Source organism: Hordeum vulgare, chromosome 2H, assembly GCF_904849725.1.
Source record: "Hordeum vulgare subsp. vulgare chromosome 2H, MorexV3_pseudomolecules_assembly, whole genome shotgun sequence".
NCBI classification, from domain to species: Eukaryota; Viridiplantae; Streptophyta; class Magnoliopsida; order Poales; family Poaceae; genus Hordeum; species Hordeum vulgare.
In genome coordinates, this window is record NC_058519.1 from 582,790,891 (window position 1) to 582,935,069 (window position 144,179).

The window sequence follows — 144,179 nt, forward strand, 5'->3', positions numbered from 1 at the left end:
AAGTCAAGAGACTCTAATAGTCCATCAGTATGGAGCTTCTTCATGCGCTTAACGCCGATATGACCAAGGCGGTAGTGCCACAAGTATGTGGGACTATCATTATCAACTTTACATCTTTTGGTACTCACACTATGAATATGCGTAACATCACGATCGAGATTCATCAAGAATAAACCATTCACCAGCGGAGCATGACCATAAAACATATCACTCATATAAATAGAACAACCATTATTCTCTGACTTAAATGAGTAGCCGTCTCGCATTAAGCAAGATCCTGATACAATGTTCATGCTTAAAGCTGGTACTAAATAACAATTATTAAGGTTTAAAACTAATCCCGATGGTAGATGTAGAGGTAGCGTGCCGACGACGATGACATCGACCTTGGAACCATTCCCGACGCGCATCGTCACCTCGTCCTTGGCCAGTCTCCGCTTATTCCGTAGTTCCTGCTTTGAGTTGCAAATGTGAGCAACATCACCGGTATCAAATACCCAGGAGCTACTACGAGCGCTGGTAAGGTACACATCAATAACATGTATATCACATATACCTTTAACGTTGCCGGCCTTTTTGTCCGCTAAGTATTTGGGGCAGTTCCGCTTCCAGTGACCCTTTCCCTTGCAATAGAAGCACTCAGTCTCAGGCTTGGGTCCATTCTTTTTCTTCTTCCCGGCATCTGGCTTACCGGGCGCGGCAACGGCTTTGCCGTCTTTCTTGAAGTTCTTCTTACCCTTGCCCTTCTTGAAACTAGTGGTCTTGTTCACCATCAACACTTGATGCTCTTTCTTGATTTCTACTTCTGCAGACTTGAGCATCGAGTACAACTCGGGAATGGTCTTCTCCATCCCTTGCATGTTGTAGTTCAGCACAAATCCTTTGTAGCTTGGTGGGAGAGACTGGAGGATTCTGTCAATTATAGCATCATCCGGAAGTTCGACTCCAAGTGAAGTCAGACTAGGCCTGGGCATTCGGTTACCCGGAAGAGTTCGGTTCGGTACTTCGGGTTATTTTTAATTTCGGTTTTGAGAATATGCTACCCGATCGGTTAACTAAAAAAGAGATAACCAAGGATTCGGTGCACCAGATATTCGGTTCGGTGCTCGGGTTGACCGAGTAGGACCGATACACTTCAGTGTAGAATCACCGCCGCTCGCCAAACTTTTTTTTGAAGGGTCCGCCGCTTGCCACACTTGATGGCAGAGAAATGCAATTGTGCAAGATAGGTTTAGATAGCAGCAGGCAGCGAGCGCATTCTTTCATGGGGCAGTGTGCAACTAAAAAAGCTGATGGGTGTGTGCGCAAAAAAAACTGATGGGTGACAACGTGTCACGGGAAAGAACAAGGAGACGTCGCTATCCAAGTATCCATGATGCCTCGAGTATATCCAGGAGAAGGTGTAAGGCATGTTTCTTTTTTATTTTAACAAAGCCTACGTATGTTTTACAGTCGTTTAGGAAAAGAAAAATTGACGTGCACTACTGTTGGGGAACGTCGCATGGGAAACAAAAAATTTCCTACGCGCACGAAGACCTATCATGGTGATGTCCATCTACGAGAGGGGATGTGTGATCTACGTACCCTTGTAGACCGTACAGCAGAAGCGTTAGTGAACGCGGTTGATGTAGTGGAACGTCCTCACGTCCCTCGATCCGCCCCGCGAACTATCCCGCAATCAGTCCCACGATCTAGTGCCGAACGGACGACACCTCCGCGTTCAGCACACGTACAGGTCGACGATGATCTTGGCCTTCTTGATCCAGCAAGAGAGACGGAGAGGTAGAAGAGTTCTCCGGCAGCGTGACGGCGCTCCAGAGGTTGGTGATGATCTCGTCTCAGCAGGGCTCCGCTCGAGCTCCGCAAAAACGCGATCTAGAGGTAAAACCGTGGAGATATGTGGTCGGGCTGCCGTGGCAAAGTTGTCTCAAATCAGCCCTAAAACCCCACTATATATAGGAGGAGGAGGGGGGAGCCTTGCCTTGGGGTCCAAGGACTCCCAAGGGGGTTGGCCGAGCCAAGGGGGAAGGTCTCCCCCCCCAAAACCGAGTCCTACTTGGTTTGGAAGGTGGAGTCCTTCTTCCCTTTCCCACCTCCTTTTTTTTCTTTTCTCTTTGATTTTTCTTCCAATGCGCATAGGGCTCTTTTGGGCTGTCCCACCAGCCCACTAAGGGCTGGTGCGGCACCCCCAATGCCTATGGGCTTCCCCAGGGTGGGTTGCCCCCGCCCCCCCCCCCCCCCCCCCGTGAACTCCCGGAACCCATTCGTCATTCCCGGTAACTCCGAAAACCTTCCACTAATCAAATGAGGTCATCCTATGTATCAATCTTCGTTTCCGGACCATTCGGGAAACCCTCGTGACGTCCGTGATCTCATCCGGGACTCCGAACAACATTCGGTAACCAACCATATAACTCAAATACGCATAAAACAACGTCGAACCTTAAGTGTGCAGACCCTGCGGGTTCGAAAACTATGTAGACATGACCCGAGTGACTCCTCGGTCAATATCCAATAGCGGGACCTGGATGCCCATATTGGATCCCACATATTCTACGAAGATCTTATCGTTTGAACCTCAGTGCCAAGGATTCATATAATCCCATATGTCATTCCCTTTGTCCTTCGGTATGTTACTTGCCCGAGATTCGATCGTCAGTATCCGCATACCTATTTCAATCTCGTTTATCGGCAAGTCTCTTTACTCGTTCCGTAATACAAGGTCCCGCAACTTACACTAAGTCACATTGCTTGCAAGGCTTGTGTGTGATGTTGTATTACCGAGTGGGCCCCGAGATACCTCTCCGTCATACGGAGTGACACATCCCAGTATTGATCCATACTAACTCAACGAACACCTTCGGAGATACCTGTAGAGCATCTTTATAGTCACCCAGTTACGTTGCGACGTTTGATACACACAAAGCATTCCTCCGGTGTTAGTGAGTTATATGATCTCATGGTCATAGGAACAAATACTTGACACGCAGAAAATAGTAGCAACAAAATGACACGATCAACATGCTACGTCTATTAGTTTGGGTCTAGTCCATCACATGATTCTCCTAATGATGTGATCCCGTTATCAAGTGACAACACTTGCCTATGGTCAGGAAACCTTGACCATCTTTGATCAACTAGCTAGTCAACTAGAGGCTTACTAGGGACAATGTTTTGTCTATGTATCCACACATGCATTGCGTTTCCAATCAATACAATTATAGCATGGATAATAAACGATTATCATGAACTAAGAAATATAATAATAACTAATTTATTATTGCCTCTAGGGCATATTTCCAACAGTCTCCCACTTTCACTAGAGTCAATAATCTAGTTCACATCACCATGTGATTTCAACGAATCCAACACCCATATAGTTCTGGAGTCTGATTACATCTTGCTCGTGAGAGAGGTTTTAGTCAACGGTTCTGAAACTTTCAGATCCGTGCGTTCTTTACAAATCTTTTATGTCATCTTATATATGCTGCTACTACGTGCTATTCGGAAATGCTCCAAATATCTACTCTACTATACGAATCCGTTTCACTACTCATAGTTATTCGGATTAGTGTCAAAGCTTGCATCGACGTAACCCTTTACGAAGAACTCTTTAACCACCTCCATAATCGAGAAAAATTCCTTAGTCCATTAGTTACTAAGGATAAATTTTGACCGCTGCTAGTGATTCAATCATGGATCACTCTCTGTACCTCTCAACAGACTTTGAGTCAAGGCACACATCAGGTGCGGTACACAACATGGCATACTTTAGATTCTACGGCTAAGGCATAGAAGACGACCTTCGTCTATTCTCTTTATTCAGCCGTGGTCGGGTTTTGAGTCTTACTCAAATTTACACCTTACAACGCAACCAAGAACTCCTTCTTTGCTGATCTATTTTGAACTCCTTCAAAAACTTGTCAAGGCATGCATCTTATTGAAACTTTCATTAAGCGCTTTTGATCTATCTCCACAGATCTTTGATGCTCAACGTTCAAGTAGCACAATCCAGGCATTCCTTTGAAAACTCCTTTCAAACAACCTTATATGCTTTACATAAATTCTACATTACGTCTGATCAACAATATGTCTACCACATATACTTATCAGAAATTCTATAGTGCTCCCACTCACTTCTTTGGAAATACAAGTTTCTCATAAACCTTGTACAAACCCAAAATCTTTGATCATCTCATCAAAGTGTATATTCCAACTCCGAGATGCTTGCACCAGTCCATTGAAGGATTGCTGGAGCTTGCATACTTGTTAGTATCTTTAGGATCGACAAAACCTTCTGGTTGTATCACATGCAATGTTTGCTCAAGGAAACCGTCGAGGAAACAATGTTTTGACATCCTATGTGCAATATTTCAAAAATAATGCAACAACTACTAACATAATTCTAACAGACTTTTAGCATCGCTACGAGTGAGAAAGTCTCACCATAGTCAACTGTTTGATCATGTCGGAAACATCTTTGCGACAAGTCGAGTTTTTCTTAATAGTGACTTATCACCATCGTCGTCTGTCTTCCTTTTAAAGATCCATCTTTACTCAATAGTCCTACGACCATCAAGTAGTTCTTCCAAAGTCTACACTTTGTTTTCATACATGGATCCTCTCTCGGATTTCATGGCCTCCAGCCATTTGTCGGAATCTGGGCCCACCATCGCTTTCTCCATAACTCGTAGGTTCGCTGTTTCTCAACAACATGACCTCCAAGACAGGGTTACCGTACCACTCTGTAGTAGTACGCGACCTTGTCAACCTACGAGGCTTGTAGTAACTTGATCCGATGCTTGATGATCACCATCATCAGCTTCCACTTAAATTGGTGTAAGCGCCACAGGAACAACTTCCTGCGCCCTGCTACACACTGGTTGAAGTGATGGTTCAATAACCTCATCAAGTTCTACTACCCTCCCACTCAATTCTTTCGAGAGAAACCTTTCCTCGAGAAGGATCCGTTTCTAGAAACAAACACTTTGCTTTCGAATCTGAGATAGGAGATGTACCCAACTGTTTTGGATATCCTATGAAGATGCATTTATCCGCTTTGGGTTCGAGCTTATCAGACTGAAACTTTTTCACATAAGTGTCGAAGCCCCAAACTTTCAAGAAACGACAGTTTAGATTTCTCTAAACCTCAGTCTATACTGTGTCATCTCAACGGAAATACGTGGTGCCCTATTTAAAGTGAATGCGGTTGTCTCTAATGCTTAACCCATAAACGACAGTGGTATTTCGATAAGAGACATCATAGCATGCACCATACCAAATAGTGTGTGGCTATGATGTTCAGACACATCATCACACTGTTGGGGAACGTTGCATGGGAAACAAAAAAATTCCTACGCGCACGAAGACCTATCATGGTGATGTCCATCTACGAGAGGGGATGAGTGATCTACGTACCCTTGTAGATCGTACAGCAGAAGCGTTAGTGAACGCGGTTGATGTAGTGGAACGTCCTCACGTCCCTCGATCCGCCCCGCGAACAATCCCGCGATCAGTCCCACGATCTAGTACCGAACGGACGGCACCTCCGCGTTCAGCACACGTATAGCTCGACGATGATCTCGGCCTTCTTGATCCAGCAAGAGAGACGGAGAGGTAGAAGAGTTCTCCGGCAGCGTGACGGCGCTCCGGAGGTTGGTGATGACCTTGTCTCAGCAGGGCTCCGCCCGAGCTCCGCAGAAACGCGATCTAGAGGAAAAACCGTGGAGGTATGTGGTCGGGCTGCCGTGGAAAAGTCGTCTCAAATCAGCCCTAAAACCTTCGTATATATAGGTGGGAGGGAGGGGACCTTGCCTTGGGGCTCAAGGAGCCCCAAGGGGGTCGGCCGAGTCCAAGGGGGGAGGACTCCCCCCCCAAACCGAGTTGGACTTGGTTTGGTGGGAGGGAGTCCCCCTTCCTTCCCACCTCCTCCTTTTTTTTCTTTTCTCTTGATTTTCTCTTCTTGGCGCATAGAGCCCTTTTGGGCTGTCCCACCAGCCCACTAAGGGCTGGTGTGCCACCCTCAAGGCCTATGGGCTTCCCCGGGGTGGGTTGCCCCCCCGCTGAACTCCCGGAACCCATTCGTCATTCCCGGTACATTCCCGGTAACTCCGAAAACCTTCCGGTAATCAAATGAGGTCATCCTATATATCAATCTTCGTTTCCGGACCATTCCGGAAACCCTCGTGACGTCCGTGATCTCATCCGGGACTCCGAACAACATTCGGTAACCAACCATATAACTCAAATACGCATAAAACAATGTCGAACCTTAAGTGTGCAGACCCTGCGGGTTCGAGAACTATGTAGACATGACCCGAGAGACTCCTCGGTCAATATCCAATAGCAGGACCTTGATGCCCATATTGGATCCTACATATTCTACGAAGATCTTATCGTTTGAACCTCAGTGCCAAGGATTCATATAATCCCGTATGTCATTCCCTTTGTCCTTCGGTATGTTACTTGCCCGAGATTCGATCGTCAGTATCCGTATACCTATTTCAATCTCGTTTACCGACAAGTCTCTTTACTCGTTCCGTAATACAAGATCCCGCAACTTACACTAAGTTACATTGCTTGCAAGGCTTGTGTGTGATGTTGTATTACCGAGTGGGCCCCGAGATACCTCTCCGTTCACACGGAGTGACAAATCCCAGTCTTGATCCATACTAACTCAACTAACACCTTCGGAGATACCTGTAGAGCATCTTTATAGTCACCCAGTTACGTTGCGACGTTTGATACACACAAAGCATTCCTCCGGTGTCAGTGAGTTATATGATCTCATGGTCATAGGAATAAATACTTGACACGCAGAAAACAGTAGCAACAAAATGACACGATCAACATGCTACGTCTATTAGTTTGGGTCTAGTCCATCACGTGATTCTCCTAATGACGTGATCCAGTTATCAAGCAACAACACCTTGTTCATAATCAGAAGACACTGACTATCTTTGATCAACTGGCTAGCCAACTAGAGGCTTGCTAGGGACGGTATTTTGTCTATGTATCCACACATGTAAATGAGTCTTCATTCAATACAATTATAGCATGGATAATAAACGATTATCTTGATACAGGAATTATAATAATAATTATATTTATTATTGCCTCTAGGGCATAATTCCAACACACACTATGATGTTCCAGGTGGCATGAACTGCGAAACAATTTCCACATTGTCTTAACTCCGTACCAAAACTCGTAACTCAGATATTCATTTCTATGATCATATCATAGACAGTTTATCTTTTTGTTACGACGAACTTCACTCTGAAACGGAATTGAACTATTCAATATTTCAGACTTGTGACTCATTAAGTAAATACTCTTGTATCTACTCAAATCGTCAGTGAAGTAAGAACATAATGATATCCACTGCGTGCCTTAGCACCCATTGGACTGCATACATCAAAATGTATCACTTCCAATAAGTTACTATCTTGTTTCATCTCAATGAAAACAAGGCCTTGCTCATGTGGTATGATTTGCATGTCACTAGTGATTCAAAAACAAGTGAGTATAAAGATCCATCAGCATGGAGCCTCTTCATGCAATTTATACCAACATGACTCAAGCGGCAGTGCCACAAGTAAGTGGTACTATCATCATTACCTCGTGTCTTTTGGAACCAATATCATGAACATGTGTAACACTACGATCGAGATTCAATAAACCATTGAAGGTGATCATTCAAGAAAATAGAGTAACCATTATTCTCTTTAAATGAATAATCGTATTGCAATAAACACGATCCAATCATGTTCATGCTTAACACAAGCACCAAATAACAGTTATTCAGGTTTAACACCAATCCCGATGGTAGAGGGAGCGTGCGACGTTTGATCATATCAACCTTGGAAACACTTCCAACACGTATAGTCACCTCGCCTTTAGCTAGTCTCCGTTTATGCCGTAGCTTTCATTTCGTGTTACTAATCACTTAGCAACCGAACCGGTATCCAATACCCTCATGCTACTAGGAGTACTAGTAAAGTACACATCAACATCATGTATATCAAATATACTTCTTTCGACTTTTGTCAGCCTTCTTATCTACCAAGTATCTAGAGTTGCTCCGCCTCAGTGACTGTTCCCCTCATTACAGAAGCACTTAGTCTCGGGTTTGGGTTTAATCTTGGGTCTCTTCATTAGTGCAGCAACGGTTTTGCCGTTTCACGAAGTATCCCTTCTTGCCCTTGCCTTTCTTGAAACTTAGTGGTTTTACTAACCATCAACTATTGATGCTCCTTCTTGATTTCTACTCCCGCAGTGTCAAACATCGCAAATCACTCGAAGATCATTGTATCTATCCTTGATATGTTATAGTTCATCACGAAGCTCTCACAGCTTGGTGGCAGTGACTTTGGAGAACCATCACTATCTCATCTGGAAGATTAACTCCCACTTGATTCAAGTGATTGTCGTACTCAGACAATCTGAGCACACGCTCAACGATTGAGCTTTTCTCCTTTACTTTGTGGACAAAGAATCTTGTTGGAGGTCTCGTACCTCTTAACAAGGGCACAAGCATGAAATCACAATTTCATCTCTTTAGAACATCACTTATGTTCCGTGACGTTTTAAAACATTTTCAGCGCCTTGCTTCTAAGCCATTAAGTATTTTGCACTGAACTATCGTGTAGTCATCAGAAACGTGTATGTCGGATGTTCACAGCATCCACAGACAACGCTCGAGGTGCAGCACACCGAGTGGTGCATTAAGGACATAAGCCTTCTGCGTAGCAACGAGGACAATCCTCGGTTTTACAGACTTAGTCTGCAAAGTTTGCTACTATCAACTTTCAACTAAATTTTCTCTAGGAACATATAAAACACAGTAGAGCTATAGCGCAAGCTACATCGTAATTCGCAAAGACCATTAGACTATGTTCATGATAATTAGTTCAATTAATCATATTACTTAAGAACTCCCACTCAAAAAGTACATCTCTCTAGTCATTTGAGTGGTACATGATCCAAATCCACTATCTCAAGTCCGATCATCACGTGAGTCGAGAATAGTTTCAATGGTAAGCATCTCTATGCTAATCATATCAACTATACGATTCATGCTTGACCTTTCGGTCTCATGTGTTCCGAGGCCATGTCTGCACATGCTAGGCTCGTCAAGATTAACCCGAGTGTTCTGTGTGTGCAACTGTTTTGCACCCGTTGTATGTGAACGTTGAGTCTATCACACCCGATCATCACGTGGTGTCTCGAAACGAAGAACTGTCGCAACGGTGCACAGTCCGGGAGAACACAATTTCGTCTTGAAATTTTAGTGAGAGATCACCTCATAATGCTACCGTCGTTCTAAGCAAGATAAGGTGCAAAAAGGATTAACATCACATGCAATTCATAAGTGACATGATATGGCCATCATCATGCGCTTCTTGATCTCCATCACCAAAGCACCGGCACGATCTTCTTGCCACCGGCGTCACACCATGATCTCCATCATCATGATCTCCATCAACGTGTCGCCATCGGGGTTGTCATGCTACTCATGCTATTACTACTAAAGCTACGTCCTAGCAATATAGTAAACGCATGTGCAAGCACAAACGTTAGTTTAAAGACAACCCTATGGATCCTGCCGGTTGCCGTACCATCGACGTGCAAGTCGATATTAACTATTACAACATGATCATCTCATACATCCAATATATCACATCACATCGTTGGCCATATCACATCACAAGCACACCCTGCAAAAACAAGTTAGACATCCTCTAATTTTGTTGTTGCATGTTTTACGTGGTGACCATGGGTATCTAGTAGGATCGCATCTTACTTACGCAAACACCACAACGGAGATATATGAGTTGCTATTTAACCTCATCCAAGGACCTCCTCGGTCAAATCCGATTCAACTAAAGTTGGAGAAACTGACACCCGCCAGTCATCTTTGAGCAACGGAGTTACTCGTAGCGATGAAACCAGTCTCTCGTAAGCGTACGAGTAATGTCGGTCCGAGCCGCTTCGATCCAACAATACCGCGGAATCAAGAAAAGACTAAGGAGGGCAGCAAAACGCACATCACCGCCCACAAAAACTTTTGTGTTCTACTCGAGAAGACATCTACGCTTGAACCTAGCTCATGATGCCACTGTTGGGGAACGTCGCATGGGAAACAAAAAAATTCCTACGCGCACGAAGACCTATCATGGTGATGTCCATCTACGAGAGGGGATGTGTGATCTACGTACCCTTGTAGACCGTACAGCAGAAGCGTTAGTGAACGCGGTTGATGTAGTGGAACGTCCTCACGTCCCTCGATCCGCCCCGCGAACTATCCCGCGATCAGTCCCACGATCTAGTGCCGAACGGACGGCACCTCCGCGTTCAGCACACGTACAGCTCGACGATGATCTCGGCCTTCTTGATCCAGCAAGAGAGACGGAGAGGTAGAAGAGTTCTCCGGCAGCGTGACGGCGCTCCGGAGGTTGGTGATGATCTCGTCTCAGCAGGGCTCCGCCCGAGCTCCGCAAAAACGCGATCTAGAGGTAAAACCGTGGAGATATGTGGTCGGGCTGCCGTGGCAAAGTTGTCTCAAATCAGCCCTAAAACCCCACTATATATAGGAGGAGGAGGGGGGAGCCTTGCCTTGGGGTCCAAGGACTCCCAAGGGGGTCGGCCGAGCCAAGGGGGAAGGTCTCCCCCCCCCAAACCGAGTCCTACTTGGTTTGGAAGGTGGAGTCCTTCTTCCCTTTCCCACCTCCTTTTTTTTCTTTTCTCTTTGATTTTTCTTCCAATGCGCATAGGGCTCTTTTGGGCTGTCCCACCAGCCCACTAAGGGCTGGTGCGGCACCCCCAATTCCTATGGGCTTCCCCGGGGTGGGTTGCCCCCCCCCCCGGTGAACTCCCGGAACCCATTCGTCATTCCCGGTACATTCCCGGTAACTCCGAAAACCTTCCGGTAATCAAATGAGGTCATCCTATATATCAATCTTCGTTTCCGGACCATTCCGGAAACCCTCGTGACGTCCGTGATCTCAACCGGGACTCCGAACAACATTCGGTAACCAACCATATAACTCAAATACGCATAAAACAACGTCGAACCTTAAGTGTGCAGACCCTGCGGGTTCGAGAACTATGTAGACATGACCCGAGAGACTCCTCGGTCAATATCCAATAGCGGGACCTAGATGCCCATATTGGATCCTACATATTCTACGAAGATCTTATCGTTTGAACCTCAGTGCCAAGGATTCATATAATCCCGTATGTCATTCCCTTTGTCCTTCGGTATGTTACTTGCCTGAGATTCGATCGTCAGTATTCGCATACCTATTTCAATCTCGTTTACCGGCAAGTCTCTTTACTCGTTCCGTAATACAAGATCCCGCAACTTACACTAAGTGACATTGCTTGCAAGGCTTGTGTGTGATGTTGTATTACCGAGTGGGCCCCGAGATACCTCTCCGTCATACGGAGTGACAAATCCCAGTATTGATCCATACTAACTCAACGAACACCTTCGGAGATACCTGTAGAGCATCTTTATAGTCACCCAGTTACGTTGCGACGTTTGATACACACAAAGCATTCCTCCGGTGTTAGTGAGTTATATGATCTCATGGTCATAGGAACAAATACTTGACACGCAGAAAACAGTAGCAACAAAATGACACGATCAACATGCTACGTCTATTAGTTTGGGTCTAGTCCATCACATGATTCTCCTAATGATGTGATCCCGTTATCAAGTGACAACACTTGCCTATGGTCAGGAAACCTTGACCATCTTTGATCAACGAGCTAGTCAACTAGAGGCTTACTAGGGACAGTGTTTTGTCTATGTATCCACACATGCATTGCGTTTCCAATCAATACAATTATAGCATGGATAATAAACGATTATCATGAACTAAGAAATATAATAATAACTAATTTATTATTGCCTCTAGGGCATATTTCCAACAACTACTTGTTTGATGGGCTAATCGGCCTAGCTGGATGGGCTTTACTTAATATTATATAGAGTAGTAAAATACTTTGGTTCATTCGGGAGATTCGGGTAGCGGACTCCAGTGACCGAATTCACCGAACTAATTTCGGTTTTTTCCATTTGCTAACCGAACAAACAATTGAAGCTTCGGTTCTAGGTTATTTCAGCTTCGGTCTCGGTTTTTTCGGCTTCGGTCTTCGGTTCTCGGTTTTTATGCCCACCCCTAAGTCAGACGACCGTGTAACCCAGACATTTTGAGTATGTGCTCACTGACAGAACTGTTCTCCTCCATCTTACAGCTAAAGAACTTGTCGGAGACTTCATATCTCTCGACACGGGCATGAGCTTGAAAAACTAGCTTCAGCTCTTGGAACATCTCGTATGCACCGTGTTGCTCAAAACGCCTTTGGAGCCCCGTTTCTAAACTATATAACATGCCACACCTAACCAGAGAGTAGTCTTCACTCCGCGTTTGCCAGACGTTCAGAATGTCCTGGGCTGCTGTAGGAGCGGGAGGGTCACCTAGCGGCGCATCAAGGGCATAAGCCTTTTTAGCTGCTTCAAGGATGAGCTTCAAGTTGTGAACCCAGTCCGCATAGTTGCTACCATCATCTTTCAGCTTGTTTTTCTCTAGGAATGCGTTGAAATTGAGGTTGACGTTGGCCATCTACAATATTTATAAAGACAACTTTTAGACTAAGTTCATGACAATTAAGTTCATTTAATCAAATTAAGTATGAACTCCCACTTAAATCGACATCCCTCTAGTCATCTAAGTGATACATGATCCATGTTGACTAACCCGTGTCCGATCATCACGTGAGACGGACTAGTCACCATGGTGAGCAACTTCATGTTGATCGTATTCAACCATACGACTCATGTTCGACCTTTCGGTCTCTTGTATTCAAGGTCATGTCTGTACATGCTAAGCTCGTCGAGTCAACCTAGGTGTTTCGTGTGTGTAAATCTGGCTTACACCCGTTGTATGCGAACGTTAGAATCTATCACACCCGATCATCACGTGGTGCTTCGAGACAACGATCCTTCGCAACGGTGCACACTTAGGGGAATACGTTCTCGAAATTTTAAGAGGGATCATCTTATTATGCTACCGTCGTTCTAAGAAATAAGATGAAAAACATGATAAACATCACAATGCAATCATATAGTGACATGATATGGCCATTATCATCTTTGCTCTTTCGATCTCCATCTTCAGGCATCGCATGATCATCATCGTCACCGGCATGACACCATGATCTCCATCATCGTGTCTCCGTGAAGTCGTCCCGCCAACTACTACTATCACTACTACTATAGCTAACCGTTAGCAATGAAGTAAAAGTAGTAAGCACATGGTGTTGCATCTCATACAATAAATTAAGACAACTCCTATGGCTCCTGCCGGTTGTCATACTCATCGACATGCAAGTAAATGTGAGAATGGTTATTACAAAAACGGGTGTAACGGTTCGGTTCTTACTTTGGGTTTGATTGGTTTAGGTTTTATTGGGCTGAGATTTTTTTAGTTTGGTTTTGGTTTGGGTATGTGGAGAAACTAGTTTGGGTATAGTTGGTTATGGGTTTAAACGGTTTGGTTATTAGCGGTTATAAACTATGGGTCCAAACCGGTTTCTAGGCATTGGTTATATGCAATAATCAACTACGACCGAGAACGAGTATCTTTGATCCGCGTGCATGCTGTAATGCACTATGTAATTATGTATTATGGGGAAACAGCTGATGAAAATCAGAAGTGTTTTCTTGTGCTTTCGCTAAGCAATTTGGTTTTAATAAACTTGTTAGTGAGCTTATCAGCCATGGGCATGCTCTTTTTGCCTCTTACTGTGTGTTGACTGTATCTCAAGGATTACTTTGTTTCTAAACTGTTGTAGATGCACTTATGCCTTTTCTATCTTATTTGTTTCTTAACATGTCAATTTATGCAATCATATGTACATTAAAGCAAACCCATGGTTATGTACTGGGTTTAAACCCATGGTTATATTTTGGGTTTAAATTGGTTTGGGTGGAAAAAATAGTGGGTTTAGTTTTGGTTGGGCTAAAAACGACACTAAATGGGTATGGTTCAAGTATGGTTTTGAGAGATGAATGAATGGGTATGGTTCAAGTATGAAACTATTCTCAGGTTTACATGCAAGTCGTGAAGCCTATTACAATAACATGATCATCTCATACATCATACATGCAACATCACAACTTTGGCCATATCACATCACATGTCAAACCCTGCAAAAACAAGTTAGACGTCCTCTAATTGTTGTTGCAAGTTTTACGTGGCTGATTTGGGTTTCTAGCAAGAACGCTTTCTTACCTACGTGACAGCCACAACGATGATATGACGAAGCTATTTACCCTTCATAAGGACCCTTTTCATCAAATCCAATCCGACTAGAGTAGGAGAGACAGACACCAGCTAGCCACCTTTATGCACGGTGTGCATGTCTGTCGGTGGAACCAGTCTCACGTAAGCGTACGTGTAAAGTCGGTCCGGGCCGCTTCATCCCACAATACCGCCGGAAAAGAATAAGACTAGTAGCTGCAAGCAATTGACAAATCATCGCCCACAACCTTTTGTGTTCTACTCGTGCATAGAATCTACGCATAGAAAACCTGGCTCGGATGCCACTGTTGGGTAACGTAGCATAAATTCAAAAAATTTCCTACGCATATTCAAATCTTCCTATGGAGAGACCAGCAACGAGAGAGGGGTGAGTGCATCTTCATACCTTTGAAGATCGCTAAGCGGAAGCGTTACTAGAACGCGGTTGATGGAGTTGTACTCGCGGTGTGATTCCGATCTAGTGCCGAACTACGGCACCTCCGCGTTCAACACACGTGCAACCCGGTGACGTCTCCCGCACCTTGATCCAACAAGGAGGAGGGAGAGGTTGGGGCAGAACTCCAGCAGCACGACGGTGTGGTGTCGATGGAGAGATGAGGTCTCCCGGCAGGGCTTCGCCAAGCACCGGCACAGAGGAGGGGGAAGAAGGGCAGGGCTGCATCGAGGGAGAGGGAAAAGTCTATCTCAAAACAGCCCCAAACCTAAACTATATATAGGGGGAGAGGGAGGGGGCGCAGCCCTTAGGTTCCCACCTCCAAGGGGTGCGGCAGCCCCCATCTGCGCCACGAGGTGGCGGCCAGGAGGGGAGGAGGGGTGTGGCGCACCCCTGGTGGGCCTTAGGCCCACCTGGCTTAGGGTTTGCCCCCCCCCTTCCCTCTCCCTTGCGCCTTGGGCTGAGTGGGGGGGCGCACCAGCCCACCTAGGGGCTGGTTCCCTCCCCCACTTGGCCCATCTAGCCTCCCGGGGTCGTTTCCCCCCTTCAGTGGACCCCCGGGGCCACCTCCGGTGGTCCAGGTACGTTACCGGTGACGCCCGAAACACTTCCGGTGTCCGAAACCATCCGTCCTATATATCAATCTTTACCTCCGGACCATTCCGGAGCTCCTCATGACATCCGGGATCTCATCCGGGACTCTGAACAACTTTCGATAACCTCGTATAACAATTCCCTATAACCCTAGCGTCATCGAACCTTAAGTGTGTAGACCATACGGGTTCGGGAGACAGGCAGACATGACCGGGACACCTCTCCGGCCAATAACCATCAGCGGGGTCTGGATACCCATGGTGGCTCCCACTTGCTCCACGATGATCTCATCGGATGAACCACGATGTCAAGGATTCAATCAATCCCGTATACAATTCCCTTTGTCTGTCGGTAGAGAACTTGCCCGAGATTCGATCGTCGGTATACCTATACCTTGTTCAATCTCGTTACCGTAAGTCTCTTTACTCGTTCCGTAGTACGTCATCGTGTGACTAACTCATTAGTCACATTGAGCTCATGATGATGCTCTACCGAGTGGGCCCAGAGATACCTCTCCGTCACATGGAGTGACAAATCCCGATCTCGATTCGTACCAACCCAACATACACTTTCAGAGATACTCGTAGTGCACCTTTATAGTCACCCAGTTACATTGTGACGTTTGATACACCCAAAGCACTCCTACGGTATCCGGGAGTTGCACAATCTCACGGTCGAAGGAAAAGACACTTGACATTAGAAAAGCTTTAGCATACGAACAATACGATCTAGTGCTATGCTTAGGATTGGGTCTTGTCCATTACATCATTCTCCCAATGATGTGATCCCGTTATCAATGACATCTAATGCCCATGACCAGGAAACCATGATCATCTATTGACTAACGAGCTAGCCAACTAGAGGGTTGCTAGGGACACATTGTGATCTATTTATTCACACATGTATTACGGTTTCCTATTAATACAATTATAGCATGAACAATAGACGATTATCATGAACAAGGAAATATGATAATAACCATTTTATTATTGCCTCTAGGGCATATTTCCAACAATCCACACATGCCCAAGTATTAATCCGACAAATCTTTGGCGTCTTGCAAGAAGAACTCGAGAAAAATAGAGTGGGAAAAATCCTAGCGGCGCTTCGCGTCTAATTAGGAGTTTAATTCTATTAGACCAATTAGACTGAGATTTGATCCCATCTAATTAGGATTATAAATCTTTAGGCCAATTAGACGAGAAGAGCAGGGAGCTATGTAGGAGAGTACCTCCAAGATTTGATGTGCATTGGTGGAGAGGGGTGGCCACATATATATAGATGAAATAGGGAAGAAAGGGGCAAGGGGGAAGACCGAATTAGGCAGGAACCCTCCCCCAATTCGGTCACCAAAAGGAGGTCAAGGAGGACTCCTCCTCCCCACCAATTCAGCCTACTCCTACCATCTAAAGGTGGTGCCCCATGTGGGCCCACTGGGAGTTGCCATCTAATGGCAAACATTTATAACTTTTTCACCTAACAAAATCTATATTTTTTGGATGTCTTCATAACCGAGACCACTGAATTTTTTTTCCATATATAGATTGAGACATTTTGAAATTAGGTTATGCCTTTCTAGAATTCCCCGACCCCTTCCGAAATCACCCAAAACATTTTGAAATCCCTACAAAACATTTTCGGTGCTCATTCTCTCATTTCTCATTTATCCAATTATCATGATGACAAGTCGTCAAGCATGTGACCATAAATGTTCGAAAATAAGCGCACAAGACCCTTAATCTTTTTTGGTCAATAGTTGACAGCGGAATCTGGACACCCTTGTTAACTCCCGCATATTCACGAAGTTCTCGGGCGAACCATTATTCCTGAATATCATTCCTCTTTCTTCTTGATACATCACAAAAGTTGAGGTGAGATAATATTGATATCCCCGTGATCAACTCCTTGATCCCTATACTGGTTATCCTTGTTATCGGTTTTGCTCTCTTTACATGTGTATGTATTCCGATATCCTTGTAATCTTCATCACATGTGTTTGACCAGAAGATAATGATACAGTAACATCGACGAGGCCTAGAGAGTACCTCTCCATCGGCGGAAAAGCAAATCCCAATCTTGAACTACAGTCACGAGGACATACACTTTTAGTATACATGTAAGTTACCTTTATCCACATCCAGTTACATAGTGACATTCTGTAACCCCAGAGTAACCATATGGTGTGTTGATATACTATATTCTCATGGTCTAAGGAACTTAGTAAATGTTAACATATTATATGAAAATACCTACAACATAATAACGATACTATCTCTCGGTAATTCATTAGTTGGGCCTTTCCAACATCATTGTTCCAGTAATAATGTGTTATCATTACAATAGGTGGGCCCTATGGTAAGGAGATAATGTACGTTGATGATGGAACACTAGTTGTGCCATGTGGACTGTATGAGTGGTCAATTGATCGTGTCATCAACAAAATACATAGCTCTATTGTGGGCCACTGACTGTATAATCACCACAAAACATATATGGTGACCGTAATGAGCGTATTCTGAAGTCTAGTGATTGTATCGTGTTTTTGCTTCGAATACAGTGATCGTGTATTTTTCTCTATAACCAACTATCTTATTACAGTGGTTCATGCACTTAATTGAGACCACATTGTACATTTCAATTGTTCACACTCTAGTCCGGCATTCAAGTTCAACATTCACATTAAGCCGGACTTCGTAATAAAATACGTTCATATTCTAGCCGCAGCATGTTTATGCATCTCAATGGTTCAAATTTAGAGTAGTTGTGTGTTGCATGTAATCATATGGATTTGAAGATTTGCAAATAGGGTGTCCGGTTGTGAAAACAATTTTTTGTGTCCTCGTCAGATTTTGCAAATTTGTGGTTATAGATGCTCTTATGCTACTAACAATATCCCCTAGTGACCTTTTGTTTCACGACTAGAACAAGTAGCATTCTCATTTTGACCCATATCACAAATGGTCATTATTATAAACTTCAATATCCTCATTGTTTCTCCACCTAATTCATAAATGCAATATAGTTTTACCAAAATTTGCATGTGAAGTTTCTAACCAACACATATGTACGTGACTTTTGCAAATTTCAAAACTTACGGATAAGTCTTTCACTACACCATAACCATGGATCCATGGATCATTCCAGTATTTTGCGGGATTATGCAAAACTTCGTATCAAATTAAGTATGTATCTAGCTGCTTAGTGAGTTAGTCATGTCTCCTCTCACGTTAAGTAGCTAAGAGCATGCATCCACCCATGCTCCTGTTATTTTATCATGGGGTGCATGCATTATTAACTTTTTCATGGGGAGACAAGAACTACCAGCATATACTACTCCCTTCGTAAACTAATATAACAACGTTTAGATCATTAAAATAGTAATCTAAACACTTTTATATTAATTTACAGAGGGGGTAGGTACCTTTCCGTTCTGAAATTAGGTGAGTAAACACGACAGGTAGATGGGATCGAGAACGTTGCATGAATTTTCCAATTGTACCCCAAAAATCGACCGGCCAGCTTATATTACCGCCGTCACGGGGTCACATGCATGCATGCATGCTTATTGGCAGCTTTGTTGGTGCATGCATGCCGTCGTATGTGGAGGTGGCCTGTCGTGTCGTGTCTCGTGTGACTTGTTTTCCGTTATGCCGAGCCACCCCCCGTCGACAAGACAAAGTCTATATATGCAGATAACTCAGCCAAATTACCTTTTCTTGGTTAAGGAACAGCTATAGCTAGCTAGTAATTTTACGTGGGTTCTAAGCATCGCATGGACGCCGGTCACCGGCCGGTCGCTCGATCGCGCTCTCGGATTCCATGCTATGCTACAGCTTTTCTGCAAAACCTCGCCTGCACGTCGTCCGTTAGGGCATCGCTTTTGGACGAGAAAGGGTCGAGGTGACTCGATCGAGCCGCTGTGCGCTTGCTTGCTAGCTGCTTTTGCACTTGCCTGATTTGTCTGCTCGATCGTTACGTTTTGCTGCATCCGTCGACAGATTATTACACAAGAGTCTTTCAATTACAGTACAAACGATTGCATTTTATGATGCATCGCGTTTGGCCTGACTATAGGAGCCAAACGCGAGAGAGTCACGATGGTGGTTGACAGTTAGTTCTATATCTGCACTGTTAAAACTTCTTCGAAAAACCTAGCTCCCATGTCCCATTTCATCAGTCAGCCGTGTATAGACTCTCTCTCTAAGGATAGAAATGGCGCCGGCCGACACTGAACTAATCAACCCCTTAGCTCCAAAACCTTATTAAACCTCGTGGATCAACAGAAATCATCCAAAAGCTTAGCACGACGGGGACTGGGGGACACATGAGCAATTAATATACTCGTACCCCAACCGCAATGTCCCAATAAAAATGATGATCGTGCTGCATCCTAATCATCCATCAGAGGTGACAATTATTCAGTGCTCCTTCGACCAGGACACGCGAGGCAAACAAATCCCGCTTTAGGCGACGCACCCACGCTTTTAGGGCCTCGGCCTAACCACCATTATTTCGAAAACCAAGTGCACACACGAGCTCTCTCGAGAGAAAAGGGAGAGAAGCAACCACCGCCCCGCCCCGCCGGCTACTTGGGTGCCACCTGAAGACGACGCGCACCCACGAAAAGACGACGCAAAAACAAAAGCTACTTGTACTGCCAATGTGTAGTAGCTAGTAGCAGCGGCGGCAGCATATAGCGCTTGTTGCTTGGCCTCCAAACATGTCGACGTCCGTGGCGCTTTCGGAGTCGACAGGCTAATGGCCGCGAGCTAGCCTCGGTCCTGTCGATTCCGTATCCATCGGTGGTGGACTGGCCACTCCCAACAACGGCAGCGCAACAAGAAGAGCATGCGGCAGCTCCGTCGACGGTGCAAACGATGGAACGACGACGTCACGGCCATTTCGCTTGCCATTAGATTAGACTGCTGCGATTAGGATTTGTCATCTTTGGATTGCTGATGGTGCGCATGCATGCAATATGCATGCATTTCCATGGGGATAGATATATCCTACTGACAAGTGACAAGCATGCAACTATGTATGGACTCATGATAAGTTTTCTGGACCTTTTCCTGCCTGGTGGAGTAGGATATTGTCGTGGTTGATGCATGGTTAGGTCAGGGCCGGTAACTTGGCAAGCAAAACAAGGCCGTGGTGGCCCCAGCCTTTTGCCTGTTACTCAAATCGGTTAAGTTCCCTCTACCCAGTGCCACCGAACTGTCAGTGCTTCCCACGGTCATGTTCAGAGAGCCGGTTTTGGCACATGGCGCTATCGCAGAGCACCCACGCGTGTAGGTTTGGCGATTTGCCACAAGTCTACTAGACTACTAGTGCACAACCAAAAAATTGTCTGGAGGGTCAGAGTCAGTCAGACCAGCTCGTTTCCGATGCGTGTAGACGAAGAGTGCTCCGGAGTCAGGGCTCGACCTGCATGCACCGCTGCACCGCTGCAGGCAAAGATAAATAAACACGACGTGGGTAACATTTGGGGGCGTTGAGACTTTCGGGGCGAGAGAGGGAGTGAGGGGAGGAAGAAGGGTAGGTCGGGGATTGATGAGGAGACGCAACAAATGCTCATCGGTTGTTGCATACAGAGCCTCGTGGACTTGGCAACTGTTGCACAATGAACCCTATTACTGCTACTCCTTCTTTCACAAGCAGGGAGTACTACTAAAGTCGACATTATGGCTAAGTACTCGTGTAGTCGTGTAATTAAGCATTTTTTTTGTATGTAAAGCATTCGGAGTTCCTTCTTTCACAAGCAGGGTATTTTTTCGCCCCCGATGGATGATGCATGGACCATGCATGCATCGGCCTAGTGCACAGATTTGCGCCGGAGTACCGGGTCTAGGAGGAGCAAGTGAGTAGTTGTAGCCCTAGTGCAAAATGGCAGGACCAAGGCAGCGTGATGATGGATGGGTGCTGGGCAGAGACCCTGGATCTCGGCGGAGTATCATTTGCCTGCCCGGCCGAAGCTTTCAATACCAAGGCCAAGTTGTTGGATATACGGGAGCTGTCGTTTTCTTTCAGTAAAAGACTCTGGGAAGTTCAGTGACGGACAAGAAGAAAAACTTGTCCGTGTCGCGATGCCATGGTCTTCGTATCATCGCAGGTCAAAAGATTGCATAGTTTTCTTCAGTGGATCAATCACTCTGCATCGACGTTGTTTAATTGCTACTCGTATATGGATACAGTTGCGCAGCTGCACTCCGTTGAGTAATCGGCACGCCGCCACGGCTTTTATTTATGATAACCAGACTATCGGTGGCTTAATAGGACCCAACATTGATTGCTCAAGCTCATCTACAGAATCTTGTCTGCCTGCCACTGAGGTCCATACATACTCCATGTCATATCATCAGCCGCTCTGATTTCCTACTATAGTCACGGTACTGAATCATGAGTCTGAAAGCAACTGATAAGACTAGACGGCAACAGAATACCAAAGACTGCATACTGGCAGCAAACTGTTGAGAAATGATCGTACTGCTTGATAAATAGACTTTCATCGAGCTAAACTGTTTATAAACAATTTCCTTCAGATGAATGCGAAGTGGAGATACAAAGTTCACTACAGCTACCACAGTAACCAGACAACCTCCAAGCAAGATGGCGTGTTTGATTGCGAAAGTTGTCGCTGGCAATAAATACTAGCAGCTAACGCTTCAAGGAGTAGCTCTTCCCAGTGAACGCGTTGAACTTCGGTTCTTCCTTCTTCGGAGGTTCGCTCCCTTTGGCAGGCTCCTGTTGGCAGCAATTGAATAGAAATCAGCGGCTAAGGTTGTGTTTAGATATCGTGTCTTCTTTACAGAAATGTCATCAGAACTGGAACCTTCCAATGAAATTTAGTTTTTGCACATTGATGATTCTGAAATCATTTTAGCATCTAGAATTTGTCTACGAATACACTGAACTTGAAAGGTTTAACTTGCTAAAGTAAAAATTCAGTAGAGAAAAAGGAGCATGTGAACAATTTAAAAAATAGCAGAAATACCTTTTGTGCTTCTCCCTCTTTCTTGCTGCTTGCACTTGAACCAAACACAAGCTTTCCTGTTTTCTGGCGCGTTGATGTGTTGGCTCCTGAAGGTGATGCAGTTTGCTGGTTTGCCCTTTTGTTTGTGTCTGAAGGTGCAGAGCGTGCAGCCGCAGCAGCGTAAGAAGCTCCAGGTGCTTGTTGTTTTGGGCCCTTACCATCCAACCGTTTTCCTGAACCAGTGAATGGTTTGAACTTTGGTTCATCTTCAACATTAGCCTCTTGATCTGAAGATTGCCAAAACAACAATACAGTTTCAAAAGGGGAAAAGTCACAACTATCTTAGGCAGCCTATAGAAAAGTGGCATAAGATGTCCAACAATACTTTAGAACAGACTAATAAACATAAAATACAGCGAGTTGGCATAGTGAGTGATGTCTTTATTTACGTAAACTATTATTTCCATTTCCAGGTGGCAACACCAGTAAACAGATCTGCAGCTATAAAACCTACGCCAGACTGGAACAATAAATTTGTTCAACAATAAGGTAAAACACAATCATATTCAGCAACTATGATTTTGATGATGACAAGAGTAAAACACACACCTTCAGCAGGTGCCTTGCCTGCAGGAACTATGGGACGCTGTGGTTTTTCAGGTTCTTTGTAATCAAGAGGAGGTGCAAAGTCCACTTCACAGTCTGTCTCAATAATGCTAACTGCAGAAGCAGGTTTTGCTTCAACAATATCAATATAATACTGTTTGTTGTTGTAAGCTACCATGATGCTGTCGCCCGTGGTTAAGCAAGAGAAGTTTCTTAGAGTTTTCTCCAAGCTGCAAAGTTACGCAAGCATATTAATGAAAATGGCAAAATGAATGAAGGGACTTTAATAGACAACTCTAGCACAAAGTTATCAGTTATTAACATGGTGAATGGCAAAAAGAAGGAATGGGTTTTAATGCAAACATCTAGCTACTGACATGGCTTTGGGGTTGGAGATGTCTAGGAAATCAGTCGTGTGAGGCTGCAGCTTCACATATGTACCCTTGGGAAGAGTAGCATTCTTGACACGCACAATGTCACCCTCTTGAAGAAGCATGTTTTGCATCATCTATACAAATGGAGAGAAAAAATATGTAACAACTCATTGGAATACTTTTCAACTGAAGAGAGCACTAAAGTAAGTTGGCTCATAGCACATACCCAGTAGGGCATGATGATCAACCCTTCTTCTGCTACAAACTCCAATACACCACAGTGTGAAATCCTGTCGGTGACACCATTGTGCAGTTCAAATAGCATAGGATACTCAATGTGCAGGGAAGCTGTTACATAAAAACCAAACGGTTAGAAATGCACATAAAAATATTCTCTCATAGTGATTAAAGTCAACAATATGAAGCTACGACATTCAGACTAAGGTCGAATGCAGGAGGATTTGAGCTTTACCCAGACGATCCAGGGCAGATGGCGGCATTATTACTGCATTGGAAAAAATAGAATTATATCAGAGTTAAGCCGTAATGAAACTGCAGAATAAGAGGAGAGAAGAGGCTCCAAGACTTACCTTTGTCACCACTTTCCAGGTGTGGCTGGAAAATATAAAAATTCAGAAAGATGGTTAAATACAATTCAGATTCTAGCACTGTTAGGTACTAGCAGATAAAATTGATACCGCAAGTAGAATACCTTGTCAAAAAAGGATGCTGGATAGCAGCGGTACGTTTGCTCAAAATTATTAGCATGGTAACCATATCCTGCATAAAACTGCATAAGAAAATATTTGGGTTAGCTAAGCATATGCGAACTACACCAAATATGAGAGAAACTAACTACTGGCATCTGTTCAAAAAAGCTGTTTGAAGCTAAGAATGAAAAAGGACCACATTACAATAATTACGAACGACATGACTATCACAGGAACAGAGTTAAACAAGATCAACCTGCAGATATGGGCATTTGCGTTAAGGTGTGAAGTATTTTGCAAACTATTCAATAAGAAAGACCAATCGTATATACACGCTTGATCCAATGATTAACAAGTGTAGAGGGGGCAGCCTGGTGCACATAGCTCCCGCTTGCGCAGGGTCCGGAAAGGGTCTTTTGTACGCAACAGCTTTACCACTGTGCCAAGGCTCCCCTTCACAGTTCACGTAAGTGTATCATTATTAATTCACTCCCAGTGTAAACAAGGAACCACAAGAAAGTGCTGTGTACTAAAACTAATTCAATGTGAAATTTATCTTTTCAGTATGACCAATTTTAGTTGAGCCCGAAGTTATCTCCAGATCAGTTATTATTAGTATGGCCAGACTAGCAATGACTTAAATCAACTGATATTCAAAAGAATCCTTTAAAGAGTAGCAGTAACCAGATTCATCTATCAAATGCCACACCTGAACCCTAACTTAGTATCTGTATGCAGAAATAGAAACTTGGCACCAAGCATAGGAGATTTCAAGGGCAGTTGAAGTAATGCATACCATCTTGAGTAGACCTTTGCTTCTACTTCTCTTGGACCTGTTATTATCTGTAAATAGCATAGGCGAGTATGAAGGGAAACTATATGAGCCGCAGAAGCAAATGTACAAGATCGTAATTCTCTCCCCAAGGGAGAACTAAGATGACAAGGAAAGCACAAAGCAGCACTAGTATTTGGCTCCTTATTGTTACTATCCAAATTCCAAAGGAACCCAACCAAAAATTGCAGGATCGTCAACAAGCTCGAAACTTTACAGCGAAACACCGCCCTAGCTGCATCACCGGTACAGTTATTTATTTATTCATTATAAGTAGCGCCAGTTTTTCTTTCCAGCAAGCCCTGGTTCCAAGCTAGTAGTAACAGAAACGCCAGACAGCATGAACGGATTTCGGTCCCAACACTGGGCAAAAATCCACACGGTTGCGGATCTAGGTCAGAATCTCTGGAGTTGGGGATGCTCGTACCTCGGAAACCAAGCCAATGGCCGGAATCGCGGACGGTGTCGACGCAGTACGGACGCGACGCGACGGGACGAGACGAGACTGCCGGCAACCAAGAACCGAGGAGGGGGGGAGGTCGCTTATGAGGGCGTGGGGAGAGGGGATCCGAGACGGGATGGAGGAGACGCAGAAGTGGGCTCCGATCCGAACAGGTTGCCGCGGAGAGGGGGCGGGATTCGGATGGGGGATATTGGTTGGGATTGCGTGAGGTTTCCGCGGAGGAGGAATAATCCGGGCGATGCGATTGCGAGGGGGAGGGGGAGAGGAGCGAGCGCCGGTGATGCGGTGGAGCAGAGCAGAGCAGTCCGTTCGCCTTCGGGAATCGATGACGGAACGGGCTGGCAAGGGGGGCCTGGAAACTAGCCCGACGGCCCAGGCCCGCTGGGGAACCGCGCTTCCCCTTGGTCAGGGTGTTGTAAGCGGGACCTCCTATGTGGCGCTTCAGGCGCCACTAGGGGAACGGGCGCCTGCAGCGGCCCTCTTCGTGGGCCGGCCAATATTAAATTCGTTCGTTATTAAAAAATCGAAAAAAGTTCACAGAATTATTAAAATTTCAGATTTGCGAAAAAAATTCAATGATTATGAAAAACAGTTCACCGATCTTTGGAAATATGTTCATAAATTTTAAAAAAAGTTCACAGAATTCGAAAAAATATCATCAATTTTGAAAAAAAAGTTCATCAATTTTTTTAAATAGTTCACTGATTTCGAAAAAAGTTCATGAACTTTAAATTATGTTCATCAATTTCAAAAAAGAATTCAACGATTTTTTAAAAAGTTCACCGATTTTAAGAAAAGTTCACAGGCTAAAGAAGTTCATGAAGAATTTCTAGATGGCCCGGCCCATTACGGAGCGCTGCAGGCGCTGGTTAGCACATTTTTCCTTTAACCGATGCCTGTGGCGCTAAATCGGGTTTGTTGTTGTAAGCGGGGCTCTCGCTTATAGAGCGCAAGATGAGCCGACCCAGGTGTGGGGGATGCCACAGCCTCGTTTTTTGTGTTTATTTTTTTTACCTTTTTGTTTTCGTATAATTCCAAATATTATATATATATATATATATATATATATATATATATATATATATATATATATATATATATATATATTACAAAAAGACTTGGCATAAGACAGCTTCACCATTCCCTTTTGTGTCGATGGGGGGAGTTTAAAAAGACTGTGGAGGGGTGGGTTACCTCGGAGGTCCCGGATCAAATTGTTTGGACCGTGGGAAATAAGAGGGTATTCTCTACTAAATCGGTGTATGAATATCTAAAAAGAAGTATAGCTAGATGTGATTATAGATGGATCTGGAAGACTAAAATTCCTCTTAAATTTCAGATCTTCCTTTGGCAACTCTTTCAGGACGCCATTCTTACGCGCGATGTGATGAAAAGGAAAAAATGGACCAGAAACCCTAAATGCTCGTTCTGTAAAGAGCGGGAGACTTAGAAACATTCATGCTTTACTTGCCATGTTGCCATGGTGGTGTGGATAACGATCGGATGTGTTTTTGGTACTAGCCTGGGTCCAAATGATATGTGACTGTATTTTTCGGTGTTATGTGTTTCTTCCTGATGAGTTAGGTTCTACACCTTTGGACTGGTAGCAGTTTGTTGGGCGATCTGGAATTGCCATAATCGTGCTACTTTTGAGAACAAGAAGTTGAAATCCCCTTTTGATGTGGTTTACGCTACTTGTGGTTATCTTACTTATTGGGCAGGTTTGTTGAATGTATCTGATCGGGTGGCGATGCAGGTTGGAGCAAAGATGCTGAAGAGCAATGCGTCTATCATGATGCGGATCTGTGCTTCCCCCAAGAGTAACACCCAAAGATGGAAGCTGCTAGTAATGCCTTAGCTCTCTATGGGTTTAGCCCTTGCGTGGATGACTGATCGACTCGTTGGAGGGTCTGATTGTACCCTGGGATGATTTAGACTTCCCTCCTTCTTTTCCTGGTTTTGTTAGGCTAGCTGGTGTATTTTATGGTGTTCCTGGGTTTTCGCCCTGCGATAGGTTCCTCACTGACGAGTGCCTATAGTGGGTTTTCTAGTAATACTTTGAACTCACTCCCCTTTTTTGTTTTCCTTTGTTTGTTCGAACTTTGTATTTCCGCATGTTTGGTAATGGAAAGGGGCTCGCCTGGTTAAAAAAAAAAGACTTGGCATAAAACATTTCAAACTAAAATGTTAGCCGTTAGCCAAGATTTTGATAAATATTAAATGTGCATAGAGAAAATGTTTCTCGTGTCTATGAAAAATGTATACCGAAAATCTGCAATGTGTGCGAAAAGATTGATCATGTATTTAAAATAAGTTAATCCAAGCATTTCAAAAAAATGTTAAACAAGTATTTCCTCAGTTCCTTGATATAGGTCTATCTTTTTTTCATAAAAAATCACAATGTAAGGTGCATTTGTTTTAAATCCTCGTAATTCCATTCTTGGCCCTCTAAAAAAAGGAAAGTATCTCTCCCCTTATAGCATGTATATCTCTTTTAGAGAAAAAGAGTCGATTATATCTCTCTCTACCATAAATTATTTATTTGCCACTAATCATCAAATTAGACAGGGGTAGTTTTTACATAAATTCTCTATAATTATGTGCATTTTTACCATAAAGAAAATAATACACCATACATAAAGAAATGAAACGAGTATTTAAAAAATGTTAATCAAGAATTTAAAAAATGTTAAATATTTATAGAAAATAAGACACCTTACATCATGCATTTTTTCCTCACATTTCTAACATTTTTTTTCTGTAATTCGTTATAATCTAAATACATATAATGCAAATATTACTTTACAGAAAACTAAAAAGTAATGCATTGGAAAATTTATAATTTTAAATAAAAATGTTAATCATGTGTAAATAAATTTTTGTTATGTAAAAAAGTGTCGTGTGTTTAAAGAAATGTATGTGAAAAATTAGAAATCTTTACAAATTATATTAAAATGTTTATATAATAAAGAAAAAGTTTCTTAAATCCGAAAGAATGTGTGTACATTTTAAAAAATGATCCATGACTTTCCTTAATGTTGTTCAAACATTGTCAAAAAATGTATACAATGCAAAAGAAATTATACTCTACAGAAAATACTTCATAATGTTAAAAATAGGATGTCGATAACCACCACACGTATGGTGGGAGCAACTTTTGACCACACGTCTTAATACTACAGATTGGGCCATGTCACCGCATGCATGCACAAATGACGAATGTGATAATGTCAGCAAATATTATTTTTTTATTATTATTTAAGATATTTTATCTCTTAAATAAAAAATCTGATTGAAAAATAGTTTTCCCATTAAATCCGTCGCAACGAGATCTTCAAAACTAGATCTCACATCCATATGTTTCGACAGCATTTTTTAAGGTTAAAAGTTATCATGTCTATTACACATAAATTGACATCATGATTATACTGAAGTTTTATTTATATTTTAACTTCTTTTTTCTTTTATGTTAAAAATAAGTTGTAACATGTTATAAAAAAGAAATTAAGAAACTAAGCTTGCCATGATGAATTATTAAAATTGACATCATTCATGAAATAATTTTGACATGGTTCATAAATAAAAAAGAAATATGTCATTAATAATTTTAAAATGCATGTTAAATGGTAAATTAGCCATGAATCATAAATTAAAATTGTCATGGAGAATTACTTAAATTTGCCATGATACACGCACTAAAAATTTTCATGGTTCATACAAAGACATTTTCCATGTTTAAAATAGTAGAATTGCCATGATCTATAAACTCAATTTGCCATGATGAATTATTAGAAATTGCCATGACCCATCAATTAAATTTGATGTGGTTAATTATTAAAAATTTCCATGGTTAAATATTAAAAATTATGGTAAAAAGTAGTTGAAATATAATGTTAGTTGTAAATCTAGAAAAAAACTAGGTCAAACATGTCGTGGCATCTTTGTTGTAAAAACTATGACAATTTCAGTGTAAATATCATGGTAACTTTTGACCTAAAAAAGTCATCGAAATATACCAATATGTGTTTTAGTTTTGAAGATCTCACCGAGATCGATTTAATATTGAAAATGGATTTTTAATTCATTTTTTATTTAGAAGATAAAACATTTTTAAGTCTAATTGTGAGATTGATAGAAGAGGTGTCTAAAGGGGGTGAATAGACTACATGCAAAAATTAAAATCCTAGCCTTTTCCCAATTCAATGGTTGACAGATTTTAGCGATTCTAACAAGTCTAGTGCACCCTACACATGCTAGTCAATAAATATAGCAACGGAAAGTAAAGACTTTTTATATGTAGTGAGGAGTAGAGTTTAAGAAGATCAAACGCGAAGAAGTAGACACGACGATTTTTGGCATAGTTCCGATATGTGGCGCTTTCGTACGTCCATGTTAGTGGAGACTTCAACCCACGAAGGGTAATGACTACGATAGTCCACAGAGGGCTCCGTCCACAAGGGGTCTACAAAGAAGCGGCCTTGTCTATTCCACCACGACTTCCGTCCATACAAGACTAGCCTCACTCACGGTAGGTCTTCACAAAGTAGGCAATCTTCTTGCCCGTACAATTTTTTTGTTTCAACTCCACAACACGAAGTAGGAGTCTCCCAAGCGACACCTAACCAATCTAGGAGGCACCACCCTCCAAAAGGTAGTATATGTGGTAGAACGATGAACCCCTTGCTCTTGTGCTTCAAAAGATAGTGTCCTCAACACTCAATCACTCTCTCTCAGATTTGGGAGGGTAGGAGAGATTGATCTTGTGGAAAGCAACTTGGGGAGGCTAGAGATCAAGTTTCAAATGGTAGGATTGGAATCTCTTGATCTCAGCACACGAGTAGGTGGATCTCTCTTAGAAAAATGGATGTGGCAAGTGTAACTGTGTTATGAGTGCTTCCTCTACGAATGGGAGGTAGGTGGAGGGGTATATATAGGCATCCCCCGAAATCCAACTATTAGAATATTATTGCTCAACTCGGTGACACTGAAATGAATCTTGGTGGTACCGAGTTGCACTAAATGTGGCAAATTTTAAATTCTTGGTGAGATCGATATATGAATGTCGGTGGTACCGATACGATGACTGGTTTCCAAATCTCGGTGAGACCGATTTCAAACTCAGAATTTTCGAAACTTGAAATCTCCTCAAAAGAAAGTTTGCCACCCAATCTTGGTGGCACCGATAGGAATGTTGGTTATACTAATATGGTGGGTTTGGGATAGATCCGTCTAGGTGTAAAATCGGTAGGGCCAAGTGGAAATAGTTGGTGGCATCGATTTTGCTTATGTGGCTTGGGACAGATATATTTGTGAGGGAATGGCTGAGTATTTTTGGTGGCTACCTATAAGCACTTGAGCAACCAATTCATCATAATACCTCATCCCCTTTTAACAGTATTGGTTTTCCTATGGACTTAAAGTGATTTCTCACGAAGTATAAAATGTAGATTCTTCTTGGTTGAAGCTTGAGCTAATCCTATTCCCGTCCTTGCATCAAGGGGCATCTCCTCACAATCCTATAGCCAAAGCTCTATGTGGACTATACCTGAAATATACTAGGTAAAAGTGTTAGTCCAAGAGACAATGTATGTTGTCATAAATTATCAAAACCACCAAGGGAGCATATGTGCTTTTAATCTCCCCCTTTTTGATAATTTATGACAACATACAATCAAAGATTCTAATAAAGATAGGCATTAGAACATGACAACTTTGAAAGATACATGACTAGTACAAGATCCCCCTAAATGTGTGCAATCCCTTTTAAAGGATAGTTGCTTTGGACTGCATGGGCACACACTTGGTAGAAGGACAAGACAAGTCATATAAATCTTAGCTATATACATCAAACATATGTGAAGAAGAACTTCCATGTTCAAGACTCACTCTTGCAAACAATATGTGCACGAGACAAGAGATCATCATGAACAAGGATATGATGCATATACTTACCTTGAGGTTCTTGAGCATCTTAGCAGTAGGAGTACACTTGGGAAAATAAATGTTAGATGACACAAGAGTACTCTATTGTAAAAGATGCAAATATTAGCTTCAAAAGTACCAAGATATTGAAGACATATGAGAAATCTGATTTGATGATAGATATGTCTCCAAGAGAATTTAGAGCTTTCTGTTGGAAATATGCCCTAGAGGCAATGATAAAATAGTCATTATTATATTTCCTGTTTCAAGATAATCGTTTATTATCTATTCTATAATTGTATTGAATGAAAACATAGATACATGTGTGGATACATAGACAAAACAATGTCCCTAGCAAGCCTCTAGTTAGCTAGCCAGTTGATCAAGGATAGTCAAGGTTTTCTGACTATATGCAAGTGTTGTCACTTGATAACTAGATCACATCATTAAGAGAATCATGTGATGGACTAGACCCACACTATGAATGTAGCATGTGATCGTGTCATTTTGTTGCTATTGTTTTTCTGCGTGTCAAGTATTTATTCCTATGACCATGAGATCATGTAACTCACTCGCACCGGAGGAATACCTTGTGTGTATCAAACGTCACAACGTAACTAGGTGACTATAAAGGTGCTCTACAGGTATCTCCGAAGGTGTCCGTTGAGTTAGTATGGATCAAGAGTGGGATTTGTCACTCCGTGTGACGGAGAGGTATCTCGGGGCCCACTCGGTAATACAACATCACAAACAAGCCTTGCAAGCAATGTGACTAAGTGTAAGTCACGAGATCTTGTATTACAGAACGAGTAAAGAGACTTGCCGGTAACGAGATTGAAATAGGTATGCGAATACCGATGATCGAATCTCGGGCAAGTGACATACCGGAGGACAAAGGGAATAACATACGGGATTTTATGAATCCTTGACACTGAGGTTCAACCGATAAGATCTTCGGAGAATATTTAGGATCCAATATGGACATCCAGGTCCCGCTATTGGATATTGACCGAGGAGTGTCTTGGGTCATGTCTACATAGTTCTCGAACCCGCAGGGTCTGCACACTTAAGGTTCGATGATGTTTTAGTATAGTTGAGTTATATGTGTGGTTACCGAATGTTGTTCGGAGTCCCGGATGAGATCACAGACATCACGAGGGTGTCCGAAATGGTCCAGAAATGAAGATTGATATATAGGATGGTTTCATTTGGTCACCGGAAAGTTTCGGGCATTTCCGGCAGTGTACTCGGAGTGACGAATGGGTTCCGGGTGTTCATCGGGAGGGGCCCACCCACCCGAGAGTGAGCCTAGTAGCCTTAGGGTGGCGCACCAGCCCTTAGTGTGCTGGTGGAGCCAGCCCAAGAAGTCTATGGTGCCACAAGTGAAAAAACCAAAGGAAAGGAAAAAGAGAAGGAAAGAGGGAGGTGGGAAGGAAGAGGAGGACTCCTCCTTCCCAAACCGAATTGGAGGAGAAGTCCTCCTCCCCCTTCGGCCGGCGCACCCTTGGAGCCCTTGGAGCCCTGCAGGAGTAGATCATCACCACCACCGGAGTGCCGTCATGCTGCCGGAGAACTCATCTACTTCTCCGTCTCTCTTGCTGGATCAAGAAGGCCGAGATCGTCATCGAGTTGTACGTGTGCTGAACGCGGAGGTGCCGTCCGTTCGGCGCTAGATCGGAACGGATCGTGGGACGGATCATGGGACGACGGTGATTTGAATCACGAAGCTGTACCACTACATCAACCGCGTTTCTTAACACTTCCCGCTTAGCGATCTACAAGGGTACGTAGATCTAATCTCCTCTCATAGATGGACATCACCATGATAGGTCTTCGTGTGCATAGGAAATTTTTTGTTTCCCATGCAACATTCCCCAACAGTGGCATCATGAGCCAGGTTCATGCGTAGATGTTATCTCGAGTAGAACACAAAAGGTTTTGTGGACGTTGATGTTCGATTTGCTGCCTCCTTAGTCCTTTCTCGATTCGGTGGTATTGTTGGATAGAAGCGGCCCGGACCGACATTACTCGTACGCTTATGAGAGACTGGTTTCATCGACTAACATGCAACTCGTTGCATAAAGATGACTGATGGGTGCCTGTTTCTTCAACTTTAGTTGAATTGGTTTTGACTGAGGCGGTCCTTGGAGAGAGGTTAAATAGCAATTTGCACATCTCCGTTGTGGTTTTTGCGTAAGTAAGATGCGATCATACTAGATACCCATAGCAGCCACGTAAAACATGCAACAACAAATTAGAGGACGTCTAACTTGTTTTTGCAGGGTATGCTTGTGATATGATATGGCCAATGATGTGATGTGCTATATTGGATGTATGAGATTATCGTGTTGTAATAGTTAATATGGACTTGCACGTCGATGCTACGGCAACCTGCAGGAGCCATAGGGTTGTCTTTAAACTAACATTTGTGTTTGCAGATGCGTTTACTATATTGCTAGGTCGTAGCTTTAGTAGTAATAGCGTAGATAGCACGGCAACCTCGATGGCGTCACGATGATGGAGATCATGGTGTGGCGTCGGTGACAAGAAGATCATGCTGGTGCTTTGGTGATGGAGATCAAGAAGCACAAGATGATGGCCATATCATGTCACTTATGAATTGCACGTGATGTTAATCCTTTTATGCACCTTATTTTGCTTAGAACGACGGTAGCTTTGGCACCCCGATTCACAGAACCAGTTTACCAGTGTTTCCAACCCAGAGATCATGTGTTCTGGAAACACTCAACAACTTGATACAGAAACAAGCCAACTTTATTAATCACGTCACGTACAAAGCTTACAATACTGGCGAGGCCAAAGCACCCTCGGTGCTGCAACGATATCTACATTATTTATGTAACATCAACATGGGCCTCGAAACGACCAAGTACTTCTACGGCGTAGCGGAACGTAGCGGCGACTCCACACACAAGGACACTGCTGTGGACACTTCCTAGAACGAACCATCGAGACCTCCGTCCGCGGCTTCTCCTGCATCTAGCATAATACGATGAACCAAATATACTCGCAAGCTTTGAATGTACTCGCAAGCTCACAATAACCAAGTAATGCAGCAAACATAACATAACAACCATAGTCATGTATCAAATGAACCAAATATCAACTTACTGTCTTCGGGGTTGTCCCACAACCCTCGAATTACTTACGATCCCAACGGATCCCTGTCACATCACGTGGTTACCAGACCACTCATCAAATAGTATTCTCTCGGCTAGTATGATACCAACATCCTATGATGTTCTCGTGAGACGAGTTCTTCCATCATTACTATCATAGACACGGTTGATCACTTGCTGAGGTCTGTTCCGGTTGTCCATTACCGTGGACACGGCTATTCGAATAGATTTGACACTCTGCATAGGTTGCACACTTTACCCACACCCTGGAGTACTGACCTCGTGATCCCATTCGTGTGGACCAACATTACTCCACTAGACTTTCCTGAACTGTGATCCTCTCATCGTACCTCCGGCAACCACTCCCTCTGTGGAGTCCTGCCCTGGGTGGCCCTGTGTCCTCATGACACCTGCCACCATCGTGGCCAAACTAAACTTGTCCCAATCGGGGACGGGCCCTATCATCTCAACTGGGCTCACAGGGTTATCACCGCCTACCTGATCAGGGTAGCACGCGTGCATAACCCTCCCTCTTTGGAGGTACCGGTGAGAGTGATCACGCGATCAGCTCAAGTCACGGTCGTCCCATACCGGCAAAATGTGGTCGTATGATAATGCCCGGACAGGTGACTCCGATCAACCACTAGATGAGATCAACTCAAGAATCAAAGTAGTAGATATATATCACCACTAACTAAATAAGAAAACTTTAATAATTAAAAGAATAACCATCATCCTTATCATTAACATGAAGATATATGCCATGCTATGCAATGCTTGCACCATATGGAAATAATTGCTTGCCTTGGTCAGTGGGGTTGTTCAAATACTCCTGATCTCCAAAGTTTCCTTCTGAAATCATATTGAAAATGGCAAAAGGAAGGAAAAGTCATTTAATATCATTTTATTAACCAGAAATTTTATGTGTGTGGGAAAAATACCAAAATTTACCAGGTTGTAAATAATTTCAATACCAACCCAATGCAAAAAGAATCAAGTGATTTGGACTTGTGGATAAAAAGTTATAAGCATTCAAAGTTTCTATTAAAAACTGAAAATATAAAAAGAAAAAGGAAATCCTGGGGAGGGCCACGTCGAAGGCGTAAAGTGGAGGGGCGCCTCCACTTAATGCTTCGGTCGCGGGCCGCAGTCCCTGGCAGGTGAGACCTGCCTGATTTAAACACAGAGGAGGGGAGGGTGACAGAGGCGAGGCGGCCGGCCGGCGATGGTCGCCGGTGATAGAGACGACGGCGACGCTAGGGAATGGGCGGAATGGAACGGGTAGTCCACGGCGATCACGTCGTACCCGTAGCTCGGCTAGAGATGGACAAACAACGTCGTCCCCTTCTTCTCCGGCGGCGGCAGCTTCGTGTGATCGTCGGACACGGCGTTCCAGGGAGGAATGGGCTTGGGCGAGAGCTCGAGGAGCACTAGCAGGACTCACTGAACCTGTCGGAGGGATCAATTTGGATCTGGGGACAGGGGAGAAGGCTGTCGGCGGAGAGGGGGCGGCGGCAGAACTCCGTTGATGCTCCGAGGCCAGAGGGCCTCCGGGCCTTGGCTCACTCTTCGGGGGCTCGATCTAGATGAGCAGGAGGGGGATGGAGAGCTCGGAGGGGTCGGGCTCCTCCTTAAATAGGCCGACGACGAGCTCGGTCGATCTCTCCCGAAGCGGCGAAGATAAGCTCGGGCACGGTCGCCGGAGCGCTGAGCTAGTCGTCGCGGAGCGCATGAAGGTGACCAAGGAGGGCAGAGACGCGATGGGATGGGTCCTGGCCATAAATGGCTTGCGGACGGGCACAGTGGCCAGAGGCGACAATTTGGCCCTGTGCCAGAGCTTGACTGGGAGCGGTGGCGGCGCTCTCCGGCAACCCAGCACCTTCCAGGGGTACCATGCGTTTGCCAGGGGGTTCACCGACGCTCAGGACAAGGAGGGGACAGAGTGTGACCACTCGGGACGGCTCGGCTGTCACTGGGGCTGCACAGAGCGCGCTGTGTGGCATGCCAGTGCCATGGTCACCATGATTGTGTCTGTCCTGGTGCCACACCAGCCTGACCACCTTGTCCCTAGCATCGACAGACCCTCGATTAGTCACTCACCATTGCTGGCTTGATCACTCAACATCACCATCGACTTGGAACATCAAAAACAGCTTCTGACAACAAAGTTTGGGAGGTTGTGGAGCTCAATTGGATAAGGATTAGAACAAGAGGTGATGTCTGGTGGATTCAGCATAGGAAAGACTCCAAACTGGCAAAATTTGGCAAGGTTTGGAGATCAAATGGATATAGTTCCTTTGTAAATCACCTTTCTGGTCCAGAATACAAATGAGCTCATAGCACTCATTTGAAAGCTTTGCTACCAGTGAGGTTTGGTAGGAAAGTGTCATTTGGCAATGCACACATGCTCAAAAAATTTCAGCTCCATTGTGCACTCCTAGCTAGCACTTCCTTCACAAGGGTTCAGTGTTAACAGAAACTTAGCAGAGTTGTTTTGCTCACAATTTGTATTGGACCATAGGATGTTTTTACATATTGGAACTATATATGATCCCTAGTAACTACAGGAATTTATGGGGAATTTTTCAAAGCAGGAATCATAGGGTTGCTTCACAAAGGGCTAATTCTGGTCAGATAATAAATAATTATTCTGGCCATAATTATCCATTGGGCAAAGGAATATTTTTGCATATTCTGAAATCATATGGCAATGAGAAGATGCAGTAAAAATTTTGGGGCTTAAATATCATCCAGGCTATGGGTTGCTTTACAACCCATAGGGTTGCCATAACTCCCAAAAATAGGAAAATAAATTGTTTAGGCAAATAAAATATTGCAAATAAATCCCAGAAACATTTTGGCAAGATAAAAAGGTTTTGGAGTGGTTGGTGGCAAGAAATCAAGGGTTGAGGATCCCTCTTGGTTGAAGTGGTTTGAAAAACTCATCAACTTGCCCCTGGAACTCCAAAATATTTTGAAAAGAAAAAGTTTGAAAAATCAGGGTGTTACAAACCTACCCCGCTTAGAATGAATCTCGTCCTCGAGATTCAGTTGCTCAGGGAACAGATATGGGTATGCTAATCTCATGAAATCTTCCCTCTCCCAAGTAGCCTCTTCTTCGGTGTGATGTTCCCAAAGAACCTTATAAAACTTGAGCACTTTGCTCCGAGTCATCCTTTCCATCTCGTCCAAAATTCTAACTGGTTTCTCCTCATATGTCAAGTCCTTGGGTAGCTCTATCTCGCTCATGTCTGCCTGCTTTACGGGTGGTGCAATACATTTCCTCAATTGCGAGATATGGAACACGTTGTGCACATTTGATAGTTCGGGCGGTAATTCCAATTGGTAGGCAACTCTGCCTCTCTTTGCGATCACAGGAAAGGGACCGATGTATCGCGGTGCGAGCTTTCCTCGAGTGTGAAACCGTCTCACTCCCTTCATAGGAGTTACTCGCAGATAGGCATATTCTCCTGGCTCAAAGGTCACTTCTCGATGCCTTGGGTCGTAATAACTCTTTTGGCGGGATTTGGCTGCCTTAAGGCGTTCCTGAATATCTTTGACTTGCTTCTCGGCCTCTAGCATCAAATCGGTTTCGAAGATACGACTGTCTCCTGTCTGTGACCAGTTTAACGAGGTCCGACACTTTTTGCCATATAACGCCTCAAAGGGTGACATCTTCAAGCTTGTTTGATAGCTATTGTTGTAGGAAAATTCCGCATACGGTAGGCTATCTTTCCATTTGGGTCCATGGGTAAGAGCGCATGACCGAAGCATGTCTTCCAATATTTGGTTCACCCTTTCCGTCTGCCATCAGTTTGAGGATGGTATGCTGTGTTGTGCTTTAGCATGGTTCCCAAGGCCTGATGCAGTCGCAGCCAGAATGCTGAGATAAATAGAGAGCCTCTATCAGATGTGATGGACTTGGGTACCCCATGCAGACTTACTATTCGAGACATGTATAGCTGTGCCAGTTGGTTGGCATTGAGAGTGGTTTTCACTCGGATGAAGTGGGCTACCTTAGTGAGCATGTCCACGATAACCTAGATAGCATCATTGCCCCTTGTGGACTTAGGTAATCCGATGACGAAGTCCATACACATGTCATCCAATTTCCATTGGGGGTACCGGTAAAGGTTGTAGTAATCCGGCGGGCTTTTGATGCTCTGCCTTTACCTTGTTGCAAATATCACAACAGGCGACATAATATGCTATGTCCCTTCACATTCCGGACCACCAAAATGTTTTCCTCAGGTCTTGGTACATCTTTGTACCTCCCGGGTGAATGGAATATGCGGACTCATGAGCTTCCCTGAGTATCTGCTGTCTCAGGTTATCCTGGTCAGGGACGCATATCCTATTTTTGAACCACAAGATGTATTGCTCGTCCACTCGAAAGGATTTGTCCTTTAGCTGAGGAAGTGATGCTTTGATTCTTTTGATGCCCTCATCACATGCATGTGCTTCTTTGATTTCCTCAATGAGGGTGGGGGTAATATCCAAGGTCTCCGGAATTGCCGGACCGCAAAGTATCATGTTGAGACTTGCAAGCTCTTCTTGCAACCTCGGGTGTACATTCGCCATTATCGCATTCACTGTGGCTGGTTTGCTGCTTAAAGCATTTGCGACCACATTGGCTTTCCCTGGGTGGTAGTTGATTCCTAGGTCGTAATCCTTTACCAGCTCAAGCCATCGCTGTTGCCTAAGATTTAGATCTGGCTGGGTGAAGATGTACTTGAGACTTTTGTGGTCGGTGAATATCTCACACCGTTGACCAACGAGGTAATGCCTCCAAATTTTTAAGGCGTGTACAACAGCTGCTAGTTCCAAATCGTGAGTGGGATAATTTTCCTCATGCGGTCGCAGCTGTCGAGAGGCATAGGCCACAACCTTTCCTTCTTGCATCAGTACACAGCCGATTCCTCTTTGGGAAGCATCACAGTAGATGTCAAAACTCTTGTGAATGTTCGGGAGGACTAGGACAAGGGCGGTTGCAAGTCGAGTCTTCAACTCCAGAAAGCTGCTTTCGCAAGCGGTCGTCCAAACAAATCTCTGATTTTTCTTTAGAAGCTCTGTTAGTGGCTTGGCTATTTTAGAGAAGCCATCTATAAACCGCCGGTAGTATCGTGCCAATCCCAGGAAACTACGGACTTCGGTCACTGAGACTGGTGTCTTCCAATTTAATACCGCCGTGACCTTACTGGGGTCGACTGCCACACCTTGCTCTGACGGAATATGCCCCAAAAATCCAACTTCTTTCAGCCAAAACTCGCACTTGCTGAATTTGGCATATAGTTGATGGGATCTTAGTTTTTCCAACACCGCTCTGAGGTGTTGCTTGTGTTCTTCCTCATCCTTGGAATATATCAGGATGTCATCGATAAATACTACCACAGTTTTTTCTAGAAAGTCCGTGAAGACTTTGTTCATCATGCCCATAAAATAGGAGGGAGCATTTGTTAGTCCAAATGACATGACCGTGAATTCATATAGGCCATATCGGGTGGTAAACGCCGTCTTGGGTATATCTTCTTTCTTAATCTTTAACTCATGATACCCCGTTCTGAGGTCGATCTTGGAAAATACCCGTGCTCCACTCAGCCGGTCAAACAAATCGTCGATGCATGGGAGTGGGTACTTATTTTTAATCGTGACCTCATTAAGTTGGCGGTAGTCTATACACATCCGCAAGCTTCCATCCTTTTTCTTGACAAACAACACTGGTGACCCCCAGGGTGAGATACTAGGTCGAATGTATCCTTTTTATAGTAACTCATCCAACTGCTTCTTCAATTCGGTCAACTCGGGCCCTGGCATACGATAGTACTTCTTGTAGATCGGGGCCGTGCCGGGAATCAACTCAATAGCGAATTCCAATTCTCGATCGGGCGGCATGTCGGGTAATTCTTCTCGGAATACGTCCGGGAACTCACAAACTACCGGAATCAAATTCATGTCGGTGGCTTCGGCATGATATGCTATTCCCTTCATCGACCTCATATTGTTGGCCGTGAATTGAACAGTTCGTCCGGCCGGATTAGCTAGTGTGATGGTGCGGTTGGCACAGTTGATGCATACTCGATGAAGTGTCAACTAGTTCATCCCTAATATCACATTCAGTCCGGGTGACTCAATCGCAATGAGCTCAGCTGGGAATGAGGCGCCTTGAATTTGTATTTCCAGATCCTGATATACGAGATTTTTTCTGAGCCGTGAGACAGGGGATTGTATCACCATGACCTTATCTAACAGCGGAGGGGAAAATTTGTGCAAGGTGGCAAAACTCCTTGAAATAAAAGAGTGGGAAGCCCCCGAATCAAATAAGAATACTGCAGGTATGTTATTAACAGGAAACATACCGATCACCATGTTCAGGGCTTCGCACGCTTCCTCGACTGAGATGTGGAAGACACGCCCTTGAGTGTACTTGGGGTTGGGACGGCTTCCAATATTGTTGACTTGCGGTTTGACGTCCCAGGATGTCTTTCCATTGCTGGTGGGGCACTGTCTTGCATAGTGCCCGCTCTGGCAGGCCAGAAAACAGGTGTTGTTGCGGCGGCAATCCTCTAAAACGAGTTGTTTGCCGAAAGTCTTGCTCTGGCTCCTTGTCTTGGGGGTACTGTTGTTGGGATTCCATGCGGGCTTGTATGCTGTGGTGTTGGGCTGCCAGGTACGCGGCTTGTGCACAACCTGCTCCTTGTTATCCCTTTTTGGTTCGAATTTCGTCTTGCGATCCTTGTACCCGGTCTTAAGTTCTCGTTCGGCTATAAGCGCCTTGTTCACAAGTGTGTGGAAATCTGGAAAGTCCAGCATGCACAGCTGATAGCGGAGGGTATGATTGAGACCTCCTAGGAAGCGGTCAATCTTCCTCTCCTCAGTGGCCACATCATGGGTGGAGTATCGTGACAAATTGTCGAATTTGTTTAGGTACTCTTCCACAGTCAGGCCTCCTTGGGTGAGAGCCAGAAATTCTCTTTGTTTTACCTTCATTATGCCTGTAGGGATGTGGTACTTGCGAAATGCTTCCTTGAATCTATCCCAGGTGATTTCTTCTTCATGGGGCCATGCTGCCTTTGTATTGTCCCAGCAGATAGCTGTCGGCCCTTCAAGGTAGTGGGTCACAAACGGAACCTTGTCCGCCTCATCACAACGGGCTATTTCCAGTTTCTTTTCCATAGTTCTGAGCCAGTCGTCAGCCTCAATTGGATCTGCTGCTTGGTCAAAATTGGGCGGTTTGGTGCGTTGGAAGTCGGCCAATTTGGATCGTGCACCGTGGTTGTTATTCTGGCCTACCATGGCCTGCATACTTCTCAGGAATTCCATGAGGTCCTGGTTCCTCTTTTCTTCAAACATTCTCATCATCTGGTCGGGGATAGGTGCCTGAGGTGGGGGAGGTGGAAGGTCCTCGGGAGGCTGTCCTGCTTGCCTGGCGGACCGACGGAGGGGGGTTCCATCGTTGCCATGGCTGCAGTTCCCTTCATCCTAAATTATTGTTCCCATTGCAAAATACTGAATCGACGAGCAACATCCATAGGAGAAATCAGGGTTGCAAAACACCAAAGGAAATGTTTACACGATAAAGTGAACAAGAACACATAATTATACAATAAGATCCAACATTATCCACGACAAGCTAGTAGAGGTAATATCATGATTGGACTACTCATACGACAGTTGACATATGAGATGATGCATGCTCGGCAACTCTAAACTCGACTCTAGTGATGCGGATGGCACGGGCAATGGAGGATCGAAGACTCCTCGTCGTCCGATCTAGAGTCAGAGTCAGAACTGATGATGTTGACCTCATCCTGCGGACCAAAGGAAACGCGGCTACGCTGACGGGGCGGTCCTCCTTTCGAGGAAGGGGAAGCATGACGCCTCAGCATCGGAGCAGAAGGGGTGGCAAGGAGCGAGGCCCACTCAACTCGAGTCTCACGGCGGCTGCCAGACGAGGTGTCTGGCGGCACTAAGGAGCTAACTCGAATATCATGGCCAGGAGTAGGTGGAACTGGTGCTGCATATGGGGGTGGAGCAGAAGACTGGGGTGGAGGTGGCACTGGAGCAGCAAGGACTAATGCAGCCTGGAGACGGGACAACTCCTCAGCTAGGGCTACAATCATGCGATAGCTGGTGTTCACAAAGCGAGACAACACATCAGTCGCACGGTCACATGCCGGGTCTACGGAAGCAAATATGACTCGCCCCGTCGTAGGCGACAGGGTGGGGTAGTGGAAGAAACCTGGATGAGTATGCATCTCGACCTCGTGGAAGCGCAAGTCGGTGAGAGCCTGTACAACAGCAAACTCGATTTCCAGCTCTGGAGTAGAAGCCCTTCCGCCCTTGGTGGAGCGGGGGTAACTGCCAATCTCGGAGCTCGCAGTCAGGAAAGCCTCTGCGTGGTACTTGAACACGGACTCCGCTAGCTGCTCTCGGAACACCTGGTACTCTGGTTCGTCTCCATGAGGGTACAGCCGGAGCCAAACATTCCTGAGCAGTCCTGGAAAGGTATACGGTGCAGGCTCGTAGTTGAAATGGGACGGAACCGGTGCCATCTACACTCACAAAATCGGAGGTTAGCTAAACCATGAATCATGATGTATGCCATGCATCAATCAAGTGCATCAATCAATATGCAACAAGCAAATGCTTACTCAAGACTTTAAACTACTCATTGAACTAGCGCAGCTAACTAGGGTGTCCTACAGTCAGCGTGGCTCTGATACCAAGCGTTGTGGCACCCCGATTAAACAGAACCGGTTTACCAGTGTTTCCAACCCAGAGATCATGTCTTCTGGAAACAGTCAACAACTTGATATAGAAACAAGCCAACTTTATTAATAGCGTCACGTACAAAGCTTACAATACTGGCGAGGCTAAAGCACCCTCGGTGATGCAACCGTATCTACATTATTTATGTAACATCAACATGGGCCTCGAAACGACCAAGTACTTCTACGGCGTAGCGGAATGTAGCGGCGACTCCACACACAGGGATACTGCTGTGGACACTTCCTAGAACAAACCATCGGGACCTCCGTCCGCGGCTTCTCCTGCATCTGCCATGATACGCCAGGTGAGTACTTTGAATGTACTCGCAAGCTCATAATAACCAAGTAATGCAGCAAACATAACATACCAACCATCGTCATGTATCAAATGAACCAAATATCAACTTACTGTCTTCGGGGTTGTCCCACAACCCTCGAATTACTTACGATCCCAACGGATCCCTGTCACATCACATGGTTACCAGACCACTCATCAAATAGTCTTCTCTTGGCTAGTATGATACCAACATCCTCTGATGTTCTCGTGAGACGAGTTCTTCCATCATTACTATCATAGACACGGTTGATCACCTGGTGAGGTCTGTTCCAGTTGTCCATTACCGTGGACACGGCTATTCGAATAGATTTGACACTCTGCAAAGGTTGCACACTTTACCCACACCCTGGAGTATTGACCTCGTGATCCCATTCGGGTGGACCAGCATTACTCCACTAGACTTTCCTGAACTGTGATCCTCTCATCGTACCTCCGGCAACCACTCCCTCTCTGGAGTCCTGCCCTGGGTGGCCCTGTGTCCTCATGACACCTGCCACCGTCGTGGCCAAACTAAACTTGTCCCAATCTGGGACGGGCCCTATCATCTCAACTGGGCTCACAGGGTTATCACCGCCTACCTGATCAGGGTAGCACGCATGCATAACCCTCCCTCTTTGGAGGTACCGGTGAGAGCGATCACACGATCAGCTCAAGTCACGGCCGTCCCATACCGGCAAAATGTGGTCGTACGATAATGCCCGGACAGGTGACTCCGATCAACCACTAGATGAGATCAACTCAAGAATCATAGTAGTAGATATATATCACCACTAACTAAATAAGCAAACTTTAATAATTAAAAGAATAACCATCATCCTTATCATTAACATGAAGATATGTGCCATGCTATGCAATGCTTGCACCATATGGAAATAATGGCTTGCCTTGGTCAGTGGGGTTGTTCAAATACTCCCGATCTCCAAAGTTTCCTTCTGAAATCATATTGAAAATGGCAAAAGGAAGGAAAAGTCATTTAATATCCTTTTATTAACCAGATATTCTATGTGTGTGGGAAAAATACCAAAATTTACCAGCTTGGAAAGAATTTCAATACCAACCCAATGCAAAAAGAATCAAGTGATTTGGACTTGTGGATAAAAAGTTATAACCATTCAAAGTTTGTGTTAAAAACTGAAAATATAAAAAGAAAAAGGAAATCCTGGGGAGGGCCACGTCGAAGGCGTAAAGTGGAGGGGCGCCTCCACTTAACGCTTCGGCCACGGGCCGCGGTCCTTGGCTGGTGGGACCTGCCTGATTTAAACAGAGAGGAGGGGAGGGAGACAGAGGCGAGGCGGTCGGCCGGCGATGGTCGCCGGTGATAGAGACGGAGACGACGCCAGGGAATGGGCGGAATGGAACGAGTAGTCCACGGCGATCACGTACGTACCCGTAGCTCGGCTAGAGGTGGACAAACGATGTCGTCCCCTTCTTCTCCGGCGGCGGCAGCTTCTCGTGATCGTCGGAGAGAGCGTTCCAGGGAGGAATGGGCTCGAGCGAGAGGTCGAGGAGCACCAGCATGACTCATTGAACCTGTCGGAGGGATCAATTTGGCTCTCGGGACAGGGGAGAAGGTTGTCGATGGAGAGGGGGCGGCGGTAGAACTCCGGTGATGCTCCGAGGCCAGAGGGCCTCCGGGCCTTGGCTCACTCTTCGGGGGCTCGATATAGATGAGCAGGAGGGGGATGGAGAGCTCGGAGGGGTCAGGCTCCTCCTTAAATAGGCAGACGACGAACTCGGTCGATATCTCCTGAAGCGGCTAAGATAAGCTCGGGCACGGTCGCCGGAGCGCTGAGCAGGTCATCAGGGAGCGCATGGAGGTGACCAAGGAGGGCAGAGACACGATGGGATGGGTCCTGGCCATAAATGGCTTGCGGACGGGCACAGTGGCCGGAGGCAACAATTCGGCCATGTGCTGAAGCTTGGCTGGGAGCGGCGGCGGCGCTCTCCGGCGGCCCAGCACCTTCCAGGGGTACCACGCGTCTGCCAGGGGTTCACCGACGCTCAGGGCAAGGAGGGGACAGAGTGTGACCACTCGGGACGGTTCGGCTGTCACTGGGGCTGCACAGAGCGCGCTCTGTGGCATGGCAGTGCCATGGTCACCATGGTTGTGGCTGTCCTGGTGCCACACCATCCTGGCCACCTTGTCCCTAGCGTCGACAGACCCTCGATTAGTCACTCACCATTGCTGGCTTGATCACTCAACATCACCATCGACTTGGAACATCAAAAACAGCTTCTGACAGCAAAGTTTGGGAGGTTCTGGAGCTCAATTGGATAAGGATTAGATCAAGAGGTGATGTCTGGTGGATTCAGCATAGGAAAGACTCCAAACTGGCAAAATTTGGCAAGGTTTGGAGATCAAATGGATATAGTTCCTTTGTAAAGCACCTTTCTGTTCCAGAATACAAATGAGCTCATAGCACTATTGAAAGCTTTGCTATGAGTGAGGTTTGGTAGGAAAGTGTCATTTGGCAATGCACACATGTTCAAAAAATGTCAGCTCCATTGTGCACTCCTAGCTAACACTTCCTTCAAAAGGGTTCACTGTTAACAAAAACTTAGCAGAATTGTTTTGCTCACAATTTGTATTGGACCATGGGATGATTTTACATATTGGAACTACATATGATCCCTAGTAACTACAGGAATTTATTGGGAATTTTTCAAAGGAGGAATCATAGGGTTGCTTCACAAAGGGGTAATTCTGGTCAGATAATAAATAATTATTCTGGCCATAATTATCCATTGGGCAAAGGAATATTTTTGCATATTCTGAAATCATATGGCAAAGAGAAGATGCAGTAAAAATTTTGGGGCTTAAAGCTCATCCAAGCTATGGGTTGCTTTACAACCCATAGGGTTGCCATAACTCCCGAAAATAGGAAAATAAATTGTTTAGGCAAATAAAATATTGCAAATAAATCCCAGAAACATTTTGGCAAGATAAAAAGGTTTTGGAGTGGTTGGTGGCAAGAAATCAAGGGTTGAGGATCCCTCTTGGTTGAAGTGGTTTGAAAAACCCATCAACTTGCCCCTGGAACTCCAAAATATTTTGAAAAGAAAAAGTTTGAAAAATCAGGGTGTTACAGTAGCATTATAAGGTGTTCTCTCACTAAAATTTCAAGATGAAATTGTGTTCTCCCTGACTGTGCACCGTTGCGACTGTTCGTCGTTTTGAGACACCACATGATGATCGGGTGTGATAGACTCAACGTTCACATACAACGGGTGCAAAACAGTTGCACACGCGGAACACTCGGGTTAAACTTGACGAGCCTAGCATGTGCAGACATGGCCTGGGAACACATGAGACCGAAAGGTGGAGCATGAATCATATAGTTGATATGATTAGCATAGAGATGCTTAGCACTAAAACTATTCTCAACTCACGTGGTGATCGGACTTGAGTTAGTGAATTTGGATCATGTACCACTCAAATGACTAGAGAGATGTACTTTTTGAGTGGGACTTTATCAGTAATTTGATTAGTCCACTTTGCAATATTTGTGTTGTAGATCAATGGCTCACGCAGTAGTCACCCTGAATTTTAATACGTTCCTAGAGAAAGCTAAGTTGAAAGATGATGGAAGCAACTTTGTAAACTAGGCTCATAATCTAAAGTTTCTCCTGCAAGCTGGGAAGAAGGATTATGTCATTAATGTTGCGCTAGGAGATGAACCACCCGCTACGTCTAGCCAAGATTTTTTGAACGCCTGGTTAACACGTAAGGAGGACTACTCAGTAGTTCAATGTGCAGTCTTGTATGGCTTAGAGCTGGGACTTCAACGTCACTTTGAGCGTCATGGAGCATATGAGATGTTCCAGGAGTTGAAGTTTATCTTTCAAAAGAACGCCCGGTTCGAGAGGTATGAGACCTCCGATAAATTCTATGCTTGCAAGATGGAGGAGAATTCATTTGTCAGCAAACATGTGTGCTCAAAATGTCTGGGCTCAAACCGTCTAGCTGAGCTGGGGATTGAACTCCCGCAAGAGGCTATCACTGACAGAATTCTTCAACCACTGCCACCTAGCTATAAGAGCTTTGTGTTGAACTATAACATGCAAGGGATGAACAAGTCACCCGACGAGTTATTCGCGATGCTGAAAGTCGCAGAGTTAGAACTCCGGAAAGAGCATCAAGTGTTGATGGTCAATAAGACCACTAGTTTCAAGAGAAACGACAAAAGGCAAGAAGGGTAATTCCAAGAAGAGCGGCAAGCCTGTTGTTAATCCGATGAAGAAACCCAAGGCTGGACCTAAGCCTGAAATAGAGTGTTATTATTGCAAGGGACTGGGTCACTAGAAGCGCAACTGCCGCAAGTATTTGGCTGATAAGAAGGTGGCCAAGGAAAAACAGGTATATTTGATATACATGTTTTTGATGTGTACTTAACCAACTCTCGTAGTAGTGCCTGGGTATTCGATACCGGTTCTGTTGCTCATATTTGCAACTTGAAGCAGGAACTACGGCATAAACGAAGGCTGGCGAAGGATGAAGTGACGATGCACGTGGGAAATGGTTCCGAGGTTGATGCAATCACCGTCGGCACAGTCAGAGAATAATGGTTGTTCTATTTGTATGAGTAATATCTTTTATGGTCATGCACCCAATGTGAGAGGATTGTTCATATTGAATCTTGATAGCGATGATACACATATACATAACATTGAGACCAAAAGATGTAGAGTAACAATGATAGCGCCATGTTTTTGTGGCACTGTCGCTTAGTTTATATTCGTGTAAAGCGCATGAAGAAACTCCATTTAGATGGGCTTTTGGAGTCACTTGATTTTGAATCACCTGACACGTGCGAACCATGCCTCATGGCCAAGATGACTAAGACTCCGTTCTCCGGAACAATGGAGCGTGCAAGTGACTTGTTGGAAATCATACATACCGATGTATGCGGTCCGATAAGTGTGGAGGTGCACGACGAATATCGTTATTTTCTCACCTTCATTGACGATTTTAGTAGGTATGGATATATCTACTTGATGAAGCACAAGTCTGAAACGTTTGAGAAGTTCAAGCAATTTCAGAGTGAAGTTGAAAATCATCGTAACAAGAAGATCAAGTTCCTACGTTCTGATCGTGGGGGTGAGTACCTGAGTTTCGAGTTTGGTGCTCACTTAAGACAATGTGGAATTGTTTCACAGTTGATACCGCCTGGAACACCACGGCGTAATGGTGTGTTCGAACGCATAATCGTACTTTGTTACAAATGGTGCGATCTATGATGTCTCTTACCGATTTGCCGTTATCGTTTTGGGGTTATGCATTAGAGATAGTTGCATTCACTTTAAATAGGGCACCATCAAAATCTGTTGAGACGACACCATATGAGCTGTGGTATGGCAAAAGACCAAAGTTGTCATTTCTTAAAGTTTGGGGATGTGATGCTTATGTCAAAAAGCTTCAGCCTGAAAAACTGGAACCCAAAACGGAAAAGTGTGTCTTCATAGGTTCCCCAAAGGAGAGAGTTGGGTACACCTTCTATCTCAAATCCGAGGGCAAAATGTTTGTTGCTAAGAACGGAGCTTTTCTTGAGAAGGAGTTTCTCTTGAAAGAATTGAGTGGGAGTAAGATAGAACTTGATGAGGTTGTCGAACCTCTAACCCTTCTAGATGGTGGCGCAGGGCAGGGGGAAACCTCTGTCGAAGCGACACCGGTTGAGGAGGAAGTTAATGATGATGATCATAAAACTTCAGATCAAGTTCCTATCGGACCTCGCAGGTCGACAAGATCACGTACTACTCCTGAGTGGTACGGTAATCCTGTCTTATCAATCATGTTGTTAGACAACAATGAACCTGTGAATTATGAAGAAGCAATGGTGGGCCCGGATTCCAAAAAATGGCTCGAGGCCATGAAGTCCGAGATAGGATCTATGTATGAAAACAAAGTGTGGACTTTGGAAGTATTACCTGAAGGCCGAAAGGCTATTCAGAACAAATGGATCTTTAAGAAGAAGACGGACGCAGGCGGTAATGTGACCGTTTATAAAGCTTGACTTGTGGCAAAGGGTTTTTCACAAGTTCAAGGAGTTGACTAGGATGAGACGTTCTCACCGGTAGCGATGCTTAAGTCCGTCCGAATCATGTTAGCAATAGCTGCATTTTTCGATTATGAAATCTGGCAGATGGATGTCGAAACAGCGTTCCTTAACGTTTTTCTGAAGGAAGAGTTGTATATTATGCAAGCCGAAGGTTTTGTCGATCCAAAGAATGCTAACAAAGTGTGCAATCTCCAGCGATCCATTTATGGACTGGTGCAAGCATCTCGGAGTTGGAATAAGCACTTTGATGAGGTGATCATATCATTTGGGTTTATACAAGTGGTTGGAGAATCTTGTATTTACAAGAAAGTGAGTGGGAGCTCTCTGGCGTTTCTAATATTATATGTGCATGACATATTGCTGATTGGAAACATAGTGGAGTTTTTGGAGAGCGTAAAGGATTACTTGAATAAAAGTTTTTCTATGAAGGACCTAGGAGAAGCTGCTTACATTCTAGGCATTAAGATCTATAGGTATAGATCAAGACGCGTGACAGGACTTTCACAAAGCACATCCTTGATAAAGTTTTGAAGAAGTTCAAAATGGAACAGTCCAAGAAAGGGGTCTTACCACTGTTACAAAGCATAAAATTGAGCAAGACTCAGTGCCCAACAATTGCGGAAGATAGAGAACAAATGAGTTCCGTCCCCTATGCTTCAGCCATAGGTTCTATCATGTATGCAATGTTGTGCACTAGACCAGACGTCAGCTTGGCCATAAGTATGGCAGGCAGGTTTCAAAGTAATACAGGAGTGGATCACTGGACGGTGGACAAGAATATTCTGAAGTACCTGAAAAGGACTAAGGAAATGTTTCTCGTTTATGGAGGTGATGAAGAGCTCGTCGTAAAGGGTTACGTCGACGCAAGCTTTAACACTGATCTGAATGACTCTAAGTCTCAAACCGGTACGTGTTTATTCTTAATGGGGGTGCGGTAAGCTGGTGCAGTTTCAAGCAAAGCGTCGTAGCAGATTCTACATGTGAAGCGGAGTACATGGCTTCCTTGGAGGCAACTAAGGAGGGTGTTTGGATGAAGCAGTTCATGACGGATCTTGGAGTTGTGTCGAGCTCACTAAATCCAATAACTCTGTTCTGTGACAACACTGGTGCCATTGCTTTAGCAAAGGAACCAAGGTTTCACAAGAATACCACGCACATCAAACGACGCTTCAACCTCATCCGCGACTACGTCGAAGGACATGACGTAAATATTTGCAAAGTGCACACGAATCTGAATGTAGCAGATCCGCTGACTAAACCTCTTCCACGGGCAAAACATGATCAACACCAGAACTGTATGGGTGTTAGATTTATTACAATGTAAATCGCATGGCGATGTGAGGACTAGATTATTGACTCTAGTGCAAGTGGTAGACTGTTGGAAATATGCCCTAGAGGCAATGATAAAATAGTTATTATTATATTTCCTGTTTCAAGATAATCGTTTATTATCCATGCTATAATTGTATTGAATGAAAACATAGATGCATGTGTGGATACATAGACAAAATAATGTCCCTAGCAAGCCTCTAGTTGGCTAGCCAGTTGATCAAGGATAGTCAAGGTTTTCTGACTATATGCAAGTGTTGTCACTTGATAACTGGATCACATCATTAGGGGAATCATGTGATGGACTAGACCCAAACTATGAACGTAGCATGTGATCGTGTCGTTTTGTTGCTATTGTTTTTCTGCGTGTCAAGTATTTATTCCTATGACCATGAGATCATATAACTCACTGGCATCGGAGGAATACCTTGTGTGCATCAAACGTCACAACGTAACTGGGTGACTATAATGGTGCTCTACAGGTATCTCCGAAGGTGTCCGTTGAGTTAGTATGGATCAAGACTGGGATTTGTCACTCCGTGTGACGGAGAGGTATCTCGGGGCCTACTACTTCTCAAAGAACAGCGCCAGAAATTGGCAGGTTGACGGAGACTTGGCTTGCGTTGGTTTTTCCCTTGAAGAGGAAAGGGTGATGCACCACAGGAGCAGTAAGTATTTCCCTCAGTTTGAGAACCAAGGTATCAATCCAGTAGGAGAATATCGTCAAATCCAGAGTACCTGCGCAAACACAAAAGAGCTTGCACCCAACGCTATAAAGGGGTTGTCAATCCCTTCAAGATTGATTGCAAAGTGAGATATGAAGGCGGAAAGTGCAAGAAGTAAGAGAGCAAGGCTGAAAATATGGTGTGAAGTAGACCCCGGGGCCATAGTGTTCACTAGAGGCTTCTCTCAAAAGAGCAAATATTATGGTGGGTGAACAAATTACTCTCGAGCAATTGATAGAACCGCGCAAAGTCATGACGATATCTAAGGCAATGATCATACATATAGGCATCACGTCCGAGACAAGTAGACCGATACTTTTTGCATCTACTACTATTACTCCACACATCGATCGCTATCCATCATGCATCTAGTGTATTGAGTTCATGACGAACAGAGTAACGCCTTAAGCAAGATGACATGATGTAGAGGGATAAACTCAAAGCAATGATGTAAACCCCATCTTTTTACCCTTGATGGCAACAACACAATGCGTGCCTGGCTACCCCTTCTGTCACTGGGTGAGGTCACCGCACGGTATGAACCCAAAACCAAGCACTTCTCCCATTGCAAGAATCATAGATCAAGTGGGCCAAACAAAACCCACAACTCGAAGAGAATTACAAGGATATGAAATCATGCATAAGAGAGATCAGAAAAACTCAAATAAGATTCATAGATAATCTGATCATAAATCCACAATTCATTGAATCTTGACAAACACACTGCAAAAGAAGATCACATCGGATAGATCTCCATGAAGATCATGGAGAACTTTGTATTGAAGATCCAAGAGAGAGAAGAAGCCATCTAGCTACTAGCTATGGACCCGTAGGTCTATGGTGAACTACTCAAGCATCATTTGAGAGGTCATGGTGTTGATGAAGAAGCCCTCCGTATCTGAATCCCCCTCCGGCAGGGCACCAGAACGTGCCCCAGATGGGATCTCGCGGAGACAGAAGCTTGCGGCGGCGGAAAAGTATTTTCGTTGATCTCCTGATTTTTTAGGGATTTTAGGGAATATATAGACGAAGGAGCTAGGGTAGGGGAGGCCTAGGGAGCCCATAAGCCTGGGAGGCATGGGCCCCCTGGCCGCGCCATGGGGGCTTGTGGCCTCCCCCGGGACTCCCTGCCTTGGTTCCCAAGCTTTCTGCGTATCTTCTGTTCCAGAAAAAAAATCTTTTCAGAAGTTTTATTCCGTTTGGACTCCGTTCAAAATCCTCCTCTGAGAAGGGTCAAAAAACACGGAAAAAACAGGAACTAGCACTTGGCACTGAGTTAATAAGTTAGTCCCAAAAAAGATATAAAAGGCATACAAAACATCCAAAGTTTGTCAAGATAATAGCATGAAACCATAAAAAATTATAGATACGTTGGAGACGTATCAGGGCCCACTCGGTAATACAACATCACAAACAAGCCTTACAAACAATGTGACTAAGTGTAAGTCACGTAATCTTGTATTACAGAACGAGTAAAGAGACTTGCCGGTAACGAGATTGAAATAGGTATGCGGATACCGACGATCGAATCTCGGGCAAGTAACATACCGAAGGACAAAGGGAATAACATACGGGATTATATGAATCCTTGACACTGAGGTTCAACCGATAAGATCTTCGGAGAATATGTAGGATCCAATATGGGCATCCAGGTCCCGCTATTGGATATTGACCGAGGAGTGTCTCGGGTCATGTCTACATAGTTCTCGAACCCGCAGGGTCTGCACACTTAAGGTTCGATGATGTTTTAGTATAGTTGAGTTATATGTGTAGTTACCGAATGTTGTTCGAAGTCCCGGATCATATCATGGACGTCACGAGGGTTTCCGGAATGGTCCGGAAACGAAGATTGATATATAGGATGGTTTCATTTGGTCATCGGAAAGTTTTGGGCATTTCCGGCAGTGTACCGGGAGTGACGAATGGGTTCCGGGTGTTCACCGGGAGGGGCCCACCCACCCGATAGTGAGCCCAGTAGCCTTAGGGTGGCGCACCAGCCCTTGGTGGGCTGGTGGAGCCAGCCCAAGAAGGCTATGGCACCACAAGTGAAAAAACCAAAGGAAAGGAAAAAAGAGAAGGAAAGAGGGAGGTGGGAAGGAAGAGGAGGACTCCTCCTTCCCAAACCAAATTGGAGGAGGAGTCCTCCTCCCCCTTCGGCCGACACACCCTTGGGGCCCTTGTGCTCCAAGGCTAGCCCCTGCCCTCATCCTATATATACTCGTGGTTTTAGGGTTTTTGAGACAGAACTTTGCCACGTGCAACTCAAACCTATTCCACATAGTTTTGCCTCTAGATCGGATTTCTGCGGAGCTCGGGCGGAGCCCTGCAGGAGTAGATCATCACCACCACCGGAGCGCCGTCACGCTGCCAGAGAACTCATCTACTTATCTGTATCTCTTGCTGGATCAAGAAGGTCGAGATCGTCATCGAGCTGTACTTGTGCTGACCGCGGAGGTGCCGTCCGTTCGGCGCTAGATCGGAACGGATCGTGGGACGGATCATGGGACGACGGTGATTTGAATCATGAAGCTGTACCACTACATCAACCGCGTTTCTTAACGCTTCCCGCTTAGCGATCTATAAGGGTATGTAGATATAATCTCCTCTCGTAGATGGACATCACCATGATAGGTCTTCGTGTGCGTAGGATTTTTTTGTTTCCCATGCAACGTTCCCCAACACTTTCTCCCCTAAAGATTAATATGTAAGAGTTTCCTCTCCCCGTGAATCATAGCATGTAGATATTTGCAGTAGGTAGGGTGTGACCAGGTTCAATCCAAAAGTAGCAATAGAAACAATTTTATCTCTCTATCCCTTAATGGTGTTACTCCACGTGAATATGTAAGGTTTGATATAGCTCCCCTTTTCTTGTAAGATTATTGGTGATATTTCTCCCCATTTATGTATGGAAGGTTTGATATTTTTCCCCCTTTGGCATTAATCGCCAAAAAGGTCAGAGGGTAAGGGCTCATTGAGAGAAAGGGATCCTTGATATTACTCTCTTTGATAAGGGTTCCTTGAATTTGACTTTTTTTTCTCCCCCTTAAGAATTTGTTAAAAGTTCCTTGAACTATATCCCCCTATGTTAGGGATCCTCGATGATTCTCCATCTTACATTGTGGGATCATTGAGGTTGTCTCCCCCTAGAGAAGTTTTCTCCCTCGCAAAGATAACGATAAAATTAATCTTGTTTCCCAAAATGTCCAATAAGATCTTAGAAGGTAATGAAACTTGGGATCATTGAAAATCTTTCGCCCCCTAAGGTAAAAGTCCAGAAACTATCACAAAATCAAAGGCAGTGATACATTTCGAAGTCATCGAGGCAATACGGTTCGCTAGAACCGAGAATGACAGTAGGCCTCTAGGAGAAATCAGTTGGACCGAGTTCCCAGATCGGTGAAACCGAGTTGCATTGAAAATCAACTCCTTAATTGAAAATAGACACAAAATATCCACAAACTTTGAAAAAGTAACTATCCAAAGATAAAAAAGAAATAAGAGAAAACATTTTTTGTTTTTTTGTTTTTTTAATATATACATACATATAGATGAGAGTTGTATGGTTCCAAGAAAGCATGTAATGTCAAATGTGAACGATACAAGAATCTCCATCTAGATGTGGGGCGGTGACTAGGTCACCTATATTAGAGTATTTGACTTGATGAGTCAAGGAAGGATGCTTGATCATAGGTCATACTCATCATTAAGCGCAAAATGGGGTTACCATTTTTCGATTAAGCTTTTAATGTCTTCATATCACTTGAGTTGCTTTACCTCATGACTTGGTGTAAAGCTTTATCAAGGATATGAGTACATACCTTCGAATGATGTTGATGATGTGGCATGTATGTGAACTTGACGTGGATGCTCCAAGTTGATGAAGATTATCTTGAGTTGGGAGCTATCCTTGTTGTTTTGGTTCACTTTTCACCTTCAATGGTTAGTCATGCAAGGAAGAACATAATATATCAAAATGAAATGAGTGAATTTCATTATCATATAATTGTCAAGGATAGGATTTTGTTGTCCTCTTCCTCCATCTCTAAAGAAGGGGTTGTTGATACTTGGCCATGTCAAGATTGCTTCTGATGTGAGTTGATGTCAATCTTGTGAAGTTTAGTTCTTCCGACTACCAACAAAAGATTAGATGCAATACAAGGGAGCATAGTTTCCAAGATATAAGATAGTATCAAATCAATGGCATCAAGGAATAGTCAATTAAGCTCATGCCCTTGCATACATCTGAGTGAGTCTAGCTCAAGTTGAAGCATCAATGATGTTCAACCCACTCCTCAAATTACAAAATACTTTCTCATCAAGTGGTTTGGTAAAGATATGAGCTAATTGTTTGTCGGTACGAACATGCTTAAGATTTATATACCCTTTAGCAACATGATCATGAATGAAATGATGTCACACTTGAATATGTTCTGTTCGAGAATGCTGCACGAGATTATAGGAAATTTTAATAGCACTTTCATTATCACACAATAATGTTACATTTCTAACATGAATGATACAATCCTTAAGAGTTTGAGTCATCCATAGTAATTGCGCACATCATGATCCGGCGGCTATATATTCAGCTTCGGCAGTAGATATAGATAGCGAGTTTTGTTTCTTGGATGACCAAGACACAAGAGATCTCCCAAGAAATGGACATGTACCCGAGGTGGATTTCCTATCAACCTGGTCTCCGGCATAGTCCGGGTCGGAATAGCCAACAGGATTAAAAGAAGACCCCTTGGGATACCATATGCCAAAGTTTGGTGTATGTATGAGGTATCTCACGATTCTTTTTACAGCCAATAGATGACATTCTTTAGGTGCCACTTGGTATCGGACACACATGCAAACACTCAACATGATATCAGGACGGGAGGCAGATGGATATAGCAATGAACCAATCATTGATTGATAGACTCTTTGATCAACTCGTTTGTCCTCCTTAGCGAGGTCAATATGTCCACTAATAGGCATGGGGGTTCTCATACCTTTGCACTCTTGCATATTGAACTTCCTGATTAAGTCTTTGGTGTACGTGGTTTGGGAGATAAACGTACCTTCTCTCGATTGTTTGATTTGCAATCCAAGGAAGAATTTTAGCTCGCACATCATTGACATGTCATATTTCTCTCACATCAATCTTCCACATTTCTCACTAAAATGTGGGTTAGTAGAACCAAAGATAATATCATCCACATATATTTGGCACACAAATAGTTCTCCATTAACACTTTTAGTGAATAAGGTTGTATCAATTTTACCAAATTCAAAACCCTTTTCAATGAGAAACTTTGTTCGGCATTTGTACCAAACTCTAGGGGCTTGTTTAAGACCATATAAAGCTTTACAAAGTTTATAAACATGATTACGTTTCTTGGGGTTCACAAAGCCAGGAGGTTGTTTGACATAAACCTCCTCCTCAATTTCACCATTTAGAAAAGCACTTTTGATATCCATTTGGTTAAGAGTAATATCATGGTGATTGGCATAAGCGAGAAGAATGTGAATACCTTCAAGTCTAGCAACGGGGGCATAAGTCTCACCATAATCCATACCTTCGACTTGCGTGTATCCCTGGGCTGCGAGACACGCCTTGTTGTGTAAAACTTTTCCATCTTCATCTTGTTTGTTCCAAAACACCCATCTTGTACCGATGATGTTGTGCTCACCTTCAGGCTTTTCAATAAGTGTCCACACTTGATTCCTCTCAAAGTTGTGTAGCTGTTCGTGCATGGCATTCACCCAATCTAGGTCTTGAAGGGCTTCTTCTACCTTCAAAGGCTCAATGCTAGAGATGAAAGAATAATCTCACAAAAGTTAGCTAAACGAGATTTAGAGCAAGTGATTCTCCCGGTTTGTATGTCACTAAAGATTTTATTAAGTGGATGATCTTTGCCCACTCTTGCTCGAACTCGTGGCAACTTCTTCTTGTTGGATGCTAGAGCTTCTTCTTCATCATCATCTTGCACGTTGTCGTTGCCGGTGTCATCTCCTTGAAGTGGTGGTGAGGAAGGTTGAGGTGGATCATCATGATGTACTTGTTCCTCTTCTTCATCATGTTGTGTACCGCTTGTGGATGCCTCCATATTGTTTTGTGGTTTGCCTTGATGCAAAGTAGGGGCTTCCACTTGAATTGATGAAGTACTTTACTTCACCTCCATGGGACGAATCTTGCCGATAGGTAGATCTTGGATGGCTTCCGAAGGTTCCTTGCCTCCTACATCATTTGGCAATTTGTTTGACTTGCGAACCATTAGATTCATCAAACTTCAGATCTACCGTCTCTTCAACTTTTCAAGTGAAGTTGTTGTACACACGGTAAGTGTGAGAGTTTGATTCATAACCAAGTAGGAAACCTTCATGAGATTTAGGAGCAAATTTAGTGCGACGATGCTTATTAAGAATGTAGCACTTCGATCCGAATACTTGAAAGTATCCAACTTGGGGTTTGCTACCGGTGAGTAACTCGTATGCCGTTTTACCAAGAATCTTGTGTAAGTAGAGTCGGTTTATGGCGTGACAAGCTGTTTCCACGGCTTCTGCCCAAAAGTGTCCCGGCGTCTTGTATTCGTCAAGCATCATTCTATCCATCTCTATGAGAGTCCGGTTCTTCCTCTCAACAACTCCATTTTTTTGAGGTGTGTACATTGCCGAGAACTCATGTGAGATACCTTCTTCGTCCAAAAAATATCCACTTTTGTGTTCTTGAACTCCGTTCCATTGTTGCTTCGAGCTTTCTTGATCTTCACTTCAAACTGATTTTGAGCTTTCCGAGCGAAGTTCGTGAAGATCTTTTGTACCCGTGACTTATCATCAAGAAAGAATACCCATGTAAATATCGAAAAATCATCAACAATGACTAGACCATAAGAATTTACACCGAGTCTCTTGTAAGCATTGGGACCAAAAAGATCCATCTGAAGCAGCTCAAGTGGCCTTCTTGTAGTCATGATGTTCTTCACGGGATGACTTCCACCAACTTGTTTTCCTTGTTGACAAGCACTACAAAGTCTATCTTTCTCAAAGATAACATCTCTAACACCAATAATATGATCACCTTTGATAAGCTTGTCAATGTTACGCATACCTACATGTCCTAACATTCTATGCGACAACCAACCTTTAGAAAATTTTGCGATAAGGCATGTACGGGGTTTGGATTTTTTAGTGAAATCGACAATGTATAGATCACCTCTACGAAAACCAGTAAAGACCATGCTATGATTGTCACTACTAAACACTTGCGAGTCAACTTCCGTAAATAGCACAATTAAACCAAAGTCTGCTAGTCTAGATACGGAAAGAAGATTGTAGCCAATGGATTCAACAAGCATGACATTTTGAATGGAACTATCATGGGATATTACCACCTTACCAAGACCATGTACCTTACCCTTGGAGTTGTCACCAAAGGTGATATACCTTCGAGGTCCACGGTTTGGTGTGATCTCATGGAACATGCCTTTATCTCCGGTCATGTGATCGGTGCATCCATTGTCAAGAACCAACTCCTTTCCTCTGGCCATGTAGTCTCTAAGGTTCTCCATAAGACTAAGGTTCCCCATGGTCTTCTCATACTCAATGTCAAACTCTTCATCTTCATTGTAGTAGCCATGCTCCACATTGTCATCGTCGGATAAAATATCCTCGTCATAAGAAACAATAATTTCATTAGAATTTTGACTGTGGCAATGTTCATATTTATGCATGTGAATGGCTTTAACAATGACATTGTTAATGGTAATGACATCTCCTTTAGAATGCATGAGGTAATTAAGCTCAAATAGGCATTTATCAAAATTAGGATCGGCTGGCTTCATTTTTTGAAAGGCAATGCATTTATGGAAAATGATCTTAAGCTTTTTCAGCGAATAATCATGATATCTTTTCTCTAAGTTTTTCCACAAAGTGTGAGCGCACTCAAAATTATGCATTTGATTAAGCACATTTCTTGGCAGTCCTCTAATGATTAGATTTACAATTTTGAGATTACCAAGCATATCAAGTTCTTCATCATGAGAAGTATGCAAAGGATCAATGGGAGGCTCATAGGGATATTTAACATACTTGCGCAAATGGAATTTATCAAATATATCAAGCATTTCATATTTCCATTATCTAAAGTATTCCCCATCAAGAATATGCCCTCTACAACTAATATTCCCCAAACTAGGAACATCCAACTTCCTTCAATGGTGTTTAAACCAAGGTTTTGGAGACCTTGCTCTCATACCAATTGTGAGATCGATAGAAGAGGTGTCTAGAGGGGGGGGGGGTGAATAGACTACTTGTATAAATTAAAACCCTAGCCTTTTCCCAATTCAATGGTTGGTAGATTTTAGAGTTTCTAACAAGTCTAGTGCACCCTACACATGCTAGTCAACAAATATGGCAGCGAAAAGTATAGACTTTGCACATGTAGTAAGGAGTAGAGTTTAAGAAGATCAAATGCGAAGAAGTTGACACGACTATTTTTGGCATGGTTCCGATAGGTGGCGCTATCGTACGTCCATGTTAGTGGAGACTTCAACCCATGAAGGGTAACGACCACGAGAGTCCACGGAGGGCTCCACCCACAAGGGGTGTGATACATCTCCAACGTATCTACAATTTTTTATTGTTCCATGATATTATATTATTTGTTTTGGATGTTTTATATCCACTAATATGCTATTTTATATTATTTTGGGACTAATCTATTAATTTAGAGCCTAGTGTCAGCTTTTTTCCCCATGTTTTTGAGTATTGCAGATAAGGAATATTAAACGGAGTTCAAACGGAATAAAATCTCCGGAATGATTTTTTTGGACCAAAAAAAACCTGCCACACTTGGAGTAGGGGGCAAGACAGTTGTCGGGAGGCGACAAGCCTGCAGAGTGAGCCCTAGGGGGGTGCCCTAGCTTGTGGGCCATGTGCATGTCTCCTAACCCTAGTCCTTTGCCTATAAATTCCCAAATATTCCCCCATTACCGAAGAGAGCCACAAAAATACTTTTCCGCCGCTGAGAGCCTGTGTTCCCATAAGATCCAATCTGGGAGCCTTTTCCGGTAATCTGTCGGGGAGGGAATTTATCACGGAGGGCATCTACATCAACTCCATTGCCCCTCCGATGATGCATGAGTAATTCACCACAGACCTGCGGGTCCATAGATAGTAGCTAGATGGCTTCTTCTCTCTCTTTGTTCTTCAATACCATGTTCTTCATGATCTTCATGGAGATCTATCCCATGTTATACTCATTTGCGGTGTGTTTGCCGAGATTCGATGAATTGTGGGTTTATGTTCATATTATCTATGAATATTATTTGATTCTTCTATGAATTCTTATATGCATGATTTCATATCTTAGCAAGTCTCTTCGAGGTATTGGTTTTGTTTGGCCAACTAGATTGGTAATTCTTGCAATGGGAGAATTGCTTAGTTTTGGGTTCAATCTTGCGGTGTCCTCATCCAGTGACAAAGTAGGGGTAGCGAGGCACGTATTGTATTGTTGCCATCGAGGATAAAAATACGGGGATTTCATCATATTGCTTGAGTTATCCCTCTACATCATGTCATCTTACTTAATGCGTTACTCTGTTCTTCATGAACTTAATCCTCTCGATGCAGTGAGGAGTCGATTGATGTGTGGAGTAATATTAGTAGATGCATAATCATTTCGGTCTACTTGACACGGACGTGATGCCAATATGCATAATCATTGCCTTGTATATGTTCATAATTATTCGCTTTTCTATTAATTGCTCGACAGTAATTTGTTCACCAACCGTACTATTTTCCTTCATGAGAGAAGCCTCTAGTGAAACCTATGGCCCATGGGTCTATTTTCCATAATTATACTTTCAGATCTATACACCAAAAATATCTTGCTGCAATTTATTTACTTTTGTTTTACTTTCAGATCTATCAATATTTTATATCCATCTCTATCAGATCTCATCCTTGCAAATAATTTTGAAGGGATTGACAACCCCTTTTTAGCGTTGGGTGCAAGTGTTTGATTGTTTGTGTAGGTTCTATGATTGGGGCCTTGCTTGTTCCTCCTACTGGATTGATACTTTGGTTCTCAACAAACTGAGAGAAATACTTATCTACTTTGCTGCATCACCCTTTCCTCTTCAAGGGAAAACCAACGCAAGCTCAAGAGGTAGCAGGGCCCACGAAGAAGCGGCCTTGTCTATTCCACCACGACTTCCGTCCACACAGGACTAGCCTCACTCACGCTAGATATTCACGAAGTAGGCGATCTCCTTGCCCGTACAAACTTCTTGGTTCAACTCCACAGCACGAATTAGGAGGCACCACCCTCCAAAAGGTAATAGATGTGGTAGAACAATGAACCCCTTCCTTTTGTGCTTCAAAACATAATCCTCGACACTCAATCACTCCCCCTCAGATTTGGCAAGGGTAGGAGAGATTGATCTTGTGGAAAGACCCTTGGGGAGGCTAGATATCAAGTTTTAAATGGTAGGATTGGAATCTCTTGATCTGAACACATGAGTAGGTGGCTCTCTCTCAGAAAAATGGATCTCGCAAGTGTAAGTATGTTCTGAGTGCTTCCTCTATGAATAGAGGTAGGTGGAGGGGTATATATAGGCATCCCCCAAAATCCAACCATTACAACATTATTGCCCAACTCGGTGACACTGAAATGAATCTCGGTGGTACCGAGTTGCACTAAATGTGGCAACTTTTGAATTCTCAGTGACACCGATATATGAATCTCGGTGGTAGCGATACAATGACCTAGATGGTTTCCAAATCTCGGTGAAATCGATTTCAAACTCGGAATTTCTGAAACTTGAAATATCATCAACAGGAAGTTGGTCACCCAATCTTGGTGGCACGGATAGGAACGTAGGTTGTACCGAGATGGTGGGTTTGGCATATGATTTGTATAAATGTAAAATCGGTAGGGCCAAGTGGAAATAGTTGGTGGCACCGATTTTGCTAATGTGGCTTGGGACATATATATTTTATGAGAGAATGGTGAGTATTTTTGGTGGCTACCTCTAAGCACTTGAGCAACCAATTCATCATAATACCTCATGTCTACTACACAACCTTCTTCTTGTAGACTCATGTTGGGCCTCCAAGCGCAGAGTTCTGTAGGACAATAGCAAGTTTCCCTCAAGTGGATGACCTAAGGTTTATCGATCTGTGGGAGGCGTAGGATGAATATGGTCTCTCTCAAGCAACCCTGCAATCAAATAACAAAGAGTCTCTTGTGTCCCCAACACACCCAATACAATGGTAAATTGTATAGGTGCACTAGTTTGGTGAAGAGATGGTGATACAAGTGTAATATGGATGGTAGATATAGGTTTTTGTAATGTGAAAATATAAAAACAGCAAGGTAACAAATAGTAAACAACGAGCAAAACATTGTATAAATGCTTGGAAACAAGGCCTAGGGTCCATACTTTCACTAGTGCAAGCTCTCCCAACAATACTAACATAGTTGAATCATATATAAATCCATCACGTGCGACAAACAGTTCACTCCAAAGTCACAAATAGCGGAGAAAAATGAAGAAATTATTGTAGAGTATGAAACCTCCTCAAAGTTATCTTTTCCGATCAATCTTATGAGCTATCCCTATAAGTGTCACGAATAGCCCTAGAGTTCATACTAAAATAACACCTTAAGATACATATCAACCAAAACCCTAATGTCACCTAGATACTCCAGTGTCACCACAAGTACCGATGGTCTTGATTATACAATATGCATCACACAATTTTAGATTCATCATGTTCAATCCAACACAAAAAACTTCAAAGGGTGCCCCAAAGTTTCTACCGGAGAGTCAAGACGACAACATGTGCCAACCCCTATGCATAGATTCCCAAGGTCACGGAACCCGCAAATTGACCACCACAACATACATCAGGTGGATCAATAGAATGCCCCATTGTCACCATGGATATTCCATCGCAAGACATACATCAAGTGTTCTCAAATCCTTAAAGACTCAATTCGATAAGAATACTTCAAAGGGAAAACTCAACTCATCACAAGAACATAGAGAGGGGAAAACTCCATATGATTCATCTATATTAATAAAGCTCGCAATACATCAAGATTGTGCCATCTCAAGAACACGAGAGAGAGAGAGAGAGAGAGAGAGAGAGCAAACACATAGCTACTCGTACATACCCTCAGCCCCGGGGGTGAACTAAGCCATCCTCGACATGGAGACCGCCGGGCTGATGAAGACGGCCTCCGGTGATGGTTTCCCCTCCGGCGGGGTGCCAGAATGGGCTCCCTATTGGTTTTTCGTGGCTCTGGAGGCTTGCGGCGACGGAACTCCCGATCTAGGTTTCTTTGTGTAGGTTTCTTGATTTATAGGAATTTTTGGCACCGGTCTCATGTCAAGGCGCTGCCCGAGGGCCCCACAAGACAGGTGGTGGACCCCCTCTAGTTGATTCTTTCGCCAGTATTTTTATATTTTCCAAAAATATTCTCCGTAAATTTTCAGCTCATTCTGAGAACTTTTATTTCTGCACAAAAACAACACCACGGTAGTTCTGCTAAAAATAGCGTTAGTTCGGGTTAGTTCTAATCAAATCATACCAAAATCATACAAAATTATGGTAAACATGGCATGAATACTTCATAAATTATAGATACGTTGGAGACGTATCAACATCCCCAAGCTTAATTCCTGCTCGTCCTCTAGTAGGTAAATGATAAAAGAAATACTGACGTGATTCCAACGCCAAATATTCTTATAAATACAGAAACCCCCGAAAACAAACCTAGATCGGGAGTTCCGCCACCGCAAGCTTCGAGAGCCACAAAAAACCAATCTTGGCCCTCTGTGGCACCTTGCCAGAGCGGGTCACCATCACCGGAGACCATGGAGGAGGAATACACAGAGTCCATCATCACATGGAGGCCAAGGACCAGAGGGAGAACCTCTCCCCACCTTGGGGGGAGGCTATGGAGGAGGAGGCACAAGGGGGGGGGACCCTCTCCCCTTCTCTTCCGGTGGTGCCGGAGTGCCACCAGGGGAACCATCACCATGGTGATCGTCTTCATCAATATCACCTTGTTCATCACCATCCTCATCTTCTTTTCCTAGTCCACTCTCCCGCACCCCGCTGTAATCCCCTACTTGAACATGGTGATTTATGCCACATATTATGATCCAATGATATGTTGCCATCCTATGATGTATTGAGTAGATTACCTTTGTCGTATGGGTTGATTGATGATGTAGATTGGTTTGAGTTGTATGCTTTATTATTGGTACTGTCCTATGGTGCTCTCTGTATCACGCAAGCGTGAGGGATTCCATCTATAGGGTGTTGCAATATGTTCATGATTCGCTTATAGTGGGTTGCTGGAGTGACAGAAGCATAAACCCAAGTAGGTTGGTTGTTGCGTATGTGATAAAGGGGACTTGATGCTTCAATGCTATGGTTGGGTTTTACGTTAATGATATTTAGTAGTTGCGGATGCTTGCTAGAGTTCCAATCATAAGTGCATATGATCCAAGTAGAGAAAGTACGTTAGCTTATGCCACTCCCTCATATAAAATTGCAAAAATGATTACCGATCTTGTTAACAATTGCCAAGGACAATTCTGCACACCGACCCATCATTATTCTCCACTCGCTATTTGTAATATATTGTAATATATTCTTACTTTATGATAACAACACCTATTTCTATATTTTAGTTCTCCGATGTCATGCAAAGCTATTCTCTTCATATCCACAACATATTTTTATTTCTTGTTCCTAGTTGGAAGCAAATGTTCGACATACGTAGACTTGTATCAGTGGCAGATAAGAGTTGAGAGAATATTTCTCTTACATTTAGCTCCTTGTGGGTTCGACACTCCATACTTATCACTTCCACCTTTGGAAATTGCTACGATGATTCCTTGCACTTGGGGATTATCAGGGGTCCGATTCGAAAAGGTTTGGGTGGAATCAACACATACACACTTCATTTGCACCCACATTCCTTTCTCACTGCAATGGAATTGCCCCTTTGTGTCTTCTACATAGGTACTGAAGTCCCCAAGCAGTAGTACCGCTCCGGTAGTGGTAGTACCGCTTATTAGCAGCATTACCGCAGGTACTACCACTCCCTTTGGGAAGTCTCGACTTTCTGTGTCACACATCATGGTAGTGGCACAGTAGTGCAAAGCGGTAGTACCTCCTACAAGCGGTAGTACCACTCGTCACTACAGTTGGTATCAAAACCAGCGAATCTCGGGTAGGGGGTCCCGAACTGTAGATCTTGGGTCAATGGGTTACAGGGGACAAGGGAGATGATATTTACCCAGGTCCAGGCTCACTTGAAGGAGGTAAAAGCTTACTCCTACTCTTGTTTATATTGATGGTGGGGTATCAAATACAGAGTTGATCTACCTCGAGATCGTATGTTATGGTCTAGAACCCTACGAGTAATGATCTTAACCTGGCCTACGGACTAACAACCCTCTTGTTTATATAGATACTAGGGGCACTAGGGTTACACAATGTCGGTTACACCAAGGAGAAAACATGCCGACTATCATCTTAACTTGGAGCGTACACCTAGGTCTTGGAAGAATCCGCTCTGGATACATCACTGGCTAGTAATTCGGCCTTCAATGATAATCATAGGGCGACCCATGAGTCCAGACCATGAAAACAGGTAAGCGTCCCGAGGACCCCTTAGTCCCAGACTCCCCTAGTAGCCCCCGAACTGGCCTCCAACGCTGCAGTCTTGATCTAGCATCTTCACGCGTCCAAACTCTTCGGCTTGCGGGGCGAGTTCCCCTCATCCCTTATGTTCGACTGACTCCAGTTTGACTCATGGCGCATTCCCGATTGTCGAAGCATCGCATGGCCCACAAAATTGACCTTTCGGCTGCATGGTTGATGGCACCCTCGATTCTTGTGCACCAATAGGAGATAGGCGGTTCCAATAATCTTTTCAAAAGAGCCCTTCATGCTGTTGGGGAACGTCGCATGGGAGACAAAAATTTTCCTACGCGCACGAAGACCTATCATGGTGATGTCCATCTGCGAGAGGGGATTTCCGATCTACGTACCCTTGTAGATCGCACAGCAGAAGCGTTAGTGAACGCGGTTGATGTAGTGGAACGTCCTCACGTCCCTCGATCCGCCCCGCGAACTGTCCCACGAACCATCCCGCGTTTCGTCCCACGATCTGCTCCGATCTAGTGCCGAGCGGACGGCACCTCCGCGTTCAGCACACGTACAGCTCGACAATGATCTCGGCCTTCTTGATCCAGCAAGAGATACAGAGAGGTAGATGAGTTCTCCAGCAGCGTGACGGTGCTCCGGAGGTTGGTGGTGATCTAATCTCAGCAGGGCTCCGCCTGAGCTCCGCAGAAACGCGATCTAGAGGAAAAACCGTGGAGGTATGTGGTCGGGCTGCCGTGGCAAAAGTTGTCTCAAATCAGCCCTAATAGCTCAGTATATATAGGAGGGAGGGGGAGGGAAGAGGCAGCCTCAAACCCTCAAGGTTTGGCCGAAATTGGAGGTGGAGGAGTCCTACTCCAATCCTACTTGGAGTAGGATTCCACCTTCCCACTTGGAAACTCTTTCCACCTTGTGTTTTTTCCTTCTCAAACCTTATGGGACTTAGTGGGAACTTATTCCAGCCCACTAGGGGCTGGTTTTTCTCTTCCCATAGCCCATGAGACCCCTTGGGGCGTGACACCCCTCCCGACACTCCCGATACACTACCGATGAGCCCGAATCTTTTCCGGTGACCAAAACAGGACTTCCTATATATCAATCTTTACCTCCGGACCATTCCGGAGCTCCTCGTGATGTCCTGGATTTCACCCGGGACTCCGAACAACATTCGGTAACCAACCATATAACTCAAATACGCATAAAACAACGTCGAACCTTAAGTGTGCAGACCCTGCGGGTTCGAGAACTATGTAGACATGACCCGAGTGACTCCTCGGTCAATATCCAATAGCGGGACCTGGATGCCCATATTGGATCCCACATATTCTACGAAGATCTTATCGTTTGAACCTCAGTGCCATGGATTATATAATCCCGTATGTCATTCCCTTTGTCCTTCGGTATGTTACTTGCCCGAGATTCGATCGTCAGTATCCGCATACCTATTTCAATCTCGTTTACCGGCAAGTCTCTTTACTCGTTCCGTAGTACAAGATCCCGCAACTTACACTAAGTCACATTGCTTGCAAGGCTTGTGTGTGATGTTGTATTACCGAGTGGGCCCCGAGATACCTCTTTGTCACACGGAGTGACAAATCCCAGTCTCGATCCATACTAACTCAACGAACACCTTCGGAGATACCTGTAGAGCATCTTTATAGTCACCCAGTTACGTTGCGACGTTTGATACATAGAAAGCATTCCTCCGGTGTCAGTGAGTTATATGATCTCATGGTCATAGGAACAAATACTTGACATGCAGAAAACAATAGCAACAAAATGAAACGATCAACATGCTACGTCTATTAGTTTGGGTCTAGTCCATCACATGATTCTCCTAATGATGTGATCCCGTTATCAAGTGACAACACTTGCCTATGGTCAGGAAACCTTGACCATCTTTGATCAACGAGCTAGTCAACTAGAGGCTTACTAGGGACAGTGTTTTCTCTATGTATCCACACATGCACTGTGTTTCCAATCAATACAATTATAGCATGGATAATAAACATTATCATGAACAAAGAAATATAATAATAACTAATTTATTATTGCCTCTAGGGCATATTTCCAACAGTCTCCCACTTGCGCTAGAGTCAATAATCTAGTTCACATCACCATGTGATTCCAACGAATCCAACACCCATATAGTTATGGGGTTTGATCACGTCTTGCTCGTGAGAGAGGTTTTAGTCAACGGTTCTCAAACTTTCAGATCCGTGTGTTCTTTACAAATCTTTATGTCATCTTATAGATGCTGCTACTATGTGCTATTCGGAAATACTCCAAATATCTACTCTACTATACGAAACCGTTTCACTACTCATAGTTATTCGGATTAGTGTCAAAGCTTGCATCGACGTAACCCTTTACGACGAACTCTTTAACCACCTCCATAATCGAGAAAAATTCCTTAGTCCATCAGTTACTAAGGATAAATTTTGACCGCTGCTAGTGATTCAATCATGGATCACTCTCTGTACCTCTCAACAGACTTTGAGTCAAGGCACTCATCAGGTGCGGTACCCAGCATGGCATACTTCAGATTCTACGGCCAAGGCATAGAAGACGACCTTCGTCTATTCTCTTTATTCTGCCGGGGTCGGGTTTTGAGTCTTACTCAAATTCACACCTCACAACGCAACCAAGAACTCCTTCTTTGCTGATCTATTTTGAACCCCTTCAAAAACTTGTCAAGGCATGCATCTTGTTGAAACTTCTATTAAGTGCTTTCGATCTATCTTCATAGATCTTTGATGCTCAATGTTCAAGTAGCGCAATCCAGGTATTCCTTTGAAAACTCCTTTCAAACAACCTTGTATGCTTTACAGAAATTCTGCATTACTTCTGATCCACAATATGTCAACCACATATACTTATCAGAAATTCTATAGTGCTCCCACTCACTTCTTTGGAAATACAAGTTTCTCATAAACCTTGTACAAACCCAAAATCTTTGATCATCTCATCAAAGTGTATATTCCAACTCCGAGATGCTTGCACCAGTCCATTGAAGGATCGCTGGAGCTTGCATACTTGCTAGTATCTTTAGGATCAACAAAACCTCCTGGTTGTATCACATACAATGTTTGCTCAAGGAAACTGTTGAGGAAACAATGTTTTGTCATCCTATGTGCAATATTTCATAAATAATGCAGCAACTACTAACATAATTCTAACAGACTTTTAGCATCGCTACGAGTAAGAAAGTCTCATCATAGTCAACTGTTTGATCTTGTCGGAAACATCTTTGCGACAAGTCGAGCTTTTCTTAATAGTGACTTATCACCATCATCGTCTGTCTTCCTTTTAAAGATCCATCTTTACTCAATAGTCCTATGACCATCAAGTAGTTCTTCCAAAGTCTACACTTTGTTTTCATACATGGATCCTCTCTCGGATTTCATGGCCTCCAGCCATTTGTCGGAATCCGGGCCCACCATTGCTTTCTCCATAACTCGTAGGTTCACTGTTGCTCAACAACATGACCTCCAAGACAGGGTTACCGTACCACTCTGCGATAGTACGTGACCTTTTCAACCTACGAGGTTTGTAGTAACTTGATCCGATGCTCGATGATCACCATCATCAGCTTTCACTTCAATTGGTGTAGGCGCCACATGAACAACTTCCTGCGCCCTGCTACACACTGGTTGAAGTGATGGTTCAATAACCTCATCAAGTTCCACAACCCTCCCACTCAATTCTGTCGAGAGAAACCTTTCCTCGAGAAAGCATCCGTTTCTAGAAACAAACACTTTTCTTTCGGATCTGAGATAGGAGATGTACCCAACTGTTTTGGATATCCTATGAAGATGCATTTATCCGCTTTGGGTTCGAGCTTATCAGACTGAAACTTTTTCACATAAGTGTCGAAGCCCCAAACTTTCAAGAAATGACAGTTTAGATTTCTCTAAACCTCAGTCTATACTGTGTCATCTCAATGGAAATACGCGGTGCCCTATTTAAAGTGAATGCGGTTGTCTCTAATGCATAACCCATAAACGATAGTGGTAATTCGATAAGAGACATCATAGCATGCACCATACCAAATAGTGCGTGGCTATGACGTTCAGACACATCATCACACTATGATGTTCCAGGTGGCATGAACTGCGAAACAATTTCCACATTGTCTTAACTGCGTACCAAAACTCGTAACTCAGATATTCATTACTATGATCATATCGTAGACAGTTTATCCTCTTGTTACGACGAACTTCACTCCTGAAACAGAATTGAACTTTTCAATATTTCAGACTTGTGATTCATTAAGTAAATACTCTTGTATCTACTCAAATCGTCATTGAAGTAAGAACATAATGACATCCACTGCGTGCCTCAACACCCATTGGACTGCGTACATCAAAATGTATCACTTCCAACAAGTTACTATCTTATTTCATCTCAATGAAAACAAGGCCTTGCTCATGTGGTATGATTTGCATGTCACTAGTGATTCAAAATCAAGTGAGTATAAAGATCCATCAGCATGGAGCCTCTTCATGCAATTTATACCAACATGACTCAAGCGGCAGTGCCACAAGTAAGTGGTACTATCATCATTACCTCGTATCTTTTGGCACCAATATCATGAACATGTGTAACACTACAATCGAGATTCAATAAACCATTGAAGGTGATTATTCAAGCAAATAGAGTAACCATTATTCTCTTTAAATAAATAATCGTATTGCAATAAACACGATCCAATCATGTTCATGCTTAACGCAAGCACCAAATAACAATTATTTAGGTTTAACACTAATCTCGATGGTAGAGGGAGCGTGCGACGTTTGATCATATCAACCTTGGAAACACTTCCAACACGTATCGTCACCTCGCCTTTAGCTAGTCTCCGTTTATGCCGTAGCTTTCATTTCGTGTTACTAATCACTTAGCAACCGAACCGGTATCCAATACCCTCGTGCTACTAGGAGTACTAGTAAAGTACACATCAACATCATGTATATCAAATATACTTCTTTCGACTTTTGCCAGCCTTCTTGTCTACCAAGTGTCTAGAGTTGCTCCGCCTCAGTGACCGTTCCCCTCATAACAGAAGCACTTAGTTCCGGGCTTGGGTTTAATCTGGGGTCTCTTCATTAGTGCAGCAACTGCTTTGCCGTTTCACGAAGTATCCCTTCTAGCCCTTGCCTTTCTCGAAACTTAGTGGTTTTACTAACCATCAACTATTGATGCTCCTTCTTGATTTCTACTTTCGTAGTGTCAAACATCGCGAATCGCTCAAGGATCATTATTTCTATCCTTGATATGTTATAGTTCATCACGAATCTCTCACAGCTTTGTGGGAGTGATTTTGGAGAACCATCACTATCTTATCTGGAAGATCAACTCCCACTTGATTCAAGCGATTGTCGTACTCAGATAATCTGAGCACACGCTCAACGATTGAGCTTTTCTCCTTTACTTCATGGACAAAGAATCTTGTCGGAGGTCTCATACCTCTTAACAATGGCACAAGCATGAAATCACAATTTCATCTCTTTAGAACATCTCTTATGTTCCGTGACGTTTCAAAACGTCTTCGGTGCCTTGCTTCTAAGCCATTAAGTATTTTGTACTGAACTATCGTGTAGTCATCAGAGACGTGTATGTCGGATGTTCACAGCATCCACAGACGACGCTCGAGGTGCAGCACACCGAGTGGTGCATTAAGGACATAAGCCTTCTGCGCAGCAACGAGGACAATCCTGTGCAAAGTTTGCTACTATCAACTTTCAACTAAATTTTCTCTAGGAACATATAAAAATAGTAGAGCTATAGCGCAAGCTACATCATAATTCGCAAAGACCATTAGACTATGTTCATGACAATTAGTTCAATTAATCATATTACTTAAGAACTCCCACTCAAAAAGTACATCTCTCTAGTCATTTGAGTGGTACATGATCCAAATCCACTATCTCAAGTCCGATCATCACGTGAGTCGAGAATAGTTTCAGTGGTAAGCATCTCTATGCTAATCATATCAACTATACGATTCATGCTCGACCTTTCGGTCTCATGTGTTCCGAGGCCATGTCTACACATGCTAGGCTCGTCAAGCTTAACCCGAGTGTTCCGCATGTGCAACTGTTTTGCACCCGTTGTATGTGAACGTTGAGTCTATCACACCCGATCATCACGTGGTGTCTCGAAACGAAGAACTGTCGCAACGGTGCACATTCGGGGAGAACACAATTTTGTCTTGAAATTTTAGTGAGAGATCACCTCATAATGCTACCGTCGTTCTAAGCAAGATAAGGTGCATAAAGGATTAACATCACATGCAATTCATAAGTGACATGATATGGCCATCATCATGTGCTTCTTGATCTCCATCACCAAAGCACCGACACGATCTTCTTGTCACCGGTGTCACACCATGATCTCCATCAACGTGTCGCCATCGGGGTTGTCGTGCTACTCATGCTATTGCTACTAAAGCTACGTCCTAGCAATATAGTAAACGCATCTGCAAGCACAAACGTTAGTTTAAAGACAACCCTATGGCTCCTGCCGGTTGCCGTACCATCGACGTGCAAGTCGATATTAACTATTACAACATGATCATCTCATACATCCAATATATCACATCACATCGTTGGCCATATCACATCACAAGCATACCCTGCAAAAAACAAGTTAGACGTCCTCTAATTGTTGTTGCATGTTACGTGGTGACCATGGGTATCTAGTAGGATCGCATCTTACTTACGCAAACACCACAACGGAGATATATGAATTGCTATTTAACCTCATCCAAGGACCTCCTCGGTCAATTCCGATTCAACTAAAGTTGGAGAAACCGACACCCGCCAGTCATCTTTGAGCAACGGAGTTACTCGTAGCGATGAAACCAGTCTCTCGTAAGCGTACGAGTAATGTCGGTCCGAGCCGCTTCGATCCAACAATACCGCGGAATCAAGAAAAGACTAAGGAGGGCAGCAAGACGCACATCACCGCCCACAAAAACTTTTGTGTTCTACTCGAGATTACATCTACGCATGAACCTAGCTCATGATGCCACTGTTGGAGAACGTCGCATGGGAAACAAAAAATTTCCTACGCGCACGAAGACCTATCATGGTGATGTCCATCTACGAGAGGGGATTTCCGATCTACGTACCCTTGTAGATCGCACAGCAGAAGCGTTAGTGAACGCGGTTTATGTAGTGGAACGTCCTCACGTCCCTCGATCCGCCCCGCGAACTGTCCCACGAACCATCCCGCGATCCGTCCCACGATCCGCTCCGATCTAGTGCCGAGCGGACGGCACCTCCGCGTTCCGCACACGTACAGCTCGACGATGATCTCAGCCTTCTTGATCCAGCAAGAGAGACAGAGAGGTAGATGAGTTCTCCAGCAGCGTGACGGTGCTCCGGAGGTTGGTGGTGATCTAATCTCAGCAGGGCTCCGCCCGAGCTTCGCAGAAACGTGATCTAGAGGAAAAACCATGGAGGTATGTGGTCGGGCTGCCGTGGCAAAAGTTGTCTCAAATCAGCCCTAATACCTCAGTATATATAGAAGGGAGGGGGAGGGAAGAGGCAGCCTCAAACCCTCAAGGTTTGGCCGAAATTGGAGGTGGAGGAGTCCTACTCCAATCCTACTTGGAGTAGGATTCCACCTTCCCACTTGGAAACTCTTTCCACCTTGTGTTTTTTCCTTCTCAAACCTTATGGGCCTTAGTGGGAACTTATTCCAGCCCACTAGGGGCTGGTTTATCTCTTCCCATAGCCCATGAGACCCCTTGGGGCGTGACACCCCTCCCGATGGTCCCCGGCACCCCTCCCGGCACTCCCGGTACACTACCGATGAGCCCGAAACTTTTCCGGTGACCAAAACAGGACTTCCTATATATCAATCTTTACCTTCGGACCATTCCGGAGCTCCTCGTGACGTCCTGGATCTAATCCGGGACTCCGAACAACATTCGGTAACCAACCATATAACTCAAATACGCATAAAACAACGTCGAACCTTAAGTGTGCAGACCCTGCGGGTTCGAGAACTATGTAGACATGACCCGAGTGACTCCTCGGTCAATATCCAATAGCGGGACCTGGATGCCCATATTGGATCCCACATATTCTACGAAGATCTTATCGTTTGAACCTCAGTGCCAGGGATTCATATAATCCCGTATGTCATTCCCTTTATCCTTCGGTATGTTACTTGCCCGAGATTCGATCGTCAGTATCCGCATACCTATTTCAATCTCGTTTACCGGCAAGTCTCTTTACTCGTTCCGTAATACAAGATCCCGCAACTTACACTAAGTCACATTGCTTGCAAGGCTTGTGTGTGATGTTGTATTACCGAGTGGGCCCCGAGATACCTCTCCGTCACACGGAGTGAAAAATCCCAGTCTCGATCCGTACTAACTCAACGAACACCTTCGAAGATACCTGTAGAGCATCTTTATAGTCACCCAGTTACGTTGCGACATTTGATACGCACAAAGCATTCCTCCGGTGTCAGTGAGTTATATGATCTCATGGTCATAGGAACAAATACTTGACATGCAGAAAACAGTAGCAACAAAATGACACGATCAACATGCTACGTCTATTAGTTTGGGTCTAGTCCATCACATGATTCTCCTAATGATGTGATCCCATTATCAAGTGACAACACTTGCCTATGGTCACGAAACCTTGACCATCTTTGATCAACGAGCTTGTCAACTAGAGGCTTACTAGGGACAGTGTTTTGTCTATGTATCCACACATGCACTGTGTTTCCAATCAATACAATTATAACATGGATAATAAACGATTATCATGAACAAAGAAATATAATAATAACTAATTTATTTTTGCCTCTAGGGCATATTTCCAACACATGCGTGAGGGGAAAACCACTTATTAAATAAGCCAAGCATGATTAAAGCAACACACCCTATTCCCCAACCGTCGAGAGGAACATGAGAGAGCCTAGAGACATGGTGAGTGCTCCAAGCTCGTGTTCGTGCCCTCGTGTCCCTCTCCCAAGCGACTCGGCAAGCTGCTCTATTTCTCGTTTTTGTTTGCATGACCTAGAGGTGCAGGGATATCTTCCTTCCTTAGATTTGGCGCCTTCCCGTTCCGGATTAATTCCCGCAACCGGTGAAGCCTTCATGCAGAAATTCCATACTCCCCACAAGGAAGAGAGGGTATGTTTCGCTCCCTTCCTCTTACGAGGCTTGGGTTTTCCTGTTCACTCTTTTTAAGGGGCTTATTAGAATTTTACATGATTCAACTCCACCACTTTACCCCTGGATCGATACTTCATATCTCAGGCTTCGTTGCCCTTTGCGAGATGTTTCTGGGCTGTGAAGCCCATTTCGATCTATGGACGAAGTTTTTCTACCTCGTTCCCCATACTCAAGGAGGACGATTTGTGAAGTAGGCGGATCTGAAGTGTGGCGTATTGATACGTCTCCAACGTATCTCTAATTTTTTATTATTCCATGTTGTTATATTATCATCCTAGGATACTTTTTGGGTCATAAGCCACCAATTTATATTATTTTTTAGCACTAACCTATTAACCCAAGGCCCAGTGCTAGTTGCCGCTTTCTGCGTGTTTTTTGCTTTTTAGGTTTTGAGTACCAAACGAAGTCCAATTGCCATGAAACTTTTTTATGATTTTTCTGGACCAAAAGAAGACCAGGAAGATTTGGGAGGAAACCTGAAGCCACACGAGGAGTCCCCAAGGCAACACGGCGCGGCCAAGGGGGACGCGCCCTCACCTCCCTATGGCCCCACTTGACCAGTTTCTGGCATATATACTCCCAAATATTCGAGAAACCCTAAAGATGATCCGCAAACACTTTTTACGCGGCCGCAAGTCTTTGTTCCACGGCGACCCCATCTGGAGCTTCGTCCCAACACCTTCATAGAGGGGGATCGATCACGCAGGGCCTCTTCATCAACCTTGGTGCCCTCATGATGATGTGTGGGTAGTTCACCACAAACCTACGGGTCTGTAGTTAGTATCTAGATGGCCATCTCTCTCTTGATCTTCAATACGATGATCATCACATCTTCGCTTTGATCTATCTGATGTAATTCTTTTGCATGGTGTGTTTTTTGGGATCCAATGAATTGTGCATTTATGTTCAGATTATTCAAGAAACATATTTGAATCTTCTCTGAGTTTTATGGTTCTTATTTGCATGATCATCATAGCTTTGTAAATTTATCCAATGTATTGAATTTCTTTGGACAAGTAGTTTGATATTTCTTCACTAGTAGGTGTGCGTTGTAGTGGGTTCAACCTGGCGATTTTCTATATCCCACTGAAATAAAGGGGACAAGTTGCGTCTTTGTGTTGCTGCCACTAAGGTTAAAACGACGGGGTTTATTCATATTGGTTGAGTTTACTTTGTCCACATCATGTCATTGTTCTCCAAGCATTACTCTTTTTTACTTAATACTCTAGATATATGTTGGATAGCGGTCGATGAATGGAGTAATAGTAGTAGGTGCAGGTAGGAGTCATGATATTTGCTTATGGACGTGATGCCTATATACACATGATCATTGTTGTGAAAATCGCATAACTATTTGTTGTTCTATCAATTGCCCAACAGTAATTTGTTTACCCACCATATGTTGCTTTCATGAGAGATGCCGCTAGAGAACACTATGGCCCCCGGGTCTATTCATTTATATATTTCGAAAACTTATAATTTACTTGTTGTTGTTATTTGTCTTTTATTTTGTTTTGCAAGTCACAACTACCTACAATTATCTACACACCTCATTCGCTTGCAAATAGCGAGATCAAGGGGATTGACAACCCTCTTGCCCGCGTTGGGTGCAAGTTGTCTCCTCTTTTGTGTGCATCCACTGAAGATGGTTGAGGATTGATATTCCTATTGGTTCGATAAACCTTGGTTTCTTAATAGAGGGAAATACTTACCCGCACTGTATTGCGATAACCCGTTCCTCTTCAGGAAAACCCAACGCAAATCACAAGTATCACGAAGAATTTCTGAGGCCGTTGCCGAGGAATATCATCGCCAACTATCAAGTAACTTCACATAAATTATCATTCACCTGTTCTTCTTTTTATTTGCTGTTATATTTAGCCTGCTTCATAAAAATGAAAAATACAAAAAAAATTACCTTTGCTTGCTTAGCTTGTCACTAGTTTGCATCTTCGCTCTCTAGTTTACTTCTCCTCCTTGTTACTTTGCTTGCGCGGTCACCATGTCTCAACATACTACTAAGTTGTGTGACTTCTAAAATACTAATAATAATGATTTTATTAGTACTCCAATACCGCCATCCACTAGTGCGTATGCTTTTGATATTAATGCTGCTTTGTGAATCTTGTCATGAAAGAACAAATTTTGGGAAGTCCTAACGAGGACCCTGTTGCTCATCTTAATAACTTTGTTGAACTTTGTGACATGCAAAATAAAAATGACATGGATAATGATATTGTGAAATTAAAATTACTTCCTTTTTCACTAAGAGATAAAGCTAAGGCTTGGTTTTCATATTTATGACGTAATAGTATTGGAACATGGGATAAGTGAAGATGCTTTTCTTGCCAAGTACTTTCCTCCTACTAATATCATCTCCCTTACAAATCGATTAATGAATTTTAAATATCAAGATCATGAACATGTTGAACAATCTTGGGAGAGGATGAAATTAATGATTAGAAATTTCCCTATTAATGGTTTAAACTTGTGGATGATAATCCAAAATTTCTATGCGGTACTAAACTTTGTATCCACAAATCTTCTAGATTCTCCCGCAGGTCGTACCATCATGGAGGTGACCAGATGAGAGGTCACCAAACTTCTGGACAAAGTGATGTCAAACTATTCTCAATGGCATATTGAAAGAGCCCCAACTGGTAAGAAGGTAAATTCTGTTGAGGAAATCGTTACTTTGAGTGAAAAGGTGGATGCTCTTATGAATTTAGTTGCTAATAAAAATTCTCATGTTGATACTAATGACATGCCCTTTTCCACTTTGATGGAGCAAAATGATAATGCCATTGATGTGAATTTTATCTCGTGGAATAATTTCAATAACAATGCCTATAGGGGTAATTTCAATGCTAGGCCATATCTTGGTAATCTTTCTAGTGCTTATGGTAATTATTATGAATATCCTTCTACTACTAATAAGAAATTCTCGCCTGATCTTGAAAATACCATTAAAGTATTTATTAATTCTCAAAAGGTTTTCAATACTATGGTAGAGGAAAAGATGCATATGCTTGATACTTTGGGTGAGAACATGGATAGAATTGCTCTTGATGTAAAAACTCCTAAAAGTAAAGCTTTGCCACCCAAGCATGATTCTAATGAGACTATTAAATTTATCCAAATATCTATGAATGAAAGTAGGGAGAGGACCGCTAAGTTTAAAGCTAAGTAGCAATTCCTAGAAAAAGCTCTCCCACTCGTTTTTTTACCAAAATCATGATGAAGATCTTAAAATGATTGGCACTTATCCTATTGGATATTTATTTACTTCTATGAGTGCTAATGATAAAGGGACTGTAGATGAGTCAACTCTAGTTAGAGAGTGTCCCGTTTGCTTGGAGGGTGATGATTCTAATCCTAAAACTGAAAAAGTGGGTTTGGAGAGGTCAAAACTTTAACTAGTGATGTGCCCACAATATTGGATTACAAGGACATTAATTATGAAAAGATCTTTTTAATATAATGTATTTCCTCGTTGCAGCCCATTATTATCTCATCCAATGCTTATGAACAAAACAAGGCTTTCACTGATCATATAGTGGAAGCGATGATAAAAGCATATGATGAGAAACTTGAACTTGAAGTTTCTATTCCTACAAAATTGCTTGATGAGTGGGAAACTACTATAAAAATAATGATAAAAAATATTAATGCAATTATTTTTGTGACCTTGGTGCTAGTGTTTCAACAATACATAAATCTCTACGTAATGTGCATAGTCTCACTAATATTCAAGAGTGTTCCCTAAACTTGCATCTTGCGGATTCTACCACTAAGAAACCCTTAGATAGAATTAATGATGTCTCATTATTGAAAATGAAATTATGTGCGTGCATATTTCATCGTGCTTGATATTGATTTCAATCCTACTTGTCCAATAATACTTGGAAAACCTTTCTTACGAACTATATGTGCAATTATTGATATGAAAGAGGGCAACATAAGGTTCCAATTTATATTAAAGAAAGGGATTAAATGCTTCCCTATAAATAGAACAAAACCACCTTATGAATCTATCATGAGGGATACTTACGGATTGAGTGTCAAAGATGACAACACTTGATCATATGCATTATGCCTAGCTAGGGGCATAAAACAATAACGCTCGTTGGGAGGCAACCAAATAGTTATCTTAATTTTTTGCTTTTTAATTTCTGATTTGATGTGATGAATTGATTATTGACTCTATAATAATTGTGTTTTTATGTTTAAATTAGTGTTTGTGCCAAGTTAAACTTTGGGATGACTTGTATGATAAGTATAATTGATACCGTGCAATACCAGAAACTTTAACGTCTAGTGCAGAATTTCTTGGATTTTAGTGTAACTTATTTTTTAGCTCAATTTTGTACACAGTATTGATGTATAAATTTCTGAGGTTTTCTGAATTGTTCAAAAATATTTGGAGTTACAAATGTATAGGTTCATTACAGATTACTACATATTGTTCTCCTTTAGATAGATTGTGTTTTTGCTTGCATAATTTGCTTGTTTTAATGATGCTATGGATTGTATCGGGGGTATTTTCACACTCTGTGTTTTGCCTCTCCAAACTAAGTTGACATAGCTCAAAAATTAGGGCCAACAAAATTTTTTCTGTCTGATGTGATACTTGACTTGATGGCTATTTGCTTGTTGCCTGTGTGTGCCCTAATTCACAAAAATCTTCCTTCTCTCAAAACTCTTTTCATTGACCCAAAATTTTGCCCAATGACCATACCATGTGTATAGGACCTAAAACTAATTTTACAAAATATTATTTTGACCAAAAAACATTTATTTAAATTAAGCTTTCAAAATCCCCTGAATTGAGGTTTGTACTACAAGTCCTCAAATTAAGGAAGATATTTTTCCAGAAATATTTTATTTGGATCCTATTATGAAAAAGACTTCCCAAAAATGAAAAAAATATTATTTTAAAATTTATTTACCTGTTTTATTTAAATACCTTTTTTGAGGCCAGAAATGGTCTTTATAGGGAATTTTTTTCATGTGATTCCAAAATGTTTGAGAAAATTTAGGGAAATTGAGTGGACATATATTTTTCATATATAAGAGTTTCAACACATGTTCATGTTCAAACTATTGGAAAAACCTCCAAAACCCTTTCTATTTATTTCAAGTATTTAAAATATTTCTATAAGAAATATTCTCAAATAAATCCAGGAAAATTCTAGCAAGTCACACATGATATATGTGATGATCTTGCCAAGTTGCACCTCAATATAATTATTTTGATTAATAAAAATATTAAAAAATACTGTATGTCTAGATCCAAACTTGAGCAATTTTACATTGGCAAGTGCCTCCAATTACTCTCAATCTTTGTGGACATGTTCTAATCTCTCCCTAATAATAAAGCACCGATGGTTTCTGTCGTCCGCCGTGGTCATTTTGCAAAAAAAAAACACCCTGTAGTTTCCCCAAATCAACCCGCAGTCCGTCTTTAAGTGACTGTGAACCTTTTTTTCATTTTACGCAAAACCCCCCGACATTTACACTAATTAACCCACAGTCCAGACTTTAGTCACATGAATCATTTTTTTATCACAAGTCGTTCTGTAAGATTTTGGTTTATAAAAGGGTGAACTGGAAAAGAACAAATACACTAGCCTGGTGGCTAGAGCGTGCCTCTCTTACCTGGGACACCTGGGTTCGAATCCTCTCTTCAACATTTTTATTTTTTATTTTTCTGTTTACCTTTTCTCTTCTATTAGGCTGGTTCACATCAAGAGACATGAATTTTTGTTTATTTTTTCCTTTTTTTACCTTTTCTCTTCTATACTGATTCAAATAAACACATAAAGATAGGAATCGGGAGAAGATGAAATTGACTATTTGTGGAAGAGGCCAATTATCTATGATGGGATGCATCGTATACTAGTAAACTAGACTGTGAACAAAAATGATTGCTCTGATGGCCTCTAGATTATTTCATCTTGATTTCTTCCACTCACGTACGATAGTGTGCATCTGGATGTGTAGCCTAAATAAACATCTTTGGCTACTTAAGTGTGTTTGCATTCATTTGCGATTCTCAGTTCATTAATAATATAAGTTCACAAGACATAAATTTGAATTGTTTGGAATACATGTACTCAATATTCTTTCATGCTTTTATTTCTTGATTTGTTCATGAAATATACACCGAGTTAGTGTATACTCCCTCTGTAACTAAGCATACAGAACATATTGAATGTTTTGCTCAAAGAGAGAAAGAGAGACCTTAGGACTGAACACATTTAAACACATTATCGTTGTGTGAGTACTGAGGCCAGCAACATAATTATGATTCCATGTGAAACTAAAAGACGTGGGCCTATTAAGGTCTTGAGTCGTGGTTATTGGGTTAAAAGCATGTGTTAATTTCTTTCCCGTTGCAACGCACGGACTTTTTTGCCAGTCCTCTAATAATGCATCCACACCAAGTGGTGCATCAAGGAGAACATATCCAGTTGTCCAACTTCCCCCAAACCCATTTTTGTTGATTTCTAGAATTGGGAAATATTGCATTGTCAAGTTTCTCAAATTAGTCCCAAACTTTTTGGACATGCTCTAATCCCCAAATAATGCCACCACACCAAGTGGTGCATTAGGAAGAATAGAATTGCATGGATGGATCTAAGCAAAACCATTTCTGCCCATTTCTAGGGTTTACCAAATATTCATTGTCAATTTTCATCAACTAATCTCAAAATTGGTGATCAGAGCCAATCGGTCTTACCATTTACCCCTCGTAAAACTGACGGTCATTGGATACCCGTAGATGCCCTAGGACAACATCAACACTTTCATCCATAAGGTTGTGGACAAGCAAAGTTGACCCAAAAAGATTCCCCTTGCCTCCAACTTTTTACCATAGTATGTTTTGACCATACTTTACCCCCAAAAACTTTTCTACGGCCTATTCTCAATTATTGGTGCATAAAACTCCTCCATTTTACTGTTTGTACATCTTTGGCATGCCCTTCTTTCCCCTCTCCTTCATTTTGTCCATGCAGCTACCCCCAAACTCCCCCAAAGCTTCTCTTGCATGCTAGTGTATTAATCCAAACCCAAATATAGCAGTATCATGTGAAGAATATGAGCAGCTCATCACAAATTAGATTTTGTCACCAAATGTAGCCATGAACTACAAGTGCTAGTGACACTTATCTCCTAGGGCTGAATTTTCGTGCATGTGTAGTCCTTACGTACCTAGGCCACCCAGACAACTTTTAACCTTTAATGCCCTCGAGTAAAAACCCTTTATATAGCCACTAAGTTTGTTGATGCAAACTTACCTACAGTCAAAATCAGCTCCTCCCAGCTGAAAATGGATCCAAACCTAACTTGTGGCCTCGAGCACACATGCCTTGCATGCTAGATAACTTGGGCTGACCAAAAAGTGGTCCTGGGCAAGCCTTGGTGTGGTGACCATGCTGATGGCAGGGAGAAACGACGTTGTGCCACTTGACCTTGTCCTATAGCTTGCAAGCAGCTCAGGTTGGACACCAACGCGTGCTAGGGGTTCCCTCCAGGCCTCCTATGCCCGTGCCCGACACTTGCAAGCTTTCAAGGCAGCTCGGACGTGCGTGCTTGCCGTGCCCAAAGCATTCGAAGCGGGCTCGAGCTCCCACCGTTCCCCCCTTACCTAAATGCTCCTCCCCGAGCCCCCCATTTGACCTCTCTCACTCTCTATCTCTCTCTCCCATGGATCTCCTAGGAAAGCCACTAGTCGTCCCCTGTCCTCCTCCTCCTACGACCGGGACGATGTCTTGGGTCTCGCTCGAATTCGAGCTCCTGGACGACGCTTCCCTCCTCTAAGCCGCACCAGGGCACCGCCGGCATAGCCACGAGATCCCCCCACTCTCCATTTCCTCCCTCTAGTCTCCGGAGAATCGATTACCATCGCCGTCATTGTCGGAGTCCACTGCGACACGAGTTGTGCTCGTCCTCGCGATTCCTGGCAAAAAAGAAACCCCTCGAAGGGTGCGTCTTGGTCCCGTGAGCTCTCCCGTGGCTGGAACGTCGAAAACGATGCCCAGTAGCGCTGGCAACCATCGCCAGACCCCACTATATATCCCATGGCGAGAGGTTGAAGACGACCCCGTCAGTCGTCGGGCCCAGCCTGTCGGTCGGCGAGCGAGGCTGACGGGTGAGCCCTACCCCATTAAGTGGAGGCACGATCTTGGGGGACGCATTCGCCCATGGAGGGCGTACTTCCCTTGGTACGACTTCGACATCACGTGTGCCTCGCCCAACCAAGCCACTAGGTCGACCTACTTCCTTATCCCGCGCCCTGTGCGCTACTTAGCCCAACCGATTTTGGTATATTCTTTTGCCATTTTCTTTTCTAGAGAGAATTAAATAATTCGTAGAATAATCTTTTGACCTCCAAATTTGATGATTCAAATTCATATAATCTTCTAAAATCATAGCTATTATTTGGCATAACTTCCATAATTTTTCTCCACAATATTTTGCCATTTTTAAATTTAAATTGAAATTTGAACTACTATGGGCCACATTAAATACTACTAGAGCATTCAAATGAACTCCAAATGGAGTGATTCCAAATTCTAGGTACTGTAAAAATCACCCTCTAAATGTCTAGCTTTGCTTGACATTTTTCTCATACAATATTTCGGTTGAACCTAATAAGTGGACCATTTTTACATTAATTCTATATTAGAAAATCCATATAATATTCATCAAAACTTCCTACATTCTTCTCTAATCATGCCCTAATTAATGAGAGATAAATGTACCATCTCTCGTTTGCTTTATTTGAAAACCAAGGAAAAAATTTCAGCTCACACAGCATAGACATCTCATATTTCTCGGACATCAACCTTCGAAATTTCCTACTAAAATGTGGGTTAGTAGATCCAAATATAATATCATCCACATAAATTTTGCACACAAATAGTTCACCATTAACTCTTTTAGTGAACAAGGTTTCATCATTTTTACCAATTTCAAAACTCTTTTCTAAGAGAAACTTCGTTAAGGATTTGTATCAACCTCGAGGGGCTTGTTTAAGACCATTGAGAGCTTTGCAAAGTTTATATACATTATTAGGTTTGTTAGGGATCACGAAGCCGGGATGTTGTTTAACATAGACTTCCTCATCAATTTCACCATTTACAAAATCACTTTTGATATCCATTTTGTAAAGAGTGATATCATGGTGATTGGCATAAGCAAGAAGTATGCGTATGGCCTCAAGTATAGAACTGGGGGCGTAAGTCTCACTATAGTCCATACCTTCGATTTGAGTGTAGCCTTGAGCCACAAGACGAGCCTTATTGCATACTACTTGTCCATCCTCATATCGCTTGTTGTGAAACACCCATTTTGTTCAAATGGTGTTGTGCTCATCCTTGGGTCTCTCCACTAGTGTCCACACTTCATACCTCTCGAAGTTGTGTAGCTCCTCGTGCGTGGCATTCACCCAATTCGGGTCTTCAAGTGCTTCTTCCACCTTCATAGGCTAGATATAAATGAGTAATGCTCCCAAAATTTAGCGAAACAAGTTTAAAGCGAGTGATTCTCCCGTTTCTTATGTCGCTAAGAATTTGCTCTACGGGATGATTCTTGTCCACTCTTGGTCGAACTCGAGGTAGATTTTGCTTGTTGGACAGAGGTGCTTCCTCATCATCATCATCTTTTTCGTTGTTGTTAAAGGTGTTGTTTCCTTGTGGATGTGGGGAAGGAGGTTGATGTGGATCATCTTGATGTACTTATTCTTCCTCTTCATCGTGGCATGTACCGCTTGTGGATGCCTCCATCTCATTGTGTGGTTGAAGCTTTCACTTGTGTCGATGAAGTAATTTCCTTCACCTTCATGGGACGAATCTTAGTAATGTAGAAGTCTTGGATGGCTTCTCAAGGTTCCTTATCTCCTACATCATGAAACAATTGTTTGACTTGCGAACCATTAGTCTCATCAAACTTCACATCTACAGTCTCTTCAAATTTTGGAGTGAAGTTGTTATAGACACGGTAAGTGTGAGAGTATGATCCATAACCAAGTAGGAAACCTTCATGATATGTAGGAGCGAATTTAGAATGACAATGCTTATCAAGAAAGTAGCACTTTGATCCAAATACCCTAAAGTATCCAACTTGGGGTTTGTTATCGATGAATAGCTTGTATGTCGTTTTACCGAGAAGCTTGTGTAGGTAGAGTTGGTTTGTTGCATGACAAGTTGTTTCCACAGCTTTCGTCCAAAAGTGTCTTGCAGTTTTGTACTCATCGAGCATCATTTCAGACATCTCTATGAGAGTCCAGTTCTTCCTCTCAACAACTCCATTTTGTTGAGGCTTGTACATAGCCTAAAACTCATGTGATATTCCTTCTTTGTCAAGAAAGGTATCCACATTAGTGTTGTTGAACTCTGATCCGTTATCGCTGTAAACTTTCTTTATCTTCACTTCAAATTGATTTTGGGCCTTCTGAGCAAAGTTCTTGTAGATCTTTTGTACCCACTAATTGTCATTAAGAAAGAATACCCACGTAAATTAGGAAAAATCAAGACAGTAATCACATGCAAGTGTAATTAAGCAGTAGAGACAAGAAGATTAAACGCAATGAAGACATGGAGATTTTTGGCGTGGTTCCGATATGTGGTGCTATCGTACGTCCATGTTGATGGACACTTCAACCCATGGAGGGTAATGGCTGCACGAGTCCATGAAGGGCTCCACCCACAAGGAATCCACGAAGAAGCAACGTTGTCTATTTCACGTTGTCTTACGCCCACGAAGGACTAGCCTCACTCGGGGTAGATATTCATGAATTAGGAAATCTCCTTACCCTTACAAACTTCTTGGTTCAACTCCACATGATTTGGAGGCTCCCAAGCAACACCTAACCAATCTAAGAGACATCACTCTCCAAAAGGTAATAGATGTGGTATGGATGATGAACTCCTTGCTCTAACGCTTCAAAAGATGGTCTCCTCAACATTTAATCACTCTCTCATAGAATTTGGACAGGTAAAAGAGATTGATTGGGTGGAAAGCAACTTGAGGAAGCTAGAAGTTAAGATTCATATAATTGGAGTGGAAGATCTTGATTTCAACACATTTGTAGGTGGTCCTCTAAAAAATGAATGATGGAAGTGTTTGCTTGTTCTGAGTGCCCTCCCCACGAATGAGAGGGGGGGGGGGGTATATATAGCCTTCTCCAAACTTCCGTCCATTACATCATTATTGCCCTACTCACTGGTATTGAAGTAACAACTCGGTTGCACCGACTAGTGCAAAATGCTCTGACTTTTGGGTTCTTGGTGAGACCGATACAAAGAATCTCGATGAGACCGATTCGGTTGGCCTATGCAGTCCCATTGACTCGACGACACCAATATGAAAAACTCAAAAATTCAAATTTTTCCAAATGGGCAACAACAAGGTGGTCACTGCTTTTTGGCTATACCGAAGCGAATCTTGTTTGTACCGAGTTCCTAGGGTTTAGCTTTGGTTTTGTCTAAGGAAAACTTAGTATGGTCGGTATGTGAAATGTTGGTGGAAGCGAATTTGATCTTTAGGGTTTCAGACAGAATGATTTGTGGGAGAAATGTTTAGGTTATTGCTGGCTAATCTCTAAGCACTTTGAGAAACTAGATCATCATAGATACATCATCACCTTTTAATAGTATTGGCTTTCCTATGGACTCAAATGTGATTTCTCTCATAAAGCAAAATCTAGAGTCTTGAAGCTTGAAGCTTTTGCCAATCATGTTCCTTTCCTTCTTGGGATACTCCTCACAATTCCAAGCCCCTATAATATTTGGAGTGAATATGAAACAAACTAGGTAGAATTGTTAGTCGAAGAGATAAAGTATGTTGTCATGAATTATCAAAACCTCCAAGGGATCATATGTGCTTTCAATGACAAACAGAGTAATGCTTGGAGCAAGATGACATGATGTAGACAAAGTAAACTCAAGCAATATGAAAAGACCCCATCATTTTATCCTTAATGGTACAATACAAATATGTGTCTTATCCCCTCGTGTCACTAGGATATAGAGCACCGTGATACGTATCCAATGTACCTATAATTTTTTATTGTCCCATGCTGATATATTATCATTCTAGAATACTTCTTGGGTATTTATTTACCAACTTTTATGATTTTTGAGCACTAACCTATTGACCCAATGCCGAGTGCCATTTGTTGTTTTCTGCGTGTTTTTCACTTTTCGAGATTTCCATACCAAACGAAGTCCAATTGCACTGAAACTTCTTTGTGATTTTTTCATGAGCAAAAGAAGACCAACGAGCATCGGAAGAAGGCTGGAGGCCTCATGAGGGGCCCACAAGTGAATTGGGCGCGACCTGGGGGGTGCTCCACAATGGCTTGTGCCTCCCTCGTGGCCCTCCTGAATCCATTCTTTGGCTTATAAATTCTCATCTACCCTAGAAACATCAGAGGGAGTCCTGAAACACTTTTTACGCCACCGCAATTTTCTGTTCCAACGGGAGGCCATATGGAGCTCCGTTCCGACACCCTGTCGGAGGGGGATCGATCATGGAGGTCCTCTTCATCAACCTTGATGCCCTCACGATTATGTGTGAGTATTTCACCACAGACCTACTGGTCCATAGTCACTACCTAGATGGCAATCTCTCTCTCTCTCTCTGATCTTCAATACGATGATCATCGCATCTTTGCTTTGATCCATATGATGTAACTCCTTTTGTGCAGTGCGTTTGTTGGGATCTGATGAATTATAGGTTTGTGTTTAGATTATTCATGATAAATATTTGAGTGTCCTCTGAATACTTATATGATTCTTATGTGCATGATTATGATAGCTTCGTAATCCTATCTGATATATTGAAATAGTTTGGCCAAATAGATCGATATTTCTTCGGTGAGAGAGGTGCGTTGTTGTAGGTTCAACCTAGCGAATTTATATATCTCAGTGACAGAAGGGGACAAGTTGTGTCTTTGTGTTGCTGCTACTAAGGATAAAACGATGGGGTTTATTCTATTGATTGAGTTTACTTTGTCTACATCATGTCATTATTCTCCATGCATTACTTTGTTATACTTAATACTCAAGATGCATGCTGGATAGCGGTCAATGAGTGGGGTAATAGTAATAGGTGCAAGCAGGATTCGACCTATTTGTTTATGGACGTGACACCTATATATACATGATCATTGCCGTGAATATCGCATGACTATCTGCTTTTCAGTCAATTTCCCAACAGTAATTTGTTTACCCATCGTATGCTATTTTTTATGAGAGATGTCATTAGGGAAAGCTATGGCCCCTCGGTCTATTCACAACATATTAATAAAACCTTCAATTCCTTGATGTTATTTACTGTTTTTATTCTATCTTGCTATCTACAATTATTTACACACCTCACTTGCTTGCAAATAACAAGACAAGAGGATTGACAACCCTCTTGCCAACGTTGGGTGCAAGTTGTTTGTTCTTTCACGTGCAACCGCTAAAGAGGTTGTGGTTGATATTCCTATTGGTTCGATAAACCTTGGTTTCATAACTGAGGGAAATACTTACCCACATTGTGCCACGATAACCCTTCCTCTTCACGGAAAACCCAACGCAGATCACAAGTATCACGAAGGATTTCTAGGGCCGTTGCTGGGGAATATCATCACCAACTACCAAGTAACTCCACACAAAATTAATTCACTTGTTCCTATTTTTAATTTCTCGTATATTTAGTTTGTCTCATAAAACAATAAAAATATAAAATATTTACCTTTGCTTGCTTGGCTCGTCATGGAATTGCATCTTTGCTCTCTACTTTACATGCCTAGCTATGCTCTCTTTATCTTTGTCAGACCAAAAGCAAAGTAAAATGCAAACACTAAGATAAATGGATCCTCATCCACTAGCTATTTTTTTCAAAAGACCCATTTATGTTGAAACAATTGCTAGTGAGAGTGCACTAGATTATCTTTATGAGGCCTTGCTTGAAAATCATGAATCAAAAATTTGTGAAATTTATAAAGTGATTCATGATAGTTCCTTCTATAAAAATCATGATTGCTATATTGTTGAATCTTAAAATGATACTAAATGTAATCATTATGAGAGAGGCAAATATGGTTATAGAAATTTTCATGTTACTGCTACGGCGCCAGGAATCCCCGGCGGCCTCTTGAGCTTGCGTTGGTTTTTCCCTTGAAGAGGAAAGGGTGATGCAGCACAGGAGTAGTAAGTACTTCCCTCAGTTTGAGAACCAAGGTATCAATCTAGTAGGAGAATCAAGCCAAGTGTCCAGAGTACCTGCGCAAACACAAACGATCTTGCGCCCAATGCTATAAAGGGGTTGTCAATCCCTTCAAGATTGATTGCAAAGTGAGATCTGAAGGAGGAAAGTGCAATGAAGAAAAAGTGTAAGGCTGAAAATAAGAAGTGAAGTAGACCCGGGGGCCATAGTGTTCACTAGAGGCTTCTCCCAAAATAGCAAATATTAAGGTGGGTGAACAAATTACTGTCGAGAAATTGATAGAACCACGCAAAGTCATGACGATATCTAAGGCAATGATCATACATATAGGCATCACGTCCGAGACAAGTAGACCGATACTGTCTACATCTACTACTATTACTCCACACATCGACCGCTATCCAGCATGCATCTAGTGTATTGAGTTCATGACGAACAGAGTAACGCCTTAAGCAAGATGACATGATGTAGAGGGATAAACTCAAAGCAATGATGTAAACCCCATCTTTTTACCCTTGATGGCAACAACACAATGCATGCCTGGCTACCCCTTCTGTCACTGGGTGAGGTCACCGCACGGTATGAACCCAAAACCAAGCACTTCTCCCATTGCAAGAATCATAGATGAAGTTGGCGAAACAAAACCCACAACTCAAAGAGAATTAAAAGGATATGAAATCATGCATATAAGAGATCAGAAGAAACTCAAATAAGATTCATAAATAATTTGATCATAAATTCACAATTCATCGGATATCGACAAACACACCGCAAAAGAAGATTACATCGGATAGATCTCCATGAAGATCATGGAGAACTTTGTATTGAAGATCCAAGAGAGAGAAGAAGCCATCTAGCTACTAGCTATGGACCCGAAGGTCTATGGTAAACTACTCACGCATCATCAGAGAGGTCATGGTGTTGATGAAGAAGCCCTCCGTATCCGAATCCCTCCTCCGGTAGGGCACCAAAACGTGCCCCAGATGGGATCTTGCGGAGACAGAAGCTTGCGGCGGCGGAAAAGTATTTTCGTGGATCTCTCGCGCAGTTTTGGATTTTTCCTGAATTTATAGGCGGAAGAGGTAGGGAAGACGAGCCAAAGGGGGCCCACAAGCCTGTTAGGCGTGGGCCCCCCTGGCCGCGCCTAGGGGGCTTGTGGCGTCCCCTGGTGGCTTCTGCCTTGGTTCTCACGTCTCGTGCGTATCTTCTGTTTCAGAAAAAGTCTTTTCAGAAGTTTTATTCCGTTTGGACACCGTTTAAAATCCTCCTCTGAAAAGGGTAAAAAACACGGAAAAAACAGGAACTGGCACTTGGCACTGAGTTAATAAGTTAGTCCCAAAAAAGATATAAAAGGCATACAAAACATCCAAAGTTTGACAAGATAATAGCATGGAACCATCAAAAATTATAGATACGTTGGAGACGTATCAAGCATCCCCAAGCTTAACTCCTGCTCGTCCTTGAGTAGGGAAGTGATAAAGAATGAATTTTTGATGTGGAATGCTACCTAGCATAGTTGTCGTTTGTAACTTCTTTCATGTGACATGAATGTTCAGATCCGTAAGATTCAAAACAATAGTTTGCTATTGACATGAAAACAATAATAGTTCAAGCAAACTAGCAAGGTAATCATGAACTTTCGAAATAACAAGGCCAAAGAAAGTTATCCCTACAAAATCATATAGTCTGGCTATGCTCCATCATCCCCACACAACTAATTTAAATCATGCACAACCCCGGTATTGGCCAAGTAATTGTTTTCGCACTCTTACTTTCTCAAACCTTTTTCAACTCTCACGCAATACATGACCGTGAGCCATGGATATATCACTATAGGTGGAATAGATTGTGGTGGAAGTTGTGAGACAAAAAGGAGGATATGGTCACACTGACTCGGCGTATCAAAGGACTATGGAGATGCCCATTAATATATATCAATGTGAATGAGTAGGGATTGCCATACAAAGGATGCACTAGAGCTATAAGTGTGTGAAAGCTCAAAAGGAGAACTAGTGGGTGTGCATCCAACTTGCTTGCTCACGAAGACCTGGGGCAATTTTGAGGAAGCCCATCATTGGAATATACAAGCCAAGTTATATAATAAAGATTCCCACTAGTATATGGTGGTGAGAAAACAAGAGGCTCTCAAACATGAAGAACATGGTGCTAATATTAAGCACAAGTGTGGAAAGAGATAGTAGCATTGTCCCTTCTCTCTTTTTCTCTTTTTTTCTTTTTTTTGTTTTGTTTGGGCTCTTTGGGCTCTTTGGGCTCTTTTCATTTTTTTGGTGGACACCTTTGGCCTCTTTTATTTTTATTTTTCCTCACATGGGAAAATGCTCTAATAATGATGATCATCACACTTTTATTTACTCACAACTCAAAGCTTAGAATGATGCTGACTCTATAGGAAATGCCTCCGGCAGTGTACCGGGATGTGCAACGATCTAGCTTGGCGTATGACGTTGTAACATCTCGCTAACTATCTTACGATCATGCAATGGCAATATGAGAGTGACGACACAAGTCATGAGATGGAGCGATGGTAGTTGCATGGCAATATATCTCGGAATGGCTATGAAAATGCCATAGTAGGTAGGTATGGTGGCTGTTTTGAGGAAGGAATATGGTGGGTGTGTGCACCGTCAAAAATTGCGCGGTACTAGAGAGGCTAGCAATAGTGGAAGGTGAAAGTGCATCTATACCATGGACTCACATTAGTCATGAAGAAATCACATACTTGTTGCGAAAGTTTTTATTAGTAATCGAAACAAAGTGCTAAACGCATACTCCTAGGGGAAGGGTTGGTAGGTGTAAACCATCGTGCGATCCCGACCGCAACTTAAAGGATGACAATCAGATGATCAATTATGCTCCTACTTCCTAACATAGCAGTTCACCATACGTGCATGTTACGGGAATCACTAACTTCAACACAAGTATTTCTTGATTCACAACACCCTACTAAGATAACTCTTAATATTACCAAATCCACGTCTCAAAACTAATTGAGAGGAATCAAACTTCTCTTCTAGTCAATGCACATGAAGGTGGAAGTTTTAGTGTATCCTCTTTGGGTACCTATCACCTTTGGGATTACTTTCATAGCACAAGCCAACTACCAAGTTACGCACCGTCGTGCTCTAAAAGATCTAAGTGAAGCACATAGAGCAACATTGTCTAGCTCAAAAGATATAAGTGAAGCACAAAGAGTATTATAGCAAATTCACGATGAGTGTGTGTATCTCTCAAAAGGTGTGCAGCAAGGATGATTGTGACACAAAAAAAATAAAAGACTCATACGATACAAGACGCTCCAAGCAAAACACATATCATGTGGTGAATAAAAATATAGCTCCAAGTAATGTTACCGTTGGATTGAAGACGAAAGAGGGGATGCCTTCCCGGGGCATCCCCAAGCTTAGGCTTTTTGGTGTCCTTGAATTTGGCTTGGGATGCCTTGGGCATCCCCAATCTTGAGCTCTTTCCACTCTTTATCCCTTTGTCCATGAGAACATCACCCAAAACTTGAAAACTTCAAAACACAAAACTTAAACAGAAACTCGTGATATCATTAGCAAAATAAAACAAACTACCACCTCTTTAGGTACTGTAGAAATATTGATTTATATTTATATTGGTGTTAGGTTACTGTATTCTCACTTTTCCATGGCTAGTACCCCCCGATACTATCCATAGTTTCATCAAAACAAGCAACCAACACAACAAAAATAGAATCTATCAAAAACAGACCAGTCTGTATACTTCGTAAACTTCTGTTATCTCAAAAATTCTGAAAACTTACGACAGCCTGGGCAAAAGGCTTATAAACCAGCATCAAAAAGAATAAACTCAAAAACTTTTTCCTAATAAAAATGAAAAAATAATTTTTTGAGCGAAAAGTTTCTATCTTTTTCCAGCAGGATCAAACAACCATCACCCCACTAGTCATAAAGGTTTTGCTTGGCTCAAACACAAAAAGAAACACAAAAAACACAATCATAACAGAATTATGATAGTGTGGACGCAACAAAACAGAAAGAAAAAGATAAATTCATTGGGTTGCCTCCCAACAAGCGCTATTGCTTAACGCCCTTAGCTAGGCATAAGGCGATAGAATCATGTATCGTCGTCTTTGGTACTCAAACCATAAGTAGCCCTCATCATGGATTCATAAGGAAATCTTATTTTCTTTTTAGGAAAATGCTCCATGCCCTTCTTTAAAGGAAATTCAAACATAATATCCCCTTCCTTCATATCGATGATAGCACCAATAGTCATTAGGAAAGGTCTACCAAGAATGATAGGGCATGTAGGATTGCAATCAATGTCAAGCACAATGAAATCCACGAGTACATAGTTCCTATTTGCAATAATAAGAACATCATTTATCCTTCCCGTGTTTCTTGACAGTAGAATCCAAAAGATGCAAATTAAGAGAGCACTCCTCAATCTCATTAAAGCCTAGAACATCACATAAAGACTTTGGAATCACGGAAACACTAGCACCCAAATCACACAAAGCATTGCATTCATAGTTTTTCATTTTGATTTTGATAGTAGGTTCCCACTCATCGTGAAGCTTTCTAGGAATAGAAACTTCCAACTCAAGTTTCTCTTCAAGAGATTTTATCATAGCATTGACAATATGATCGGTAAAGGCCTTGTTTTGGCTATAAGCGTGTGGAGAGTTTAGCATGGATTGCATCAAGGAAATGCATTCAACCAAGGAGCAACTATCATAATTGAATTCCTTGAAATCCAAAGTAGTAGTTTCATTACTACTCAAAGTTTTGATATCTTCTACTCCACTTTCAATGATTTTAGCATCAAGATAGATGGACTCCGAATCATTGGGGCGTTTTTCAACCAAAGTGGATTCATATCCAGCCCCATCATCATTAGGTTTGGCACTAGAAAACAAGGATTCAATGGGAGTCACACCAAGTACTTTAAGATCTTCGTGATTCTTATCACGAGAACACGCCTTTTTAAGCCATTCATGTCTAACATGAATTTGGGCGGTTCTTTTTTTGCTCTCATTCATGGAAACACACATAGCTTTCAAAGTTTCATCCATATTGATCTTGGGAGGAGCACATCTAACTTTCAAAGCATCATTATCAATAGACATTATATCAACGCTCCTAGCCAAATCATCAATTTTGAGTAGTTTTTCCTCTATGGACGCATTGAAAATCTTTTACGAGTTGATAAACTCTTTGATATTACTCTCTAGATCAGAGGGTAATTTATTGTAATTTCCATGAGTGTTGTTGTAGGAGTTGCCAAAGTTATTAGAGGGGTTACTAGGAAAAGGCCTAGGAACATAGTTTCCTCTAAAAGCATTGTTGTTGCAAAAATTATTCTACCAACAAAATTAACGTCCAAGCTCGCATTGCTACTCTCAATCAAGGAAGACAAGGGCATATCATTAGGATCTAAAGGAGCACTTCTACTAGTAACCAAATTCATTAACTCATCCATCTTAGCACTCAACGAGTTAATTTCTTCTATAGCGTGTACCTTCTTACTAGTAGGTGTCCTTTCAGTGTGCCACTGAGAGTAGTTTGTCATGATATTGTCTAGGAGTTTCGTGGCTTCTCCTAATGTGATTTCCATGAACGTTCCACGTAAGGCGGAATCCAAGATATTTCTAGAAGCGAAATTAAAACCCACATCTAAGGCAGTTAAGCTGGCCAAAAGCGTGACAAGGGTATATCACGGATCAAGGAAAATATTTTTAGCGGAAACGCTAAATAATTTTCCATGAACGATCAAGGTGTTGTGTTCTTCCAGAATCGTTTAGTGGTTCCTAAGAACGCACATCTAAGGCAGTTAATCCTTAAGGAGGCTCATGATTATCCTCTCACCATTCATCCCGGTAGTACTAAGATGTATCAGGACCTACGCCAGAGGTTCTGGTGGACTAGGATGAAGAGAGAAATTGCTGAGTTCGTTGCTAACTACGACGTTTGTCGTCGAGTTAAGGCAGAACATCAAAGGCCTGCTGGCACCCTTCAGCCTCTAGCTATTCCTGAATGGAAATGGGATAAATTTAGCATGGATTTCATTACCGGATTTCCCAAGACCAAGAAAGGAAATAATGCTATCTTTGTGGTCATTGACCGTCTTTCCAAAGAGGCTCATTTTCTTCCTGTTCGTGAGAATATAACAGCTAGCCAGCTAGCAGAGTTATATATCTCTCGAATAGTGTCTCTTCATGGTGTTCCCCTGGAAATTAACTCGGACCGTGGGAGTATCTTTACCTCTCGCTTCTGGGAAAGTTTTCAGAATGCCATGGGGACTCACCTATCTTTTAGCACCGCTTTCCATCCCCAATCAAGTGGTCAAGTAGAAAGAGTGAATCAAATTCTAGAAGATATGCTCCGAGCTTGTGTTATATTGTTCGGTATGAATTGGGAGAAGTGTCTTCCATTCGCCGAATTTGCTTATAACAATAGTTACCAATCAAGCTTGGGCAAAGCCCCTTTTGAAGTTCTCTATGGACGAAGATGTCGAACACCTCTTAATTGGTCAGAAATCGGAGAGAGGCAACTCTTTGGCCCGGATATGATCCAGGATGCAGAAGAGCAGGTTCGCATTATTCGTGAAAAGTTGAAAACAGCCCAGTCTCGTCAAAAGAGCCAATATGATCGTCATCATAAGGCTGTGACCTTTGAAGTTGACGAGAAGGCTTACCTTCGGGTTACACCTTTGAAGGGTACCCATCGATTCGGTATCAAGGGCAAATTGGCTCCTCGTTACATTGGTCCTTTTCACATTCTTGCCAAACGAGGACAAGTTGCCTACCAGTTGGAACTTCCTCCGTATCTTTCCAAGGTTCATGATGTTTTCCACGTCTCGCAACTCAGGCGTTGCTTTTCGGATCCTATCCGTGAAGTGGACCACGAAATGCTTGATCTACAAGATAACCTTTCATACCGAGAATACCCCGTGCGTATTCTTGATCAAGCTGAGCGTACCACTCGGCGTTGAAACCTCAAGTTTCTTAAAGTTCAATGGTCAAACCATTCTGAAAAGGAGGCAACCTGGGAAACAGAGGATCGTCTCCGACTTGAATATCCTGCGTTATTCCCGACGACTTCTAAATCTCGGGACGAGATTCTTTTGAGTGGGGGTGAGTTGTCACATCCCTAACCCTTAAGCAAGATAGCCTTGTGCTCATGTCTTCTTTGCATTGCATCTAAGATTTTTCAACAAGAACAACAAAGTGGCAAAGGAAAAACTCAAAACCCTAGCTACTACTTTAAATAAAGGAAATCTCAAAGTAGTCAAAATCAGTGAACCCAAAATGGCCTCAAGAAATGTTCAAACTTTCTGATAAATCATGAAAGTAAATGAGCATTGGAGAAAACTATTTTCTTGACACTTCAAACATTTTAAATAAATGCAAAAAGCTACTGGTTTCAAGTTTTAAATTTGAAATCAGAAACTATAAATTTTCAAAAATGCTAAAAACTTTGGAAATGGTTGAGAATATTATAACAAATATTTCAAGAGGTCTAAAATAGTTTTTACTTTTTGTTTTGGAGCTGAAATAAATAGCAAAACAATAGTTAGCAAAACAGAAGAAAAAGGGAAAGGAGTTACCTGTCGCCTATAGCCTGGCCCAGCCCATCTAAGCCGTGTCGTCTTCCTCCTGCCAGTAGGCAGCATGAGGTGGCCGCCGCCTCCTCCGGCGCGGCCATGCACGTGTGCGCCTGCCTGGCCGCCGCCTCGCGCTGGCAAGGCCGGGGATAAGCTCCCCGAGGCCTCACCTATCCATTCCTGCATCGGCTCTCTCCCTCCTCCCGCATCTCTTCCTCCTCCTTGCTGCCGCCATTGGAGCCGAGCAAAGCTCGAGCTTCCCGTGCCCTAGCCATAGGATCCCCTCCGAGAGCACGCCATTAGCTCCGCCTCGTCGGTCTGGTCCTCCCTGCAGAAGCCGAAGCCACCCCGAGCCCTGCAACGCCCGCGGCGCCATCGCCTTCCACCTCCGGCCGCCGGACCTCTCCCATCGATTCGTCGCCCCCAGGCCTTCCCCGAGCCGTCTAAGCCCTGCTTTGCACTCCCCGTGAGCATGCGGTCTTTTCCCCTAAGTTTTCCCCGTCGATCCCCTCCTCTAGCTCTAGTTTCACCGAAGCCCGACGAGGACCGCCGCTACCGCTCGTCGCCGGTATTCCTCCGGTGATCAGCTCGTCCTTCCGAGGGCACCAGCAGCTTCAGGTCGACGCGTAGATGCTATAGGAGCTAAGAACCGAGCGTAGTTCCCTCTGAATCAAAGCCCCCGATGACGCTCGAGCCTTGGCCGCCGCCAAGCTCGTCGCCGGCATCATCTCTGGCCAGATCAGCCCCGGCTAAGTGCAGAAATGGAGCTGCGGGAGATGTGCCGTTCTTCTGGTGCTCTCCGCATAGCTTTTGGCCCCTGTGCGCCGCTTCCGAGCCCCTCCGCCGTGCTGGTGGTCGCCGGAGGCTCCCCGCCGGCGAGGACGACCTCGCCGCCGGTGGATCTCGGCTGGCTTGAGCCACTGACTGGTGGGGCCAGCCTCTGGCAAGTTTAAACTAATAAAAATAAATCAAATAAGTTAATCAGTCACTGACATGTGGGTCCAGCAAGGTTAATCAGTTAATTAAGTTTAAACTTAATCTGAAATTGACCAAAGAGACTGACCAGTGGGTCCCACTGGTCAGGTTTGACTTTCAACGGCCAGATGGACCTGCTGATGTCATGCTGATGCAATAAAAGTATTTTCCAGTATAAAAATAATTCCAGAAATGTTTAAAACTTCCAAAAAATCATAGAAATTAATCTGTAACTCCAATGAAAATAATTTATATATGAAAAAGTATCAGAAAAATTCAAGGATTCTGATTATGCTATTTTCAATCAGGTTTGAAAAAGTTACAGAACCCAAAAATGTGGAATAAGGATTAATTCAATTCTTATAATTACTTTTTAAATGGAATTTGGAAAATTATTCAAATTTCATTATGAATGCAATGATCACACACTGTCCTAATTACAAATCAGTACCATAACATGACATTTCATGCATGCTAACATCAAGTTGATCTGAGCATCAGGTCGAATCAATTAAAACGGTATCCGAGAATACCCCGTTTGAATTGATATTCGAATGTGATTCAAATCAACCCTAAACCTAATACATATTGATTATAATAACTTACCACCTTGCATTCTCATGCCATGCTCATGCATCATTTTGATTGCATATGATTGTTATTGAATGATACCATTTATCTCGGTAGGCTCCGCACCCCCGGATTCCACCGAATATCCGTCTGACGGATATCGTTCCTCCTCTGAGCAACAAGGCAAGCAACCCTTTTGATCATCCCGATAAAGCCCATGTTCTTGCTCCTGCACCTGTTTATTGCATTAGGATCAAAGGCTTCAACTGTTTTTGCCACGTTAGTTGAACCCACTTCCTTTGCATGACCTAACATTGTCACAGTAAATAGCCGAACCTTGCAACCTAGCATACCTGGTAGTTGCTTGAGCTATGATGTGCCTTATCCTGCTATGCATGCTATGCTTAGAGTTGTGTATGGTCTGTCATCTGGGAGATGAACAAAAATGTGGAATGTGTTCGGTGAGCAAAGGTTGTGTGTTGAACTTGATTTGGTAAAGGTACCGGTGAAAGGCTGTGTAGGAGTACATGTCGGGTTGTTTCATTGGAACCGTCCTTAGGAACTGAGTTCCGTGTATGTAATCCAAGACTAGATACTACCACATGCTGGGCCTTGAAATATGACCCCGCTCGGCCTATTAATCGCGTAGTACTCGGTCCAGGAGTTGCAAGTAGTTTCTGGTGTTTATAGTAATGCTGGAGGCCGTGCATGGTGCTGACCTGAGAGGTGGGCCGTGATGCGGTAGGAAGTGGCACGGTGTACCAAGTGGCACCCGGATGGTGTGCTTGGGAACCCTGCGCACATCGTTTGAGGCCATGGCGGAAACCCCGGCCGGACTTCCGTACGGGTTACTCTCAGATAGGCGATAAACCTGGACTAGGTACTAGTGTGGTTAACGGTCGTGGCCGACTCCCTCGCTGGGCTTCCGCTTGAAGGTTGCCGAGGTGCATGACGTGCACATGGCGATAAGTGGCGAGAGCGTGTGTGACGAAGTACACCCCTGCAGGGTTATGATCTATTCGAATAGCCGCGTCCGCGGATATGGACTACTTGGAGACATATGTTGTTCATAGATAACTTCAATGGCTACTCATAAAAATTGCCAAGATAAGCGTGAGTGTCATGGACGACATTTCCGTACGGAGACGGAATGATTCCACGATAGTGTATTGTTGTGGTGTTAGTGGACTCGTGTGCGAGAAATCAAGTTGTCAAAATTATTTAAAAATGCAAGTTGTCTAGCCACGAGTCAAATGCTGGCTTTCCGCATGAAACCCCACAATACCTTTTGATACCTTGCATGAGTAGTTAGTCATCCTAAAGTCTTGCTGAGTACCTTCGTACTCATGTTTGCTTAATAAATGTTGCAGAGGTTGCTAATGACCCTAATGGAGGGTTCTTCGTAGACATCGACGACGACAAGTAGCTGGTGTCCCAGCTACGATCTGGCCCTACGTCGGCTCTGTAGTATAGTCAGGCCATGTGCCTTCTAGTTGCCCTGTCTGTACCCAGACAGTTTATAACTCTTCCGCTGGCTTGTATTTGTATGACTGCTATTATGGGTCGAGAGACCTTAATGTGTAATATTATGTGTGTGGCTCTTCCGAGCCTCTTAAATAAGGGTTGTATGTTTATGGTTATGTTGTGATGCCATCGATGTATCTATACATATCGGTATGCCATGCGTACGTGTGTCGTACTTGATATGTATGGGGTTCGATTACTTAGTCGTGAACTTTAGTAGCACTCCTTACAAGGAAATGCCCCTTTGTGATCCAACGAGCCTTGGTAGTTCGCTACTGCTCCGGACACAATGGTTGACCGGCATGTGTCCTTCTTAGCTGCTGTGTCTGTCCCCTTTGGGGAAATGTCACGCGATGTAATGGAGTCCTTGTAGCTTGCTACGACTCGTCTACATTCGCTGATGACCGACACCTGCTTTGTTGGGTCATGTATGCCTGTCCTTGTGCGGTACTGCCACTTTGGTTTATGACTAGACATGTCGATCCGGGTTCTTTGACATTGGATTGCTAGCGACACCTTCACATACGTGAGTCAAAAGACGCAAACGGTCCCGGCTAAGGTAAGGCTGCAGCCGTGGAGTTAACCGTGCGTGAGACCACAAAGGGATGCGATGTGTTACAGGCTGGATTCCTATGGCTTAGGATCGGGGTCCCGACAGCGTTGGTATCAGAGCCTGACTGACTGTAGGATTACTAAGCCAAACTGGTCGAAGTTGAGTCTAGAATTGCTTTAGATATATATAAGGGAATTGTTTGTGGAAGGGAGCGTAAGACTCTTGTTCTCTTCTCAAGTTATTCTATTCTGGTCATCCTCGTCTTTTCTGCGGGAATTAAGGACTAGGTTACTCATCTTCTCCTAGGCTCGTGTTTCTGATCGGTAGATTATAGGACTACGGGTCGAGAGATATGGGGTTTCTGTCATTTCCTAGGAAAAGGGAAGTAAGTTTGATGATCAGAGAGTTGAACTTGATAGTTGAGTGGTTACGCTATTCCATTTTTGGGTTGTCTCAAAATTTGTTTTTGAGCATTTACAGCCGTTATGCTGCCCAATTTTGCATTTGGAGCTCTAATGCTTTTGCATTACTCTCTATTTACAGATGCCTGGCCGTCCTTCTCGTCAGGTGGTACGTCTGACCAGGTGCATTGATGTGCCGGGTCATACGGCCATGCTGATCAGGGTGATGTCGGTGTGCGGTTACCGCTGGTACCCCGAGTACACAGTGGAGGAACAGTACCGAGACTTCAACCAGAGCCAGTACATCTGCACTGTTAGGGTATTCCCAGACTACCCTGGAGCGGAGAAGCCAATCCATTGGTCCTATGGGTTGGGGGTCACCGTTGACATGGCAGTACAGGATGCTGCCTATTCAATGCTGACTATTATGAGAGCGAGACATGCACTGCTGCAGAATTCAGAGTTCTGCTATGTTCCGGCTTCTCAGCCTGGTGAAGAGGGATACCTCAGTGGAGTCTATTTTGATTCTTCTATGGAGGATCCGCTACTGCAGTCCACTGTTGAGATGCTAGAGAACATAGACAGGGATGCTCGTGCTCTCCGCATGGAGCTTTATGCTACCCGTGCCCGTCTGTGGACAGCTTTGACGCAGCTGGCACCGGTAGTCCAGACAGGGTATGGAGAGATGGAGATGCTGAACCCTGTTAGGACCCATCTTCCGGCCCACGTTGACTGGCCAGCTATAGGAGGAGTCACACCTCTTCGGGGACCCCTCTTACCACCAGTCAGGGGACCAAGGCCACATCCATGTCCTTATGGATCCCAGGGATCTCAGGCTAGAGTGTTTCCTGATCCGCAGGTTGAGCTTGCAGGTCATGGAGGTAATCTCTATGAGATGTTCTATGCGGATGCCTGAGCTGTGAGCGAAAGGATAGCATGGTAGTAGCCGTACGTTCACAGTCCTGCGTGATTGTGAAGTATGCGTGTAATGTGAAATGAATTCCGGAGGCCTAGATAAATAATGTATAGGAAGCTTGTAAGCCTCTGATGAGTAGTTTCACAATTTCAGTAGTTTGCTCTTCGGTTAAGGGTGTACTGAACTATGTAAGGGTGTGTATGAACCATGGTGTATGTATAGAGTTGCTTGTTACCATGCTGTTCGGATATTGATTTCCGCATTCCGTGTGTTCAGTACATTCTTAATCCATAGCTAGTATTGATATGATGTTGGTCTAAGCTATGAGTTTGTTTGTCAGGATGGTGTTCACCAGGTTGAACCGTGCCCCTGCTCATGAGCAAGGCGAGCGTAGTCAAGCGTCGCAGGAAGACCTGCCTCACCCACCCTCTCTGGTGGAAGTGATGCTTGAGGCAGAAAGAAACAAAAGGGAGACCAACCGACTGCTAGAGCGTATTGAGCAGAATACGGCTCGACAGCCTAGGAATGCTGCAGTGTCCCTCAATGACTTTGTGAAGCTGAATCCTCCAAAGTTTCATCATTCCGTCGATCCCCTCGACGCTGATGACTGGCTATGCAGCATGTCACGCAAGATTCGCTCTGCGAATGTGTCTGAGGCCGACAAGGTGACCTTCGCGGCGTATTTCCTGGAAGGACCCGCCAATCCGTGATGGGAGAATTTTGAAGCTATGCGTCCCGCTGAACCAGTGGCCACATGGGCAGACTTCAGTGCAACTTTTCGTCTGCACCATATTCCAGAGGGCCTGATGGACAGAAAGAGAGAGGAGTTCTGTACCTTCACTCAGGGCAAGTTGTCTGTGGATGCCTATAGCCGCGAGTTCGGTAACCTCGCCCGCTATGCAACAGAGGAGGTGTCTACTGACGCCAAGAAGCAAGCAAGATTCCGTAAGGGTCTAGCCCTGAGCTCCGTCGTGATCTACGCCTCCATGAGTGTGCAAGTTTTCAAGCCCTGGCCAACAAAGCGATCAGTGCCGAGACTGGTCATACTGACTTCGAAGCCACCAGGAAGCACTCCCGTGACTTCGGCTCGTCTTCTGGTTCCGCGTTTCCAAAACGCAGGCTGTGGGTTCCAAACAGTTCTCTGCCGCCAAGATACACTCCGAGGCCATCCTACGTGGCGCCTCAGACGAATCAGGCCAACCCTCCAGCAAAAGCTTATGGTGGTCCAGCTAGCAATGCTGCACCACGTGCCAACCAGGTGATATGCTACAAGTGTGGAGAACCAGGGCACTATTCCCGTGAGTGTCCTCAGAATGTGGGTGCCAAGCAACCCGGAAAGTCCGTCGGGCAAGCCAAGTCGGGCAAAGCTTATTATGTGAAGCCAACTCCTGCACGTGGCCGTGTGAACTATGTGTCAGCAGAAGAAGCTGCAGAGGATCCCGACGTCATGCTGGGTACGCTTCTTGTTAATCATCACCCAGCGTCCGTTCTCTTTGACACTGGGTCTTCTCATTCCTTCATTTCAGAAAGTTATGCACAGTTGCATAACATGTCTTTTTGTGATATGCCAACTCCATTGGTTGTCCAAACCCTTGGTAGTAAATGGCAAACCTCTAGGATAACCTATCACAATGAAATTCTAGTAGATAGGCTAGTTTTTCTAGCCTCATTGATAGCCTTGAAATCTTTGGATATTAATACCATCTTGGGCATGGACTGGATGTCAGCTCACTATGCCAAGATTGATACCCATTCAAGAAATGTCCAGCTTACCCATCCCTCGGGTGAGATATTAAATGTCTCTACTCGAGTTGCCAAATGCCAACTCTATTCCCTAAATGCCAACCCTCTTCCGGAACTTGAAGACATTCCGGTAGTCCGTGACTTCCCGGATGTTTTTCCAGAGGAGCTGCCAGGAATTCCACCTGACAGAGATGTAGAGTTTGTGATAGATCTTGTTCCAGGAACTGTCCCAATAGCCAGAAGACCTTATAAGATGGCACCCCTGGAGCTAGCCGAACTTAAGAAGCAATTAGATGAGGCTTTGAACAAAGGTTTCATTCGTCCTAGCTCTTCTCCTTGGGCTTGTCCCGTCCTCTTCGTCAAGAAGAAAGACAGAACGGATCGGATGGTTGTAGATTACCGACCAGTTAATCTGGTCACCATAAAGAACAAGTATCCGCTCCCCAGGATCAACGATCTGTACGATCAGCTCGCTGGATCCTCAGTCTTCTCCAAAATGGATTTGAGGTTGGGATACCATCAAATCAAGATTAAGAACGGGGACATTCCAAAAACGGCTTTTGTTACTCGTTATGGCCAATATGAGTACACCGTTATGTCCTTCGGTTTAACCAATGCCCCAGCCACCTTCTCTCGGCTGATGAACTCAATCTTCATGGAGTATTTGGATAAATTCGTCGTGGTATACCTCGATGATATTCTCATCTACTCGAAGAATGAACAAGAACATGCCGAGCATCTAAGGCTGGTATTGATAAAACTTCGAGAGCATCGCCTTTATGCCAAATTTTCAAAATGTGAATTCTGGTTACCAGAAGTGACCTATCTGGGTCACGTAATCTCTGGTAAGGGTATTTCTTTCAATCCCGAGAGAGTTCAAGCTATCCTTGATTGGACTCAACCTGAATCGGTTAAGCAAGTTAGGAGTTTTCTTGGTCTAGCGAGCTATTGTCGCCGCTTCGTCGAGAATTTCTCCAAGGTTGCAAAGCCTCTAACTGAACTCCTCAAGAAGGATAAAAAGTTCGAGTGGACACCACAGTGTGAGCATAGTTTTCAGAAACTGAAAAGACGCCTGACTTCCGCACCTGTGTTGTTACCACTAGATTTTTCTAAGGACTTTGTTATCTACTGCGACGCCTCGCGACAAGGATTAGGTTGCAGTCTCATGCAAGATCGTCATGTGATCGCATACGCATCTCGACAGTTGCGTCCACATGAGGATAATTATCCCACACATGACCTTGAGCTTGCAGCTGTGGTCCATGCACTAAAAACCTGGCGACATTACCTTCTGGGTAATCGTTGCGAAATATTCACTGATCACCAAAGTCTGAAATATATCTTCACCCAGCCGGATTTGAATCGCAGGCAAAGACGGTGGGTTGAGTTGATCTCGGATTACGACTTAGGGATAACTTACACCCCGGGGAAGGCCAATGTTATGGCCGATGCGCTAAGTCGTAAATCTTATTGTAACAATTTGATGCTACAACAAGGTCAACCACATCTCCATGAGGACTTTCGGAAGTTGAATCTTCATATTGTTCCTCAAGGATTCCTTTCTACCCTGGTGGCGAAGCCTACTCTTAAGGATCAAATTATAGCTGGCCAAAAGCGTGACAAGGGTATATCACGGATCAAGGAGAACATTTTTAGCGGAAACGCTAAAGAATTTTCCATGAACGATCAAGGTGTTGTGTTCTTCCAGAATTGTTTAGTGGTTCCTAAGAACCCACATCTAAGGCAGTTAATCCTTAAGGAGGCTCATGATTCTCCTCTCACCATTCATCCCGGTAGTACTAAGATGTATCAGGACAAACGCCAGAGGTTCTGGTGGACTAGGATGAAGAGAGAAATTGCTGAGTTTGTTGCTAACTGCAACGTTTGTCGTCGAGTTAAGGCAGAACATCAAAGGCCTGCTGGCACCCTTCAGCCTCTAGCTATTCCTGAATGGAAATGGGATAAAGTTAGCATGGATTTCATTACCGGATTTCCCAAGACCAAGAAAGGAAATAATGCTATCTTTGTGGTCATTGACCGTCTTTCCAAAGTGGCTCATTTTCTTCCTGTTCGTGAGAATATAACAGCTAGCCAGCTAGCAGAGTTATATATCTCTCGAATAGTGTCTCTTCATGGTGTTCCCCTGGAAATTAACTCGGACCGTGGGAGTATCTTTACCTCTCGCTTCTGGGAAAGTTTTCAGAATGCCATGGGGACTCACCTATCTTTTAGCACCGCTTTCCATCCCCAATCAAGTGGTCAAGTAGAAAGAGTGAATCAAATTCTAGAAGATATGCTCCGAGCTTGTGTTATATCGTTTGGTATGAATTGGGAGAAGTGTCTTCCATTCGCCGAATTTGCTTAGAACAATAGTTACCAATCAAGCTTGGGCAAAGCCCCTTTTGAAGTTCTCTATGGACGAAGATGTCGAACACCTCTTAATTGGTCAGAAACCGGAGAGAGGCAACTCTTTGGCCCGGATATGATCCAGGATGCACAAGAGCAGGTTCGCATTATTGGTGAAAAGTTGAAAACAGCCCAGTCTCGTCAAAAGAGCCAATATGATCGTCGTCATAAGGCTGTGACCTTTGAAGTTGACGAGAAGGCTTACCTTCGGGTTACACCTTTGAAGGGTACCCATCGATTCGGTATCAAGGGCAAATTGGCTCCTCGTTACATTGGTCCTTTTCGCATTCTTGCCAAACGAGGACAAGTTGCCTACCAGTTGGAACTTCCTCCATATCTTTCCAAGGTTCATGATGTTTTCCACGTCTCGCAACTCAGGCGTTGCTTTTCGGATCCTATCCGTGAAGTGGACCACGAAATGCTTGATCTACAAGATAACCTTTCATACCGAGAATACCCCGTGCGTATTCTTGATCAAGCTGAGCGTACCACTCGACGTCGAAACCTCAAGTTTCTTAAAGTTCAATGGTCAAACCATTCTGAAAAGGAGGCAACCTGGGAAACAGAGGATCGTCTCCGACTTGAATATCCTGCGTTATTCCCGACGACTTCTAAATCTCGGGACGAGATTCTTTTGAGTGGGGGTGAGTTGTCACATCCCTAACCCTTAAGCAAGATAGCCTTGTGCTCATGTCTTCTTTGCATTGCATCTAAGATTTTTCAACAAGAACAACAAAGTGGCAAAGGAAAAACTCAAAACCCTAGCTACTACTTTAAATAAAGGAAATCTCAAAGTAGTCAAAATCAATGAACCCAAAATGGCCTCAAGAAATGTTCAAACTTTCTGACAAATCATGAAAGTAAATGAGCATTGGAGAAAACTATTTTCTTGACACTTCAAACATTTTAAATAAATGCAAAAAGCTACTGGTTTCAAGTTTTAAATTTGAAATCAGAAACTATAAATTTTCAAAAATGCTGAAAACTTTGGAAATGGTTGGGAATATTATAACAAATATTTCAGGAGGTCTAAAATAGTTTTTACTTTTTGTTTTGGAGCTGAAATAAATAGAGAAACAATAGTTAGCAAAACAGAAAAACAAAAACAGAAGAAAAAGGGAAAGGAGTTACCTGTCGCCTATAGCCTGGCCCAACCCATCTAAGCCTTGTCGTCTTCCTCCCGCCAGTAGGCAGCAGGAGGTGGCCGCCGCCTCCTCCGGCGCGGCCACGCACCTGTGCGCCTGCCTGGCCGCCGCCTCGCGCTGGCAAGGCCGGGGATAAGCTCCCCGAGGCCTCACCTATCCATTCCCCGCATCGGCTCTCTCCCTCCTCCCGGATCTCTTCCTCCTCCTTGCTGCCGCCATTGGAGCCTAGCAAAGCTCGAGCTGCCCGTGCCCTAGACATAGGATCCCCTCCCAGAGCACGCCATTAGCTCCGCCTCGTCGGTCTGGTCCTCCCTGCAGAAGCCGAAGCCACCCCGAGCCCTGCAACGCCCGCGGCGCCATCGTCTTCCACCTCCGGCCGTCGGACCTCTCCCGTCGATTCGTCGCCCCCAGGCCTTCCCCGAGCCGTCTAAGCCCTGCTCTGCACTCCCCGTGAGCATGCGGTGTTTTCCCCTAAGTTTTCCCCGTCGATCCCCTCCTCTAGCTCTAGTTTCACCGAAGCCCGACGAGGACCGCCGCTGCCGCTCGTCGCCGGTAGCCCTCCGGTGATCAGCTCGTCCTTCCGAGGGCACCAGCAGCTTCAGGTCGACGCGTAGATGCTATAGGAGCTAAGAACCGAGCGTAGTTCCCTCTGAATCAAAGCCCCCGATGACGCCCGAGCCTTGGCCGCCGCCAAGCTCGTCGCCGGCGTCATCTCCGGCCAGATCAGCCCCGGCTAAGTGCAGAAATGGAGCTGCGGGAGATGTGCCGTTCTTCTGGTGCTCTCCGCGTAGCTTTTGCCCCCCTGTGCGCCGTTTCCGAGCCCCTCCGCCGTGCTGGTGGTCGCCGGTGGATCTCGGCTGGCCTGAGCCACTGACTGGTGGGGCCAGCCTCTGGCAAGTTTGAACTAATAAAAATAAATCAAATAAGTTAATCAGTCACTGACATGTGGGTCCAGCAAGGTTAATCAGTTAATTAAGTTTAAACTTAATCTGAAATTGACCAAAGAGACTGACCAGTGGGTCCCACTGGTCAGGTTTGACTTTCAACGGCGAGATGGACCTGCTGATGTCATGCTCATGCAATAAAAGTATTTTCCAGTATAAAAATAATTCCAGAAATGTTTAAAACTTCCAAAAAATCATAGAAATTAATCTGTAACTCCAATGAAAATAATTTATATATGAAAAAGTATCAGAAAAATTCAAGGATTCTGATTATGCTATTTTCAACCAGGTTTGAAAAAGTTATAGAACACAAAAATATGGAATAAGGATTAATTCAATTCTTATAATTACTTTTTAAATGGAATTTGGAAAATTATTCAAATTTCATTATGAATGCAATGATCACACACTATCCTAATTACAAATCATTACCATAACATGACATTTCATGCATGCTAACATCAAGTTGATCTGAGCTTCAGGTCGAATCAATTAAAACGGTATCCGAGAATACCCCGTTTGAATTGATATTCGAATGTGATTCGAATCAACCCTAAACCTAATACATATTGATTATAATAACTTACCGCCTTGCATTATCATGCCATGCTCATGCATCATTTTGATTGCATATGATTGTTATTGAATGCTACCATTTATCTCGGTAGGCTCCGCACCCCCGGATTCCACCGAATATCCGTTTGACGGATATCGTTCCTCCTCTAAGCAACAAGGCAAGCAACCCTTTTGATCATCCTGATAAATCCAATGTTCTTGCTCCTGCACCTATTTATTGCATTAGGATCAAATGCTTCAACTGTTTTTGCCACGTTAGTTGAACCCACTTCCTTTGCATGACCTAACATTGTCACAGTAAATAGCCGAACCTTGCAACCTAGCATACCTGGTAGTTGCTTGAGCTATGATGTGCCTTATCCTGCTATGCATGCTATGCTTAGAGTTGTGTATGGTCTGTCATCTGGGAGATGAACAAAAATGTGGAATGTGTTCGGTGAGCAAAGGTTGTGTGTTGAACTTGATTTGGTAAAGGTACCGGTGAAAGGCTGTGTAGGAGTACATGGCGGGTTGTTTCATTGGAACCGTCCTTAGGAACTGAGTTCCGTGTATGTAATCCAAGACTAGATAGTACCACATGCTGGGCCCTGAAATATGACCCCGCTCGGCCTATTAATCGCGTAGTACTCGGTCCAGGAGTTGCAAGTAGTTTCTGGTGTTTATAGTAATGCTGGAGGCCGTGCATGGTGCTGACCTGAGAGGTGGGCCATGATGCGGTAGGCAGTGGCACGCTGTACCAAGTGGCACCCGGATGGTTGGCTTGGGAACCCTGCGCACATCGTTTGAGGCCGTGGCGGAAACCCCGACCGGACTTCCGTACGGGTTACTCTCAGATAGGCGATAAACCTGGACTAGGTACTAGTGTGGTTAACGGTCGTGGCCGACTCCCTCGCTGGGCTTCCGCTTGAAGGTTGCCGAGGTGCATGACGTGCACATGGCGATAAGTGGCGAGAGCGTGTGTGACGAAGTACACCCCTGCAGGGTTATGATCTATTCGAATAGCCGCGTCCGCGGATATGGACTACTTGGAGACATATGTTGTTCATAGATAACTTCAATGGCTACTCATAGAAATTGCCAAGATAAGAGTGAGTGTCGAGGACGGCATTTCCGTACGGAGACGGAATGATTCCACGATAGTGTATTGTTGTGGTGTTAGTGGACTCGTGTGCGAGAAATCAAGTTGTCAAAATTATTTAAAAATGCAAGTTGTCTAGCCACGAGTCAAATGCTGGCTTTCCGCATGAAACCCCACAATACCTTTTGATACCTTGCATGAGTAGTTAGTCATCCTAAAGTCTTGCTGAGTACCTTCGTACTCATGTTTGCTTAATAAATGTTGCAGAGGTTGCTAATGACCCTAATGGAGGGTTATTCGTAGACATCGACGACGACGAGTAGCTGGTGTCCCAGCTACGATCTGGCCCTACGTCGCCTCTATAGTATAGTCAGGCCATGTGCCTTCTAGTTGCCCTGTCTGTACCCAGACAGTTTATAACTCTTACGCTGGCTTGTATTTGTATGACTGCTATTATGGGTCAAGAGACCTTAATGTGTAATATTATGTGTGTGGCTCTTCCGAGCCTCTTAAATAAGGGTTGTATGTTTATGGTTATGTTGTGATGCCATCGATGTATCTATACATATCGGTATGCCATGCGTACGTGTGTCGTACTTGATATGTATGGGGTTCGATTACTTAGTCGTGAACTTTAGTAGCACTCCTTACAAGGAAATGCCCCTTTGTGATCCAACGAGCCTTGGTAGTTCGCTACTGCTCCGGACACAATGGTTGACCGGCATGTGTCCTTCTTAGCTGCTGTGTCTGTCCCCTTTGGGGAAATGTCACGCGATGTAATGGAGTCCTTGTAGCTTGCTACGACTCGTCTACATTCGCTGATGACCAACACCTGCTTTGTTGGGTCATGTATGCCTGTCCTTGTGCGGTACTGCCACTTTGGTTTATGACTAGACATGTCGATCCGGGTTCTTTGACATTGGATTGCTAGCGACACCTTCGCATACGTGAGTCAAAAGACGCAAACGGTCCCGGCTAAGGTAAGGCTGCAGCCGTGGAGTTAACTGTGCGTGAGACCACAAAGGGATGCAATGTGTTACAGGCTGGATTCCTATGGCTTAGGATCGGGGTCCCGACAATTGATTTCGTATGATTCCGCACTAGCGGCGGGAGCTATCGGAGTACTAATAAAATCATTACTATTAGTATTCGAGAAGTCACAAAGTTTGGTGTTTTTAGTCATGGTGACTTCGGCAAGCAAACAAGCACACAAGCGAACAGAAAGCAAGCGAGAGAAAAGGGCGAACGAAAAAGGCAAACGAAAAAGGAAAATATTTTTGTAAATTTTGTTTTTCAGAAGTGGGGGAGAGGAAAACGAGAGGCAAAAAAGTAAATGCAAGAGATGAGTTTGCGACACCTACTTGGATGAGCTTCACCTAGAACTTGACCCTCCCCGGCAACGGCGCCGAAAATCCTTCTGCTACGGCGCCAGGAATCCCCGGCGGCCTCTTGAGCTTGCGTTGGTTTTTCCCTTGAAGAGGAAAGGGTGATGCAGCACTGGAGCAGTAAGTATTTCCCTTAGTTTGAGAACCAAGGTATCAATCCAGTAGGAGAATCAAGCCAAGTGTACAGAGTACCTGTGCAAACACAAACGAGCTTGCACCCAACCCTATAAAGGGGTTGTCAATCCCTTCAAGATTGATTCCAAAGTGAGATCTGAAGGCGAAAAGTGCAACGAAGAAAAAGTGTAAGGCTGAAAATATGAAGTGAAGTACACCCGGGGACCATAGTGTTCACTAGAGGCTTCTCTCAAAATAGCAAATATTACGGTGGGTGAACAAATTACTGTCGAGCAATTGATAGAACCGCACAAAGTCATGACGATATCTAAGGCAATGATCATACATATAGGCATCACGTCCGAGACAAGTATACCGATACTGTCTGCATCTACTACTATTACTCCACACATCGACCGCTATCCATCATGCATCTAGTGTATTGAGTTCATGATGAATAGAGTAACGCCTTAAGCAAGATGACATGATGTAGAGGGATAAACTCAGACCAATGATGTAAACCCCATCTTTTACCCTTGATGGCAACAATATGATGCGTGCCTCGCTACCCCTTCTGTCACTGGGTGAGGTCACCGCACGGTATGAACCCAAAACCAAGCACTTCTCCCATTGCAAGAATCATAGATCAAGTTGGACAAACAAAACCCACAACTCGAAGAAAATTACAAGGATATGAAATCATGCATATAAGAGATCAGAAGAAACTAAAATAAGATTCATAGATAATCTGATCATAAGTCCACAATTCATCAGATCTCGACAAACACACAGCAAAAGAAGATTACATCAGATAGATCTCCATGAAGATCATGGAGAACTTTGTATTGAAGATCCAAGAGAGAGATGAAGCCATCTAGCTACTAGCTATGGACCCGAAGGTCTATGGTAAACTACTCACGCATCATCAGAGAGGTCATGGTGTTGATGAAGAAGCCCTTCCTATCCGAACCCCCCTCCGACAGGGCACCAGAACTTGCCCCAGATGGGATCTTGCGAAGACAGAAGCTTGCGGTGGCGGAAAAGTATTTTTGTGGATCCCTCCGCAATTTTGGATTTTTCCTGAATTTATAGGCGGAAGAGGTAGGGTAGACGAGCCACAGGGGGCCCACAAGCCTGCTAGGCACGGGCCCCACTGGCCGCACCTAGGGGGCTTGTGGCGTCCCCTGGCGGCTTCTGCCTTGGTTCTCACATCTCGTGCGTATCTTTTGTTCCGAAAAAAATCTTTTCGGAAGTTTTATTCTGTTTGGACACCGTTTAAAATCCTTCTGTGAAAAGGGTCAAAAACACGGAAAAACAGGAACTGACACTTGGCACTGAGTTAATAAGTTAGTCCCAAAATGATATAGAAGGCATACAAAACATCCAAAGTTTGACAAGATAATAGCATGGAACCATAAAAATTTATAGATACGTTGGAGTCGTATGAGTTACCCACTTACCTCTCTTGATATTCAAATTCTTAATGCTTCATTCTTCCTATTTGCTTATGCTAGACACTTCTTGTCTTGATAAATTGTTTGCTTATAAAAAGCCTATGCATAGGAAGTATGTTAGACTTAAATGTTCTTGTGACATGTTTTATGATCCTCTCTTTGTGATTCAATTCTTGTATTTTATGTTAGCATCATTGAAATTTCAAGCCTGTCTTAATGGCTATAAAGAAAGAGCTTGTTGGGAGACAACCCAATAGTTATCATTTATTTATGTTATTTTGTGATAACATGATTATTGCCTCTGTAATTATTGTATTTTATTCTTTAATTAGTGTGTGTGCCAAGTAAAGCCTTTGGGATGATTTGCATGATGAGTAGAATTGATAAGGTGCAAAAACAGAAACTTTGTCGTCCACTTTAGAATTTCTCTCATTATAGTGAAATGTCTTTTTAAGCTGAATTTCTTACAAAATATTTCTATACAAATTCCTCAGGTCTTCCTAATGCTCCAGAATTTTTGGAGTTACACAAGTATAGATTCATTACATATTACTATAGACTGTTCTATTTCAGTTAGATTCTGTTTTTGCATGCATAGTTTGCTTGTTTTGATGCTGCTATGGATTTGATCAGGGGGTATAAGACATGGAGAAGTTATAATATAGTATATTATGCTAAAATAAAATAAGAATCAACCTATAATAGTACCTGGTTGTATTTTATATGTTGCTTATACTAATGGATCTCACGAAGTTTTGTTGACTTTTATGTGATTGAACTTTTCAAGTTTCGGGTATTATCCCGATGGACAATGGAATGAGGAGTAGCAAAATCCTAAGCTTGGGGTGCCCAAGGTAACCCAAGGTAATATTCTAGGAATATTCAAGCGTGTAAGCTTCGGTATGCCCCGGAAGGCATCTCCTCTTTTCGTCTCAATCCATTGGTATGTTACTTGGAGCTATATTTTTATTCATCACATGATATGAGTTTTGCTTGGAGCGTTGTTTGCTTTTACTTTCAGTTTGACACAATCATTGTTTTCTAGACACAACTGTTTGAGAGACAGACCACATCATCACAATTTGTAAGAATACTCTATGTGCCTCACTTATATCTTTTGAGCTTAGAAGTTGCTCTAGTACTTCACTTATATCTTTTTGAGCACGGTGGCGTGTAGATTTTACACAAATATTATGCTCTTGTGCTTCACTTATATTTGTTTGAGAGCTGGACAAATAGTGATGGTAATTTGCATGGGTCATAAGCCTAAATAAAAAATAATGGGTATTCAATGAGTGATAATTAAAACCATCATGTAGCACATATAGAGAAATTGTGGGTTAATGATATTGATGTGGTGATACGAAAAAGGTGGGAGTGCATTATTATTAATTCAGATAGATGTCGATATTAAGAGATGTTAAACTTATTGTTCATCTAAACAATTAAAAGGGCATGGTGATGATGTGTGAGCATTTCTATTCCTAATTGAAACCCTAGAGTTGTTTTGAGTCAGAGTCGCGCGATGGTTAATTCCTACCAATCCTATCCCTCGGGGCATGTGAGTATTGCTTTGATTTGTCATAAAACTTATAAAACTTATAAAACTTTGCAATAAGTACATGAGTTATTCATGACTAATGTGACACAATGGACATACACAATCTCACCTCCTTATATTTGCTAGCCTCTTCGGTATCGTGCGTTGTCGGTGTCAAAACCGACCGATCTTGAGTAGGGGGTCCGAACTGTAGATCTAAGGTCGATGGTAACAACACACAATGGGGATCGTATTTTTACCCAGGTTTGGGCCCTCTTAATGGACGTAAACCCTACGCCTTCCTCTTGCTATTATTGATGAAAGTGGTATAGAGTATAGAGTTGATCTACTGTGAGACCGATGTTGTGGTCGAAACCCTAATCGTCATAAGCCTCCCTCTACACGAACCACGACCCCTTGGCTTATGTAGACGCCACGGGTGCCAGGGTTTACACAACGTCGGTTACAACAGAGAAGGAATATGCCAACGCCTATATCTCCTTGGATTGCATGCCAAGTCTTCGGAAGAGTCCATCTAGAATCCAATACTTATGTCAATGGTCGAACAAGCCAGAGAGTCCGGCCCATCTCTACAGGTAGGTGGCCCAAGGCCCCCTAATCCCGGACTCCCTCAGTAGCCCCGAACTAGCCTCCAATGCTGAATTCCTCGTCCATTGATGACGTCATGAGCATTCTAGCTTGTGGGGCAAGTTCCTCTTCATTCTTTTGGCCCAAGATAGTTCGCCCCCTGATGATTCCTTCTCCTTTAAACACATAAAATATATATATTTATAGCCCTAGGCCTATGTGACAGCCCGAGACCGACGCTCTAGAAGATTCCCATTTTATTCCGTTCTCGTCGTGTGGTTAGTTTGTCTGTCGCATTCATCACCGCATCATTCGCATCATGTGCGTTGCATCGTCACTCCATTGCCGCCAGTTTTCAAAACATGCATTCGTATTAGTTATCGGTTCTCTCAATTTTCGTCGTTGACCGTTTTGAGCCAACCACACACGCACGCGCCCGCGTCATCGTTTAAATATTGTTTTTAAAAGTGCGTATAAAATGTTCTCGGATTGGGTTGAAACTTGGTGTGCGGTCTTATTTTAATATAGGTAGGCCGCGTGCCAATTTTCATCGCAATCGAAGTCTGTCTGGTACCCGAACGGTCGACCGTGGCGGCACCGTTTTTGGTTTATTCGTTGGACGTTTTCTGGTATTTTAAAATGCGTGTCACGGGCCTCACCATTTCCCTCTCAACCCCATGTGGCCACTCTTCACAGCCACATATACGTCCCCGCGTGCGAGTCCGTTCGATTATGATCGCTCGGCTGAAATCAGGGCGAAAAAGTCTAAACCCTAGCCCCCATTCCCTACTTAAACACCCCTAATGTGCCTAAATCTGACACCCCTCTCTCTCTCCTCCTCGAAATCCATGTGGCCAGCCAACCCCTCCTCCCTCCTCAGTCGCACAAGGCCCATCAGACCCATATCCGGCCCGCTCGGGCCCGGATCGGGCCGCCGCCGCCCCGCGCCTGCGCATCCGCCCACGCCCGAGGGAGCTGATCTCCCTGCAGCTCTGACCAGCGCCACCTTCCGCCTCGTTGCCGGTAGATCTTCCCCCTCTTACTCTTGTACTCGTAAGTTAGCCACATCAAATAAATGCTTAGTCACTTTCTGCAGCCTCACTACTTAACCATACCTCACCTATTAAGCTTTGCTAGTCTTGATCCCTTTGGAAATGAGATTGCTGAGTCCCTATGGCTCACAGATTACTACAACACCAATTGCAGGTACAGGTAAAGTGATATTAAGACGTGAGCGCGATGATTGTTCATTTGGAGTTTCTTCTTCTTCTTCGATCTCGGATGGGTTCCAGGCCGGCAACTTGGGATAGCAAGGATGGACGTCGTTCTTTTGTCATTTGTTTCCGTCCGTAGTCGGACCCTGCTCTTCTACATGATGACTGTATCTTGTTGTATTGATGTGACTCTAATGTAGTTGGTGGCGAGTGTAAGCCAATTCCATATACTCATCTTTTCAGTACATGTACTTGTAACGATATCCATTCTTGCGAGACGACGAGATGCGCTTCTATCCCTGTCGAGGCCCTCGCACCAAAACAAGGATAGGATCGCATCTTGGGTTTTACAGCCCACCATTTAACACCGAGCGACATCTTTTCCCAATTTGAAAGGTCGTGGTTGGCCAGGGACCATTTTTTTAATGAGCAGTTTGAGACCGTGGTTTTGACATATCCCATCATGGAGATCGTGCCCCTTTTTCTAGGGACATGTTTGAAGATTTGGGTTTATCCCATGCGCTCATAATCACAATTTTATTTCGGAAGTGGCGGAGTTTACGAACATTTGTGAGGCTTTTTGTATTCTCATGAGTTATAAAAGGTAAAAGCCGCCACCTCGGCCTCCTCACCCACCTCAGATCTCACTCACCATCGCCATTCCCTACTCCCAAAGCTCCAATGTGCCAGCTTTCCTCCTCCTCTCAAGCTCTCAAATCCCCTCACTAGTACGGCAATGGACAGTGCCGGTTCCGAGGGCAAGTGGGAGGTATCCTCTTTCTCCAATAAAGACATTTCGTAGTTGAGGAATTGTGGATACCTTCCGCAGAACATAGTCTATCATGCCCCGGAGAAGGATCACGTCATCCCTACCCCTAGAGACGGGCAAAGAGTGCTTTTGGTTCCTGATGGCAATCTCTGGCAATGGCTAGACGAATGCTATTCTCGATTGCTCGACAATTAGAAATTGTCTTGCAATGACCCACCAGCGCGTGGGATCGAGGCAGTTTTCGAGGGTAGAGTATTCAACCCAAATTTGTTGATTCGCCAATAGGAAGTGAGAGGATACTCTCAAGTATTAGCAGCTGAATGTGTCAGATTCAACCACACCTGAAAGATTAATATCTGCAAGCAAAGTATCAACAACAAAGTAGTATGATAGCAACGGTGTCAGAAACGATCTGTTGACGACAGAATATTCCTAACTGTCGTATCAATGGCGCCAGAAGTTGCCCGTTGAAGGAAATTGTCTTTTCCCATCAACACCGAGCGAATCAGAATTATAACAGGTAGCACCAGTGTAACGAGTAGCAGCAGTGGCAAGGAACAACAGTAGTGACAGCAGTAGCAAGTAGCAACAGTAGCAAGTAACAACAGTAGCAAGTAGCGATAGCAGCAACAGTAGTAACAGTAGCAGCAACAGTAGTAACAACAGCAGAGCAAAACAAGTAACAACAACAGTGGGACAAACTCGTAGGCAATGGGTCGGTGATTTGTTTGGATGATATTCATCATGCAACAGTCATAACACGGAGAGATATGTGGCTAGCTCATGTTCGTCAATGTGATGTAGGCATGCATTCGTGTGTCGTCATACGTGCTTAGGGAAAATAACTTGCATGACATCTATTGTCCATCCCTCCCGCGGCAGCGGGGTCCAAAAGGAAACTACAGGATATTAAGGTTCTCCTTTTAATAAAGAACCGGACCAACGCATTAGCACTTGGTGAACACATGAACTCCTCATACTATGGTCATCACCGGGAGTGGTTCCGGTTATTGTCACTCCGGGGTTGCCGGGTCATAACACATAGTAGGTAACTACAACTTGCAAGATCGGATCTAAGACACACATATATTGGTGACAACATAATAATTTCAGATCTGAAATCATGGCACTCGGACCCTAGTGACAAGCATTAAGCATGGCAAAGTAGTAGCAACATCAATCTCAGAACATAGTGGATACTAGGGATCAATCCCCGTCAAAACTAACTCGATTACATGATAGATCTCATCCTACTCATCACCGCCCAGCGAGCCTACGAATAGATTACTCACGAACGATGAAGAGCTTCATGGTATTGGAGAGGGAAGAAGGTTGATGATGACGACGGCGATGATTTCCCCTCGCCAGAGCCCAAAACGGACTCCAGATCTGCCCTCCAGATGAAGAACAGGATGTGGTGACGCCTCCGTATCGCAAACGCGATGAAATCTTCTCTCTTGATTTTTTCTGGGACGAAAGTGAATTTATAGAGCTGAGTTTGGGTGCGGCAGAGCCACGTGGGCCCCGCAAGCTTGCTAGCCGCCACCAGGGGGTGGCGGCTACAGGGCTTGTGGCCCACTGGCCCATCCCCTCCGGTGGATCTTTGCGCAGGTATTTTTCATATTTTCCAGAAATATTCTCCGTAAATTTTCATGACGTTCTAAGGACTTTCATTTCTGCACAAAAACAACACCAAGGCAATTTTGCTGAAAACAGCGTCAGTCCAGGTTAGTTACATTCAAATCATGCAAATTAGAGTCCAAAACAAGGGCAAAAGAGTTTGGAAAAGTAGATACGATGGAGACGTATCAGTTCCTCATTTCATTAGAGGCTTAAGCTTCCCCCTCCATCCACTCATTTGGGTGATCATGTTCTACAATGGTCTTGATTTTCACGATCTCCCCCCGAATTCCATCACCCACCTTTCTGCTTTCATCATGGTCTGCGAGGCCTTCTTGCGGGTCCAACCCCACTTTGGCATGTGGATGAAAGTTCTCAACATCAAGCCCAAGGTTGTAAACGGTGAGTAGGCCAATTCCGACGGGGTGATGATCGGCAAGCTCAATGGGGCCACGTGGCCAAAAGGTGCATTCATCGACACCATCAACTCATGGCAGAGAGAGTGGTTCTATGTCATCGAGCCGCACAACACACACGAGGTCGCCCTCGTACTTTTAGATCCGCCCCCCTATTCATCTCACGTCTTGTGTGGAGAAGTCCTTAGATTGGGGAGAGGCCACACAGGTGAAGGATCTCAAAAAGAGGATCTCCGATTTAATGGAGAAAATCAACCTCACCAACGTGGTCTAGGTGATGCTGCATCGTGGCGTGCTCCCCTGCCAGTACCGACCCATCCCGGTGTGGGAATATGATCTAGCGGATCCGGATAACTCGGCTCGCCCTGTGCAGCATTTTTTTCGTACTTCACTCGAGAAGCTGTGGAAGGCCTTATTCAAGTCGCAAAAGACTTGGCCCAAAGAGGATGATGATGAAGACCTTTCCCTGCTCAACCCTGTAGGACCAGTAATGTTTTCACCGAATTGTTTAGCTTTCATCCCTTACTTTTTTAACAAGTCACTCCTTCCTTCCCCAATATCTACAGATCTGGCTAAAGAAATCCGGACGGATTAACTGTCTGGAGCCTTTGCCTCGGGACTCCATGACCCCCTCTGCTGGCGGCCAAGCTCATCGAGAAGCCATATACGACCTCGAGGGAGAAGGAGGAACAGAAGAAAGGGAAGAAGAAAATCCGGGAGGGTCTTCGGTTGAAAGGCCCCTTGGATACTAAGTCCGAAGAGACGCTCGCTCCCTCTCACACGAAGGGAGAGGAAGAGGAAGATGATGATGAGGAGGAGGTAAGTGACTCCTCCCGTACCAGAAACACAGCGACATCCGAAGATGTCGAGGGAGATAAAGCTCTTGTTGCTTCGAAGAAGCCATGTAGGCCCCCTATGGCCCTATTTGACGACATTCCGGACTCGGATGAGGAGTGTGCCGATGAGGCACCGGTCCTTCGAAGGACCCTCAGGGAGAAACCCCGAGTTGAGAGGTATGTATGAGAAATCCAAATTTAAATTTACTTTTAATTGTTGTGGTTCTAACTAGGCTTACACTATGTACTGCACCCCGCAGTGTGATCTCCCCACCGATCAAATTTCGGAGGGAGACTCCCAACTAGCAAATATGGTTGAAAGTGGGACTAGCTCACCCCGCCACATCCCGTGCCGCCGAGGGGGATGGGGAGGCGATATCCAGGGAGATCCCCCTTGTGTCGCATACTGATACGTGTCAAACGTATCTATAATTTTTGATGGTTTCACGCTGTTATCTTATCAACTTTGGATGTTTTATATACCTTTTATATCTTTTTTGGGACTAACTTATTAATTCAGTGCCAAGTGCCAGTTCCTATTTTTCTGTGTTTTTGACTCTTTTCATATCTGATTTTGGAACGGAGTCCAAACGGAATAAAATCCCCGAAATAAACTTTTCCAGAATAGAAGAAGATCGGGGGGCTTGACAGCCAAGGCAGGGGGCCCACAGGGAGCCCACAAGCCCTGTTGCCGCGGCCAGGGGGGCCCGCAGCAACCAGGCTTGTGGCCTCCCTGGCGCTCCCCTGCCCTAGCTCTTTGGCCTATAAATTCCCTAAAATCACAGAAAAAATCAGGGCATCCACGAAAACACTTTTCCGCCGCCGCAAGATTCCGTTTCCGCGAGATCTCATCTGGAGACCCTTCCCGGTGCCTTGTCAGAGGGGACTTTGGAGTTGGAGGGCTTCTACATCAACATCATCGCCTCTCCAATGACTCGTGAGTAGTCCACTTCAAACCTACGAGTCCGTATTTAGTAGCTAGATGGCTTCTTCTCTCTCTTGGATCTTCAATACAAAGTTCTCCATGATCTTCATGGAGATCTATCCGATGTAATCCTCTTTGGCGGTGTGTTTGTCGAGATCTGATGAATTGTGGATTTGTGAGTCTTTGCTGATTTCTTATATGCATGATTTGATATCCTTGTAAGTCTCTCCGAGTCTTGGGTTTTGTTTGGCCAACTAGATCTATGATTCTTGCAATGGGAGAAGTGCTTGGTTTTGGGTTCATACCGTGCGGTGACATTTCCCAGTGATAGAAGGGGCAGCAAGGCACACATCATGTTGTTGCCATCAAGGGTAACAAGATGGGCTTTCATCATAAATTTGAGATTTTCCATCTACATCATGTCATCTTGCTTAAGGCGTTACTCTGTTGTTTTGAACTTAATACACTAGATGCATGCTGGATAGCGGTCGACGTGTGGAGTAATAGTAGTAGATGCTGAAAGTATCGGTCTACTTGTTTTGGACGTGATTCCTATAGATATAATCAATGCCATAGATAATGTCACGACTTTTCGCGGTTCTATCAATTGCTCGACAGTAATTCATTCACCCACTGTCTACTTGCTTTCATGAGAGAAGCCACTAGTGAACAGTACGGCCCCCGGGTCTATTCACAACTATCGTCTCCAATTTCACTTTTACTTTGCTTTGTTTACTTTTTGCTTTCAGTTCTCACTTTGCAAGCAATCTATAAGGGATTGACAACCCCTTCATAGCGTTGGGTGGAAGCTCTTTGTGTTTGTGCAGGTACTTGTGGCTCGACACGATCCTCCTACTAGATCGATACCTTGGTTCTCAAACTGAGGGAAATACTTACCACCGCTGTGCTACATCACCCTTTCCTCTTCAAGGGAACACCCACACAAGGCACCAAGGACGCGGGGAAATCCTTTGCATATTTGCCAAGGAAGTCCCTATAGGCGTAGCCCGTAGCAGCAGGATTCCTGGCGCCGTTTCCAGGGAAGGTTTGTTATCGCAGTAGCAGAAGGATTTCTGGCGCCGTTGCCTCAGAAGGGATTGTTATATTCTCTGAGTCACTTCGGATTTATATCTTCTGATCACTATGAAGAATCTGAAGGATCCAAAAACCAAAGTCTTGCCCTCAACTACGAGGGGAGATAAGGAACTGCCATCTAGCTCTGCACTTGATTCACCTTCAGTTATGAGTAAATTTGCGACACCACCTCGTGCTAGAAATCTTGATATGTCGCGTGTGCTTGATGACGCTTATGATGCTACTGCTAGAGATGCTATGCCTGATGATGCTAGAGATGCTACTTTTCCTGATGCTGCTTTGCTTGATGATGCTAGAGATGTTATTTTGCCTCATGATGATATGCTTGATACTGCTAGAGATACTATGCCTGATACTGCTAGAGATACTATGCCTGATACTGCTAGAGATGCTATGCTTGATACTGCTAGATATACTACGTTGCCTGATATGCCACTAGGGGTATTCCTTGATGCTCATATTGCTAGAGTTACTGCCAATGCTCGTGATGCTTCTGAAACTGCCGATACTATTGAGATAGAACCTGCTTTTGCTCCTGCTAGATCTAGCTCTCCTAGATATGAATTGCCTGATATACCTGAGGGTTATGTTATGGAGGGAGAGATAGCTGAGGATTTTCTTGCGTGGAAGGATGCCTATGACGCTGAGAAATTACTTCTCAAGTCGAAGGAAAAATCTCTGAAAGCTAGGATGAAATACGACCCGAAGTTCGCCACTTCACCTATCTTTATCACCGATGAGGATTATGAATTCTCTGTCGACCCTGAGATAATCTCTCTAGTCGAATTTGATCCTTTCCACGGTTATGAGTCTGAGATGGTCGTAGCCCATGTTACCAAACTACACGATATAGCCACCCTTTTCACTAGTGAGGAGAAGATCCGCTACTATTATAACCTTAAGCTGTTTCCTTTCTCTCTAAAGGATGACGCTAAAGCCTGGTTCACTTCTCTTGCTCCTGGATGTGTGAGTAGTCCCCAGGATATGGTCTATTACTTCTGTGAGAAATATTTCCCTGCACATAAGAAGCAAGCTGCCTTGCAGGAAATATACAACTTTGCTCAACTCAAAGAAGAGAGTCTCCCACAAGCTTGGGGGAGGCTCATCCAGCTATAGAATGCTTTGCCTGATCACCATCTTAAGAAGAACGAGATACTTGATATCTTCTATAACGGACTTACGATGCTTCTAGAGACCACCTAGATAGTTGTGCCGGTTGTGTTTTTAGGGAACAAACTATAGAACAAGATGAGACTCTACTGAATAACATCTTGATCAACGATAATGCTTGGACTATTCCCGAACCACCTCCTAAGCCAACTCCTAAGAAAAGAGGTATTCTATTCCTCAATCCCGAAGATATGCAAGAAGCCAAGAAATCTATGCAAGAGAAAGGCATTAGATCTGAAGATGTCAAAAATCTACCACCTATCGAAGAGATCCATGGTCTCGATAACCCGATACAAGTAGTAGAGGTGAATTCTCTGCGTAAGTTTGATGAGAGTGATATTCCTTTTAACAAACCTGCTAGCCTATGCTTTGATGAATTTGACAACTTTGTTGCCAAACAACAAAGTTTCAATGATTATGTTAGCAGACATTTGGAACAAAGTACTCGTATGCTTAGTCATTTAAGTGCTTGTGTAGACAGAAATGTCAATGATCTGAAGCTTCTGAGTAAACATGCCTCTATGATTACTACTCAGGTAGAACAAGTACTTAAAGCTCAGAATGACTTGCTCAATGAATTAAATGAAAACTCTGTCAGAGTCATTACTAGAGGAGGCAAAATGACTCAGGAACCTTTGTATCGTGAAGGCCATCCTAAGAGAATTGATCAAGATTCTCAAGGAATTAATGCTGATACACCCAGTCATCCTAAGAAGAAGGATGATCGAAACCTACGTGTCAGTTCACCAAATACTGTCACACCTGAAGCAGATGATATTTCTGTGTCTGATGCAGAAACACAATCTGGTGATGAACATGAACCTGGTGACAATATGGACAGCGATGTTCGTAATGATGCTCAACCTAGCAATGATAAGGATGTGGAGATTAAACCTACGGTTAATCCTGATAACCCACAACCTAAGAGATACGATAAGAATGACTTCACTGCTAGGAAGCATGGTAAAGAAAGGGAGCCATGGGTTCAGAGACCTATGCCCTTTCCTCCTAAGCCATCCAAGAATAAGGATGATGAGTATTTTGAGCGCTTTATTGAAATGATAAGACCCGTCTTTCCGCAGATGCAAATTAATTGATATGCTCAAAATGTCTTTGTATGCAAGTACATGAAAGATATCGTGACTAATAAACGGAAGATACCAGATCTTGAGATCTCCACCATGCTCACCAATTACACTTTCAAAGGTGGAACTCCTAAGAAACTTGGTGATCCCGGAATGCCCACTATACCTTGCTCCATTAAAGGAAACTACGTAAGAACTACCTTATGTGACCTTGGAGCCGGTGTTAGTGTTATGCCGCTCTCTCTTTATCGTAGACTTGAACTGGATAAGTTGACACCCACTGAAATCTCTCTGCAAATGGCCGACAAATCAACTGCTTTCCCTGTCGGCATTTGCGAAGATGTCCCTGTTGTGGTTGCTAACACCACTATCCTAACAGACTTTGTTATCTTGGATATTCCCGAGGACGATGCCATGGTTGTCATCCTCGGAAGACCCTTTTTAAACACTGCAGGGGCTGTTATAGATTGCAACAAAGGCAATGTCACTTTCAATGTCAACGGTAATGAGCATATCGTGCACTTTCCGAAGAAACGATATCAAGTGCATTGCATCAATGCTATCGAAAAAACTTCATCGATTCTTATTGGGAGCTTTGAATGCCCTATTCCTCGTGTCAAGATGAAGTATGATTTGCTTGTTGGGGAGATACATATCCCCTTTGAGGTGACTTAGTGGCTATTTGAAAATTCTCTGTTCTCTTTTGCGATTCGAGAAGGTTTTGTCATGAGGATTTGATCAACCCCATTGACGGATTTCTTTCGATGACCATGAAATGGATGAATCAAAGAGTCACATACCTTTGTTTTAAGCTTTCACCTTTTGTTGCTTGGAAGAAAAATGATAGATTTAGTTTAGTTTTCCTTGTTTCCTGTTTTAGCGTCCCATAGAAAAATACCACGAAAATAAAAGTTCTCCGATGGTCCTGAAAATCTAGTATGATTTTTTCTAGAATATTTGAAAAATACTCGGACTAAGAGCTGGCCTGGGGGCCACACCAGTGGGCCACAAGCTCTGTCACCGCGGCCTACCCCCTAGCCGCGGCAAGCAAGCTTGTGTGGCCCATAAGGACCCCCTCCACTCATTCCAGCCCCCATCCTCTTCTTCTACCTCCAGAAAAAATCGTTTCGTAGCTCAAACCCGTGTTCTCGGTCATTTGGCTGTGATTTTCGATCTCCTTGCTCAAAGCACCATTCTCCGAACCGTTTTGGGGAAATTACTCCTTGGTAAGTGACTCCTCCATTGGTCAAATTAGTTTTTGCTCTAGGGCTTTATCCTTCGCGTATTCTTGCTACCTTGGTGACCCTGTTCTTGAACTTGAAATGTTGATTTTAGCTTGTCCCAAGTAGTTTTAGCGTGTGATACGGTCCCTAGACACTAGTAGGAGTAGTTGCTACAAGGTGTGGTTGGTCTTTATTCACTTTTCTTTTGAACTTCAAAATTTCAGCAAAAAGAAATTATGTTCACGAGGAAGTTTCATGGTGGTTCCTCAAGTAAGAAGGGTCCCCGTATTTCTATTCGGGAGCACGAACCTTATCAACTAAGGGATGCACCGGTACAACCATGTGAATGGCCTTCCGATGTGTTCATGATTGAAGCAGGCTTCAAGGATGAGTTTGATACACTTGTCTGCAATGCCGGGTTAGAAGAATTCCTCTCAGATAAATGTGAACAGTATGCTTTGCTCACTTCCTCTTTCGTGCGTAGATTTAAATTTTTAGTTGGCCGTGACTCATCCATACTGTTTGATCTGTATGATAAATCATACGCCATGGATTTGGAGGATTTCAATAGGATTTGCAAAATACCCGATGGGGGTAATCTTAAAGATCCTGCTAAGTCTTCGGTTAGAGATTTTGTCTCTAGTATAACTGTTGGAGAAACTAGAGACATCACACAAGCTACCATAGGAAGCATTCATTTCCCTGCCTTACACTACTTTGCCCTCTTCATAGGTAGATGCATTAACGGCAAGGTTGAACATTGTCACCTATGCGCATCCGACCTTAGTATCCTTAAGAGCGCAGTGACGGGCGACAAAAGCTACCACATGGGAGCTATTATAGCAAGGAGTCTGAATAAGAATGCTATTGATGGGGATTTCTTTGGCGGCATCTATGCCACTCGCATAGCAAATTTTCTTGGAGTACCCATCCGCGCAGGAGATCCCCTGCTCCATACAGCTTTCCTTGACCGCGTCGCTATGACACGCTACCAGTTCCTTGAGAGGGATGATGAATCCCTCGTATACCGATTGATATTTAACCGGCAGTGTGTTTTCCATATTACCCTTCCTACTCTTGCTTTCTTTGACTTTCAGGTAAAACGGAGATACTACATAACCATAGGAGAGGCAGAGGAGTATGAGAAGGAGGCGACAGCTGCTCGTCTTCGTGAGGCAGCTATTCAGGCAGTGGCTGCAGCGCTCCCGTATAACCCCGATTATGATTTTGGGTTTCGCCAGGACCATCCTTGGGAGTAGACCAAGCTAGGCCAAAAGCCTAAGCTTGGGGGAGTACGTGTTCTCACCAACTTTACATTCATGCTTATGCTTTCACTTTGTTAGCCGGTGTTTACACTTTGCCACTGTATTATCCATGCTAGTTTATTTTTGTTTTCTTGTTTTCTTGTTTTGTGTCCTTTTGAGAAAACCCAAAAAGATTTTCCTTTCTTCTTTTGCTTGTTGGGATCTTTCCCGTGTAAATAGTTTTCTTTATCTTTGGGTCAAGGTAGAAGATATTGGTTACAATGTTTAGTGGCTCTTGCATGCATACATGTTTAGCTTTCAAAGAGCCATATTACTTTGTCTTCTCCTTTGTGTTTGCCTGCAGATTCAGCTTAGTCCAATGCACGAGCACTCTTATTATTGTTCACATCGTTCGATCGTGCAAGTGAAAGGCAATAATGATGATATATGATGAAGTGACTGAGACTGGAAAAGCGGGTATGAACTCCATCTATTTTGTTTTTTTAAATATGACTAGCTTGTCATCCCAGATACAGCTTTGTTGTGAGAGAACCATGTATGCAATGACAACTTAGAGATCATAGTTTCTGATGCCATGCTTAATTAGCTAGGAGCTTATAATGGTTTGTCTTGAATGCCAACATAGATTTTGAGATGACTATGACGTAGTATGATAGGATGGTATTCTCCTTTGAATGATTAAAGTGGCTTGACTTGGCGCATGTTCATGCATGTAGTTGAAACAAAATCAACATAGTGTGGGGACCCCGACTGGTAAGTCGAGATCGCCGTGCCCACTGATCCCAAGGATCAATGCTCATTGAACATAGATACTGAATAATAGAGTCTTACATCCATACATACTGTTTGATACAATAAATGACCACTTCGGTCGAGTCTTACATACATAGGGCCTTAAAGGCCAAGGCACGAAACAAGACCAATAACGGAATTATTGGTTGAAAGCGTGAACCCATGCCATCAGCCTTAACCTACATGCATTCTGGCTGGGAAGCATCCTAGCTCGCAAGAACGTCACCGAGTTAATCTTCACTGTATCCTGTCTTTCACACCTGGTCAATGAAATAACCAGTGGTAAGCCAATGAGTACTTTGAATGTACTCGCAAACAGTCCATGATACGAACAATGAAAGTGAAGGATAACAGTATTATGCTTCTTTAGTGTAACTCATCTGGTGGAATGATCATGTATATGCATCAGGTTAAAGAATTACTCTTGAAGAACAAGTTACAAATATCGACATATCTGACAAGGGTTGAACACACCGGGTTCACCCTTTATGCCAAGTCATAGGACTTGTCATATCCTCAAGGTATTAATGAGGGCTAAACCATCCGGGTTTTCCCTATATGTCAAGTCACCGAACTTGATCATATTATTGTGATTATCATGATTATAATGACACCTTTTTAACACCACACACACACACACTTGGTTTATGCAGAAACTCAGGACGTAGTTTAAGCAGCACCACCCAACTGTCCTTGACCGTGGACACGGCTATTCGAATAATTTACACTCTGCAGAGGTAGTACGCTGGACCCAGGAGAAACGGAATACTTCCATGTCATCCACGACTCGCGGTATATCACATATACCCGAGGTAAGTATCCGATCATCATCTTTCCCGTGACGATACTAGACAAAGAGATCCACTCGATAGGTACCCAGCCCACATGTTGTACGACTTACGAGCACCGACTCTGGACTGTATCAACCATGTAGGGACCAACGGTGTGCCTGGAACTCATAATAATGGCATAGTCGTCCTACCTGGCACGACCCCATCACGAGAGTGACACCGATCACTCCCGCCACTAGTAATGTGGCTCTTTGCTAGCACCGACCAGAGTAATCAACAAAGCCCCGTCCCATAAAGGGGTATCGTGGTCGTACTGGGTAAGGTTGGGACGATCGACACATCATAAATCTAATCCATTTCCGAAACCATACTCACACCAAAATCACCGGTGCATCACTTCACCAAAAGTGATCACCAACTCATCATCACCCTCGGGCATTAGTGGCACCCGACGGGGTTTTCATAAACTCTTTATTTAAATCAACATCATGTTCATGATAAAATGCTCTATTATTACTTGTCAACATGATAATGTCATGATAAAATCATGACCCTCACGGGGTCAAGCTCAATGCAGTGATTCTACTCTACTAGCCAACATGACAATAGCATAATCGTCGTAGATGGTAGGATCAAGCTCATCATGTTTGTGCTCCGAGGAGCCATGTGAATATCACTACTATAAATGCAAGTGTTTCGAAGAAGCCTTCGGTACCATCACATCAATGATGAATCGGCATCGTGATTACATGCAACGGAAAATACTTGCTATACTAGCATGCATCATTTTATATACTTAAGTCATGGCAAAAGGTCTACTTGCCTTGCTCACGTAAGTCCTCGGGGTCTTCGAGGTCTTCCGCTCCGTCCCCGAATACTCCGTGTACCGTCAACTAACGTCGGAAACATCCATAGTAAGCCACACATCAAGCAGAATAAAAGAGTTCTATAAATAGAAGTTATATTTTTCTTGGACCTTTCTGGTCATAAGAAAAATACCTGAATCCTTGCCAAGGGCTTTAAATCATCAGGGGTGTCTAGATGGAAGGAAAGGAGGGATAGGTGGCCTTTGAAGAGGTCAACAGAAAATATTTTGGTAAAAATGAGTGGAGGCACCCATTTAACAGAGGATGATTTTAGAAATATTTAGGAAGTGGTTTCACTGGATTTGGAGTTGAAATGAATATTCTAGGGATTTAACAATGAGGATTAAATAGCAATAGAAGCTATTTATTTATTGCAACAGAGTGAAGTTTGATAAAAATGTTGACCAAGGCTCTAAAATTAGGAAATGATTTAAGGAGGTTTTGGAAGTTTGAATCACTCCATTTGGAGTTGATATGAGGCCTATGGGATTTTTGAAAGGTGGGGCTAATGATATCCAGAGGTGGATTTTAATTATCACACCACAGAAAAATGTCTTGGAAAAATGTGCAAGGCACATATTCGGATAGAGCTTGATTTTAGGATTCTGCAGGAGTTTGAATCAAAGGATTTGGAGTTAGTATGGATTTGTAATAGATTTTTGAAGTTACAGATAAATGAAAAGACAAAAGGGGGCCTCGAGACTTAGCTATATTGCGCACAAGGCGCTAGAGAAAGAGATGGGCCGGCCCGGCTGCGCAGGGCGCCTGGGAGGCTGCTGACGTCGAACGCGCACTCCCTCTAATGCGTCTTCACGTGAGGGAGACGTCAACGGCCAGGGGCGTGGCCACATAACTGCGCGGGCCCAGCCGTTGTTCCGCTTACAGACGGGCCCCACTCGTCAGGGCTTTCTTCTTCCTCCCAATCTGTCCGCACGGGGCAGGGAGAAGCAGAGAGGGAGGGCAGCCGCGCAGGGCCTGGTGCCTCCGGCCAGCTCCGGCCTAGGCGAGCGTACCGGTGGCTCGGGGGCTCGCACCGCAGCCAGCGCCCACGCCTGGCGCCAGCAGGGGAACCTCGGGGCGGTTGTCCCACGGCCGCAGGGGAGGGCCGCGACGGTGACCGTGGGGAGAGGAATCCTGGCCACCTCGAGGGAAGAGGGGGAACGGGGACTGGTGCTGCAGGTTAGGGGGTCTTCCTGGAGGCGCTAAGGAGAAGGAGGAAGCTCGGAGGGGCTTTGACTCGAGCATGGCCGGAATGGCCATGGCGGCCATGGAAGAAGAGGGGCTGCTCAGGGCAGCCTCTGGCTGGTTGGGGAGGTTTGGGAGATTCCACGGAAAGAGGGGAAGAATATGTGAGGCAGAAAAGTCTTAGAGGAGAGGTTAAAGGAGAGGGGAGGACCGAGAGAGCTTGAGAGAAAGTTACAAAGGAACCTTCCCCTATAATTGACCAGTGGCCATGGGAAAGTTACTGGAGGTAAAATATGACTATGTGAGGCTGTGGTAGAAATTGGAGCTCAAGGAATAAAGTGGAAGGGGCAATAGAAGCCAAATTAGTGAGTGCACACAAGGTGTTTGATCTGTGGTTAGGCTACCAGATGGATTCCAATGGCTATGAAACTTAACAGGATCAAATAATAGATGAAAATAGGCCTGCACGCCAAATTTGGGATTTGCTGGATAAGTTTTCCAATGTAGACTTGGAGAACCTTAGAAAGGGGCAGAAATGGGTTCCTGCTTAGAACCCTATTCAAATAAATTCGCACAAATCCAATATTTGGTTTAGGGGCATTATTTGAGCATTAAGGCATGCACAAAAAGTTTGAGGTCAATTGGAAAAACTTATAATGTAAAGTTTGTCAAAGTCAGAAATCAACACACAGGGTTTTGAGAGTTTTAGGACAAGTTCCTCTATTCTCCTTGGTGTACCACTTGGTGTGGATGCCTCATTGGAGTACTGGAACATGTCCACAAAATTTGAGCACAATGGGAGACACTTCACAATGTAGAGTTGCTCGAATTTGATTCTGGACAGATAGGGTTTTAGAGTGATTAGGGGAGTCAAATCAACTTGGATTGAAATGAAACATGGCAAGATCATCAAGAATATCATAGATGACATGCTAGAATTATTTTTGACCGACTACTGTAGGGAAAACCCCCCACAGCCATTTTCCTTTATTCCCATCTATGAGAGCAGTATGCACAAGAGAAGTTTTAGAATGTACAAGGGGAAGAAGAGTAAAGGATTACAAACCTCAAGGAGGCAAAAAGGAAATCCATTTAAGGAGATCATCCGTGAAAGTAGCCTTAATTCTATGAGCTAACAGAGAAATGTCATGAATGAATCCAGATCTCCATTTTCTGAACTTTGGCTGCTCCTGGTTGAAGACCTTTGCATTTCTGATTGTCCAGATGTTCCAACATGCAGTGAAAACCACGTCAGCAAAGAAAGGGTTATGAAAGTCCTTTCTAGCTGCAACAGCAGCACTCCACATAGATGAACCCTGCCATGTGATCTGCACGTAATTCCAGACCCTGGTACTGAAAAGACAGTTGAAGAATAAATGATCTCTGTCTTCCTTGACTCGAGCGTCGCATAGAACACAAAGGTTGGAATCAGAGACCTTCCAGTGACGCCGTTCCAGCATATCTTGAGTGTTTAGCCTGTCCATGATGAGCATCCAGGCAAACATCTTAATCTTCATAGTACAACAGCTTCTCCAGATCCAGTTGAGTAAAGGGTTTGGTATAATACTGCTATGAATATGAGCATAGTATCTCTTGGCTGTGTAGACCTTAGCATCCTTTCCCCATACCCATCTGTCAGAGGCCTGATGATAAAGATCCAGGTCCTGAAGCAAAGATTGGACCGAAAGCAGTTCCTGATAAGCTTGAGCAGACAGTGGTAAGTGAAACATGGAGAGCATGCTGTCATCATAAAAGCAGTAAAGACCTCTTGAGCTGTGCAGAAAGGGTCAGCCACAAAGAGAACAGTCTTTGGAATCTGGCCGCCAGTGGCATAATGGAGTTGCCAATCAACCAGGAGTCAGACCAAAACAGGAAGGAATCACCCTTGTTCGGCAGAACATATGTAACTGATCTGAATTTTTCAAGCCGTTCACAGATATCCTTCCACCAAAAGGAACCACAAAGTGCAGTTCCCTGAGGTACAGTGTTATGATAGTAAGTGTTCCAAATCAGACGAACCCAAGGGATATCAGCATGATTGAGGAATTTATCAGCATGTTTGAGGAGGAGTGCTTCATTCTGGACTGCTAGGTTCATAATCCCTAGCCCCCCTTTATTTTTAGGCCTGCACACCAGAGGCCAAGAAGCAAGAGAGGGTGCATGATCATTCCCATTTCTTCTCCATAGACATTGCCTTTGAATCCTCTCCAATTGCTTCAGTATACCTGGTGGGATATCCAGACTGCATAGAAAGAAGATAGGTATAGAAGACAGGGTTGAGTTTAAATACTGCAGCCTTCCCCCCTGAGCAAGAAAAGATGAACTAGCACTGAGTCTTCTTTCCATGTTATCAACCAGAGGCATGAGATCAATGATTCTTGGTTTAGTTGTCCCAACACGAAGGCCAAGATATGTGAAGGGTAAAGATCCCACTCTGCAACCAATGGAGTCTGCCAGATCCTGTAGATGCCGAGGAGAAGTGTTGACAGGTAGAAGTGCAGATTTGTGGTAATTCACCTGTGATCCACTGGACTGGGAGAAAAGTAAGAGCATTTTCTTGAACTGCAACAACTGGGATTTATCAGCAGGTAGGATGATAAGAGTATCATCAACATATTGCACTATAGGGTAATCCTTATCATGACAAGGTATAGGCAGCTGTATCAGCCCCTCCACCAGCAGTTGGTTTACCAGAGTTTGTAGAAAATCAGCAGCAATATCAAAAAGCAGTGGAGACATAGGATCTCCCTGCCTGACACCTTTCTTGCACATGAACTTCTTTCCAGGCACACCATTGATCAGCACTGAAGATGATCCAGAAGTTAGTAGCTGCCTAACCCAAAGGATCCATCTGTCATTGAAGCCCTTGTGCTTAAGAATCTGGAAGATGAACTCATATTCCACAGAATCAAATGCCTTTTCAAAATCCATCTTAAGAATAACTATAGGCTTCTTGGATTGATGACATTGGTGCAGGTACTCTAGAGTCCATCCCACACAATCTTGAATGGTCCTAGATTTGATAAAAACATACTGATTCTTGTGAAGACACTTCACAATCTGCAACTGTAGCCTGTTAGCAAGCATTTTTGACAGAAATTTGAGACCCATTCCAGTAAGTGATATTGGTCTGTAATCTCCCACATGTTCAGGTGATCTCTTCTTTGGAATGAGTGTAATATACGATGAATTCATGTTCACAAGATGGGCCTGTCCAGCATGGAAATCGGTAGCAAGTTGGTAAAACTCAGGGGAGATAATGCGCCAGCATTTCTTGAAAAAAAGACCATTGAAACCATCCGGCCCTGGAGCTTTGTCAATGGGCATATCCTGAACAGTCTTGTCCATTTCAGACTTGGAAAAAGGCTCTGTGAGAATGTCTAGACCCTCCACCTCATTCAGCATGGATTGTAAATCAAATGCCATGTTAATGCCAAGAGAAGTTCCCATTCTATCCTAGAAAGATGCCCAAAAACATGCAGCAATTTGATCATGATCAGAGATGGTGGAACCATCATTTAACTTGAGAGATGTAATGGAATTCCTCCTATATCTCTCAGTGGCCATAGCATGGAAGAACTTAGTGTTTTCCTCACCAACCTTAACAAATCTGATAGTGGCTCTCTTCTTCCAGTACAAGCACTGAAGATGCAGAAGATGTTCCAAATGTAATTTGACAATTTTCCTGAAGTTAGCTTCTGGTCTGAAAAGTGACCTCAACTCCTCAAGCTCGTCCAAACATAGCACCACTTGGTTACATCTGGAAATAAAAGATTTTAACTGTGACAGAGACGTCTGCCATTTCTTCAAAGCCTGCCGAAGATGCTTCATCTTATCCATAATAACAGCAGAAATGTGTGTCTTCCTTGAAGGAATGAGCCAGGATTGATGTACACATTCCATGAAGCCTTCCATTTCAACCCAGTAGTTTTCAAAGCGAAATAGGTTGCATTTAGGGATGGAAGTGTTAACAGTGACCACACAGGGAACATGATCAGAAGCAGTCTTTGCCAGGGGTAGCACTTGAGTAAGAGGATATGAGGAGATCGAGTTGGTTGATGTAAAAAACCAGTCAAGCTGCTCCAGAAGAGGGGAATCCTGCATATTGGACCAAGTGTAAGATCTGCCTTTAATGGGTAGTTCCAACAATCCTAGATGCCCAATAATTTCATTGAAGATGAACATGTCATTCACATCACCCCTAGGAAGGTTTCTGTTGTCAGGGGATCTAATAAAATTAAAATCTCCAAGAAGCAACCAATTAACCCAGTGGGAATATTAAGATTGTAAAGCCAGCTCACAAAAAGATCTCGGGCCTCTCCTTGACATGGCCCATAGACATTAACTAAAGTCCATGATTCACCCGTGTGATTTGAGGTAAAGGAGATGATCAATCCATAGGGTGTGCATTCCACTAATTGACCAGTAAGAATGGAAGAGTTCCAAAGGGTGATAAGCCCTCCTGATGGACCCCTGGAAGGAGAGTAAGCAAACTGATCAAAGCGTTTGGGGCAGAAACCTTTAACTGCACGAAACTCTATGGACTGCATTTTTGTTTCCTGCAAGCAGACCACAGCAGCTAGGCTCTCATCAATCTTGTTACGGACCGCCCACTACCTATGATCCGAATTTAGGCCACGCACATTCCAACACAGCACACGCCAACTTCTCGTAGAACGACTATCCATTGCAGATCATATATATAGCAAAAGCAAGGCTATGTAATAGCCAGTGCAACCAAGGTTCCAAAAACCAAAAGACAGCGCAAGCAGAAGTTTGACAGTACATAGAGCCAGTACAGTAACAAATAAACATAGATGGATTAAACATCACAAGACGATGGCGCAGAATCAGCAGGATCTTCCATAAGTCGATCCATCGTGAGCTTCTCAGGGGCTATGCCGAGTGACTGTCCCACCTCCTGAATCACTGGGATAGGAGTGGCAGGAGGTACTTGAACATCCTAAGTCTCCTGCGATGTAGAGGACATTGGCTTGGCCTTGGGCTTCCTCTTCTTGGGGACATGCGCAGGCAGCTCTTGCAGAATTGGCTTGAAGCCGTCTCGCTTGATGGAGCCACGAGTACACCGACGGACCGAGGAGTCAACAACTGGAGTGGCCTTCTTGCGGGTCCCCTTCTTGGATGGAGCAGGAGAACGAAAAGTTAAGTCTTCTGATGATGAAGAATGACTAAGAGGGATTACCTCCTGCATTGGGAGAGAGGTACTAGCAGGCTCCGATAGAGAAGTTTCTGGAGCGTCAGTGTCGAAAGCCAGGATCGCTTGGGGATCATAATGGGCTCCAGAATTGGCATCTGCAGTTGACGAGGTACGTGCATAGCAGTAGCAGCCCCCATAAGAGCATCAAAGGTGCGTGCCCAGGACATTACAGGCGGCAGAGGAGGCCCATACACAACCCTAGCAGCCCTAACAAAGATGTTGTCAGTCTGAATGGGGGGGGGTTGTAGAGAACAATTGCCACAGGATTGTCATCATGCACCTCCTCCATCACAGGTACATCTTCCTCTGGCTGAGCATCATTGTCCGGGGCAGCCATTGGCATGTCAGCATCAGGGGCATCCGGATTAGCCAGCGGTGGTTCTTGAGCAGCAGGTTCCACCTCCATGTGACCCTGCGGCAGAGGGTCAAGGTCCACCAGCTCGTGAACCGAATCCGAGGAAGAAGGACTCGGCTGATCAATCACCATAGACTCTTGATCCTGAACAGGATCAGCAGCAGGTGCTTTCGGGGCCGCTTTAGGTTCCCAACCTCCTCCATCAGCGGTAGCATGCGGCTGACCCCGGCCTCCGTCATCAGCAGCAACAGGCGGCTGACCCCAGCCTCCGTCATCAGCAGCACCAGCAGCAGGCCCAGGGTCTCCAGGCGCCAGCGGTACCACATTCCAGCCCAGCACAGGATATGGGGGCACAACAAATTGCAGATTATCATGAACAAGATGTCCAGGGAGCGGATGAGGGTTGCCATTGAGGGGCATGGGATCCTCATCATTAGGCAGAATCTCAGCACCCGCCGCACCCAGGATGTACACTGGAGCAGACCAGGAAACCTTGGCGCCACCCCAAGCAGCATATTCAGAAAAGTTGATACTGCGAGGGACCAGCCGGTCCTCTGGGAACGCAGCAAACACAATAGAGCGAACCAAATATGGATCATCACTGACCCAATGGTGAAACTCCCCAAAGGTATTGACAGCGGCCCGGAGATCTTCAGTATTACGGAAGTCTAGCGGGACCCCCCAAAAGCATGAGACAGCCCTGATGAAAACCCTCTTGGCCACAGAAACCAAGACCCTGATCGTGACGCAGGAAGCGCACGACAGAGTTATGAGCAACTTGCTGCGGAACCATGTGGACCGCAGCATAGCTTTCTGCCGCATCTCGGAGCTCAAACAATCCAACACCCTCAATCCAAGGTTGGGCAGACCGAACATGCATCCCTTGGTGAAGAAGAAGAGCAGCAACTTCTTGCCGTACCTGAATCACATCGTCAGCCGGTGGTGCTGGGTGGACGTCAGCGATGACAAAGCGCTCATGACGTCTGGGGATGGGGACCGCGGGCGTGGTGTAGGTCCGAGGCAGCCGGTAATATTCCAAAAGCTTGAAATAGGCAGGAATGGTTTTGGAGGTATTTGCCCAATATTTTGAACATGACCATGTGTTGAAACTCAAAAATATGGAATAAATATATCCACTGAGTTTCCCTAAATTTTCTTAAATATTTTGAAGGCAATAAAAATAACTTTCCTTCATAGGAGACTATTTCTGGCCTCACAGAAGGGCTTTTAAATAAAATAATAAAATATCCTTTAAAATAATAATAAGATGGTTTTTGGAAGTCATTTTGATAATAGGTTTTAAATAAAACAATTGGGGCAAAAGAAACTCCCTAATTTGAGGAATTGTAGTACAAACCTCATTTCAGGGGTTTGAAGGTTTAATTCAAAGAAAAGCTTTTTGGTGAAAATAATATTTGGTAAAAATAGATATTTGTCCTAAACACATGGTATGATCATTAGACAGGAGATCATGGAGTAAGGAGGTGATCAGGAGAGTGACATGATCTATTAGGTATCAAACACAATCATGCAAACAAGCAAGGCAACAATAGTCACTCCAAGCATCACAAGCATTCACAAAAATTTTAATTGGCCCTAAATTTTGAAATAAGTTAGTTAGTCAGGAAAGCAAAAACTGGGATGTGACACATAGCCTCTATGATGTTCGTGTTCATGGTGATTTATATCTTGTTCATGCTTGCATTCAATGTTAGTCAAACTCGTTGCATCTTGATGACTATTGTCGCTCTCTAGTTGGTCGCTTCCCAGTCTTTTGCTAGCCTTCACTTGTACTAAGCGGAATACTGTTTGTGCATCCACTTCCATAAACCCAAAAGTTTTTCCATGAGAGTCCACCATACCTACCTATTTGCGGTATCTACCTGCCGTTCCAAGTAAATTTGCATGTGCCATTCTCTAAACCTTCAAGAAATAATCTGTTTTGCATGCCCGAACCGCTCATGTGGTGACAAGGGGCTATTGATATCTTCCATGTTAGGCGTGTTATCCTCGACATGTGTTTATTCACTGTCATTCACGAGAAAGGGGCCGGTAATTGGAATGCCCAGTTCCACGCTTAAATCGAAAACATAACTGTAAAACAAGACTTCCCCCCGGATTGATGTTAGTATGGACGGTACCCGAGGATTCGGCTAGCCGTGGAGTGTGATTGATTGGTGGTGGGGGAGTTAAAACTTTACTTTTCTGTTTGGGAACTGCCTATAGAATGAATAGCATGGAAGATATTGAGAACTCTTGGTCATTGCATTGACAATGAAAGCATGCCACCTAAAATGATTATCTGTGTTTTCAAAGCTTTAGCTCTGGCACCTCTGCAAATCAATGCTTCCCTGTGCAAAGGGCCTGTCTATTTATTTTCCTGTTGAGTCATCCTCTTCTTATTTAAGCACCAATTAGAGAGCACCTCTGTCATTTTTAGGCTTTGCTTTTGATTGATATTGAGTATGACTATGACTAGATCTTCGTTGCTATGAATTACAATGTTTAGTCAGCCCTTGATCTTTGAAAGTTCTCTACATTTATGGTTTGCGGTCTCAGAAAGAGCTAGCGAGATACCACGTATTCATATTGCTTCATGCTTGTTTTGATTGAATTGTTGGTATCTGAAACTCATTATTATTTGCTCGCTGGCTGATTGTGCCATTGATATTAGTTTACCGTGAGACCTATGTGTCACTTGCTTATGTGGTTAACTTCTGATCTTGCTGAAATTCTAGTTATGAGTTAGACATAGTTGCAACAACAAGATCAAATGGAGTTTGTCAAAGTTTTTCTTTCTCTTTCAGTTTGTCAACTGGGTTGCTTGAGGACAAGCAAGGTTTTAAGCTTGGGGAGTTGATACGTCTCCATCGTATCTACTTTTCCAAACTGCTTTCCCCTTGTTTTGGACTCTAATTTGCATGATTTGAATGGAACTAACCCGGACTAACGTTGTTTTCAGCAAAATTGCCATGGTGTTGTTTTTGTGCAGAAATGAAAGTTCTCGGAACGTCCTGAAAATTTACGGAGAATATTTCTAGAAAATATGAAAAATACCTGCACAAAGATCCACCGGAGGGGACGGGCTAGTGGGCCACAAGCCCTGTTGCCGCGCCCCCCTGGCCACGGCAACCAAGCTTGTGGGGCCCACGTGGATCTGCCGCCCCCAAACTCAGCTCTATAAATTCCCTTTCGTCCCGAAAAAATCAGAAGAGAAGATTTCATCGCGTTTGCGATACGGAGGCGCCGCCACATCGTGTTCTTCATCTCGAGGGCAGATCTGGAGTCCGTTTTGGGCTCCGGAGAGGGGAAATCGTCGCCATCGTCATCATCAACCTTCTTCCCTCTCCAATTCCATGAAGCTCTTCATCGTTTGTGAGTAATCTATTCGTAGGCTCGCTGGGCGGTGATGAGTAGGATGAGATCTATCATGTAATCGAGTTAGTTTTGACGGGGATTGATCCCTAGTATCCACTATGTTCTGAGATTGATGTTGCTACTACTTTGCCATGCTTAATGCTTGTCACTAGGGCCCGAGTGCCATGATTTCAGATCTGAAATTATTATGTTGTCACCAATATATGTGTGTTTTAGATCCACTCTTGCAAGTTGTAGTTACCTACTATGTGTTATGACCTGGCAACCCCGGAGTGACAATAACCGGAACCACTCCCGGCGATAACCATAGTTTGAGGAGTTCATGTGTTCACCAAGCGCAAATTCATTGTTCCGGTTCTTTATTAAAAGGAGAACCTTAATATCCCATAGTATCCATTTGGACCCCGCTGCCACGGGAGGGATGGACAATAGATGTCATGCAAGTTCTTTTCCCTAAGCATGTATGAAGACACGCGGAATGCATGCCTACACCACATTGACGAACGGGAGCTAGCCACATATCTCTCCGTGTTATAACTGTTCATGATGAATATCATTCGACGAATCGCCGACCCATTGCCTACGAGTTTGACCCAGTGCTGCTGTTACTTGTTTTGCTCTGCTGCTGTTACTACTGTTGCTGCTACTGTTACTTGCTTTGTTGTGCTGTTGTTACCACTGTTGTTGCTGCTGTTACTTGCTACTGCTGTCAATACTACTGTTCCTTGCCACTGCTGCTACCTGCTACAATACTTTTTCTCGCACCATTGCTGGGAAAGAATATTTCCCGTCCACGGGCAACTTCTGGCGCCATTGATACGACAGTTAGAAATAGTCTGCCTTGTCACCAGGTCATTTCTGGCACCCTTGCTATCATACTACTTTGCGGCTGATACTTTGCTTGCAGACACTAATCTTTCAGGTGTTGTTGAATTTGACACATTCAGCTGCTAATACTTGAGAATATTCTTTCACTTCCCGTCGCGTGAACCAACAAATTAGGGTTGAATACTCTACCCTCGAAAACTGTCGCGATCCCACGCGCTGCTGGGCTATTACAAGACAATTTCTAATTGTTGAGCAATTGGGACGAGCTCTTTTCTAGCTCCGTTGCCGTGGAGGCATCAAGTTAGGAATAGTTACATGTTAGCTGCATTTTTCTGGCGCCGTTGCCGGGGAGATATCAAGTCAAGATCTATCCAAGTAGGTGTCACAAACTCATCTCTTGCATTTACCTTTTTTGCCAGTTGACTCTCGTTTTCCTGTCCCCCACTTCACATTTGCCTTTTTCGTTTGCCTTTTTCATTCGCCCTTTTCTCTCGCTTGATTTCTGTTCGCTTGTGTGCCATGTGCCTTCAATATGCTTGCCTCTTCGCTTGCTGAAAATCTAGTGATATGGATCCTCATCCACTTGCTAATCTCTTTAAGAGATCCAATTATGTTGATCCAATTGCTAGTGAGTTGAGTGCACTTGACTATCTTTATGGAGTTTTCCTTGAGATGCATGAATCTGAAAATTGTGAGGAAGAAATTTATGATGTGATTCACGAGGGCTCCTTGGATGAAAAGCATGATTGCAATTGTTTCACTATAAATTCTATTAGTGACAATCATGCTAAAATATGCAAAACCCTAAGCTTGGGGATGCTAGTTTTGCTATGTCCACTACTTGTTGCAATGATCATGAGTTGTAACATCCCAAATTTTGGAATGTTAAAATAATTATTAGATTGTTTGTTTGTTTGCTTGAGTGATTGAAACTTGTGTGAAATTTGAAACTTTTCAAAAAAACTTTTGAATGAGAGGGAAAAAAGGGCATTCCCCTTCTCCGGTGAATTCAAATTCAATCATTTAAAAGCAAAGAGAGAAGACGACATGACTTCTTCAACTATAAAGAATTTGAACGGAGATATTTGCATTTGAATTCTTTTGCATTTCTATTTGTTTTCTTCGTGCAAGAAATGCCGGGAAATACATTCTATCAAACAGAAAAGAGAGGAGGAACATGACCCTCAAACACACGGGCATTTTTGAAAGTTATTTGAACCCTAAAACTTAGAGGGTCATTTGAAAATTATTTGCAAAAGAAAATAAATCTTTTAGGCAATTTTGTGAAAATAATTTTTTTCTGAAGTTTTTATTTTTGCCGTGGAAAAATGTTAATCGTGTAGAGATTTTTTTTCTGAAAATTTTGGTATATAATATCCTATACTAATTATTTTATTTTGTTTCCTTTTTATTCCTTTTAGTTTCAGTTTTATTAAAATCCAAAATCAGGAAGTATATCCTTTTTATTAGGAAAGCTCCCTGGGCGCTTTATAGCCCTATCGGCCCAAATCTCCCCTTAGCGGACCGAATCCCTTAGGATTCGGCCAGCCGACCGAGCCACCCCGAGCCCCCCTCACTGCCACCTGGGCCCCGCCTGGCCGACCCCTGCCCCGCACCGGTCACCCCCTCCCCCGCGCCTCCCTCCACCTTCCTTCTTCCCGAGCCGAGCCCGCCATTGCTGGGACTTTCCTTGCCTCCCCGATCCCCTTCCCTGCCTCGCCTCCCCTAGCCCTATTTAAGGCCGGCCCTCACCGCACCTCGCCGCCCCTGCACCCGAGCCCCTGCCTGGCCGGAGCCGGAGCTCCAGGAGACTCCCCGGGCGCCCTGACGCGCCACCCCCCCCCCCCCCCCCCCGCCGCCCGCACCACCCGAGGCCACTGGCAACCTCGCCGCCACCCCCGCAATCCATTCCCCTCGCCACCCTCGCCACCCCCACGCCACCGCCCCCCCTCGCCGGAATATCGGCCGCCACCAGGAGCTCTAGGAACTCGAGCTCCATCGCCCCGAGCCCCTCTCCGCCACCACCGAACGAAGGAGGAGGAGCTCCGCATCTTCCTGGACCTTCGGACAACACCGGAGATCGTCGGAGAGCCCGCCCCGACTCCACCCTCGCCTCTGCTCGCCGGAGAAGAGGAGCACACCGGCAGCGCTCTGTGAGTCCCCCTCCCATCTCCCTTAGCCGTCCGATTTGTATTCGATGCGTTAGATTAGATCCCGAGTACCCCTTCGGCTTTAGACAAAAAAACCGACACGGTTTTTATTCACTTCAGTTTAGCCGAAGCGAATTAGTTAAATAGCGGCGTTTGTTAGTTTTCCCCGCAGCACTCACCCCCTTAGCCAATCAGAGTGCGCCACGTGGACCCCGTGTCCACAAATCAGTTTTTCCTTTTTCTGTTTTAATTCCAAAACAGAGAGAGTTCCAATTTTCTCTTGATCATAACTTTTGATCCACAACTCCAATGGAGTTGAATCTTTTTCAAGTAGATCACAAATTTTCTATAGTTTTTAAAAACATATAATTAGGTCAGATTTAGTTTAAACCTTGTTTTGCTTATTACAGGAGTTTAAAAATAGCTTTTAATTTTATTCCTTTTGCTACTGATCACTAGTGATCTTATATATCAGTGGTAAAAATTTCAGATTTATTTGAGTACTTTAGCTCATGGTTTCTTGTGAAACAATTTCTGTTTCACCTCTTTTAGGACTATGCTATTTCTTTTTCTGTAAATTGTTTTTAAATTATTTTCTTTTATATTTCAGAAAGATTATGTTTAGTTTCTGTTAGTTAACAGTAGTTTTGCAACAAGTTTTTATTTTTATTTTTATTTGTTATCATGAAATCAATTCTAGTTCCTTAGTAACTTGCAATTGGTTTCTCCACTGTTTCAAATCCCGTTTGGAAATACTTTTAAATAGTTTTGTGAAAAATACTTTATTTTATCTTAATTAAAATTTATATCTTAGTTCCTTGTTATTATTTTCTGTTGGACAAAAACTATTTAGTGTTTGATGTAGTAGAAGACTCCCTAGTCTTATTTGAAGTTTCCTTCGGATTCCTATTCGCTCTCTCTTTTGTTTTGATTGCTAGAATGATTGCTAGTGTGGATGCTTATGTGAATGATATTTTTGTTAGATAGATTTCATCGGAGAGTGACGAGTAGTCTATCAAGTTATTTTTCTCAAGAAATTCTTCTTCGTCAACATCACCAGGCAAGTCACTTTGATCATACTATCACCTATGTTTTATGCATCGTTGTTCTACCATCCTATGCCCAATTGCATGCTCTTAGGTACTTGGAAATTTTAGTATAGATTGTAGTATCATGTGGTAGGCACACAACAACCCCGATAATTGGCCCCAGGACGACAAATTTCATATTGCTATGCTTGAGTAGACGGGATTTCGGTTGAGTGCATAACACGAGTGATGCGAGGTTGATTAAATAATCAAGACCGGTTAAGACAAGATTTTCAAGACCTCGGACGCAATGCAACTCTGGGTGAAGGAAGGTTGATCGGCTCCCTGGAGAACCCAGTGGATGACCCGGGATGCTCGGGACGGCCATGACATCCTGCAGAAAGCTTCACCCAGGCTCAAAGAGACGGACGGATATTTTGAAGACCCAAGGCTTACCTGCACAGCCACAAGTCATTATGGGCTCTGGCTTGGTTGGACAACGCGGCGACTCTGGACAGGTGGTGCTAGCAGATGTAGAAGAACGGTAGGAATGGATGGGCACCGACAGGGATTCAGAGGGACCCGTTGAAAGACCATGTTTTGATCATCCAGTCTTCAAACACCCTGAAGTGCGAGGACATACTCGGAGGCGATCAAATCTTGTGGGGAACGTGTGCAAAACTCTGGAGAGTACTCAAACCTAATCGATTAGTCGTGTCCACGGTCATGGACAACTTGAGCCAAAGGAACTGAA

The 144,179-nt window shown here is 43.7% G+C and overlaps 1 protein-coding gene across 1 annotated transcript; it reads right to left on the reverse strand.

Moving 5' to 3' along the window:
* Positions 1-21,830: 21,830 nt before the first annotated feature.
* LOC123427440 (ubiquitin fusion degradation protein 1 homolog) lies at positions 21,831-25,587 on the reverse strand. The gene is made up of 10 exons (XM_045111486.1): positions 25,283-25,587; positions 24,820-24,866; positions 24,026-24,103; positions 23,904-23,928; positions 23,786-23,818; positions 23,540-23,661; positions 23,317-23,447; positions 22,943-23,169; positions 22,355-22,620; positions 21,831-22,104 (listed from the first exon to the last, which is right to left on the reverse strand). The coding sequence occupies exons 2-10, from the start codon at positions 24,820-24,822 to the stop codon at positions 22,018-22,020; spliced, it is 972 nt and encodes a 323-aa protein (XP_044967421.1). The 5' UTR covers positions 24,823-24,866; positions 25,283-25,587; the 3' UTR covers positions 21,831-22,017.
* Positions 25,588-144,179: the final 118,592 nt, after the last annotated feature.

Bases quoted from the DNA above. Each gene is read 5' to 3' on its own strand.
- LOC123427440 (XM_045111486.1), bottom strand. The intron at 23,170-23,316 runs GTCAGTAGCTAG...GTAACTTTGCAG, and splicing joins ATCTCCAACCCCAAAGCCAT to CTTGGAGAAAACTCTAAGAA. The intron at 22,621-22,942 runs GTGTGTGTTTTA...GGCAATCTTCAG, and splicing joins AGGCAAGGCACCTGCTGAAG to ATCAAGAGGCTAATGTTGAA.